The following is a 135304-nucleotide window of genomic DNA, read 5'->3' on the forward strand; positions in this document are numbered from 1 at the left end:
GCGGGAAATCCAAGGCTACGAAATGATATGCTGCGGTGTCCAGGTACCCAAGGACCTATTGCGTAATGTACCACAGAGGTAGGTACCACAGAGTACACCTTTTTCTTTGGGCAGGACCAGGGGACCGGCATTGCGTCACAGTGCAGGGACCAAGGCTGGGGGGCGGGGGAAGGAACTTGCTGCGTACCCAGGACGGCTCCTGCTGCTTTTTCGCGTGTGCAGTATCTCCAACACGGCAAGCACGCGGCACGTCAGGAAATAGAGCGTGTTACACAGGTCTTGTTCTTCTCTCCCTGAATGGACCGAATTGGGCGGGACCATGCCGGGCCAAATCAGACCAGACCAGAGCATAACAACCAACGACGACGGCGAGCAGCAAACTCCACAACGCTCAGCTCTTCATCGTCAGTCGTGGGCATTACGGGCTGGGCAGTCGACCGTAGACACCAGCATAATCCGTCCCCACAATTGTCGACCACCAATACGTCGTGCTCGTCCTCCTTCTTCTTCTGCCCGCTTGTCTCGTCCTGGTATTCATCTGTCTTGTCCCCTGACCCAGCTCAGCTCGCCAAATGTCCACAGTGAACACTAGACAGCCTTTGCCCCGCCTCCCCTTCTTGGCTGATCATCCTGGTTGACAATGGATGGTATCCGCCAGGACAGAAACCCCATTCGACGACAGCTCCCTATTGTAGTCCAACGGTGCGGCTCCCCTGCGCTGCGCTGCGCTACGCTGTCCCGTCCTGCAACTCGCACTCGCACCGACGCATCCTAGCCATCGATCGCATCGAAAGCTGACCGAGCATCGTCCCAGTCACGTCACGTCGGTCCCGTTCCCGAAGGAAAAGGATTGGTGAACTCTTGCGCTGCGAGCCTGCCTCGACGTGCAGCAACAGGTATTCATTCGGCTTCATGCCCGGCACCAACCATCCAACCACGACCACAGACAGATTCTAGACCAGTCCCTGCATCTTCTGAGGCTCAAAGGTGGGTCGAACGGCTCGTTTGGGAGCTTTCAAGATTCAGGCTTGGGCATCAAGCAAGTGGCGTTGGCCTCGAGAGTGTGTGTGTGTGTCTTCGCCTGTGTCTTGCCCCTTTGCGCCCCCAGCAACCATAACTCAGTGTCTCGTCATCACCGCCAAACTCTGACATCGCATTGAGGAAATCCCAGGTACAACCCCTCAGAATCCCATCACACCGCAGCCAATCCCCTAGCACCAGCTCCGACCTGGTCCAGAAAGCCAGAGAGCGACCGCAGAGCCCACGCTCACGCTCACGCCCCTCCATTCCTGCAGCTCGGCAGCTGGCACCCCTCACCCCCCTCGAACGGTCAAAGATTGCAGGGGGGCCATGTCCCGAGGTGCCGCAGCAGCTCGCATTTTTGCCATATCATATCAGAGCTGTTGAAGCTACCGGCCATCCTGGATTTTGCGACTCGGTTCGAACTCGAACTCTCGACAGCCCCAGATACTAGACACAAGTTTGCGACAAGAGAACACACGACAGCCAGCCAGGGAGTTAGAAAGCCAGACCAGGTCGCGCCGCCAGCTGCGACACATAATCCACCCCATCCACCTAGTTCATCTAGACTAGACTACCACAGCACAAGCGCGCAAAGGGTTCTCGGCCAAATTTCGACTTCCCGAGTCCCAAGAATGACGTTACGCGCTGTCGCGTCCCTGACCTGATTCCACCCCCAAATCCCGCCCCCCTCCTCCATCCCCCGCTACCCACTACCCACCCAGGCGCGCCCGCCTCCCAATGGCCTCTGAGAAACGAGCCCGCCCACCCAGCATGGATGCGATGGACCAGGACTCTCCTCCTCCTGACGATACGCCCTCATCCAAGACTCACGATTCGGGCGCAACTCCTGTCTCAACTACTCATACCACGGGTGCCTCGACGGCTTCAGCCTCGAACCCCTCCGGCACCCCCGCCGCCGCCGGCACCACCCAGACTGCAGATACCTCCTCCTCCGCCGGCACTCCCAATGCGCCGACTGCTGCTTCCGCCTCCAGCGCAGCCGCCTCAAAGAGGCGTAGAGGGCTCGGCGTGGTCACTCCCAATGCCTGCACAGAGTGTCGGAAGAAGCGTGCAAAGGTAGTACTCATTCCGATCCGTGCCTTGCCGTTGTCCCTTTGCATCTGGCGGCGCAAGCTGCCCTGGCCTCCCGAACTGACTATTTGCTATCTTGCCCATAGTGCGATGGCCAGCAACCATGCAGCAGGTGCAGCGCCCAGAAGGATGTCGAGTGTCACTACGAAGTCCCTGTGCGACAATCCAAGGAGAACCTCCGCAACGAGATCGAGCATCTGCGCCGCCAACTCGCCTCGAGCGACTCTGTCATCGGCGCACTCTCGCAAAATGAGCAGTGGGAGGAGGTCTTGCGCAGACTGCGCAGTGGCCAGTCCGTAGAGGTCATATCCGACTGGCTGAGCGGCCAGCTGGCCACGGGAGCTGGCACTGGCGCAATGCCGTCTTTCGGCCGACCCTCCGGCATGACTACAAACCTCACTCCTCTGGCGACTTTCGCTGGTGCGGCCGCCGCCTCGTACACTCCTGCTAGGGGCAACACAGCAGCCTCGGCCACCACTGTCAGCCCCACGTCCACAGTTCATCCCTTGAGCTCCAGGCAGGACGTAGATCCCAACAGTCCATGGAATGCTCACTATTCGGGGGCTAGCCAGGCGCACTCTACCAGGAGCGACTCACATCCTGACATTATGAGCTGGGGATCTTCCGGCCCTCCTCAGACAAGGGTTGGTTCGTGGATCGCAGACAATGTGTCGCATCTGCAGTCGTCCGAGGGTCGATACCGTGGCCTCGACCAGGTCTTGGCCCCAGAGATGCCCCCGCCCTCAGACCTGCCTACGACATGGACGGAGATCAGCTCAGACGGAAACTTGGTTCAGCACCTTCTTGCGCTTTACTTTTGCTGGGAGTACCCCACGTTTGCATCGTTGAGCAAGGAGCACTTCTTGAAAGACTTTCACTCCGGGCGATCTCGTTACTGCTCCTCAATCCTCGTGAACGCCCTTCTCGCCTTGGGTTGCCGGTTTTCGAGCCAGCCTAGTACGCGCGCAAATCCGGAAGACCCATACACCTCGGGAGATCACTTTTTCAAGGAGAGCCTAAGGCTCTTCTTTCTAGAGGACAATCACCACAGTCTCACGACTATACAGGCTTTGGGTATTATGTCCATTCGGGAGGCCAGTTGTGGCAGGGATTCCGAAAGTTGGTACTACGCTGGGCAAAGTATTCGCCTCGCGGTTGAGATGGGCCTGCACCGCGTGAGTGACGCGTCAGGAGACAGTGATGAGGTTGCTGTTCAGGCAGCAACGTTCTGGGGTGCTTTTGCGCTGGACCAGTGAGTGACTTAACCCCCCCCCCCCCCCAAACATTTGTGAGCTGGCTGGTGGACTGACTGGTCATCTAAGTGCCTGGTCTTTGGCCACTGGCTCTCTACCACAGTGCTCCTGCTTTCCACATCTACCGCCCAAACCAGCAATCATGCCAGACATCGAGGCTTCTATATGGATTCCATACACAGATGACGGTAATCATCCTCCTCTCGCGGTGAAACTGGCCACGCTCACATGAAGATAGGTGCACCCCTGCAACGGTCATGCGAGCAACCGTCTAATGTCAGGTCCGTTTACAAGTGCTTCTGCGAATTGAGCGAACTCGTCCACGAGTCTCTTTATATACTTCACACCCCTGGCCGACCACTCACGGCCCCCGATCTTCTGAGCATCTACACCCAGTTCCTGAATTGGTACGATAGTGTACCAGAAGTTCTCCGACTTGGGCACAACTTCACTCCTGCAGTCCTTTTTGCGCAGTAAGTTCCCTCTTTGGATGCAGTAGGCTGCACTTCTGACATGATTTGGTGTGTAGCATGTATTATCATTTCGCAATTCTGCTGCTTTTTCGCCCTTTGATCAAGTTGCGGATCGTGGGGTCGGGCATGTTACCGAGGGACGTTTGCTCCCAAGCCGCGGATGCCATTCAGGGTCTGTCTCGGTCATACTCGCAGTTGTACACATTGCGGCGGACGCCATCTTTTGTCCCTTACTTCGTTCTAACGTCTTCAATCATGCACCTGGCAATTGCAGCGTCAGGAGGACCGTCCCAATCCGAGGGCCAGGAGGGAGCTTCTGGAGGAGCCTCGAGACAGGAATCTTCAAATCATCAAACACCAGTGAACAGGGGTTCGTTCCGGGCGGACCCCCATGTTTCCCAATCCATCAACCAGGGCATCGCCGACTTGACAGAGATGGCGCCGTGTCATCACTTTGCGGAACAAGCATTGAACATTTTACGATACCTCGCGAGGAAGTGGAACATTGAGATCGACATGGATGTCCCTCGCCAGGTGAAAAAAGAGAAGGAAGACGCACATCAGACAGGCCGCGAAGCGTCAACCCCACCCAAACTGACCAGAATGAACGACCACACGTACGGAACTCGGCCGGCTACGAACAGCCTCAATTTCTTCACACCCAACATGCAAGAGCAGGATTTCGTCTCCAATTGGGGAAATGCTGCGCCCTCGCCGGTCGCGACGGTGAGCCCGACGCTTGCGAGGTCCGGAGACTCGATGGAGAATCCGCTTTTCTGGCCTTTCCCGATGCAGGGCCGGCCGATCCTGCCAGTTGGGGAGTCATTGGCAGAGGCTGGGTTTGAGTTGCTCTAGGCGGTTATGGGGTTCATCAGATGATTCTCCAGACACAATGAGCCTGGAGAAAATTGGGAAAAAGAGCATGACTCCTCGGCTGACGAGAATCGTGGGCCAAGACCAACCAATAAATTAAGGGTCTCGAGGCCTGTCTCCTGTGGCATAATCTGCAAGAGGAGATCAAGGTAAATGGTGCAGCTGAGATTTCTCGTAGCACCATGTCAGAGAACTCACATTTGAGGGGCCTTCTAGCTGCGGAGACCTTAGAGGTGGATAGCAGTCGGCGGCGGGAAAAGCTTCAAACTTATTTTAGGATAGAGCTCGGAGTGGCACAATCATCACTATCGTCATGCATGAGGGAGCCAAAGCAGTAAGTGGCGCGGCAGGCCAGGGCAGGGCAGGGCAGGGTGCAAAGAGAAAAGGGGTCCGCCCGTGTGTGCAGTAGCTCTTATCAAAAAGATACCCCCACTCATGTTAGAAATGGCTGGCTGTCTATACGTTCGACAGGAGCTTGACATTATTCTCTTCTATACTTTGTGGGTGTGTGTATGTGTGCATCTTTCTATGAGTCGTAAAACTAACGACCACCTACTTTCGTGACGAAATATCTCATGCCCAAGTATCCAAGCATTTCAGTAATGAATCTTACCAAGTATTGAACCTTTTTCTTGCGTCCAACATTCTCTCCGTTCCTTTGGTAAGTTTCAGGGCCTATGCTTTGTACTTAGAAGAAACGAGGTCCGATGTAACTAAACGCGGGGACAGTCTACTGCCTTTCCGCCTATCATGCAACAAAACCCACATCTGCATGCAGGTGGTTTTTACTCGCATCTTGTACGACATGCGCAAGCTCGTCCAATTGTTTACGGTGATTACGGACGCTTTTAACCCTCGAATAGTCCGAATTGGCCCGTTCTCCAGCCAGTCGGACACAAGCGGGCATTACGGAAATAGGCTGACTTCACAACCCACTCGGGCACTGCTCAAAAGAGGGATGAACGTCAGAAGCTGCGATCACTCACTCACTGGAACCACGAATTAACTACGCAAAAGAAATAGTCTTAAGAAAAAAGTAACTTTTGTGTACCGCAGCGAAGAGTCAGATGGCGTCCCCCAACAAGGAAATCGTGCTCGTGACTGGTGGGAACGGCGGGATCGGCCTCGAGGTCGCACGACAACTCTCCCGTGACCACGGCGACAGGTTTCACGTCCTCATTGGCTGCCGGAACCTATCCGACGGGGAGAAGGCCGTCAAGGAGCTGCAGGGCGAGGGCCGTGGCGAGGACGCACCGGTCGAGGCCATCCAGGTCGACATCACCAATGAGGAGTCGCTGGCCGCCGCCGCCAAGCTGGTCGGCGACAAGTTCGGCAGGCTCGACGTCCTGCATGCGAATGTATGTATCTCCAACATCGCGTGATCGTAGCGTGTTCCAGTGCTGACTCCCTGACCAGGCAGGGATCTCGGGCGACAAGAACTACGCGGGCCGGCCCTTGAGTGAGATCATCACCCTGACGGTGGCGACCAACGCCGCCGGCTCGGCCGCCAGCGTCGAGCACTTCGTGCCGCTGCTGTCCAAGGCGGACAACCCGCGCGTCGTCTTTATGAGCTCAGGGGCCGGCAGCCTCAAGCTCGCGCACCAGTTCGGCTTCGCCAAGGACTACCCGGCCTACTGCGTGAGCAAGGCCGCCGAGAACATGGTCATGATCTACTACTACCTGCGGTTCCCCGAGTGGAAGGTCAATGCTTCGAATCCTGGGTTTAGGGTGAGTAACTCTCGATGGGTGCAGCACGCTGCCTTTTGAGCAGTGCCTTTCCAGCTGAGGGATGATGAATTTTGACATTGTAATCTTGCGAAACAGGCTACCAAGATCAACAACTACGGGGCGGGTGTCAATGAGACGCCGGGGCCGATCTCTGAGGGGGCGAGCAACGCTGTGAGACTGTCGCTGCTTGGGAAGGATGGCGAGTCGGGGACCCATACTATGCTGCAGGCCTCGCAGGACGAGTACAGCAAGACCATGGCTGGGGAGGGCAAGGTTGTCACTGTTCCTTGGTAGGAAATAGTAGCCCTGTGCGAATCCGTGCGCTCTGTCTTTGAGTTGTGCTAGGTTGGGAGTATAAATCGCATCCCCCCTCTCACATACTTAATAGGATAAAAGTGCGCATTTAGCTGCAACACGTACTAGGGCCCTCTGCTCTTTAGCACAGCTTTTAAAGGGGTATATTGATCGTCATGACAATGCTAGATATTGCGAATGAAATCGAGATATATGGTTGAATCGAGGCCGCGGGATTGATTGGCATGACTGTACAATTCTTCCCTGTTTCTCCTATCTGTAATTTCTTCATGTAATCGCGCATGTACGCAGGCCGATGAATGCTGCTACCGATCGCGAGGATCGTGGCGAGCTTTCTATAGCTACACGGCGCAGTCAAGGCAGACCGGGGCCGGAGGACTCTTCTTGTCGTGCTTCTGTTCACGGCTTTCGGAGACCCGTTCGTCTGGCTTCTCACAACGTATTCAACAGCGAGTTGATCCTGTTACAAGATGCGAGCGTCTTGGACCCAGAGGTCGATCCATTCGGCGACGGCAGGGAATTGGTGTCCTGGTGGGGCAGGTTCTACTTTTCGCGTTCGTTGATACTTCTGATAGGGGCCTGAACAAGGGAAAATCAAATGCTGTCATAACAGACAGGATGGATCTAGCTCATATACAGCCATGGGCAACGTGGAATGAGGTTGTTGGGAGGTTAATACTGCAACTATAGTTCATGCATCGCGGCGTCGCATGGGAAAGGACCGAGAATTATCTCAAAACAACGTGTAGCGGGTACTACTAGGCATATTTGCTCAAGAGATCCGACCTCAGATGATAAATATGGAAGATCGTGCGCATCCTCGTTCTTCAGCAGCTAGGATATCTTTGTATATGCTCCATTGATCTGACTTTTTTATCTCTCCTGTTCGTCCTCCTGGGTTTTGAACTGACGAAGACATCATCTTGATTGTAACATGGTCGACCGTGAAAGAAGGCTGCTTTCAACCAAGGCACAAATTGAAAAGTTTGACTTAGCAACGCGCGTACTAGGCACCGACGGCAGGGGCGCCCACTTTAGAATTGAGAAGCGATGATTTCAAATTGATTCTTCTTATCAATGGCACACCCGACTCGGAAAGTACACAAATTTGTGCCACCCATTAAGATGGAAATACTGGGCTTCAACCCTTGGTACACGCCGCACTTGTTAGGAAATATTCGATGCTGCCCGCTGAACAAACAAACGCCTTGTCCTACTGTACGAAATACTATCGGATCCCTGTCAGCCTCATCTGACCGAAATCCAAAGCTGTTTCCAAACAGTTGCACTCAACCCTCCAATTCGCCCTACAAGTCTAGTCTAGACAGTCTAAGTATACGTCTTCACTCAAGTTTGTGGTTTCTTTTTCTTTGGACCGTAAAGAAGCTGTGTGCAACTCTAGCGTATCTCGGTAATCATCGGCCTTTGCTCCACTGAGGCGGGGGAGTGACAGACTCACGCCTTGTCAAGCGTATAAGATGATTGGCTGAGATCGGGAAGGTGAACTCGACAAAACAGCATCATTCAACGAAGACAATTACCGCTAGAGATACCAGCCCGTAAGATGTACTGAGTGGGTGCCTAGTTTCTACGCAGTGCACCTGCACATGTATAAATGCGATTGAAGTGGCACATTTTCTCTTGGCTGGACTCATACTTGCCTCCTGCCGGTCGTGCGTAAGCTTCAGATGTTTATATCAGAATACTTGGGCCCGGAAATACATAGTATTTCCTCACTGACCGTCCTGGAGGTAATTAATTTTCTAGGGCAATACAATCAAGCGGTAGTGTCGCTTGTTAAACCACAGTTTCATTCCTTTGAACGGATTTCAACAGCCAATTGGGTAAAATCAAGACACAATTAAGAGATTCGCCAACAAAGTCAAATAGGAGGGGATAATGGAATAGAAGGTAAGAGCAACTAGATTTAATTTGCAAGACCATGAAACTCACTGGAATAGTTGCCTCGAATACCTTTCAAATTCAGAGCCCGGCTGGAGATACACAAATCCATATCGCTCCAGAGACGCCCTATCTCAACACCTTATAGCGAAGGAACCATTCAAGACGAAAGAAATGGATTCAAAGAAAAATACATCTGGTTTCGATGGTCTCTGTTCGCTTCACTATCCTTTCTATCCAATCATTTATACGAAAGCATTCATCATGCTCATAACAAATAACGCGCAGCAACGTAACAGCCGAGCAAGATACGGAATATCAAAAGTACCATGTCCCAGGCTGAGTTTTCATCAACCGCTGTCGCTTGACTCGGAGTAATTCCGGCAGACGGGGCCCGCTTTGTGCTCGGCCTCTTGAGATCAGTCGAATGGGTGGGCTCACTCTGTGTTATGCAGGTATCAACACTGGCCCCTGAGCGAGGTTTGTCTGAGAATCGCGACTTTGGGGGATGGACTTCAGGCGCCCCCATTTCCTCGGTAGGCCAAGGGCCAGAATGATACATCTCGGCTTTAGTCCGTGTCCTGAGGTGACTCAGGATTCTCTTAATTTTTCCATCCAGTCCGTTCATCACCCCGTCAAACCGACCTCTATCGCGCCCCTCAAAACGCTTCGCGAACCTGAGGACTCTGTCACACAGGACTGGAACTGTTTTCCAATCAGGCGCGCGTTGCTCACTCGCTTGCCTCAGCTTCGCCTCCATCCTTTCCGGTGCGCCGGACGTAGCTTGTATGACAAAACTTCGCTGGTTGTGCTCTCGTTGCCTGAGCTGCTGCATGAACTCCTGAAAAGGGCTCAATGCGACTGGGTCAAGACCGGCGAAACCCCCGCCTCGTTCCAAGACGAGGTCCGAGATCCGATGAGCCCAAGCTATTGCGGCCTTGATCCCACTGTTCATGCCTCTTCCTGGCCAGAAGTGATGAGTTAAAGCAGAATCCCCTGCCAGTGACACAAGAAAGTGAGGAAGAAGTCTTGTCTCCGATTCAAGAGCAATTGATTTGGTTGCAATCTTGACGCCAACGAGATTGATGGGAATTCGTACGATACTCTTGACGTCCACTTCATCAAATCCAAAGAGTTGGAGCCCATCCGATATAGATTCCCATAAGCTAGATTTTGCATCGTAAGGCGCAAATATCTGGTCTTGTGAGATTCCAGGAGGTTCCGCACCATTTATACGAATGTATGCTGGTGATCGAAAGTCGCAGGGAGTGCCGTCGAGCGAAACGCACTCATTGTATTCTTTCTCCGTGAGGAGCATATTCAAGTAGCCTGTGCCGTCACGGTGACTTGCATTGAGCAAATACCTAGTCTGACAAAGAGTAAGAAAGATGTTAAGAGCTTGTGAACGTGGCAATCGCGACTGGCCACGATCGAGGGCGACGCCGAGAGCGAGGCTGCTGCCGCAGGACTCTTCGTCTTCTTTAAAGTAATGCCTCCGTACCCACGAGTTGGCACCATCCGTGCCAAGAAGCAAGTGAAAGTCTTCTCCGGCCTTCTGAATCAGCGTGGCTTCGTCGATGATATCAGCACCATGCAAATGTATCATTCCATCGAAAGCAGAGTCTTGAGCACGTTTGAGCAGAGCATCTTCAACTTTGCGAATTTGCAGGTTACGTGACTCAGGCCATACCCGCTCGGCTCCGAGTTTGCCCAAGCCATATTTTATTGAATCGTTTGTTTCGTCTGACAAGAGTCTCGTGACGTGGTCTTGGAGCGTGATAACCTGATCACGACGGCGCTGGTCTTCAGGATAAACCGTGAAACGAAACTCGCCGAACTTTTCATTGGTCCAACGTTTGTCGTAAACGTGTATCTGGACAAGTTCTCGGCATCTGACTTGTTCGGCAAGAGTGATTGCAGCCAGGAGGCCCGTAGGCCCGCCCCCAATGATCACGACCTTAAGTGCGCTTCTGGGAGATTCCAGAACAGTTATGTCGTCTGATGGCTTCGTGGAGTCGGTGGTCAGACCATGAGTTAATGAGACATCGAAGAAGAAGTTGCGCAAACTATCGGTGACGGCTAATTTTGGCATATTAGGCTGACACTTGATCCATATGAATCGCATTCTCTGCAATAGCGAGTTGGTATCAAAAGATGAATGCTGGTTCCGAAATACTTGCTGCTGAACAGCGGTAGCGAGCGACGACACAGTTTCGAAGTGTCCCCCCTCCTCAGAAGCCTGAAGAATATCCCAGAGGGTCGCCTTTCCATCGTCATCGTAATCATCCTTGCTGATGAAATCATAAAGGATGATTTTGGCTTTCTCCAAATCTGTGATCCCGTCTGTCGACCACTTCACATTCCACAACGTGGGGAAATGGATGTACTGTTTTGGCTCGACATTCGACATGGTCAAAGTGAGTACAGGAGGGTCTATTATGGAAAGCTTTTTTTATTTTCCTTGATCAGTGGCAAAATATGAAGTGGCTTGCCAAATGTAAGACACTGCCTTCTGGCTACGACCACTTATATATCTGTAGCGCCGTTTCAGGATCATCACGACTCCCGAGAGTGAGAATGACAATCCCACAGAAATCCACTGTGACAACTTTAGGGGTGACCAATCATTCATTTCGTCTCGGAACGAAACAATGTCGGCCTTTGACTGGACCTTCGGACACCAAAAGCTGCGAAGCCTTGAGCGATTTAGCCATTCGTGCTTAATGAAAGGTCAAACATACCCATGCCGTTACACTTCCCATAAAAAAGTTTCAATGCATCTAGTAGAAACCGAAGAAAGGAAGGAATTCCGAAGAATCGAAGTCGGATATCGTTAATGATGTCTCATATTCAGAAAATGATCAAAGGTATTTCGTTACGGGAAGTACCTTAGTTGCGATAATAAAAGTACTAACCAACAGTAAAAGAGGCAAGAGGCTGGGGTAGTCAACGATGTTAAGTACAATCCCTTTAATTAATGTTAGCTAGATGGAAGCAGAGGAACAATCGAATACGACCGATCGGACTTTTTTTAACCCAAACAGTCAGGACATTTACAATCAAAGGTAATGCTAACGAGGTGAAATATGGTATCTCATTTAGAATTTGAGAACTATGCGACACATTTTGAAGCGAGTTTTCCTGCCCACCGATGCCTGTGTCTCTGGGTGTTCAGCTCGTGTAGTATGTGTGGATGACAGAGACCAAGAAAACTCGGATGCCCGAAGTTTTCGATTTGTAGTCCCTGACTATTAAGCGGAGAACTTCAACATGCGTGGAGATAGACTATTCACAATTTGTGGAAGACAACGCTTTTCTTCATTCGCGGCTCAGTACGCTTGATGGAGCTTGAGAGCAACTGAATGGCAACCGTCTCAGTCGTCTATCTAACCATCCAGGATTTTCAAGCAGACATTTAAAGTGAGGCCAGATGAGAGATCGGGCGCTTGTCTTGTGTGGTGGCTTGGGCGGGGGGGGGGGGGGGCGGGGAGCGGGTTGACTTTCAACACCACAGTCGACCTCAACCCTTCCTTTTTGGGCTTAGTTCCGTCGTCATCCGCCAGCCGGAATGATGGATATGGAGCACACAGCCCATCGAAATTGATGACTAATCATGAGTACCAATTCCCAATTCACTTCACTTCCCTCCCTAGATTCCAAACGCGGCAAGCTCTACTTCTGCTTTCTTTTCTTTTCCCCTTCAATCTCAAGGACGAGACTGACCCTGTATTGTTGTCACAAATTACTTTAGCTTCTCATTTCTCTGAAATCATACCCCTTTCGTCACCTAATTGACCTAAGCACTGAACTCTGCCACCCTCTGAGGCTGACTAGCTACCTATTTAACAATCTCAAGCTGCGATATTAAGTCAGTCGTCAAATGAGTCTTCCAAAACCTAAGCATCAAGAAAATGCCCTTGACTGTCTTTCTTACAACTCAGCAGAAACCAAACACAAAATGGTGCGCGTGTACATCACAGGAAACAGCATCAGCTGGATCATCTCACTCGCGATCATCTACGGCGTTCTCGTCATCATCACCGCGGTCCTGGCGCTGCTTCTCGCAAACGATGGAGAGGAGACATACAGACAATTGCCCCAACAATACCGCGATCGCCGCTAGGTCAAACCTCTTCTCCCAGTCATCTTCATCATCCTCCCAGCCCTCCTCTGGCCACTTATAATGATTAGCTTGGGTCTCTTCATTCTCGGCGGCTTCATCTTCGACAAAAAGGATGGAATCTGGCGGAAAATGAGGGGCAGCAGCAAAGAGAAGGACGTGGGGATGGACGTAGGGGCGGTCACCGGCCACGTCAGTGAGCGAACGTCTCCAGAGCACAGTCGACCGGTCATACAACACGCTGACGACGTCATCGCCATCTCTGAGCCCCCACCAACATACACTCCATATTCAAACTCACGAAGACTGTCCGAGGAGATGGCCGGCTGAGGTATTGCAATCTGTCATCTCTCGCAAGGCAAGGTAAGGCACTTTTTATACAAAGTATGCTAAGCTATCATTGACATATTAAAGGTAAATCACAATGCCAAACCGCGAGGCTAATTCGAGTATGGAAAGACGGGACCTGTGACAATTGCTGGCCGCGTTGTGGAAGAGAGGCAGAAGCTGGTCTAGTCAATCACGCATGAGCTACGCGGAGGCATGAAAGTTGGATACCTCCAGAATATCAATAAAGGGGAAGTGTGGACCACAAAATTGTGTCTGAATTCATAAGTGATGTTTCTTCACGGAGCCAGAGGACCATCTCGCTGATATGACTTTGTTCAACACTCTTCCACGATCCATGCGTAACTCTAGATGCATTGCCAGTAATAGTCGTTCTAATCAATTATCAGTGACGGTCTAAAACTCGAAGGCTAAAGGCATCGGTCCTTACCTGCTTTGTGCAAACGAAGGGACTCGCGCATGCGGTCGGTCCTGTCCAGCCAGTTCCTCCACACTGAGCCCATTGCTGCGCAACTCCTGTGGCCGAAGGAGTAGCTGATGAAACCTTTGAGGTGGTGGTCGTCTTGAGAGTAGTGGATGTTGGCGAGACTGTGGTGCTCGTCTTCACGGTGGAAGAAGTGGAGCGTGTGCTTGTTGTGACTGTGCTCTTACTCGTACTTGTCACGGGGCTGCCTCCGCTCTTCCACCCCTGGATCTCGTCAAGGGTGAGGACATAATCTGAGGAGTAGACAGACTTGAGGAAGTCCAGTGTGTTCCAGGTACCGCCGGAGATGAAGTCGCCGCTCCAGACGACAAAGTAAACCCAATCTGCTTGGTAAAGTTTCAACTGGGCTGGGTCCATGACGGAGCCGATTTCAGCCGCGGCGATGATCTTAGTGTCGTTGACAAGGCTGAGCAGGGAGTTATATGTCGCTGAGATGGGCTGCAGTAATTAGAACATTGTTAGCCACTTTGTACCTCAAAGAAAAGTCTGTAGTCAGTATTTACCCCATGATCACCCTGTGTGTAGGTGTCCGCGCTCACAACATCAACAGTAGAGCTGCCTGGGTACCAGTCGGCCGCAACTGAATTCCAGACCCACAATACATTGTTGATCTTGTGGTAGTTGGTGATGCGGTCATAGACGATGTTCCACAATTTCTTGGCCGGCTCGGGGCCCTGAGCCCCCCACCAGAACCATTTGCCTTCAGCTTCGTGCAACGGCCTAAATAGGACGGGGACGCCAGCCGACTCAAGCTTCTGGAGTTGCACAGCGATTGAGTCGATATCCTTGATCAGGAGAGTATAGTTGGCATTCGTAGTATCTTTCAGGGCGGTGGTGAGGTTGAAGTCAGTTGCCGCGGTGTAGAAACCAGAGTACCATGGCTGCTCGGCAGTGTCGTACAGCCCGACTGGGGCACCCCAGTGCCAGACGAAGTTGATGATACCTCCCTTGGCAGCGAAGGCAATGGCTTTGTCGACGTCCGTGCTGGAAGCTCCGCGAGAAATGCGGGATTCGGTGTAGTCCATGAAATCGACACCTAGGATCGCGGGAGTCTTGCCAACATTGGTGGTGACCCAGTCGAGCGAGGCTTGGTCTTGCTGTCCTGAAAGGATGTTCTTTCCATAGATGCTGCCGAGGTATTTGAGCAGAGCCTTCGCGTTTGCATCGGCATTGGGATTTACTGGAGTCGTGGTGATTTGATGCGGTCCTCTCGCTACAGCTGGTGTTAAGGTAATGGCATCAATGAGATACCTGTATGAACAATTTAGTATGATCCGTATTGCCTTGTAATGTGCGGGCAGACAAATGTTCCTTACCACCCCCAATTGTTCTGGATCTCAATCGTGTTCGATCCGGCATTCAGAAGCACTTGTCCAGCGGGAACAGTGACCCACGAGGTTGTAGCCGGCAGAGAGACTTGACCACCTCCAGCGCCATTGAGAACGACAGTAGTGTACTTGTCTCCGTACGGCCCATTGTAAATGATGTTCAGGTCATAAAGGGCTTGCGTGGCGCTGGTGACGTTGAACTTAATCTCGTCGCCCTCAGTATCAAAGCCTCCAACATATCCCGTGCCTTAGATGAACCTGAATTAGTAATCCTATCGAAGTACAGTGAAATGTGGTACCCACCTGTATAGCCAGCTACATCTGTGGCAACCGTGACACCAGTCAAAGTCGCATCTTCGGCTTGATATGTCGTGGTCTGCGCTATAGCCAAGCTAGCCAAAGCTGCAAACACTGTTGATAGGCTAGTCAACATCATCGTTGAATTCGCTTCGAAGAGCAAGGTGCTTGTCAATTTTGGATCCCGCTACCAAATAAACAAAAATCGATCTCCTTTGTTTTAACAGCTTCATGATACTTATACGCATGGTCATCGCTGGGTTGTGTTGAAAGCGGAGAGATCCGTAGTTAGCTTCGGCCGTCGATACTCCGCATGACTTAAACGGAAGTATACTTTCGCGACGTTAGCCTTGCAGAGGTACCTGGAATAATACCTTTCCTCTTTGTTTTCCCTCCCTCCCCCTTCGTGGATTGAACGTGCACTATTTAGAATGCAGATGTCAATACTGTTATTTAATGGTTGACGTTCTAAATTTGTTCATAACAAGACATCCTTGACGTGCGTTGGTCAGCCAAACAACATTTCCATGAGCTCTGCGTTGTCTTGACAAAATCGTAAGTTCTTTCTGAACTTTTGCATTTTGTACTGATTTGAGCGAATTTGATATTGACTTGTAAACGAACCATCTACGGACAAACTATAGAATTTCCGAAGTCATATGCTGCTTATTTCACAATTTGTCCAAGGAAATTGTGAGTCGTTTCGGAGGGGTCCGTTGCGTAGCTGGCCCAAATAGGGTCGCTCGCCATAAGCGAAAGTCTGGGCAAATCTAAAGCAGTGAGTCTGACGGGTCCGTCGGCCCGCCTGTCAGTCATACTGCTACCCGTGAGTGCCACCTCACTTCTGTAAACCGCGGTTGCATCGCCCGTGACAACCGTAGTGGGCGCCACAGCTTGGAAGATGCCACAGTCACATTCGAGTTCTGCGAAAGGTCTGCTCAAATCGGTTAACACCACAGCCCTCTCCAGTGGCGTGATCAATCCTGTGTTGCTTGGTGATGTCTGCACAAAGGTTTGGCATCAGCGAACAAAATGACGTTGGCCTTCGAGCTGGATCGCATCGGGCACGACTCTTGGCGGTCAATAAAGATCAAGACGTGTCAGTCTACCAACATGGCCCGCGAGAACCTGGACTCCTACATTTGAAAGTGGCAGCAACTAACGGCCGGGGGCCCGAACATGCACTGATCAAACATCAGCTACATTTGGGATACCAGACCAGGCTAACCTCATTAAGATTCGACTACCCCTTGGCTGTCGCCTTGTATCGTGTATGCTGTTCATATCCTGAGCTTCTCAAGAAATATCCGGTTGCCGTCTTTCGTGTGTGAGAACATGGACTCTATCAGGGTTGAATTGAAAACTGAGGTCCGAGGCAGACAGATGTTTTTTTGCAGGGCGCAACTTCCACTGGACAGGGGACAGGACTAGATTTAGGAGCTGGGGAGGCAAACAGGCCTTTTTTATCTGAAAACAGACATCGCATAGATGTGTCTGGAGACGTGTGATGTATCTAGGGTGGAAACAATCTACGAACAAAGCAAGAGCCTGACACCGACTTTAAGCCACCAACTTGACTCACTGTTCGGGGAAGGTTGAAGTGACCCTCTGACTACAAAGTTGGCCATCAGGCTGAGGTTTCAGCCCGAAATGTAGGCTTGAGAACAGATGTGTAGCAACTTGAGAAGTTGCATCCAATGTCAGCGTACGACGCGCCAATGACAGCTATCTGTATTGGGTAGAGGCAGAGTCGTACCTGCCATGATCGTTATAATGACTGCGAAGGCAACGACGACAAGTGGCCTGAAAAATGACTGCTCATCCGAACGAGTGCTCGAATGCCGGCACAATCCTCGCACTGCAGCTTTAGCTACCTGATCAACCTCTTCCTAGCAATCGCATCTTGATTCAACATCTTCTATGGTCACCATCACCTAATCTACTAGCCTTCTCCACCTAGCAGTTTGACACCCGCACTATCGTTTAAGAACTGTCATCATGGCCGTGTATGAGCGCTCGTTCGATGTGAACGCTGCGTTCTTGGTTACAGGGATTGTCTTGGGCTCACTCATCTATGGTACTATGACATTCCTCACGGCCTACCTCCTTATCGTGGACCCCCCTCGCCTTGTCGACAACCTTTTCAACCGGTGCCTTCTCCGCGGATGTAACATCCGCATCATTCGAGCAGCTATCAAGACTCTAGTCATCGGCCTCGCCGCTCTTCTTTGGCCTTTTACTTTAACAATCGGCGGCGTCGCCTATTTCGTCTCCATAATTTACCGGAGTGTCAGAAATAAGCCTGGGAATGGTCAAGAACTACATGTCATTTCGGAGGGAAATGAGCAACAGCAGCCTGGGCAGACGGCTAGGAATCCCCGCCGACAGTCCAAGACTCGTGACACCAAGACAGGCTCCCAACTGCCTCCAGTCTACCGCCCGTATCATCAGAGCAAGGAAGCTTCTCCTTATCCAGCTACGCCGGAGACGAGCTTTGCTGAAGGTTCGGAGGCGGAGCGAGGTGGGTCAAATTTGCGTCGTAAATCAGCAAGATCCTGTGTCCTTTCAGCTGACACAAGTCTCAGGTCAAAGTGCATCAACTTTCTGATCGCCAAAAATGCATTATGACGACCTCAGGGCTTAAGAACGAATGCCCGCTTGCAATTTTAGGTTGCCGTCTTGAGGAGTAGCCTTTCCTCGCAACATGTGCGCATTGTCGCTTGCTTTTGGTTCTGGATCAGTACACAGATTGCACCACTATGGTGGATGTCTTCACGGAGCCGCTGACGGTTGACGTTTGCGCTATGGATGGAACCAACTTTTGGTCCAGACACTATTTCTTCTCGACTCAAGTCAAGCTAGACGAGCCATAGATATCTCTACGGCTCTCCTACTGCTTCACCTCAAACCTAGAATCCAAATTGCCAAGGCCTTTTACTCTTTTGATCCTGACTCGGGATATTGCACTGACATGTACCTGAAGTCACCAGTGACGCCAATATTGCCTACCACCCCTAGTCCGAGCCACTGCTTCTGCTCCGGAGTCAAAGTGTCTTGGATTTCCTTGGACAGTTTCGCCGTCCAGTTCACTTGTTGTCGCATGAAACCCTTAGTGTAGTACCCAAATAATAGAGCCCGGTCCTGATCTTTGGTGGTGTTGGAGCCACTCGTGTGCCAAACCATCCCATCCATTACGATTATATCCCCAGCCTTACCCTCGAACGGAACGAGGAGCTCTGGCGCGTTGTCTGGCACTTCCTTACGCGTCATCCACTGCGAAGGACTATGTTATCTGGACTGATCTTTGACCTGTACTGACACTGGCACCGCGCTGATGTGTATTAGAAGGCTCTCACCTTATTTGATCCAGGAATGTAGAGTGTCGCTCCATTTTCCTTTGTGACATCAGTCAAACACCAGATGACATTCAAAGCCCACGTATCCTGCCATGGATCCGGGAACACAATGCTCTGGTCCGAGTGCAAAGCCATGCTCCTGGATCCTGGGCGGGCGATGTTGGCGGTGAAGTTGGAGATGATAAAATCGTCACCAAGAACTGACTTCACCATCTCGATAGCGGTGGGGTGCGAGATAAGGTCGCGGAAGATCTTGTCGACGGCCATGAGGTAAAAGACACGGACATTGCTGGGATTGGGATCCAGGAACTCGAGGTACGTCTCTTCTCCCTCGGCTTCTACCGCCGCCTTGGCCTTCCAAAGCCGGTCTAGAGCATGAGCTGCCTCCTCTTTGCTGAGCACGGAAGGAATGCGTGCCCAGCCATGCTCTTGCAAATGAGCTTTGGCTTCAGTCTGATTTTCGTCCATACTAAATGAGAGCTTGTTGTCACTAATTGCTCATGCGCGAAAAAGGCACAGGAAGAGAACCCGGTATGGTCAGCGCGGAAAAGGCACTTTGGAGCTTGGACTGCTAAAGACTGCCACAATGTTACCTACCCCATAACAGGATTGGAATTGATCAACCATTCTCCGCATAGTCGGGTACACGTGCATTATCGGAACGACAGGCACCCACATGTCCGCATGTACAAAGAGCCCGCTGAGCTCTCATTCGCGCCCAGTCTCCAAAGTGTATGGCCTGTCGGCGAGGAAAGATGTTACATAACATCCAATCCCCCAATTCGAATCTCACCCAATGGTTTAGATACCGAGCAGACCATTCACGTAGGCCCGGAGATGTGGGCGGCCAAGTGCTTCCCGTGTGCGGGCACCGGTAACAGTTCTGGTTAGTAGAAAACAAACAGTCATTACAGTATACCTTGTGGCTAGTAACCCCACACAATTAAGCCAATGATGATTTGTTTGTTGAACCTCCTCGCGTAAATGCGTTACAGTATGCTGTGAACCGCATGTAGATGCATAGATCTGATATTGGCCACCACCTGTGTTCCAGAACGCGGTCCAAGCTCACTTGAGTTCTCACGCCATTTCGAATTGGCGAAGGCGCGCGTTCAAATCTCATCCCAAAGTTATTATCATAGGTGCTGCTTCACGAAGCCACGCCGTGATTTCGTAGGTGGCAGCCCTTGCTTGGTCATAGCCTCTACTCTATAGTCGCCCCTCCTACTTAGCTGCTCCTGCGTATGAATAGTTGCAAGGTCAGAATTTGACTGTACTGAAATGATGGACAGGGAAAGCTGATGCACGCTTCACCGAGCTTGGTACGTCTTAGTTACACTTGTTTGAAATTGCTCCAGATACGATCACAGAGAGTCTGCCTCTTGGGAACGGGTCTAGGGATGCTGCCGGCCGCCTGATTCCTGGACTAGGTCGGGTATCGAGTATATGGAAGGGATGCGGTCAAATGACTCTTACCTCTGTATCTCGCTTGACATTCAAATATTCTATTTCGATGGTTTCTCTCGAATCGTGATATGAACGACAAGTGTTGATCGAAATTTTAGCCGGATGGAACTGCACGCGCGGTCCGAAATCTCGCTTTTCGAGAGTCTCGGTCCGAAATATCTCAGCACGACTCATCCCACAGACAGAAGCTATGTGGTCAGAGAGCACTACATCTGGTTTGAGACTGACTTTTCGTAACCCAAAGGCTCGCTGTGTCATTAATTGGCTATTGCTATCATCTGCAGACGCCTTTCCCCCTCTCCCTCGCAGCTAAGCAAGCATTATCACTCCAAGCTTCCTGTAGGTACCATACCCTGCTGTTTAATTTCTCTATAGACCTCAAAGATCCTAGCCTGATTCTTCTTGTAACTTACATTTTCTAGATTGAGCCTGTCAAATTATCCACTAAAACCTTGTATTCAGCTTTCGAACCAACTCCTAATCGACCCCAGAGCCCATGGGCAGGTTCGACGAAGACGATGTCTCGAAAACTTCCGAGACGTACAACACGTTGGACGAGCGCCTGAGCTCAGATCGCCGGGTGGGCTTACGATCTTGGTTCCCATTTTCACTCTTCAGAAAGTCAAGTTACGCGCCGGTCCAGGATGCCGATAGGCAAACAGACAGTGGAACAGCGCTGGCTCTGGAACTTAGGAAGAAAGATACCACAATACGAAGGTGGCAGTATTTCTCGGGTATTTTGACTATCATCTTATTAATCACCTTGTTTGCCTTTCCACCAAAGCCGCCATCTCGGTTTCCCCAGCCCGGCGAAGGCACAGACAACCTCCTCACATGGATGAAGGACGCAGAAGTTGCTGAAGGACACGAATGGTGTGGTGCAACAATCGCTGAGGCCAAGAATAAAGGATGTACATTCAGCAAAATCCACAACAGATGGATCTCGCCAAACTGCGCCGCTGATCTTGAACCTGCGAGGGCAGCTGTCTTCAAGGCCTTAGACGGCGATATACCAGAGTTTGTCTTTTACAGAGATGAGAACGGGAAGCCTGGGGCGAAGATATCTGAGGAAGAGCTAAATGAGCTTGACCTTCTGACGCCAGCGTGGACGACTGTGTCACATCATGCGACGCATTGCATGTTCCTGCTCCTTCAAGCAGCGGCATCGTTGAATCTTGGAACCAAGGCGGAGAGGGTTGTGCATGTGTGGGAGCATGCCGAGCATTGTGCTAGCGTTATAATGAACCTCACAAAGACCGCGCCGAGATGGGACGACGTCACGAGTTTTGGGCACACTCAGTCCGCCGTATGTTGGTAGCCAGGCTTTTCGTGCGGGTTTGGTGTTAAATGGTGACAAGGCAAGCACAGAGTTCTCAATGTACAGCATAACAAAAAAAGTTGATAAATGATCATTTAAGATATTGCATTGCATACTGGATATATCCCATTATACACAGGGGTGAGATAGCAATTTGGCTATTTGGCCACACACGGCAGCAGAACATACTCGCCGCTGCAAGACTTTTGCAACTAGGTCACGGGCAGCTGATTGTTGGGTGGTGACGAAATCATAGCATATCGAAACAATCGAGTAAACCTGACTGATCTTGAATGAAACTAAGAGAAACTTGATATTAGTAATTATTTGTAATTGGAAATGTAATTGAAATAATATAGACAATGCGCTTTAATCTGTTTCACTGAGGTGTATATAAATAAAGGATATATTGTCAACTGAACCAGTTGGGACGTATTGTAAGTGGTCGAGGAAGCTGACCGAGGCATCTAGTAACTCTTCAGGGCAATTGTGCCCTGGTCTATTTGATCCCGAAACCTACAAGTGAAGTTCCCCTCAGAACACCCGGCTCTCTGGGGCAGATCAACTTCATTTCCTCAATCATAAGACCCCTTAGTTCGTCATGCGATCCACTCGGCAGTGCTCGGCTAGCAACGACCATCTGGGTGACCCGTGTCAGCATGGTCTCAACAAATGAGGCATGCGACTTGAACGGTATGTCCACGTGGACCTGATGCACCTCAACGTTGCGGAACTCGGCTTTCTCTAGCTGCGCCTTGACGCCCGAAGACGTACCCCAGTCCTCACCAATCGAAGGGGGTTGGACTGCAGGATCCAGCTTGCTGACAACCTTGAGAATCCTTAGCCAGTCGGTCTCTGCCCATGACGAGGCAGCGAGGACGCCGCCTGGCTGTAACACCCGTTTCGACTCGGCAAGAGCTTTCTGTGGGTCTTTGGCATTGAAAAAAACCTAGATTGACACTGATGGTTAGCATCAAGAAGCCTCCCTGACACGTTTGGTAGGACGCTCTAGGGCAGATCTGTACCTACCCATCCGGCTGCAACATGGCTCAAGGAGTTGTCCTCGATGCTAAGCAAATCCATCACATCAAGTGTTTCGATGCGAACATGAGTCCATGGTGAATCTCTCTGCTGTTCGAGGGCATTTCTTTTTGTGTTGTTGGCTTGTTCCACCATGCCGTTTGAGAAGTCTGAGCAAATCAAAGTACAAGTTTGAGGAAGGCTGTCCCCATGCTCATCGATGATCCGCGCCATGATTGGTGCCGGACCGCAGCCATTGTCCAGGATTCCAGTGGCCTCGGAGAATGGTAGTAGACCATTCAGCCTCTCTAGCATGATGCCAATCGGTTTGACATTTAGCGTGCTCGTCATGTCCTTGTAACTGCCGGCCTTTCTCTTCCAATCTTCGGGTGAAGCTGTTTCGCGGTATGTCAATACAACGTTTTGAAGAATTTCTGATCACATGGGGGAATCGAACTTTCGACCGTCATTTTGGGTTCTGGTGATATCTAGTGATCTACTATCAGACTGTCGCTTTGACTATGCTGCGTCTCAAAAAGTCAAAGCCAGGAAGTGACCTGGGAATATTGAAGGCCACATTGATCCTATTTTCGCCCGCATCGTGCCACTCCATCGATGTATAGTCTTCTTATCTCTAACTGTAATCCTGGTTTTTTTCCCTATCTGATCAAAATCCTGTCAGAGGCTGGACGCCACCTTGCGTGGCTCAGACCGGCGAGTTTTTAGATACATTCAGTAGCAGTTACTTGATTGAAAAGGCGGAGAGGTGGGCCGATGCTTAAGGAACAAAATGACTTTCTCACATCAATGGCCGGCCCTGGATGCCCGCCACCGGCTATATACATTGCCGCACCCGGGCATATGCAGACTCATCCGGGCACATGCAGAGTCAACCATGCGGGAACTTGTCCGGGCACTTGTCTAGACATTTGCAGAGTGAATATCCTGTGCGGATCCGGTTGGAATCTGCATCTGCACGCAAATTAGGCCCACTTCTACCACACCACAACGTCATATTCTTTTTCGTGGATAGAGCCTAATTCGCCATTGGAAGATAGACCTCCCTGCGCCGCACCCAGGCGTTGACAACATGCATGGTTCCTTCGGTCGCAACCAAAGATCCAGACACGGAAATGATATTCTGAGTGTTCAGGTCATCAGCCAAACGCAATAGCTCGATCCCTTCCATGAGTTCTCGTTTCGGGACTTCGCCCATATGTTTATCGAAAGTCAATAAGCCCTTGCCACCCTCCCGCTGAAAGTAATCGCATTAGTGTGCGTCGTACATCACACCCTTAGACGCGAATTAGTTGAAATGGGATAACGCAAATCTAGTACAGCTGATACGGCTCACAGCACTCAAGTCCGGACCAGACGCTGATAAGACCACCATGTACGTGGCATTTCCCTAACTCCGTCAAACAGCTGTGCACAGATAGGTAGTTGACTTGCAACTTGAACCAGTCCATTGCTGAAATCTGGACTGGATGACATCTAACCTCCACCTGGCAGCCCGGAGACTCATTCACGCGGTCTTCGTGATGTCAATCAGTGTCGACCGTCAGAGACATTGGGTCCAAATGCCATATTGATGCAGATCTGCACAGAATCAGAAATGCCTGCCACAAGAGCATTGGGCTGACGTGTGCCTTAAACACAGGCTGGGCACGGTAGATCATTCTCTGATCGACTCGCGGCTCGCTGAAAACCAGTGAGGCAAATCTTGAGCCAGTATGATAAGTCAATAAAAGTCTATGCAAGTGTCAGTTGGCTCACGAAGAGTGGCACACGGAGGTGAGACCCCTTTCGATAACAGCCTCAAATTTGAGAGACCTTACTCAGTATGAAGCGCTACAGGTATCTTATTTGGCCAAAATACTGCAGCTGAGGATCACAATCGCAGATGTTGGACCATCCTCTTGAATCCCAACCGTCTTACATGCTTTTCTCCTTGGCTTGCGGCCTATAACGTCTCTAAGTTTAAAACAAGCCCCTTGGCATCGGCAAAGGATCATTTTGCCAAGGCATTTGCTGACCAAGTGAACCAACGGAGGAGTTCCGTAGAATTAGTCTAATGTCCTATCGGATACAGCCCTGTCTTTCAAAGTGCCTGGACCACTCTTGGCCCATATAAGATTCGCGGGAAGGGGCCAAGTGTTCTCGCGCTAAAGTGGTCGTTCTAAACAACGAGTCTCTCCTTCTAACTTTAAACTCGCCAATCTCTGTGTGGTCGAGTTCTGCTTGTACTGCAGGGGTGTCTTGGCCGTCTGTATCACACCCGATATCAACACCAGCATGAGCCATGCGGAAATCAGTAATGGAAAACTCCGCGCAGCGTGTGATCGTTGCCATGCTCTCAAAAACCGCTGTACGCGTAGTGGAGGGCCTGACAGTCGGTGCGACCGATGCGAGAGACTCGATATAGACTGTGTCTATCAGAATACTGCACAGATGGGTCGTCCGAGGAATCAATCCAGACCTGGGGCGGGGCCAAAAGGAGATCTAGGCGGTTGGGGCCGTTCATGTGGGCCCCCGGGCCATGGCATCAGCACCGCATCCACCAGCGTAACCACTAGCACCAGCACCCAAGCCGCCACTGCCAGCCTGTCACGAAGCCCACCCCAGCTGCCCAGCCCAAGCCAATCTCATATTGACGATGTTATACCGGCTCCTGGGGCCTTTGTTTCCAATGAACCATATGGGGTCGACACTATAGACCCCAGCCTGTTTTTCGAAGGTACCCACCAATTCTGGAGTTATATATATCTGACCTTTGCTCATACCGTCAACAGTCATGCACAGCGAAGTCTTCGACCGCGCAAGTCTCGTTCAAGCCACGAACAACCATCCAGCCCGGGCGGAGGCTGGCCATGCATTTTATCCAAACATATCCAGTGGAACTACACATGAATCCCACCACAGCGAAGGGCCGGATGCCTTCGGAGGCTCACACCATGCTCCAGGAGCTACGGCAGTCATGGCTGGCACAGACGACTCGGTGCTTCTGCGGCTGCAGTGTAGGCTGCACAGCTTACTGTCCGACACTTCCACTGCAGCATTCCGTGAGAATCGATCCGTGGTGGTTCAGGTTCTCAGCGCATGCAAGGACTTACTCGAGATTCTGCAGGGGATCTTGCTCTCCCGAGGGCATCTCCCCAACTCGACGATGGCCGTTGCAACTCATGGACAGCTCCACTCTCAACCGACAGTTGATGCTGGGCATGCCGAACAAAACCCGTCCAGTCCCACCTTCATCATAGTCCTGCAAGTCATTACATGCTATGGATATGCTTTGCAGCTGCTTGGACCTACTGTGGAAGCTCTAGCTAGTCCCGCTGGGGATATGGGCTCGGTGAGTCTCGGTGCCTTCAATCTCGCGTCGCAGCCAGCCATGAGCTCGTACGTTGCCATGCACATGGTTCTCCGTATGATCCATCAGCTCCGTGAGTCCATCCATCTGCTGGTTTCCGGATGCGGCGAGTTTGCGAATGCACGCTCGAGAACGTCTTCCTCCCATTCCATGGTAAACGAGAGTCTCGATGGGGCCGAGACGCCACAGAGTACTGAAATTGCGGACTCGATTCGATTCGTGGCGGAGATGGTAATCGAGAAGGAGACTGCGCTAGACGAGAGGCTGTCGTGCTTTATCAGGAGCCAGAGCCCGTTGTCATCGGGCAAATGACTAAGTAACCAGGATCAAGAATTCTCTATATAATAACTTCCACTACATTCGCTCTACAAGAGGAGATCGGTACACAGCCGCGTAATGCTAGAAAAAGTCGCCGGTTCTTAGAAACTTGGTACAGATTCGATCATGCGATGCGAGACAGACCGGCCGCATCCCGGCTCGGTAGCTTGAACCCACGGCACTTTAGCCGTTTGTACAGCCGTTATTTGTGCATTTGCCTTACTTGTATCCAGTGTCATCCCCGAGGGTACACATTTCCTTGCATTACCACCAATGGCAATTAGTTGACCTTTCCAAATCATCCACAAAGCATGGCTCAGATAACGGACCCAAGTCTGCCTGTCATTCTTTGCTTCCACGGGCACGGGACGAACGGTTCGATCTACCGCTATCAGGCTCGTACCGTCGTTCAGGTCCTTGCACCCAAGTTTCGCTTCGTCTTCGTCGACTCTCCACTCGAGACACCGCAGCCCGGCCCAGGCGTCCCGCCCTTCTTGGCAGACGCAAAGCCATACAGGCGGTGGCACCACGATGAGAACACAGCCGGCTTCTTCGACTTGACCTCCGGGGACATCGAAAGCGAGAGGCGCCAAGTACGGGACACTCTCGCGGGCCATATCGAGCGGGACCAGCCGGTCGGCATCATGGCTTTCAGCCAGGGGACGCGTGTGGCCGCAGCCCTGTGCCTGGATTCCGTTTTAGGGGCAAATATCAAGTTTGTCATTATGATTTGCGGGGCTGTCCCATTACTGCCCCTGGCGACAGGTCTCCAACCGCAGATGCTCAACTTGCCATCCGTTCATGTCCAAGGGAGCGCAGACCCCTGGTTTGGGCGAGCAAAACGGCTTGTGCAAGAGTACTTCAACCCGAAATGTGCAAGGACAGTTCGATTCCATACAGGCCATGAGGTACCGTCTAGATTGAGAGAGGCAGAAAAGATCTCAGATGAGGTGATAGCAGCATACGAATCTGTATCGAGAGACTCAAGTGTGGTTGTGTAGCATTGACACCATTGTTCAGTCATTCAAAGGACGAAGGAGCGGCTGAATAGCAGAGGGGCCAAAATTTCCTCCGAAAACTACATTGGCATTATCTGACTTCCAGTATTTCTGCGATATTACTGACGATATAATTCTTTATATTGAGAGGCGGGTCCGAATGCCATACAGTGAGATCTATGAAGAGGTCACAGATTTGGGCACGGGTTTGGAGCGGTTATGTTTACCGAAGCGGAGTTTTATTTGAGGTGGTCATATAATATGAACACGGGCATTATTGCAAAATGTGTTTTATGTGTTGAACTACTTCTTGACTGAAAATTTATATGTTGCAAAGCTCGTATACAACCCGTCCATGCCCCAAATTGTCTTTCTGTTCAGCCATTCCGGATGATGGACTCCGTCTGGCCAGTCCTGCATCTCCAAGGATACTGCGCCATGCATAGGCACTGGGCCACCACCTTGTTTCCTTTTCAGTCTGATTTCATCTGTGAAGTATGGTCAAATAACTCTCACCATGTGCAGAGAAGACGCGGGGGAAAGGGATATCTTACTTTGTGTATTGTTCCAACTATGGACGTGCACAGCGTCGTGGTCGGTGTAAAGTTTCATGGTGATCCCTGACGTGGCCGAAGAGAGTATTGCAGCAGGCGCATCCTCCTTGTTCGCAAGTGGTCGATGGGAGAGCATGTATATGGTATCGAATGTGCAGTCAGTGTCATTATGCGTCTCACAGCCGGCTGAAGATTCTTTCGCCCTCTCCTGCCTGAGGCCTTCACCAACACGTCTCTTAGTCGACCAGAAATCATGCTTGCCTCCCTTTCTGTTGCTCTTCAAGTCTCCTGTGGGTATGCCCAACTCGTCTAGCTCAAACCGAAAACCAGCTGTGGGAAGATGGATTTCGTGGTGGAGTATCGTATGGCTCGAGTTTGACTTGAAACCATCAAGGTTGAAGAAGGCCTGCTGGCTCAGATTGATAGGCCCCGGTTTCAGCAACGGTGTAACACCGAATGCCACGCGCCACTGGTGCGGTGTGACGGTGTGTGTGAGACAAGAGGCAAAGATGCCCGGGAAGCCGTTCCACTTATGGTCGAACAGAACGAATGTGATGCTGTTCTCTATATGCGTTGCGATGTCCCATGTTTGACGTCCCCACCCTTCATGTCCTCCGTTGAACAACGACGTCTGATTGTGCGCATTTGCCAGGACTTGAAAGGAAACTCCGTCAACCTCATAGCTTGCACCACTCATATAGCCAGCATATCGACCTGAGCTTCAATTGTCAGTAACGCTTTGAATCATGGGTACATAAGAGTCAGAATGTCCAAGGCAGCTAGGTCTGACCAATAACACCGTTTAAATATGGATTTGATGACATCTGAGGGTAGCTGCGGGCGTCGTCAAGACCCAACACGATGTCAAGTTCTTCCCCGTGTGTGTCGTTAATCCATAGGTTGGTCAGGGCAGCACCATGATTGGTGAATGCTAACCGAATACCCTCAGATTGAATAACGTATTTCCCTTCATCGTTCATCGGCCACAGAGCTGTGAGTGCGGCAAAAGGGCTTCCTCGGGTCCATACTGATCTGATGGCTGCGAAAAGGCTCGTTGCCAATTTGAGAACCCTCATTGTGGATGCCCAAGGTGGTTGAATTATCAAGACTTGATCGATCTTTGGCGATGAAAGTTGATAGAAAGGGCAATGTGCCTGGCAACCTGCAACACACCAGACCACCTGCTCCTTCGGAAAGGCAGCTGCACATCACAGTCAAGGATTTCCAAGCAGCGCAGGGGTGATGGGCGGTCCCTTGACGAGTCAACGTTGCTTTCGCCTTGATAGTCAGGTATGAGCCGTTGTGGTGGACCGGTGACTTTTGTTGCAATAGGACTAGGCATGCATGACCGGCGACTTAGTTAGGAGGACTTGGACTGGCCAACAACACGGAACTTGAATGTACATGGTTAGGTCTCCCGCATGTAAGCCACAACATTAGACGAGGCGTGTCATCCTCAGCCAGCACTATTGCACGAATCGCACGTTGGACCGAACACAACCCCACGCCGCAGGCTATGAATCTCGACTTCAATTGAAGGACTACTGATAGTGCCATAGACCATGGAATAAGACTGAGTACAAATGGGAACCAAGACATGTAAACCGTAAGCGAGCTTCTAGGCAGGGGGTAAGATCTTCAGTCTGGCCCACATCCCCTCTACAGACTTTTTCGTCTGTCCAAATCTCAGTCTGCCAGCTGTATCAACATTGGCCAGCTCGATTTCGAACGTAGCCACCATTGCTGCAACAAGACACTCGAGAGTTGTCCTTGCAAAGTCCTGTCCGATACAATTCCTTGGTCCCGCTCCAAATGAGAGCATAGCGAAATTACTGCTTGCTCCTCCGGTTTTTGCCATTCCTTCGCCGAGCCATCGCCCTGGGTTGAATATATGGGCATCGGGTCCCCAGAGACTCTTGTCATGGTTTGTAGTCTCAGCCGAATAGATGACCATGGTTCCTTTGGGAATGTGCTGGCCATTGATGGTGGTGTTTCGTTGCGCAGTCTTGGCAATGATGGGGGAGAATGGATAGCAGCGTATGACCTCACTGCAGAAGGCGTTCAGATACGCAATGTTGGAAACCTGCGGTCCAAAGTCGGCGGCTGTGTGGTCAGGTCCTAGGGCTGCCCTCACTTCTGACCTCAGCCGAAGTTGCATTTCAGGCCTTCGTGCGAGCTCATACATGGTCCACTCGAAGGTTGTGGCTGTAGACTCGTGCCCTGCTGTCAGGAACGTCATGACATGATCGACCAGGTGGTGGTCCGCAAACACGCCGCTTGCCAGGGCAACGGTGATGATATCTTTGCTTGCCGCTTCATCGGACGCAATAAGCTTCTCTTTTCTCTCTTGAATCACCCGCCCGGAAATCGCGCGGAGGTAATTCGCCGACTCCTTGATTTCTCGGAGCTTTTTCACGGGTATCTCCAGCAATAGTCGCATGTCCAGGTACCTGCTCAGCAGTCCGACCCAGTTGAAGACCTTGGTCGGGTCCAAAAGCAACTTTTTGTATCGAGTTCTGAGCTCGCTATCAGGCTGCCTGAGGCTTTGGAAATCATAACCCATGCCAGCTAGCCCGATGTTATCCAGTGTGGCTCGTGAAACGTACTCACGAAGTTCGATCAAGGATTCGGGGTCGGACTTCAATTGCTCCTCCATGGAAGCCACCATCTCCAGTGCTTTATCCCAAAATATGTGACTCAGATGCCTGATATGGGGGACTGCGAAGGCTGGCAGCATATTCTTCCGATGCAACTTTGCCTTCTGGTTAGCGATGAATGTGCAACAATTGCATAGCTCCATACCTTGAAATCCTCTGTACTCAAGAAGCCTAGGTTACTGCCCGTGAAGCGCTTTATAGCGAGCTGAACCAACGTTTGATGGGCAAAGTCGAAAGCCTTGCTGGCTAGCAGATCTCGAATGGAGCTTGGGGCTGTGACCAGGAGGACTTCGCCGCTGAAGGCTGCATACAGTCTAATGAGACCATAATTTGGAGTTGTCTCGGCAATTGCTCGAATATACTCCCATGGATGGTCAGGAAATAGCACGGGAAAGTTGCCAGTCAGGATTGTCCTGTTCTATATGACTCTTAATTACTATGCCACCACTGAAGCTCACAAAGGGGGCAATACGCACCTTGGGAGTTGCAATATTACGAAAAGGTGTGAAGTATCGAGGGTATAGAATCATCCAGTAGAACGCCCAGAAAGCAAATATGATGACCTCCAATGCTGTCAATTTGAGAATCGGTCCTGTACCTGAGCCTCCTGTGCTGGTTTGGTAAAGCAGCCAGCCTGAACTCGGCACAAAGACCAACAACCAGAGACCTAGAAACATCACGAATAGAGGGAAGCAGTAAATACGAGATAATGGTGAAGTTGCAGTTGAATCGGCAGTTTTGTGTGAAATCCCGGCGACACTTGAATCTTGATGTCTGAAATGATTTTGTTTTGCTTCGAAAAGGGAATGTAACTTGTCTGGACTCCGGTCGGATCTATTTGGAGGGAATATTTACGATATTATGCGATTCCCGTCACTGCCGGACCGGCGAGTTCTCATTCGTCTGCCAATATATGGTAGGAACATAGAACGGCATGTTATTACATCAACAAAGCCGTTCAGTTTTCGTCGTTCATGCAGTCCCAGTACGTCGAATCGACACTGCAATTCTTGCAATAAACCTGATCTCTCATCATGTCAAGCTGCTGCCCTAACTTATAGCACCCAGTTGGCCACTCTCTCCTCTTCATACCAGACCCCAACAACAACTCACACACCATGGCTCACCTGCCCTTGAAACAAAGCGCTATAATTGCTCTCAGCGACGGTGTGCTAGGGTTGGACCACAATGTCAGCGTTCCTGCCCTGGAAGACGATATGATTCTGGTGAGGAACGCTGCCGTTGCACTGAACCCGATCGATACGAAAATGGTGGGAAAGCTTGCCACCCACGGAGCAGTTGCCGGCATGGATTTTGCCGGCGAAGTGATAGCCATTGGGCCCAAGGTTCAGACAGCAGTGCCAATCAAGGTTGGCGACCGTGTCTGCGGCGCAGTTCCAGGGATGCATTCATTGACGCCCAATGTTGGGGCTTTCGCCGAGTTCGTGGGCGCCACAGACTTGGTCACCATGAAGATACCTGACTACATGTCTTTCGAGCAGGGTGCTTCGTTGGGAAGTGGTATTGGCACCATTGGTCTCGCGCTCTTCAAATCGTTGGATGTCCCTGGCTCACCCAAGTCGCCCGCAAATAGACCTGTGGACGTGTTTGTCTACGGCGGCAGTACTGCCACTGGCACACTGGCTATACAGCTGCTAAAATTGTAGGCCAAGTTTTTGCTGATGGAAACTCCGAGCTGACCATGCCCTTAGGTCGGGTCTGAATCCTATTGCCACCTGCTCCCCGAGCAATTTCGAACTTGTCAAATCCTACGGAGCGTCAGCAGTATTTGATTACCACCTAGACACATGTGCCGAACAAATTCGAAAGCACACTCGAAATTCCCTCAAGTATATCCTTGACTGTATATCCGAGCCCGAAACCATGCAGTTTTGCTACAATTGTCTCGGGCGAGCGGGTGGAAGATATACCGCCTTGGAACCGTTTCCCGGATTTCTCCACACACGACCAAAGACAGTGAAGGCGGACTGGGTCCTTGGCCCGACACTTCTTGGAAAGACACTGGCCTGGCCTGAGCCCTTTGGGCGGAAAGGAGATCACGAGTACAAAACCTTTGGCGTGGAGTGGTTTGCAATTGCTCAAGAGCTGCTTGACGATGGCAAGCTGAAAAGTCACCCTCTGAAAGGCATCGGCACTAGTATTGGGGAAATACTGTATGGACTCGAGGTTCTCAAAAAGAAACGGGTCTCAGGGCAGAAACTCATTTGCCAAATTTCCTGACCTGCCATTTCCTGACCTGCCATTTCCTGACCTGCCATTTCCTGACTCTTGTATCTGTTGAAAGTTGTTTCGGACCAATTCATTCAGTAAACACAATCAAGTTCGCAAGTATTGTTTCACGGCAATAGGCCATTATTAATGAGGAATTGATGAGATCTATCTGCACTTGGCTCCCTATCCCAGTTAATCTCACCATCAACGCAACATTCAGCGTGTGATCCGGCGGCTCAAGTAATGAAGTAAAGCAAAACTATGTTTATCCTGCCAAGCCTTCTCACACCCCCTGCCCCCTCTCCAAAGAAAATAATTGTCTCTGTCTAAGTTGGTGTGGTCGGCACAACCGGTGACTTTTTTTCTCGGCAGCAGAATAGACAAACGGGCCGGTCGAGTTGTCCCCACTTCAGACGTGAATCTGCAAGCTTGAGGCACAGACGATTAGAGGCATAGATCTGTAAAAGCACTGAGGCTACAGTCCGTTCTGTTGATGGTCAAATGATACGTTCTCCAAAATAATAGATATGGAGACTTTTGGCTAAATTATTATAAGAGATATTCTCGTAGCAATAGGATTGCCCGAATCGTGTACCAAGAGAGACTTGATATGCATTATCTTACCTGATTCTACGAATCCAAACACTACAGCCCAAGACTGCGAATTTCACAGAAACATATAAGCTTTAAGCCTTCCAAGATTGAGAAGGCTCAGGATAGCTTGGAACATCTAAGACATCACAAAGCTCAGAGACTCAACCTCAGGGTTTATCACCACCGTCATGTCACTCAACCAAAATGAGCCCATTGCTATAATCGGCATGGGATGCCGTTTTCCAGGGGGTTCCAGCTCTCCGTCCAAGTTATGGGACCTCCTGAAGGACCCGCGCGACGTGGCCCAAGAGATCCCGCCTTCTCGCTTCAACATTGATCGGTTCTATCACAAGGACGGAGCTCACCATGGAACTACCAATATGAGGCAAGCATACCTTTTGTCAGAGGACGTCCGCCAGTTCGACTCCAAGTTCTTCTCCCTCCCTCCTGGTGAAGCAGAAGTTATCGACCCCCAACAACGACTCCTCTTGGAAGTCGTATATGAGGCGTTGGAATATTCTGGACACACTCTCGACGGCTTGGCTGGGTCTGACACTGGTGTTTACGTTGGCCTTATGTCTCAGGACTACTTTGCACTTCAAGGGCAAGATGTGAACGCAGTTCCCACATACGCTGCATCTGGTACAGCCGCCAGCAATGCATCTAGCCGTGTATCATACTTCTTCAATTGGCATGGGCCTTCTATGACGATTGATACGGCCTGTTCTTCAAGCATGGTTGGCGTGAACGAAGCTGTTCAGAGCCTTCGCAATGGCACCAGTCGCGTTGCCGTGGCTTGTGGGACCAATCTCCTGCTTTCCGCTTTCACCTTCATTACGTTGAGCAAACTGAGCATGTTATCGCCTACATCCAGATGCCGTATGTGGGACGCCGATGCGGACGGCTATGCAAGAGGCGAAGGTGTTGCGTGTGTGGTCATGAAATCCCTCAGCAATGCCATTCAGGATGGCGATAATATTACTTGTGTGATCAAAGAGATTGGCCTGAATCATGACGGGAGGACTAAAGGGCTGCATATGCCGAGTGCTTCGGCGCAGGCGGCACTTATCAAGAGCACATACGCCAGAGCTGGACTGGACCCTGCGAGGGAGAGTGATCGCTGCCAGTATTTTGAGGCGCACGGTACAGGCACCAAGGCTGGGTGAGTCCACATCGCCTCCCATGCTCGATGATATTCCTTCGCACATCCTTTACAGCCACACTGACTCTTCGTATGAAGTGATCCTCAGGAGGCGGAAGCTCTGAGTCGGGCATTTTTTCCCGAAGACGATTCCAGCCAAGGCAACCTCCTTGTTGGCTCCATCAAGACTGTCGTTGGTCATCTTGAGGGATGTGCGGGACTGGCAGGTCTTATCAAAACCTGCCTGGCTATTCAGAACAAGACAATACCGCCTAATCTACTGTTCAAACGTTTGAATCCCGACCTTGAACCATTCACACACCATCTCCGTGTTGCAACCGAAAGCCAGCCATGGCCGGAGCTGCCTGAAGGCGCCCCGCTGAGGGCCAGGTAAGTTCCGAAAGCCCAAACGCTTATTCTAGAGTCATTCTCGATTGAGCACTGACTCATACCCTACCACAGTGTTAATAGCTTCGGTTTTGGGGGGACTAATGCTCACTGTATCCTTGAGAGCTACAAACCCACCCATCCAGTTCAGCCCACCGAGGTCGATGCCGAGCTACCAACTACGTGTAGCATCCCAGTCGTCCTCTCAGCAGCATCTGATGTATCGCTAATTGCGCAAATCAAGGCGATCCTCGAACTATTAGAAAGCGACAGGGACGTTCAGATAGCTGACTTAGCATACAGCCTGAGCACCAGGAGATCAGCTCTGCAGAAAAGACTCTCACTCTCTGCGACGTCGATTGATGATCTTAAAGATAAAATGAGCAGCGTACTAAGAGAAGTAGCCGCGAAGGACTCCAGGCCCCTTTCAATTCAGGCTCTCGCAGCGCCGCCATGCTTGCTAGGTGTCTTCACCGGCCAAGGCGCTCAGTGGCAGACAATGGGCTCGAAACTCGTTGAAACAATACCGCTAGTCCGGAAGATACTTGACGAAATGGATAAATCTCTCGCCGAATTACCAACCTATCATCGTCCATCTTGGACTCTCGTGGACGCGCTGACTAGTGACGCCACAGATGTCGGGAAGGCCGTTTTCTCACAGCCTTTGTGTACGGCGGTGCAAATCGTTCTTGTTGATCTCCTACGCGCTGCTGGTATCAAGCTACGATCTGTTGTCGGTCACTCTTCCGGTGAGATTGGTGCGGCTTACGCCGCAGGCTTCCTTACCGCGAGAGATGCCATTCGCATAGCCTACTACAGAGGTTACTATGCAAAACTCTCCGCAGGCCCTGCCGGACAGAGAGGAGCCATGATGGCTGTCGGCACATCCTTCGAAGATGCGAATGAATTATGTCATTTAGATGACTTTGCGGGACGACTATGTGTAGCAGCCCATAACTCACCGACCAGCGTTACCCTATCAGGAGACGTCGACGCTGTAACTCAAGCCCAAGACATCCTGGAGGAGGAACAGAAATTCGTAAGAGTTTTGAAAGTCGACACGGCATACCATTCGGCCCACATGCAGAGGTGCTCGCAAGCATATCTGAGAGCACTGGATGAATGTGGTAGCACGACTTCAATACCACAAGCAGATGCGCCACAGTGGTTTTCCAGCGTTCATCCAGGCAAGCTTATGACCGGATCGGAAAACCTCGACGGGCAGTATTGGATTGAGAACATGGTACAGCCTGTTCTGTTTCAGGCCGCCATTCAGACTGCCGCTACCTCAATCAATCCAGCTATTAATTGTGTGATTGAGGTTGGACCACACCCGGCTCTCAGCGGCCCGGCTAATGAGTCCATAACCGCTGCGATCGGGCGGGAAGCTCCGTACACTGGAACTTTGAAGAGGGGCACAAGCGATGTGGCAGCATTTTCTGACACTCTCGGCGCCCTCTGGTCTTATTTTGGCCGAGCGGCTGTAGATCTTGGCGGGTTCCTCAACATATGCCATCCGAGGAACAGATCAAAGGTTACCTGTAACTTGCCAACCTACCCCTGGAACCACGACAAGTCATTCTGGGCGGAATCTAGGCTTAGCAAAGTATTCAACACTAGCCCTGGCAAGTTTCATGACCTTCTTGGTCTTCAGACGGCAGATGGAACGGCAGAAGAATGGAGATGGCGAAATGTGTTGAAGACGAACGAATTGAAGTGGCTTGCGGGTCATACCCTACAAGGCCAGGTCGTCTTCCCTGCAACGGCCTACATCTGCCTTGCCATGGAAGCATCTGTGCAGCTAGCCCAGGATAGGTTAGTAGAGTCGATTGACATCCTCGATCTTGAGATTCGAAAAGCCATCGCACTCCACGAAGGATCTGGCACCGAACTTCTCGTCTCCATGACCAAGATCAGTCCTCTTGATGCCGATACCGAAGTCATCACGGCCGAGTTTGCTGCTTTCTCAACGATCAGTAAAGACTCTGGCCAGCTTGCACTGAACTGCCGCGGCCATGTGCGCGTGGCTCTCGGCGATGACCCGTCATCTCGATTCCCACCGCGGCGTCCTCCGGTTGCGAACACCACTAATGTCGACGTGGACCGGTTCTATCAGCTCCTGAGAGACGATCTTGGATTTGGCTATGGCGGTCCTTTCCGAGGCCTGACAAGGATATCTCGTAAATCTGGCTTCTCTACGGGATCTATTCGCTGCGAACCTTTTGGTGAAGACGAAACACCCCTTCTCTTCCACCCCGGCATGCTCGACAGCGCTTTACAGGGACTCAATGCCGCTCAGAGTGCCCCTGGTGATGGTCGTCTGTGGTCCATTGTTGCACCAACCTTCTGTCGCCGCATCACTGCGATCCCAAGCCTATGCGGTAAGAATATTCCGGATGAGGTTGAGATAGACTGCACAATCACCGACCCGCGCGATGTCTTTGTTACCGGAGATGTCGAGGTCTACTCAAAAGACTTCAAAAACAAGCTTATCGAAGTGGAAGGTGTTACATTCTCCCCATTCGCGGCTGCAACCCCGGCGGATGACAGGCATCTATTCCAAGAGTCTTTCTTGACCGTGGACCAACCTGACGCACGGCTCATATTTGGAGATAGGCGTGCGACACCCTGGGAAGCGCGCAAGGCACTTGATGCCGAGCGCGCCGCTTTTTTCTATCTAAAGACCCTGCATCTCTCAGTGTCGTCCGAACAGCGCGAGACCCTGCCAGCGTATCGGCAGGCCTTGATCGCCAATGCCGAACGCCTCTACCACATTGTGAACCAGGGCAAGCACCCATTCGCTCTCCAGTCATGGGTGGATGATACCAGAGACGAAATTTTTGCCTTGATGGACAGTTACGGCAACCATGATGCTGATTTCAATTTGACCAAGGCGGTTGGAGAACATCTCCTTTTGACGCCATTACTCTGTGGAGAGACAAGCATCCTTCAGTACATGACCAAGGATAACTACCTCGAGCGATATTATACGGATGCCATTGGCTTTGAGCTTCTCAACGTTCTAATCGCCGGAGTCTTGGAGCAGCTGACCACCAAGTCTCCTCGCATGAAGGTCCTCGAAGTCGGCGCAGGTACAGGTGGCGCCACCAAAGCCGTTCTAGAGCGGATTGGGCACGCTTTCGGGTCCTACGACTACACCGACATCTCGAGCGCGTTCTTTGAACACGCCGCCCACCGCTTTCAGTCGCATTCTCATAAAATGCTTTTCAAAACTCTGGATATCTCGAATGACCCGCTACCACAAGGCTTCGAGCCACACAGCTACGACGTTGCTGTTGCTTCCAATGTCTTGCATGCGACTGAGTCTCTGAGGAACGCCCTGGAGCACACCCGCAAGCTTTTGAGGCCTGGTGGGTACCTCGTCATGGTTGAGATCATCCGCAACGATGTGATGCGACATGGTCTTGTCATGGGTGGTCTTCCAGGGTGGTGGGTTGGTGAAAATGACGGTCGCCATCACGGCCCCAGTCTCACTCTAGAGCAGTGGGATGACATCCTCAAGCAGACTGGTTTTGGAGGAATTGAGACAAACTCGCCAATGCCAGACCCAGTGGGTGTGCCTGGGTCAATCATTGTTGCCAGGGCACAAACTGAACAAATTACAAGGGTGAGCAAACCCCTCAACGCAGAGCCGGCTGCAGAGATCACTTCGTTGTTGATTCTTGGCGGGAGCACTCCTCCTGTTCAGTCTCTCAGGGACCAGCTCCGCGAACTCATGAGACCTCGCTTTGCGGAAGTCGTCTGTTTGGACAGCCTATGCACCTTGCCAACCCTGCCGAAAAGTTTCCATCTTTGCAGCCTTATTGAGTTGGACGAAAATCTCTTTGAGGATATGGAGGAATCTACCTTCACAAATTTCAAGGAGCTGATTCCTGCCGCGGGGAGCGTCCTCTGGATGCTTCAGGGGAGTCGGTCAAGCAATCCCCACGCTGGAACAACACTTGGTCTGTTCAGGACACTCTTCTACGAAGTTCCAGGAACACTGTTGCAGATACTTGATATTGATCAGCCTCTCGACAGGGTCGAGGTAAAGCTGGTTGCAGAGACCGCGTTACGGCTCCGCCTACAGGAAGAGATAGCCAGGCACGGCGAGTCAGACAAAATCCTGTGGGAGTTCGAGCCGGAACTAGTCCTCAAGAACAATACGATCCTCGTCCCGAGGGTCCGTCCTCAGGAGGCTCAGAACGATCGTTATAACTCATCTAAGAGATCAATCACCCGCCAAGTGGATGCGCTGAAGGCACCTCTCATACTGGATTGGATCGACGAGGCTTACATGATCCGAGAGCAGCATGAGAGCGCAAGCGTTGCCTCCGATGACGCTGTCAGAATACAGGTCTCGTTTTCGTTCTTGTCATCAATCAAGACACCCGCTGGTTATGTTTTTATTAGCCTTGGCAAAGATGTGCAGACGGGCCGGAAGATGCTCTGTTTCTCGAACCGCAATGCGTCAATTGTGAAAGTGCCAAGAGCCTGGACCGCCCCAGTCAGCGATGATGCGATAGACGGCTACTTCATGTCGTTCGTTTTGGCTGATCTGACTGTGCAACAAATATTGCAGATGTTGCCGCCTACAGGAACTGTGATCGCTTACGAGCTGAACCAGACCGTGTCGTCACTGCTGTCCAAAACACTCAACGAGATGGGCCGAAGGGTCGTCTTCTTCACTTCCAGTACGAATGTGAGTGGACGGAACTGGGTATACTTGCACCATAACAGCGCGAAGAGAGTTATAGATTCAGTCATACCTGTTGATGCTACTCTGTACGTTGATGCCAGTGGTCATGACCCGAAGGCCAAGCTGGGCAGTGCCATCGCTGCATCTCTGTCTCGAGTGTGCGAGAAGGTGGACATCTCCAACCTTATGGCGCGAGAAGCTTCCGTGATTCCAGAGAAGGCCCCCGAGTCCATTACTAGGCTGCTTCAGAGGCTCTCGTCCTTCGCTTCTTCATTGCTTGACAACGCCGCCATTCCAGAGGGTGCACCAATCAACATTCTTACGCTCAAGCGGGTCTTGTCGCCCATCGGGGTACCCAACTCGGACTCACTCATCTACTGGCAGGAGGACGAGCACGTGCCCGTCTCTGTCGAACCCATCCATCACCGCCAGGATCTGTTCAGGGCAGACCGTACCTACTGGCTCGCTGGGTTGACAGGTGACGTGGGACGATCCCTGGCCGACTTCATGATTTCCCACAACGCTAGACATGTTGTTCTGAGCAGTCGTACTCCGAAGCCCGATTTTCAATGGGCAGAATGGCATAAATCGAGAGGCGCGACCGTCGCGTACTTCGCAGGGTAAAGTGACCCCTTTTCGCTTCAATATCAATAAATTTAGGCTGAGAATGGTCTTGGCTGACTACTTATCCTCACAGAGATGTTACCGACTTCAGCTCAGTGAAGCAGACATATGATGATATTGTGAGGGCCATGCCGCCAATTGCTGGGGTCGCGAATGGTGCCATGGTACTACGTGACAGCTCTTTGATGACCACAAGCTTCGAAGATTTCCAAGCGGTTCTTCGCCCCAAGATCCAGGGCACAATTAACCTAGACCGCTTGTTCCAAGCCAACAATTCGGAGCTCCTCGACTGGTTCATCGGATTCAGCTCAATCGCGGCTACTGTTGGAAACCCTGGGCAGTCGGCCTACACGGCCGGCAACTGCTTCGTCAAAGCCTTGGTTGGTCGCCGGCGCAGCCAGGGCCTCGCGGGATCTGCGATCGATATCAGTCGACTCGTCGGTGTGGGATACATCGAACGCGAGAGCCATGGCCGACTGACGCAAGAACATCAGGAGCGTTTGACCACCCGATCCGGCACCATTGCTATGAGCGAGAACGACCTCATCCAGTTGTTCGCAGAGGCGGTCGTATCTGGTCGCCCGGACTCGGGCCTGAGTCCCGAGCTCATCACAGGACTCGCCCCCATCACGACAGAGCAGTCCAAAGATGCTTATTGGAAGACCAACGCGAGACTTGGCTTGCTGATCAGAGAGGTGGGCCATGGCGCCGCGATGGATGGAGATAGTGGAAATACTATTCCAGTCAGGCAGCTCCTAGAAGCTACCAACACTATCCAGGATGCGGTCAAAGTGCTGTTCGGTAAGCTGTATACTTCCGCTCTGCGATCCTATATGACTAACAATTTCGTCCTAGCTACATTCAGAGCTAAATTGCAGGCGTTGAAATTCCTCCCGGACTCGGACAGTTTGTACGACGAGACACCTCTCGTGGACAGTAAGTAGCTACAGGGCCACTTTACTTTTCTTCAGGCGTCATCACACGATTGCTGGATCTTCTCGATCCACAACTACTTTTTTTTTCTCCAAAAGCTGTCTTCCCTCGCGAGAATCCAGCTTCCGAGATAGGATGGGAAACATTACCTGGCATAAGCCCCCTCCTTTTCAATGCCTTTATCTTGCAGAAAGTTCTTTCGAAGGTTCCTGGTGACTGACTCCGGTGGTTATAGTGGGCGTCGACAGCTTGGTGGCCGTCGAGATGAGATCTTGGTTCCTCAAAGAGCTTGGCGTCGATGTGCCCGTCATGAAGATCTTAGGAGGTGCCTCCATCGCTAGCTTGGTGGATGACGTTTTGCACAAGCTTCCCGAGGAGCTCCTGAAGCGACTCGATCCGGACTGGAAGTCCGAATCAAAGGGTGACGAGACTGGGTCTACGAGGGTCTCAAATGGGCACGCCGATATCACTACCAATATCGTCGCGAATGGCCATACTGAAAGCACACCTGCTACTAATGGACACAAAGGTACTACAAACGGGACAGCCACTGACACCATACAAGATACAGTCAATGATAGCGCAGTTGTGAGCACCGAGCACAATGTCGATAACAGCAGATCCAAGAACGGAGACACTGTAGACGTTGGAAATGGAATGGTAAAGGGAACTTCGAACGGCATCATCCGCGGAACTGCCAATGATCTAACAAATGGAACGTCAGTGCTGGGAAATGGGTTAGACTGGGACAAAGAGTCGTAACGCTTGCCATTGGCAGGTCAATATATGGTATTTGATATGTCGGAACTCGGAATAGATATCACTATCAAGCCAATCCCGCATCGGCTCTCCTCAAGAAACGTGGAAGGCTTCTGGACGCGTAGAAGGCTATGACTGAACAGGCCAGCAAATGGGCAGTACCACGGCGTCGCTTGTGCATATTTACATCGCTGCTGCCCTTGCGACAGCCAAATGGGTAGTGGACCTTTCGATCATGGTCGCTCGTGGTCTATTTGGCATCATGAAAATGGGTGTTCAGCTCCCACTGAGACATCTACGTCACGGCATGTTGGTGGCGAACATGTCCAATGGAGGAGGGTCTGAAAGATTTCCCAACACGACCTTCACTTCGTGGGCTCACATGCGATGTCACAAATACTTTGATCCTATTTTTAACGAAGATGCTAACGAATTGATTCTACAATCCTTCATGACTTCTGAGAACTTTTGGAATCCGGGTACATACCATGCGCGCTCAGCCAGCTACTTTCGGCCGGGTTACACGAGGTGCTGCCTTGAGCGGAATGCATCGTAAGCAGTCGGGTAATTACGCCGAGGGGTGGGTCCTAAGATCAGAGACAATGGAGACAAAAGTCACCGGTTACGATGCCAGACACGGCGACATTCAAGATACCCAAATATGTACATGTACATGTAGGTACTTTCTACTACTACTATGGGCCACGGCGTGGTTTGTGACAATGGCCAAATATTGAAAGATTCCGCCCCTACCTACACTCTGACGGTAATTTCTGACTTCCCGATCCCGATTATCCAGCCAAATCTGCCACCCTGCAGCGGCTCGCAGATGTGGCACAGCTCCAAGCGATGTCAGCTAAACTCCCTTTCAACGTCAAGCCACCGGCGGGGGAAAAGACAAGTTTCATTCTCAAAACACCCTGAAGAAGACAACAACCCAACCCGAAGTCTGGCCGCGTCCACGTCAGACCAACGGAGACTATTACCATGACGACCTCATCGTTTGTCGGCGACCACAATCAACTCCTCAAGACACAGACGAAGGATGGCCCCGGATCCACTGAACCTCAAGCAGCGACGAGCAAGGAGCTCGTCCAATTGCCTGAGCCCGCGGCCTTCGCAGTCCAGGGCTTCAAGCTCTATGCCATTCTTGTGGGCGTCTGTTTCGGAGCTTTCATGATGTCTCTCGACGTCTTCATATTATCGACGGTCAGTGACAAAAGTCTGTTGCCTCAAGCACGGTCTGACAAGTTCCAACCAGGCAATCCCGTCAATCACTTCCGAATTTCACGACACGTCTCAGTTGTCCTGGTATCCAGCCGCCTATACCTTGACGACATGCGTCCTAACGCCGTTGACTGGCAAACTGACTGCCGAATTCCCTCTGCGCTGGGTTTACATATGCTTCTTTTCCATATTCCTCGTTGGAAGCGCTGTATGCGGCTGGGCCCCAAACAGCGATTCGTTTATTGCCGGCCGTGCTATCGCTGGCGTCGGCGCCTCTGGCGTCGCGACTGGCGGCATGACCGTTGTCCTCGTTGTTGCTTCCGCCAAGACGAAGCCATTGTTTATGGGCATCTGCAGCAGCTGCTTTGCGTTGGGTGTGATCCTTGCCCCCATTTTGTCTGGCTTGTTCTCGGAAAAGGCAACATGGCGATGGTGCTTCTGGGTCAACCTACCTCCGGGTGCTATCACGCTGGCCACTATGCTCTTCTTCTTCAAGCCCCTTCCGTCTGAGGGGATTAAGAAGAGCGTTATTGATAGAATCTGGAGTTTGGACCTACTCGGGTGCGCCATCTTTATCCCTGGCACTTTTATGTCGCTCCTGGCGTTGACGTGGGGTGGCACCAAAGAAAGCTGGGACTCGGCCACCATCATCGGCCTCTTCGTTGGCGGAGGCGTCACGCTCATCATATTCGTTATCTGGGAACGCTACAAAGGTGAAGGTGCCATGATCCCCGGCATATTACTCCAAAGGCGGACAATAACATTTAGCGTTCTGTTTTCCTTCTGTCATATGGGATCCATTGCCATCACAGGCTACTACCTACCTGAGTGGTTCCAGGCTGTCCAGGGTGTAAGCCCGCTGGAAAGTGGAACAAGAACACTAGCTAGCGCCTTGTCTCAGATATTTGGCACCCTTTCTGCCGGTGCTCTGGGTTAGTACATACTCGCATACACTCTATGACCCCAGATAAACACAATAGTAGTCATCGAAGACTGACCAAGCCCCTCTATAGCTCTCAAGGTGAAGTTCTACAATCCCTGGCTCTTCTTGGGACCCATATTCATGTGCACTGCGGCGGCTCTGTACTCTCAGTTCTCGACCTTTGGTACACCGGCAAGTCATTATATTGGGTTTCAGGTAATCCAAGGGCTTGGAGTTGGAATGGCTCAGCAGATGCCGTCCCTACTCGTTCAGCTGGCACTCAATGATCGCGAAGACCTCCTTCCTGTTGGCATCAGTCTAAATCTATTCGCTCAGTACCTCGGAGCCACATTTACTCAAGTTATTGGGGGCGTCATTTTTCACTCGGTCCTGAACCGAGAGCTCACCAACCATGCTGAGCTAGAAGATCTACAGATAGCCCAGTTATCTGCTGCTGGTACTGCAAATATTCGGCAGGTCGTAGAGCAATATTTCCCCGACTCCCTGCACCTGGTACTGGAATCCTATAACACAGCTATCACTTCGGTATTCGTAAGTTCCCATCTCTATAGCCGCATCCACCCCAGTTTGGTGGAGACCGTAACTGACCACGTAGATAGTTCATCCCTGTTTCTACAACGGCCATCGCATTCTGCCTCGCTTTCGGTGTCAAGTGGATCATGATCCAGGCGCCTTCGAAAACCGGATCTCTGCCTGCACAAGAACAGCAAGGGCGAGAGCAGGAAGTTGAGCTTGAACAACAACAGCCGCGCTGATGATACTGCACTCTGATATCTTGACATTGTCACGAATAGTGTGTCTCTGTTCTCTTCAACGGATGGTCCATCACAGTAGCCCACCCCACTCGAACTAATAATTCGAGGTATGTGGGTGCGCATTTGACATGCAACTCCCTTCTCATTCCTGTACTATAGACATAGACTTTGCGCTGTAAGAATGGGCGGTGGTAGGATAGAGGTGGAAAGGCCGAGACCAAGCGCAGGTTCTTGGAAGACATACCAAGGTTTCTGGTATCCAAATCATCGCGGCCTTTTCTAGCAAGTGCGTGATAAACTTCGACCCATCACCTCGGTGGTCATTTCTGCCCTTTAATATCATCTAGAGAAGACCTCGATGGATTCTTTGCTGTCCAGGATAACATTTGATGGATAACCGGGATACCACAGCTGAATGGCATTTAGAGCACTGGACGGTGTTCCGCGGAAAGTCGCTTTCAGCCTCCACCAGACCGCTTTCCACGTGAGCCGACGTAAAACATTTCTTGATATATTCAAGTTCTAGATTCCTGAGATGGCCGTGACACGGCTTGCACCGGGCCGTGAAGAAGATAAGTGCTGAAAAGGACCACGGCCCAGGACGCAGCCAAGAAATCCCTGCCGGAAAACAGGCATTGCAATTGATCAGCTGCATGCATGTGTTGGACGAAAGGCTTGCAGAATGTCAAGTCACGATCTATCCCGGGACCAACCGTGTGGAGCAATCACACATTCAACCGAATCAACACTCAAGCGTGAATTCTCTCTGCAGCCGGTGACAGTTCCGACGAAATGTGGGCCACCGTTCACGACGACTATAATATGTTGGAAGCATGGTCATCTCGATCCTTGTGGCGTTTATCGATGCGTAGAACGAGAGGGATGATAATTGTTTAGAATCCAAAGTCGCCCTGTGCTGCGTGGCCGACAAATATTCTCCCCACCGATAACAGAATGGAACTGTGGAGGGTCATTCAGATACCCCCACTAGATAGATCAGTGGGGCTGTGACCCAATGCACCGGGTTCTCCTCCTTCCTGTCTCGAGCTTCGCGTCTGGGCAACACACATCTTGGCGTTTGTGACGCCCACCGGAACAAGTTCAATCTGAGCCTTTTGGGAGTTTTGGTCACGCGATACTTCAAGCCTCTATGCATATTCCAAGGCCGTATGGTGTTACACTGTGTATGGAGAGCCAAGTTGGCTTCTACACATGTGGCAACCCAGGGATTCCCATGTTTCAAGAGCCAAGAGTTCCTTATCAGCATTTGAAAGTCTATTGGTTTGGATATCCCCATCCTCCATGCTTCGATCAAACCATTGCATTGGGCGAACGGCCTCGATAAATTTTGCTCCAAATAGCCATAGCCACTCTGATGGTTTTAGCATTCCTTGACCTGGTACCTGGTCCACCTTTTCCGCCAAACAGATCGTTTCCTTTCAATTCGGCTGGGCCCGTCGTCGAGTGCTAAAATCACCGAGTACGTGACCGGGCTAACCACAAAGGGACGGAGGCAAGCAAGAGAAATACTCCTGGTTGACGATGTTCCCCGCCCCCAAACCCCTGAGAGACAAGTGGACAGCATAACGCCATGCAGTGCGCGTCTGTAAGACATGGGGGCCCGATATCACGCATTCGTAACTTCACTCCCGAGTTCTTCAAGAGAATCGATGCTACGTTGGAAGGGGCAGGTCTATAGTGCCGAGGCCGTACCAAGACATCGCCAAGTGTGATTCTCTGGGCACCACCAACTGGTACCCCAGATGTGTGTATCCAGACCGGTGTAATCTGAGGCAAGACCTTATCTCTTGGTGCCGCCCCGAAGAAGTGGCCAGTTGGGTCTTTTATCCGAGTCCTCTGGGGCATGAATCCTTGAGAAAGGCTGCATGGGGGTCGGTGCTGGAGATATACACTGTCACAATTCATCTTTCACATGAGCTCATCCATTTCCATTTCTATATAAATCTGCCTATCCCAACGGTCAAGTTACATTGGTCTGGGCTCGTGGCCTATTTGCGACGTAACGCTTCCCCACCGGGTCACCATGGCTTCGAATGAGAAGGGCCCCGTTATGTCGAAGACAGCTACTCAGGATGAGCTGTTCGCTACATCCAGCACCGATAAAGGGGAATTTGTACGACGCAACATCTCCCCGGTATCAAATATTTTTAGAGCTGACCAAAATCGAAGTTTCCTACCGAGCAAGAACTAGATGAACACTCAAAGGCATTGGAGCAGTAAGGGCTTCTGGACCCGTCTCCTCTGGGGCACCTCAAGCAAGCACATTTAGTTGATACGGATTACAGAGACCTGAACGTCACCGAAGATGATCTCGTCGAAGCCAGGGAGCTCGCAGCTCAAATGAGCACCGAGGAAGTCCGCAAGGTGAAACTCACACCCACCCAAGTTCGCGCTGCCGAACACATGCTCACGTATGACGCAGCTGATGGCCAACGTGCTCCGAATCCACGAGCGCGACCCCAATTTTCCACACATCATCCTCGAGCGCATCCAAGCCTTCCTCGAGAATGACGATGTCTTCTCCAACCCAGAGAAGCATGAGACCCTCATCACGGAAATGAAGCTCGAGGCTGCTCTCATCACCAACAATAGTCCGTATGCCGAGGTCCGCGCAGTAGTTGACAACAAGGATGATCCAACCACCCCGTGTTCGACGGTTCGGGCATGGACCATTGGTGTCCTGTTCTCTGTGTTCCTCGCCTTCATCAACCAGCTCTTTAGTATTCGTCTGCCCACGATTCTGATCAGTGCGAATGTCGCGCAGCTGCTGGCTTTCCCGTTGGGCAAGGCATGGGAGAGGTGGATGCCGACCTGGGAATTCAGGATCATGGGCCAGACGCACAATATCAACCCGGGAAGATTCAATAGTGGGTGCTTACAATTATTCATGTCAGGCTCATTAATGCGGGCATTCTGACATCGATCATACAGAGAAGGAGCATATGCTCATTGCCATCATGGCCAACACTGCGCAGAGTCTACCATATACTCAATACATCGTGTGGACGCAAGTCTTGCCGCAGTATTTCGATCAGCAGTACGCGCGCAGCTTTGCTTATCAATTCCTTATTGCCTTGTCGACCAACTTCATCGGTTACGGTCTCGCGGGACTCACACGCCGGTTCATCGGTGAGTTCTCCACAATATCAATCTCTGTCCACCACCCCTTTTTGAGGACCATCTGAAACTCGACTAACCTTGCTCGAAGTCTACCCATCGTATTGTGTCTGGCCGCACTCGCTAGTGACCATCGCTCTCAACTCAGCGCTCCATAACGACAACAACGTGACTGTGCCCGGCCCTTTCAAGAAGTTTTACAGCATGAGTCGATACAAATTCTTCTTGTGGGCGTTTGGAGCAATGTTTACGTACTTTTGGTTTCCTAACTATCTCTTCGAGGCGCTCACCTTCTTCAGTTGGATGACCTGGATTGCTCCTGATAATCACGATCTCGAGATTCTGACTGGGTTCAGAAATGGCCTTGGGGTAAGACGCGACTCAACACCATGACTTTTGCCTATGCAACCACCTAACGATGTTCTCTTAGCTCTTCAACCCGTTTCCCACATTGGACTGGAATGTCCTTCTCTTTGACAACGTCGATCCACTGGTAAGCACTAACGCTGACATACCCGAAGTGGGACTATAGCCTTTCCCGAACACTAACAACGCAACGCATAGATGGTGCCAGCTTTCTCCACCTTGAATAAATGTCTCGGTATGTTTTTATGGGGCATCGTTATTTTGGGGATATATTACCAAAATGTGTGGAATACTGGCTACCTGCCCATCAATTCCAATCGCGTATTTGATCACTTCGGCGAGTTGTACAACGTCAGTCGAGCGCTGGATGAGCGAGGGCTGTATGACCATGACAAGTATATGGACTACTCGGCTGCTTATCTTGGCGCGGCAAACACCATGGTATACTGTGCCTTCTTTGGTATTTATACGAGCGCAATCACCCATGTCATCTTGTTCCACCGGTACGAGATCGTAATGGGCTTCAAGGGTTTCCGGGCTAGTATGTGGAGGAAGAAGACTCAGGAAGCCGTTGAGGGTGGAGAGTACAAAGATGTCCACAACCGCCTCATGTCTGTTTACCCCGAAGGTAATCTAACCCCCGTCTCCTTATAGTAACTCCAGTGTGGCTAACATTTGAGTTGCAGTCTCCGAGTGGTGGTACCTTGGCACGCTCCTTGTTGCCTCCGCATTCGGATTCGCTGGTGTTGCTGGATGGCCGACATTCACGACCCCGGGAGTAGTTCCATATGGTGTTGCGCTGGCTCTCGTCTTCGTGTACGTGTTCCTCTCCCATCCCGACCCTGTTGGTTCGCAATCCTCAGATGCAGCGAATCGATGCGTCTGTCATCCAAGCGAAACTGTAATAAACCAACTTTAAGTTTTCACTAACCAGAAGTGAACAGAATCCCAGTTGGAATTATCAAGTCGATGACTGGTATCGAAGTGACTCTCAATGTGCTGGCTGAGTTCATCGGTGGTATCTGGGTGCAGGGAAATGCGGTAAGCTTTAATGGACCCACCCATCTTCGGTGTGAACCAGCAAAACTGACTACGGCGCGAAATAGTTGGCGATGAATTACTTCAAATCTTTCGGCTACGTTACCTGCGCTCACGCTATTTCCTTCGCCAATGACTTGAAAATTGCTCACTATGTCAAGGTTGGTGACCAACCTCAGCCAGTTGCCAAGTCCTCCCAGCTCAGCTAACAAATTCCTCCTTAGATCCCGCCCAGACATACCTTCTCCGCTCAAATGATAGCCACTCTTATATCGACTCTCGTCTGCACAGGCGTCATGAACTTCCAGGTCAGTCTTGCACCGACTGCCGTGATCTCGTATGCTTTTCACTTCTAACACGTCGATCACCAGATCAACATCCCAGATGTCTGCTCGCCTACAAACCCACCCATGCGGTTCTTCTGCCCGGGACCAAATACCTTCTTCACAGCCTCAGTTCTGTGGGGAACAATCGGCCCTCTGAAGGTCTTCGGCGTGAACGGACAATACGCCGCAACGCTGCTGGGCTTCCCCATCGGCGTCGCAGTAACCATCACCATCTGGCTGATGGTCAAGTACATCCGCAACCCCAGAATCTCGCGCTTCGTGAGGCAGCTGCACCCGGTGGCCATTTTTTACGGCGGTGTCAACTTCGCCCCATACTCGTTCTCGTACGCCTTCCCCGCCGTGCCCATCGCGTGGCTGAGCTGGATCTACGTGCGCAAGAGGTACCTGGCCTTCTGGTCCAAGTACAACTTCGTGCTCTCCGCGGCCTTCAGCGCCGGTATCGCCATCGCGGGTATCGTCATGCTGTTTAGTGTGCAGTGGGCTGCGATCGAGGTCCCCTGGTGGGGCAATAACCAGCCCTATGAGGGATGCGAGGCGAGTGGTGCGCCTTGCCGGCTGAAGCTGCTGGCGGAGGGAGAGAGATTCTTTCCTTGGTGGGACGGGACGAAAACCCCAGCTCCCTAAATAGGTACTAGTATCGGCGGTGGCTGTCTTCTCCGTATGTGCATTTACGTGTTAGGTGGTTGTTGCGTTTCGCCTACTGTAGGGAAAGCAATTTCTCATTTGCTGACAACACAATTGCCCTAAGTTCAGCTTTTATAATCTGTTCCGTGTGAAACTGTGGCAAAGCATGTATTCCGAGTTGCTATACCAGGGGCGTTGTTGCTAAGAGGCTTTCCTTGATACATAATTGTCTTCAGTCTCAATAGAGCCTTTTGAAACACAACGTAAGAATGTCTTTCTACTTACTCGTGCACCTTACATATTGTTCACTTTGTGGTCGATGAACGAGCGACGAATTTGCGGCAGGCAGATCGTGCAGGGAATCATGAGATGGCGGGAAGAAGGCAAGCAGTGCTACCTAGGTAGTGAGTACAATAGGTGAGTTCATGATGCAAGTGCGGTGAGATGGAGAGGCGTCACGATGGGCATGCACAAGTGATGGTGAGATAAATTATTAAATAGTGTTAAGTAGCGTCTTATAAAAAAAATACTTATAGCTAAAAAGAAAAGTGGATAAAAATTTGCTAAGATTCTATTACACACAGTAGTTATATCCCACGGCCGCACGCCTGGGCGCTCCCGAACTTAGCTTCCTTCGATCACTTTATGCGGTGGATGACGACAAATCTGAATCAGCTGCAAAAGCTGAAATCTAGCACATGCATTGAATTGAATTTGTTAAACTGTTCGTTGCTACCGGTATGTCTACAGGTCGCCAAAATTTGCTGAGCCTCACAGCGAATGCCAATGTGACAGGTCCTCAATCCGGGTCATATATCTCGTACCATTCCTCCATTGTCGGCAGCTCCCCTTCCGATTCCAGGTCCACGCAGGCGAGGACTCTCATGTCAGCCCCCAGATGAATGTCCAACGAATCCTCATACCCAGGCGGCCCGTTGGTCTGCGACTCGTTGTACGACTCCACGCTGTCTATCAGAGCATGCGCACCGTGACTGATAAATTTCTGTGAGGTGTGGACACATCCGTCTGAACACCCTCCTCCGGGGCAAAAGCACCATTCCCGATCCGTTACATCGACTTCAATGAAGGTCAATTTGCCAGCGCAAAAGGTCTGGCGCTCTCTATTGTCGGATTTGTATTTGCGCTTGAGCCGGTAGTCAATAAACCAGAAAGTTTTGAGGCCATATATTTCGTCAACTTTGCTGAAGCCGTCAGTCACTTCTATAAAAGGACCATAGTCTGTTCGGCCATCAAAGATCTCCCATGCTGGGTCATACTCAACCGCAACATTCAAAATGGGCGATGAGTACCATGAAAAGGGTTTATGGCTATGCCACCTAAACAATGGGAAGTGTGCAATCCATCCCCAGTCATATCTGCTACTACTCCATGAGATATTGGAATTCTTAGGTAATTGGAGGCAAAGCAGGTCTATTGAAGGGCGTATAGTTAGGTACTGGCGTTCACCGCTATCGCGGATGAACTCCATATTGATTGAGGCTGTAGGCTTCTCGCATATGCTGTCCACTGTTCTCGAGTCCACTTGCATGCGTTTAGAAACCTGTGGACTAGTTTCGGACGGCCTGAAATGCCGCAACATTCTCTCGCGGGACTCGTGGCACGCTGTCCACAGGCCCGAATCTATCATATAAGTAGAGATATTTTCTTCTGTCCATGAGAGCTGGTCACTTCCCCGATGCCGGGGGGCTGCGAAGCCGATGCGGAACACAATGTCAGAATCTTCAGAATCTCTTGTGGCATGGACCTTTGTGGCTGGGTTGACAACAGAATCGGGATCGCTATCGTTGTCATAGATGGTGAAGAAGTGGACGGCTGCGTCATCATCTCGGATCGCCATATCCCAGATCCTATCTCGCAGCTCTTTCGGAAGGTCAAAAAAAAGGTGAAATGGTGCCATTATCGCCGACGGTCTTGAATGTGTATACCATGTGGATCAGATGATTGCGATGCACAATAAACTTGAAGGTGGTTCAATACAGGTGATAAGTTGAGTTTGCGGTTTTGGAGGGATTCTAAGCACCACATTTCGACCGCCTACTGCTATTTATACTTAACAGTCACACCAAGGTGCCAACCCTTAGGAAATTGAGCGCTTTTCAAGGAAAGTACCACTGAGTCTTGGTGGAATAAGCTCTAGAGCTACGCATCTGCCAGCCCGTAGCGCCACTCATAGTGCGCCTCGGCTGTCATGTGCTAGTGATGGGCTGTGACACAAATTGTACTACACGGCACAGGCGCCAGCTGGCAGCAGATTACAAGTGACTCATTCATACTGCCACCAACTGGCACTCCAGATCTGGGAACCACATATACCTTTTGCGACATCCCCGTGGACTCGGGCCAATCCAGGGGAATAGGAGGCCATTGCCGGCATGAGTGTCAAATATAGAGCAACTTATGGCGCTACCCAGGGGCCTTGCAAGTTAGGCATACGCTGACTTGAATGGGCTGCGTAAGATGAGACACCACCATTAATGCAAACAATTGGTATATTGCGGCGTCGCGGAGGAAGTGTAATAAGTAATGATACAAAAAGTTATTCAATAAGAGATGTTCCTCAACAATTCAGCTCTCGAGACATGTTCCTATAAGATATGTTCCGAATGAGGGTTTCTATGAGCTTTAATTGCGTGGGGCCTTATTCCATGATCTCACCTCTCAAAGCCTATCTTGAAGGCACCACTCTGGATCTGCGCCCTTTTCACGAGGAAGAAGTGGCAGAAAGTGGCATGAGGGCCCCTGATGAAGCCTCGCTGTCGTAGCTGAGTTCATATAAAGCTATGATAGGGGTGTAGATGCTGATAAGGATGCCTCATCGTTCCAAGACGCTGAGAAGACAGCAGAGGGAGACTGGGCATGAGAGCTTATTTCGACCGTTGCGGGAAGCTGCAAAGTCAACGTACAGGAGGAAGTTAAGATATGTGCTCGTATAGCGTTCAAGGTTGGGTGGAGGAAAAATTCCTTGGAGATGGGACATGGCCCTGGAGGTGCCAGGGCAGCGAATGGTTGAATCAAAGTGAGGCTCCAGCCCAATACATGAGAGCCGTTAGCCAGGATAGCATTCACCAAAACCGAGTACAGCCTTCAATGGGTCTACGTCCTTTGAACACATAAGATGATGCTTGTTGAATTGTTAGCAGGGTTTTGGATTTGTGCGCTTCCTATGTCTGCTGATCAAAACCCTGCTTTAGACACGACAAACGCAGCCGCCGTATCTGCGTCTTGAGCATAGGTCAGATGATCAAGAAGTATTAAGTCGCCGAATTGGCAGATATCATCCCCCTGGTGACATACTACCATGACTTTCTCCAAATCCACATTCTCCACACTTTGGCTGCTGTCTGTTATGAGTCAGCGGGTGTGTAAACGAAATAGACGCGCTACAAGATCTAGAGCAGACAAACCTGGATCCCCAAAGATCACAACCGAGCTGACTGCCTGCATGGTCTCTGCTGGCAACAATTTGGCTGCGTTGTGGACCAGTTGCCCACCTTGAGAGTATCCGCTCAGTACGATCTTCGAGTTGGGACAGGAGCTCAAGGCTTTGGTCACAAGTGAGGCCCTGTTCATGCCAAGTCAGCTGGAGCTTCTTCACATACTCCGTATTGCACAGCGGCGAGACTTACATCTCCTGGCTTCCTTCCGGATCACCGCCTTCCAGGTAGTCTGTGACCGTCGCATCATAGTCGACGCCCTGCACGCCCAGCGTATGAGAACTGCCTAAGGCTCCCTCCAGAGCCTTGAAAAAGGGCGGTCCGACCAGGGCTCCTACATTTCCCGGTTCCTGCGTTCCTCTTGAGAATACCACCAACAGATCACCACAGGTCCCGTCGTTGAGGTCCTGCCGTGTCGTCTTGAACCCCAGAGCCAGTGCGAGTGCTTCCTCTGCGGCCACATTCAGTTTCTGAGCAGCCTCTAAGGTGACATCGAAGGGGAACAGCTTTGATACGAGGGCGAGGATGTCGTTGACGTCGAAGTGAGACTGAGCAATGAAAGGTATGGTGAACGCATGTGCGCTCAGGGCGAGAGCAGGAAGCAAGCCAGCGGTGAGCTTCATTATGGCGGGTTCAACGACGTAACGGAACCGGCGTTCGGCTCAAGACTTGAGCCTGAGCCTCAGAGTGGTCTATTGAGGCGTGCAGCCTGTGAGAGCGGGATGGCATTCTGGATGCCTCAGAAGCAGGCTGGATGGAACCCTGGTATTTGTATATTCACTGCGCCGTCTCATGCTCGGCATCATTCCTGGAGTTAGGTCTCCTATCCAAGACCACCCACCACTAATTTCGAATGCTGGTGGTTATTATCCTCTGTCTAGCTAGTACGGATCCAGCGCAGGAATGGGCCTCCTGAGTGGCGCTGGATGGGAATATCCGCCCAATAATTGAACCAGCCGGCCTCCAATCAGGTCATTGAACAGACAGAAGCTCTGCAATCCTTGAGGATCCACCGTGCCTCGACAGGCGCTGCCCGCTGCTGGAGGCTCAGGGCACGGGGGCGGGATCCACCAAGAATAGAGCGACAGGTGGTGCCTGTGGCCTACGATTGGACACAGGATGCTCGCTCTCCCGTGCCCCTTTGGGGGCCATTTGGCTGTGCTTAGGGGTTGCTGACAGGTCATTTGTGGAGGCAAGATCGTCGTCAAATCTGACATCCTTGCAAGATTTATGTGCCGACCGTTTGACTTACCAGGATCTAGGATCGAAGCACCCCGTCCAGACGCTGCAACTCGGTACTTCAATGTTGCATGCACAAATTGGCAGGACCCGCACAATACCACCATGGCCGGTCTAGAAATCTAGAACAGGCCTCAAGCATGGCCTCCCGTTGCTTAGCTGCGAATCAGTCGATGAATTGCTAGTGGCCGTGAGACATACTGCAAGTGCTTTCCCAGTGCTGTATAGTTTAACGTCAACTAGCGGCCGTGAGAGCCATCGGAAACATCGATAACATCTAGCTTGCTGCTAAAGCCTCCGCGATAAGACCTTAATTTTTTTTTAAGCCAGGCAACCCTCGATGAAAATCAACATCTTTCTACACTCAATTTGTGCCTCTGGGCCATGCAGACGTAGTGCCCAATCTCAACGACCACCTTCACATACAGTCGATCGACCAACGCGTGCTTTGAAGATGGTAAATCAATGCAAGGCGCCCTATTTCAACCACACGAGAAGCAAAAAAAAAAAAAAAAGGAGAGGAAAACAAATTGGGACATCGCACTTCATTGATCATCCTACGTTTCATGCAACACATATTCAAAGTGTTTTCTACGGAAAGCAAACGAGCCTGCAAACAAGTCAGAACCAATGAACATGACGATCCAGGAAGATGACCAGCCACACAGCTCGTCCACACATGCATGCTACACCACGGAATTCAACTCATTCGTACGAAGTCGCATTCGCGTACTTCACACGCTCCGCGAATACATGGGCCATGCAAATTTGGTCGCCATGGATACAGAGCATGGGAGTGGTGTTTCCTCTATCGGCCTTGCTTTCGCTTCTGAGCTCGAACCGTTTGAGCATCCCATCCATCCCGCAGCCATGACTGATGTCGGTTGCCCGGAGGGTGGGGCATCTCTCGCTCGCTCTATTTGCTTCAACATTCGGGGATTTGAGAGATCGCAGCCAACGCGAGAGCGGGTATGGGGCCAGGCAGACGAAGATATTGATATTCAGGATGTTGCGTCCAAGGTCATAGACACCGTTCGAGGGTTCAAGGAGATTGAACCTGAGAAGCCGTTGATATTGGTGACCTACTCCTCACGCGCAGAGTTGAGCGCCATTTCGACCCTGATGCCTCAACTTCATCCCCTCTTCTCGAACTGGGTGGACGTACAGCCGATTGTCAGGGATGCTTATCACTCACATACAAATTATACAAGGCTCGATGGTCTTCAGATCTCGCTTCGATACGCGATGAGGAGTCTTGGATTTCCTGCGGGCTATCAGCCGGCCGACCTCCACCACGCCGGCAATGACGCACTCAGAGCCCTAGCCATCATGGCGTGCCTGACTCACGAGAACGTGCAGTTCCGAAGAATCAAAGAACTAGAGCATGTCCTGAGGGTCAACAAATATCGGAAGGAACAAAATCGCTTGAAAGGAACAGAGAGGAGCCGGGGTTTGCTCAGCAAGCGACCAGGGCCACCCTCGCGATATCCCCACGTTGCCAAGATCACCATGGTCCCTGCGCCACATATCGGGCAAGAGGGTCGAGCCGGTCAGTCACTGGCAGATGCAATGAAGGCGACAGATGACGAGGGGCAGCTGCATCTCCCGCCGGTGGACTTTTGCAAGCCTCCTCAGGTCTGGGACTTCTTCTCGCCATACGAACCCAGTGCCATTGGCAGGGTCTGCAGAGAAAACTGCTATTACGTCTGCGTCACGAGCCCGGGGATTCTTCAGAACCTCATCGAAGACCTGGACCGTACTTCGGCTTGCCCAGCAGGACAGGCTGTTTTGGTTGAGGATGTGTCGGACCTACGTGCGCTGGGAACTGCAAAGAGGGAGGAGAGGGCGAAGCACAGGCAGGAATCAGAAGGAATTGACCCGGCATATATCCCGACCGTGTCTGCTTCGCCAGGCAGCGTTTGATACGGTCTCTTGTAAGTGAGATCTCTGACCACAAACTCTACATGGCAACGAGGCCCCCCCCCCCTCACAACACAGCTCATGCATCCAGTCAAGGGCTTTACCTGTCCCTGGTATGATCCACCTCCATGCCAGGTGTCTGGATCGAGCAAGGCTGGCGGGAAGAACGGGGGTTAAGGCGTGTTCTGCCGCCAAGCCAAGCCGGCCCCCGCCGGGGCGCGGCAACGCGCGCTGGGCAGCAATTCCAACACAGAAAAAGCAGTAGGGAGGACGAGAGCGGCAGCGCCGTGGACCACATGCTGGCCGCGTCCCTGGGCGAGATGGCCGCGTGCGCCGTGCGCGTGCCCACCGAGGTGGTCAAGCAGCACGTATATCGCTACAGGTTCATACAGATGCGGATGAGCGGTTGGGTAGACTGGGCACGGAACGCCCTGAAATGTAACCCTGAAGGCCCCAGTGTTGCAACCCGTTTCACGGGCCACGCGCCGTGCCAGTACAAGTGGAACAGAGCTTTTCAAAATAGCTCTGCAGGCCATATCACGTCAAGCAGAGACCACTGGCAGCCCCCGGATGCTCGTAAGGCACGCCCGCCTGTTGAGCTTCATCTCTACCCAGCACCTAATTCATCGGACTGCACCATACAGTCGGTCTCTAGATAGACACACAGCTATACGAGCAAATGAATTTATGGCACTCACCGTCATTGACTGCCCCTATCTCGCTGCTACCATGGTCTCCAAGGCACTACCACCAATTGCGCCTTGCATCGTTCAGTTTGTCAAGTAGATATTTGATTCGTATTTGCGGATGTGATGTGGCTTTCCTTATATATCTAACTTAGGTATGTAAGTTCACTTTTGGCATTTGCATGAGGCCTGGGTAATACTCCGTAATCAGTTATAGCTCCCGCCTAAGTGATTTCAGCGGGCCAGCCCTCTGGATCGCGTTCTTTACCCAGATAGATGGTGCCCGCATAAATTCAGTTTATGGATTCAGGCGAGCTGCCCCTGATTCTGAGCTGATTCAGATCTGTCGTCATCCACCGCATGGAGTGGTCGAAGGAAGGTACGTCCCGGAGCGCCCAAGTGTGCGGCCGTGGGATATAATTACTGTGTGTGATGAGACCTTGGCGAATCCTTTTCCCCTTTTCTTTCCAGCCGCAGACATCTCAATGTGAGGAACCACTCGATACTATCTGGTAGTCTGTTACGATGATCAAGATCTAATTACTAACGGAAAATGCAATCTAGAATTCTCAATACAATCTCTCCCCTGTATCTGGCTGGAGATACACAAATCTATATCACTCCAGAGATGTCCTATTTTAATACTTAGTAGCGAAAAAGACTATTTAAAACAAGCGAAATCGATTCAAAGAAAGATAAATCTAGTTTTGATAGTTCCCGTTCGCTTAACCACTATTTACATCCAGTCATAGTTTATCCCATAAGAGGTTATCCCATAGGAGGTTATCCCATAGGAGGTTACCCATAGGAGGTTATCTTATAGAAGGTTATCCCATAGGAGGTTATCCTATAGGAGGCTGTCCTATAAGAGGGTGTCCTATAAAAGGGTATCCTATACTTTCCCTGTTTCCTTTGACTTATTTTAGAGATGCTGTAGCCGCGAAGCGAGTGCCCGAACAGAGTGTCAACCAATTCAATTACATCTATTGAACTTTATAATGTAATTGAATGGAAAATTTCCAGCTTTCAGTTGAATTGAATTGGTTTTTAAAGCCTTTTAGTGTAATTTAGTTGAATGGAATGGAAAGAAATGGGTTTATCGGGGTCTAGGGCAAAGCCCCGGAAGGAAAAAAAAAAACCGCTTAAATAATCAACCTCTTTTTAATTCTTATCTAATCGATAACGATAAAGAGATTAGATTAGATTAGATAAGAGAGTGAAAAAGGGAGAGGAAAAAAGGAGAGGGAAAAGGTTTCCCTCTACCCCCCCCCTTGATCCATTTATTTCAATTCAATTACATCCACTAAACTGTTAGTGGAATGGAACGGGAAAAAATATTCCTTCAGTGGAATGGATAGAATTGGCATAAACCCACCCACTTAGTTTAGTTGAATTGATCCAGTGTAGTTAGTTGACACACTGTGCCCGAATTCAAGCTTGTACTTCTAAATTCCAAACGCATCAAGCTCTACTTCTGCTTTCTTTTCATTTCTCCTTCAACCTCAAGGACGAGACTGGCCCTGTATTTTTATCACGAATTGCTGGAGTGTGTCACCTCCCTGGAATTATACCCCATTTCGTCAATCTAATTAACCCAAGCACTGAACCCTGCCATCTTCTCTGGCTGGCTAGCTGTCCTGTTAACAAAATTTCTTCTGGTATTCTCATTTACACACTTTCCTGATTCATCATCATTCATCCAACCCTCTTTTCCGTGGGTTCAGCTCCAGAACGCTTTCTAACTCCTGCATAGAATGTCCATCAGAACAAGCCGTCCAGATTCGAGGTTGCAGCATTTTCGATTATGAAAGTCTTACCTGCACTGCATCCGAGATACTTTGATCTGACTTGGTGCCTAGTGTGTATTTGGCCAAGCTTCTCTTCCTCTCTTGGAGTTTGACTATATTCTGGAACGTGTTCAGCAGAAGCTTCGGAGTTCAGCTTATGGGTAACTAACCTGTTCCACTGTGTTTTGCAACACGTATCGATATATCGTGACCTCGCGCTTTTGGCCCATCCGCACCGCTCGTGCCACAGCCTGCTCTTCAACTGATGGATTCCATTGTGGCTCGACGATATGTACTTGATTTGCTACTGTCAGGTTCAAGCTGGTCAAGGTCAACGTGTCAGCAGGTCTATTGCCAAAGGTTCACGACCATGGATCGCCCGAGTGCGAGAGGCGTCGAAGGGGCAAGGGAGACTTTACCCTACAGCACCAGTCTCGACGGTCATGAGCAAGACATAGGCTTTGGATTCTTCCTTGAAGGCTCGCAAACGATTCGATCTGTCGACAAAGCTAGTCTCTCCGTCGACTTGCAGATACACGACACCGGAAGCTCGTAGTAGACGGGCCAAAATGTGCAGTGTAGTCTTCCAATAGGAGAACACAATTCTGTGTCTGGAGTTAACAAGGCGATTACACTGCCTTCAGAAGAGCTGGATCTGTGGACTTACGCTTTGTTTCTTGAGTTGCTTGCGCTGACCAACCTTCCCACCACGGCCTCCAACTTCGTGGATAATTCCCTCCCGTTCGCGCTGACGGCCACGTTTTCCAGGCAAGATGCAAGAGAAGAGAGTGGGCTAGGAGATCGCTGGTGCAAGGGTCTCATGCAGTCTGGGCAGACCTCGCAGGTGGAAAGCAGCATGAGAGTGTCTCCATCAGTTGCTGAGCATCGCTCGCATAGCGACTGCAAGCTTCTCGGCTTCAGAAGCGATTGACTCGTTAATGTACCGCGAGGGTCTTGAGTCGATGCGTAGGTTCCTGTGTTGCAAATCATCCGCATCCGCAATAGCGCTGTGAACAACTTGGAGCAACGCACACCTGCATGCTTGCTACTGCTGACCATATCGTCAATCTGCCTTCGAGCGTTTTCTAGGACCCCATCGTAAACTTCCCGCTCTGGAGGAGATAAGTACAGTGGAACGACTTCCTCGCGACTGGCCGGAAGTGAAAGGCAGGACTCAGAACGCCGGAGACAATAAGCCTCCATATATGCCCGCAATGGCTTTGAATTAGTGCCCGATTCTGATAGAGGCCTCAAGACGTGTTTCTCGAAGGAGTCCTTTGAGCTCAGGGGAGGAAGCTGGAGAAATCCCGCAAGTGAGGCAAGATCTTCCATCTTGTTCTGAATCGGCGTCCCTGATAGACACCATCTCCGTATTGACCGGAGGTTTGCGACCGCTTTCCATTGCTTCGAAGCAGAATTACGTATGTGATGAGCTGATGGGAGGTTGAGCAAGGATATATAAGAGGGGAGAGACTATGAAACTCACCTTCATCAAGCACAACTCTGTACCATTCCATACGATATAGAAGCCCCCGACTGTCGTGATCTGTAGCCAAGGTAGCATATGTTGTTATAACTATGTCCGGTGCTGTGAGAGCCTCCACAGTCTGCGGCCGATTCGGACCGTGGAATCGTATATGTCGAAGGGTATGCATCGAGAAGTGCCTAACACGGCATCAATCTCACTTTGACTCATCTTGACCATGCTAGAGAAACCTAAACTCATTTACCTTGAGATCTCGGATTCCCAGTTTTCCATCAGCTCTGAATTTAATTGTCAACCCTTCTTTGCTTGCCGACCTTGTTTGATCTCAGAGACTGGAAACTTACGGACAGATGGAACCACCACCAAGGTTGCTTTGGTTAGCGAATGTTTCATTTCAGATTCTGATACTGGGCGACCAAAGTAACTGAAGTCTTGGGCTTTGTTTGCCGAGTGCAAGATCGAAGTGAGAATCGTCAGAGTTTTCCCTATGCCCATGACATCTGCGATCAGACCACCAAGTCCAAAGAGTATGCCATCTGCCTGCATAGGAGAACCAGAACCAGTTATCTGCGAGATACGTGCTGAGAGTTGCCGGCAGAATAAGTCATCTTCTCGCTGGATAACAAATTGAACACCCTGCTGTTGATGCTGCGTAAGTGTAGAGACCAGGCCTTCGAGATAGCCCAGTTCATCACCCTCCGCCACCTGACCCAACGACTCAAGTATTCCACGAATATCTCGCGACAATTTACTTTCTTCCAATAGCAATTGCGATGTGCCAATGAGGTCGTTCATCGCAGTCTTCTGCCCGGGAAGGGTCAACATGTCCGGGTTGTGGTACTCGACATCGACGTTCAAAGTTTGAGGGTGCTGAAGAAACGCGTGAACTTTGGCTAAAGCCCCCGAAACCCCATCAGCAGCCTCTCTTGGACCGAATATATTGATGGAAATCTGGAAAGGTGACGAGGACTTGGCCTTTCGCTTGAGAATAGTGCGGTTTGGGACCACAGCCTCACATCTCACGTCGGAGATTTGACGCAACACCACCAACTTAGAGGTCATTTGCACATCCAATATGGCAACCTGGGCGTGCTCAAAGGACATTGAGAGTATTCCCTTGGTATGCTCTGTGAGGCTGAACGTTGAGAAGAGGTTTGACGCTTGAGTTGCTGCATGTCTTATGAGATTCCAGTTTCCACATGGCTTGGCCCAGGCGTCGAATAACTGGTTCTTTCAGTTTCAATGCTTAGCTTGCCGGGGGCCAGATAGTTTATTCTCACCGCGCCATAGCAAATTTCAGTCTCGAACTCGTTCAACATGATGAATCGGTTTGATTAGGTACTTTTGGGGGGCCTCTTCACTTTTGCCGCAGCCAAGCGGCATGTGGAAAACAGAGCGAGACCTTCGCAATTCAGGGATCCTCAGCTCTGTGATAATGTTTAACCGTGGAATAGATCACACTCAGGTCGATAGTTGCTGTATCGTAGTTAAAGAGGTTATGTGCATGTGCAAATCTGCGCGTTCCTGCACACTACCTTATTCTAAGGCTCGTCTGTTCGTGGTACTAGAAGTGGGAGGGGTAGTTTAAAATTATTCACAACAGCTTATCGACAGTGAGACAAGCGAGATGTTCGAGACTCATCGTGCTCTGTCATTGGACTGAAACTTGCAGCTCCTGCACACTGCCCCAAATTCTCAGCAACTCAGGGCCTACCATCAATTACCTTCCAAGCCCGTCAGATGACGTGGCCAAGTCTGCGCATCTGACAAACGCAACCCCAGCTCATAACTAGGCTCCCATTCACCACATCACATTTCGAATGCCCCTGAATTCGACAATTTTTAACCCCACCGGCCAACTTCAAATTCTAGGTCGTCAAGAATTCAACGTTCGAAACCAGCCCGAAGCCAAGATGACAGGGCCGAGTCCGGACCGCTTCCAGAGAGCTTTGACGAGTTTCAAGCGCTCGCTGTCCACAAGATCCCCAGATCTTCTAAATCAGTTCTCTTTCAGCACTATCCAAGACCTCCAAACAGCTTGTCATGACATGCAGACTGAAATGGGCCAAAATGGTCGTCTTCGCAGAATGCGGCGTCTCCAGGGATTCATCGAGGCAATGGAGCAACTAGGTCAATCGATCGAGGTCTTCGTGAACGCTAATGACCTGGTCTGCTTCATTTGGGTGAGCGGATGCTTCTCAAATTCCTACAACTTCGTGTGACAGGGTTAACTTGGGTCAATGCAATGCTAGGGTCCAATGAAATTCCTCCTCGGGGTGAGACTCAAGAACCTTTTACTTCCCGACTTATACGCGTATCAGGCCTAGCTAATATCTTGTGATCATTAGATCGCAAAGACACATGTTGAGTCTTTCGACAAACTTCTCGATGCATACGAAGAAATCGGCCTTAGGATTCCAGGTTTGATGGCGTACCGGTCCATGTTTGAAAGGCATCCCCCGCTGGCCACTGTACTCGAAGACTACTACTCGGATATCCTACGCTTTCACGAGGCAGCCCTAAAGGTATTCATCAGACCCAGTGAGTAGACATCTAAATCCGAGACTGTTCGATCGGGTGCTATACAGCCCAACATCGATCGCCACTAACGCGACGTTTGCCATCACACAGCATGGAAGAAGCTCGTCAAAGCAGCTTGGAAGACATTTGATACTGAGTTCCAGCCTCTGCTTCAAAGCCTTGCCAACCGCCGTGATTTACTCGAAAGTGAGAAGGGATCTGCTTCACTCTACGAGATCTCCAAGGCTCGAGAAGAGATGGCAGCCAGGCATGAGGCAAAAAAGCAAGAACTTCGTCAAGATGAGATTGAAAAGCGCAAATGGCATCTTCTTCAGATCAAGAATCAGCTTGAGGCCGCAGATTATCAACAAGATCAGGAGATGGCATCCGAGGCTCGGGATGAGACCGATTCCGGCAACTGGGTATTACAATCCCCAGCTTTTAAGCACTGGGCCAACAAGACAGCCACTCGACATAGTGTCCTCTACGTTCACGGGATACCGGGTGCAGGTAAGGAATATGTTGTTATTCTGAGAGGACAGTGCGCAGTCTTCGATGCTGACAATTTCAAAGGTAAGACAACTCTAATATCATCTATCATTGCCAATTTGCTAGATGAGAATAGCAACAGCAATGACAACCACTCTACCCTGATAATGTATTTCTACATCAAGCACAAGCAACCCAGGAAAGACACACACAATAGTCTTCTTCGGGCCATGATAGAACAAATAATCTCTCGAGACTTTGTTCTATCTGATCATCTGTTCAACAAGCTTGCATCAGTTGACGGGATGCAATTACGGTCAACGAGATATTTAGAGTCACTAATTTCCATGGCCCTGGAAACATATCAACGATCCTTCATCGTTGTAGATGGACTAGATGAGGCCGCTTCCGGGGAGGCTGCGAAGTCACTCACCTGGCTGCTCTCACTCGTGAACGGACGGATCAGGGAGCCCACAACCTCAGTCCGAGTCCTTTGCAGTGGGCAACGTGACGGGTCATTGGACAGTCTTCTCTCGGACCAACCTGCCATCGCCTTGGAGTCGAGCTCTGGGCATAGCACGGACATACTGAAGTACTGTGAGCATATGAGTGCCAAAATTCGACAACATCTTGACATTGCCTCAACAAAGGAGGACGAGATAATCTCCAAGGTGTCTAGTCGAGCGAATGGTAAGCACGAAGACAATCAATACCTAGCAAGCCGTCTTTTGAGGTCGCTTAAAATCTCGAAGGGATGTTTCTATATGCTCGAGTTGTTCTGGACAACCTTCTGGCCCAGGTAAGACTATGTGACCTAAATCGGGAACTGGAGCCAGATACGTTTCCACAGGGAATCGACCAGGCGTGAGTGATTTACATAGCCCCAAACAAAATGGACTTTTTTAATTCGCGATTATAAGATACGAAAGAGTCGCCATCCGCATCCTCAAGGAATCGCCACCCTCCGCGCATCAATACGCATCAAAGATACTCGGCTGGGTCACGTGCGCTGCGAGGCCTCTACGTTGGCGGGAGATTCAATCAATCTTCTGTATCGATTCGGAGTCAAACACCATGGACTATGAAGACAAAAGGCTCAGAGTCTCATGCAAACAGCTTTGCGGATCGTTGGTCGACGTTCATCAAGTCCTGTACGGCCAGCCAGGGCCAGATGACATTGTCACAATCGTCCACGGGAGTGCGCGCGAGTAAGAAATGTGCAGGAGGTCATGCCACAGTTCCGTTTCAGCTAACAATTTGAACCAGATATCTTATTCAAAAACACTGGATCAACAGTGTTCTAGAGCATGCAAAGGCTGCCATGTTCTGTTTCCGGTACCTCACATCCAAGCCATTTCGCGCGAGTACAGAGAGTATATCACTGCATATCAAGGAGGGCTACTATGGTTTCCAAGACTATGCGATTCAGCACTGCCTCGATCATTTCGAGAGTTGCACCGGACTTGAATCCCACCAAGATATACTGGAACAAACCATGGAGTCCGCCAGAGAATTTCTTGCAACATACAGCCTGCCGATTCCAGAAAACCTGGCTGCACTATCCCACAATGACATAGCCGATTTTTTCCGCCAGCTGCCCAAGGACAAGAGAGAAAGGGCCAACAGATTCACTATTGAGTACCGCACCCTGGATATACGGACAGCCATTGAGCAAATCCGCGTCCAAGACTTGTCACCCGAAGCCAAGGCGTTGATCAGCAATGTGTACGGAAAAGAGGTCAGATACAAGTGTCCGAAGATCTGGTGTGACTATTTCTTGATGGGATTTGACAAGAATGAGGATCGCCAGACGCATGTACACAGCCATGACCGCCCTTTTCGCTGCCCAGAGGGAGGCTGTTTCGCCTTTCAACTAGGGTACTCCAGCATGAACGAGCTGGAAAATCACACGAAGACGTATCACAGCCCGGTGGGAGATGAACCACGGTTTCCCAAAGCTATAAGGCCAAGAGACGACACACTCGTGAAGGCTGCTGGCCGGAATGATTTCGCTGCAATGCTAGCGTGTTTGGAATCTGGTATCGCAGTCGAAGGTACATTGACTGAAAGCAAAAAATGGCCAGAGAACCGAATCCCTCTCTGCCGCGCTGCCAAAAGCGGTCATGTCAAGGCTTGCAGGTTGTTGTTAGAGTGGGGAGCCAATTTGGGCGATTCCTACGACAACTTACCTATGTATGTTGCCATCATGCACAATCATCCAGATGTAGTCCATCTTTTACTCAATTGGCCGAAAGTCGAAATTTCAAATGGCCATTTGCATATTCTAGTCTATCGAGCATGTGAGCTCGCGCAGCCGGACACTGTGCGAGTACTCCTCGAATCGTCGCATTTCAGGTCCCGTGGCATAGAAGAATGGAAGCAGGACGCAGAGCTTTGGATCTCACAAGCTTGCGGAGATTCAATGAATAATCCTAATAACATCACCATCGTCAAATATCTACTGGAGAAAGGATTCTCAGACAGCTTTATCGCGGGAGTTCTGTTCGATGTCGAGGAACGGGGCGGAGATTACCTGAAGAGTCTCTTGCAACCGATGATTGATCTCCATGCTTCTTCAGATGAGCAGACCAGGGCGCGAGCCAAACTTCTCGCGCATAAACAGAGAGGGCGCAGCAATCACGCGTTGCAGGACTATCAGATGCAGTTGAAGTTCCTGGACCAACAGAATAAAACGAGACTGATGATGGAAAGGCAAGAGGCGGATCAAGACTTGTCATAATCAGCAGGCTAGACCAGAAACTAATTGGTAGTGATTGAGCCTTGAACTTGATATCGGAAGTGCTTGACTATTCGCTCTACTGACTTGTCAGGGCCGCATGCGATCTCCATTTGCTCTTCCTCACACGTACCTTTGGAATTGGTTTCAAAGTATAAAGTATGATCAAGAAGTGAACGCGGTCTGTTTTGATGTCACATATCTCAGAGCAGAACTAACTGAGATGTGGAATATTCTTATTTCAACTACATACTAGGCAAGAAACTAATTATCAACGATCCGATCATCTCCTGCATGCTGCGGCCTGATTATGTGTCCACATTGTCTGTCCACTTTGTCAGGTGCAGATTTTGACTAAATTTGTATTATTTCCCAATTGCGTTGAGACTGATTCAAGCTGCGTCCGTGGTCTGCCGCCCTAAGATCAACTGTGGAAACCAGTGCCTACTTTCAATGTTGGATTCCATTGATGCTCACCTAGTTGCATCTCCACACAATATGGACATTTCTTTTCTTCATCAGAAAGTAGTACATCCAGGATAATTCAAAAATGCTTTGGTTTTCTCTTTCTTCTGGCCACGAGTGGATTTGCTGATCTCTAGAGCGGAGCTTTCCCTCCTGCGGGTCTCGGCCGAGTGCTGTTGGATTTCGTCATTGGCACTTCACCCTTACGACCCGTCGTCATGACTGCGTTTTCTACGTGCTGCTCAACGAGGGATGTACATGCACCTGTGCAATGGGGTCTTAAAAAAGCCAATGGCACCTGCATCTCAAAGCAGCGTGTCTTGAAATCCAGATGGTTCGATTTCTGTTGCCTGTAACAGTAGATTCGACCTGGATCGTGCTCGCCGCGTCATGATTGCCTCAACTACCTCATCGACTGCGCGCCTGCCCCTCCGCCAGGCCAGACCATTTATTACTGGACGGTCCCAAACATCACAGCGCTTCTTGACCTCTGCCTCTGTCGGAGCAAGCCTGGCCAAACAATCTCACACTTCATCGACCAAACCACCTCATACTATCTCCCAGTTCTCACCACTGCTTCATCCACTTCGAGCCACTCGGTTGATACCCACAACACAAACATCCACAATGGCCACCAAGAGCGTCGCAGCAGCCAGCCATGGCGACCTCAACCGCACCAGCCTATTCAACCTAAAGGGCCGGGTCGCCCTCGTCACTGGCGGTGGCAGCGGCATTGGTCTCATGATCACCCAGACCCTGGCAGTCAACGGTGCAAAGGTAAGCAAGGATCTGCCCTCACACAATCCCCAGAAACGGGAGTGAATCTCTTGAGCCAAAGGCTGACATTGCACAGGTCTACATCACAGGTCGCACTGCAGAGAAGCTTGACAACGTCGTGGAGACATACGGCAAGGACATCGAGGGCGAGATCATCCCACTCAAGGGATTCGACGTCACCAGCAAGGAGCACATCACCAAGCTGGTCAAGGAGGTCGAGTCCCGCGAGAAGTGCCTGTGCATCCTGGTCAACAACGCCGGCATCAGCAGCAACACCGTCACCACCGAGACCGAGACCGCCACGGAGATGAAGAAGAACCTGTTCGACGCGGAGGGGGTCGACTTCCAGGACTGGACCAGCGCGTACAGCACCAACGTCGCGTCCGTCTACTTCACATCTGGTAAGTGACCTCCACCATATGCCTACCACAGGTCAACCAATTGACATCCTTCACAGCCGCCTTCCTTCCCCTCCTGCAGAACTCCTCAGACCTCCACGAGGGCTGGTCAGGCACCATCCTGAACATCACTTCCATCTCAGGCATGATCCAGAAGGCCCAGCACCACTTCTCCTACAACGCCTCCAAGGGCGCAGCCATCCACCTCACACGCATGCTCGCCTCCGAGGTCGCCGCCAACGGCCACAAGGTCCGCATCAACAGCCTCGCACCGGGCGTCTTCCCGTCCGAGATGACTGCCGGCGAGTCCGACGAGTACCAGAAGAGCCACATCCCCAAGAGCAAGTACGACGGCAAGTTCGCGGCCAACCGTCCCGGTCGTGACGTCGACATGGCGCAGGCAGTGCTGTTTGCGGTCACGAACCAGTACCTCAATGGCCAGAATTTTGCCGTTGATGGTGGTTACACTCTCGCCGCTGGACTTTGAATGAGTTGATTGGGGATTTGAGGTTGGGGCACATTTTGCACACCACTGGTATGGCATAACCTTGCCGTTGGGACTGAGAGCGTAACGTTATTGAAACGTGATTGTTACCAGAGATCCACAAAATCGAGAATCGTTAACAATGTCCACCACCGAAGTCTGATACAACTTCGGCGGTGTCTTCTGTAGTCTTAGCGTGATGGCGACACTTCTCAAAACCTGTCGATGAGGGAATCGGGATGCTCTATTTGCGATCGGACAGATTACTTCTACACTGACTATCAAATCTGTGCACCTACATCATACTCAACCCGTGATTCTGCGTCCCTCATCAATACCCTCCTTTTCACAAAATCAGCAGGAAAAGAGTCAGACCCAATCTCCGTCCCACCATCTTCCGGAGCGTGCCCTAGCACTTCCCAGCAAACCCAACTTCCATCGTGTAACTCGTTCAGCTCAGACGTCTTTGAGAGGAGTCCCGGCGACATGCTAGTTCTTGCAGCAATCTCAAGCCTCGGCAGGACCGTCGAGAGAAACTCCTAGCCGATGTCATCGCCCCAGGATGCGGAGACAAAGAACGGCGGCGCGATTAATGCGGCTCACGCTCGCTGTTAAGATTCTTCAAACGGTCCCGCCAACCCTTAGAGCACTTCAACATGGGAGGGCAATCTGGCGCCTCAAGGGGCACTGTGGGAAAAGGGGGGTGGAAAAGGGGGTCTCTGCCGATCTTTGGGGACAGTGTCAACGGTGGGCGGGTGCATCGTGGCACTGCGCTAGCTGAGCTCGACGGCCCGCTCCTCCATGCCGCCCTCGCGCAGTGGCCGGTTCCAGGGCAGCGCGGGCGTCAACTTGGGGTCGTATGGGCCGGGCTTGGGACCCTTTCCGTGGAGCTTCCGAAGTATTTGCATGTCGTCCGTATCGCCTGCGGGAGAAGGGGCCCTAGCTGCGATGCTGGAGGCGTCCTCAGCTGGGTTTTTCGAGAAGACGGGGCCGTCGTCGTCAGGAAAGACAGGGCCAGGGGCCAAGATAAGCGAGAAACAGTCTTCAGAAGGAGGGACTGCATCGGCGCCAGTGGCCAGAGGAGGGCACCGCTGCACCGGGGGGAGCGCCGCGGCGCGTGCCATGCTGGCGAGCAGGAGGACGGGGGCTGCGAGGAGCTTCATGTTGGTGTTGAGCTGTGAGTGTTGTTGCGAACTTTTGGGGGTGATCCCAAGAATTGTGTCCTTTTTGGAATCACCTTGTGGTGTTGTTGCGAACGACAAATAGATGTCTTCTTTGTCAGGTAGGACAGAGGGGGTGCGCTTTCTTTTATAAGTTGAGATCGCCCATGCGCCGTCGTCTAGTTGAATCTATAGCATCTCTAAGGACGGAGCCTGTAGACTTAGAGCAAGTTTTTGTGGAATTTCGCGTACGTCTAGCGGTTATCCGGGCGCTGGCCAATGCAATTGAAATCAACCGGGGTGGTTTTCCAGTTCAAGGGAAGGTCACAACAGGCCCCAGGACACAGCTCGCTCTCGTTGGAGGCAGAGCATCTCTCGTATTGTGAATGATGGCGCGGCACTAGCATTGTTCCAAAATCCCGAGAACTTGCTCAATACCTACGTAAAATGTTAACTGGATGATCAAGGACTTCGTGTGATTTGTACAATCCATGATGCACAATGTATCCTTAGCCAGCGTTCGGAAATTATCAAAACATCGTATGTCCAGGTCAATAGCGTATGGGTTGGATTTGACAGTCACATATGGTGCTCTCGTCTAATATAACTGTCTCATGGACCGCCGGTGCAGCTAGGGCCTCCGGCGGCCAGAGAGTATTTGGTAATATCGATGCATTGGAACATTTTTTACGAGACGTAAGAAGAGCAAAAGTACAGTCGAACTTCCTTCGCTAATAATAATCCACTTGAGAGGTATCACGTAGGTGAAGACTAGCGGATCTGGAGCCCAAGTCTTGTGAATATCAAATAGGTTCCCAAAGCAAATCAACACAGTAGTGCCCAATGCAAAATCCTCGCTCTTCCAACCATCATAACTAGTCCACCAGTGGATGCACTAGCACCTCCTTCGCCCCATGCCGAACCCACCACCGCCCATCATCGGCCGTCCATAGCCGTATCCTCGTGGTGGCCCGCAGTGTCGCCTGTGTCCTCCGTAGTAGTGTCTCTTCTCGACGTAGACTGGGCGTGGACCGTAGGCCGGTGCACAATATACCGGACGACGGCGAGGTCCCAGTCCGAAACACATTGTGGGTTTTTGGGTGAAAATAGAACGTTTTGGTGGATTCTATTCGTGCGTTTGGTAATTGTGTGAAGAGCTAGCTAGTCGGTTGTCAGCGGACTAGTGTGATATAGTAGAGAAGTGACAGGCTGACGAACCAACTGTCCAGTCCTCGTTTGGTTTGATTTAAGGTGTGGCTCAGTTGTTGAAAGATGTAATGAATGACCTCGCAATATGGAACGATTCTGTAGTGTAATGTCGCGGTTGTTCCTCAACTTTTAATGAACGAGAGATTGATCGTCAGATGTTGTTGAATAATTTGACTCAACCCAATCCAAGAGCATGAAGAGATCACGACAAGTTATATACACCATACACCACGCAATGAAGTCACACAGCCTTGCCTCAGCCTCAGCCGCCCAGCATAATCCGGAGCATATCCCTACGTCATTCGGTCCCGGCATCCGTCATGCGCGGCGAATGGCCCAAGTTGCCGAGGCTGGCCCGGTGAGGCTTGGCCGGCTAGCGAGGCCGTTCTGCCCAGGAGCCGCCTGCTCGGCATCTACCGTCCCCCGACTAATTAGAGTTTGAGACCCTCTCCCGCCCCCAGAAGCCTGTCCCGGTGCCTATGATTTCTCTGGGACCTGCCCAGATGGAATCGGGCTGGCCGGCCGGGCTCTCAAGGAGGGTTGTGCTTGGCAAACGGGTGTAATCATGGGGAAATCACGGTGATTGTGGGGAGAGATAACCTCTTTTTGCCAATATGATATGATCTCCGGGGATAGCACGGCGTCACCGGAAAACCGGCACTGCCACAAGACACCTGAAAAGCTGGTTCAACACCGCAACGCGCATGCAAAGACGGGTTGCCGTGTCGGTCTAATGGCACTTCGCACACTGCAGTGTGGCCACTGTCCAGCCAGAATCAACCTTGCGCGAGCTGGTAGTCTGTCTCACAACTCAATCTAGCCCAAATAACATGCCAGACGCGATCTCAAATGGCCCAGGGTGCACGTAGTCTCCTGACAGGGTCCTATCTATCTGCCTATCTATCTATCTGATCTTATCCTATTCGTCCCGTGGGACGCGTCTACGTCCCAGCCCCGTCGCTCGCGTGGCGTCCACATGACCAGGCGCAGCACGCGTGGTGAGTCGCAAGTGGGGCCGAGGGAAGGTCGTCATTTGGGACGGTGGCTCCATCTCGGAGGCGACACGATTTCCGCGGCGCGTGTGCTGTCGTCGGTGCAGTGCAACAAAACGTCCTCACAATTTACGGTGGAAGATGGAGATTGAGGGCCAAACTTCAGGAGCGCTCATGCTTGGTCGGTCGATGTTGGCTCCGTCCTTTCCTTACCATGATCGGCAGGCTCCTGTGTAGAAATCACACGGGTGTGGGTTCTTCATGCATAGTCTAGCCGCATATTCGGACACAGAAATGACCTCAAAGTTTGAGACTCGTTTCTTTTCCGCGAAGGAGCCCAAAATCAAAACGTCCCCTGTTCACCTACGAACATGCCCAGCCCTAATTGATATTACAAAACCCTACACGAGCACCCGAAATTACCAGCTGAAGCCGGTGAGGGAAATAGACAAACTCTCAATCAAACGCGAGAAGTCAAATTCCGAAGCTAGAAGAAAGTAACTCCTACACCGGACAATAAGGAAGAAGAGCTTGCCAGGGTTCCAGCAGCGGCCCACCCAGCCACCTTCACACTAAGGCACGCCAGGGTGGGTGGTGGCTCCACGGGGTAGCGTGAAGGGATAAAGAACACGTGAACAGGGAGATCGGGTGGCTGCCGGCCGGCCTGGGCGGGACATGGGAGAAAAAATTAAACTACAGAAGAAAAAAGATTAGCGAGATTACATCCCGCTGCGGGTTCCATGAAACCGCGGGGGAGGGGGCCGATCTCCCTTCCAAACCAGGAAGGGAGTCGGTTTGACAGGTCGTAGGGCTGTGGCCGGCTAGGCCGGGCTGATCTGGTCCCATTTGGTTTCTGCTGAAGATACTCATGATGTCGATCCTGTTTGTAGCGGTCCAACCCTGCCTGCGCGCGCGCGCGCAAAATCTACAGCATTTAGTAAGTCTCGATCACACACGTTGCGAGAAAGTCTTGCTTTGGTTCTCGAACTTTCCAATTCTTGAGTTTCCGCTTCTAGGGCAGCTATGAGACAGATGAATTGCTAGCTAGGTAGGCCCTTTCACAACCTCACTATCCAGCACGTTTCCATCAAATCCAATACCAATCTTGCGCCACCCTTTGGTGCGAAAACAAAATTGAGAACCATAGTTGTGTACCCTGATGACATTCCATTTCCAGCTAAGCTCAGCTCAGCTTGCTGTGGGAATGTGATTGCCGTGCTCTCTTCATGAGAAGCACGATATCGCCGAGATCGTTATCCAAAACGACGCCCGTCTATGAGCAGTAAAGGTCGACTAACTGATGGACAAAGGGAAAAGCAAAGCCAAAAAAAATTGGGGCCTAGGAGTGACATTTATCAAATCCTGTATGGCTCGAAGTGAAGTTGTAAGCAAACGCAAGGGGGTATATTGGGGGTATAACATGACGATGACAAGGTTGTTGTTGATGATGGGTGCCCGTACAGTTCCATCAATCTCTCTGTGTAAGGACTCTCTGTAAGGACTCCCAGCCGTAAACCAGTCCCAAAAAGAAAAACAATCAAAAAGGCAGCCAAGGTGGGTACCGCATCGTTGAGGGAACGCCGCCGTTACATGCAAAGACCAATCTGAGTGAGCGAACGGCACGTCCTGGGCGATCCGCCAAAGCGTTTGGACCCAGGATCAACCGGAAATCGAAACGGGAAGAAAAAGAACTCCTCGCATAAACCGTGCCCGTAACCAAACGTAACCTGCCTTGACCGTGGAGATATGCAAAGTGGAGATCCGAGAAAACATGGAGAAGAGTGGTTGAGATAAAACTCGTTGAAGATGTTGCGATCTTGTGATATTGTGTTGTGTCGTGTTGTGACGTCGGGGGTTGTTGGGTCTCGTACTCCGGGTATCTTGTGTAGTTGTCTCGTGTGCCGTGATGTGATTGTATCGTGTATGGGAACTCGACAAAGTTAAGGCCTCATTGCATGCTGACGAAACCGTGTCTCCTGGGAGCCTCCAAAGAAGATTGCATGCGCCAGACTCATGGTCTTCTACCATATGATTGTGAGTGAACCAACAAAGGAAAACGTCGCCGAGGTCCATGCCTCAGGCTAGGGAAAAGGCGCAATGGTTCCAACAGATGATGGTGTTGTGGTAGGATGATATGAGCTGAGCTGAGCCAACATCCGCAGGCATGAAGTCAGGGTTTGTGGCACACCCAGCTGTATATTGTAATTGTGTGGCGTGGCGTTTAGCGTTGAGTAGGAACAGGCAGGTCCTGCATCCATCTCTTATCAAGCCAGCCAGCCCTCTCGTACGCAGTGTGCAATTTCGACGCCTTGTTGACATCGATCTTGCAGGCCTGCTGGGCATGAGTCTTGCGGAACTCCTTGCCCTTGTGGTAGTAGTCCAGACGAGCTTCAAAGATCCGGCGCTTGCTGGTGAGATAAGTTGCACAATCCAACCTAAGACCAGCCGCTAGCTGGAGCTCATCTGGATGGAGGAAATGCTTGTGCGGGTCCTTGCTTAGATCCAGAGGAGCGCCTTTCCAGTCGACCCTCATGAGATTGGACTTTTCGGGCAGAGAACTGAGTGGCGGGCAGAAGTCTGGGATGGCATTGAAATCCTTGTCCTCGCGATTGGGAGGCACCAGGCGGCTGCGAGGCTCGGGAGTGGAGCTGATACGTCGAGATGCCTTGACTGTCTGGGCACGAACTGGTCGCGGTCCCGTCGATGGTTTGGTGACTTTTGAAGCATTTCGGTGGGGAGAGGCGTGCTTGGCAGCGGTCGCCTTGGCGATTATGGTGTTTGAAGGCCGCGCCATCAGAGGCTTGACATGGATGATAGTAGGGTGTGCCGTCTTCGCATACCCAGAGCCACGGCGGGCGCGTGCTTTGGCATCTTCCCGCAGCTGCTCACGGTTCCTTCTGAGCCACGCACGAGGGTTTCGCTGATAAAGTGGAAAGACGTTCTCGGTGAAACACAAGAAATCCTCGTAGTCCTGCGGTTTCGGAGGGATAACATGGCGAGGGAGCGAAGCAGCCCTCCGTGCGGCAATGTGCTCGAACACGGCATTTTGCACCTCAGCGGGGCTGAGCTTTCGTTCATCGAATAGAGGCGAGGAAGGACTTGCTGGGGCCTCAGGGTAGAGAATAGGGTCTTTCACGGCGGTAGCGCTCGAAGTAGCGACGACATGGTTGTCCGCTTTGGTCCACGGTGAGATCGGAGGCGATGGTGGTTGTTGCGGGTTGGTCTGCTTGGGCTTGCTTGGTGGTTGCATGTTGAGGGGCTGAAAGGGCTCTGCAGCCTGGCGAAAGCTGTCGAGGGGAGCTTGCTCTGGAGGAGATATCATGCTGCTAATCGCCATCTTTGGTTGTATTTTGGAAGACATCAGAGAGACAGATGGACCCTGGCCAGCAAGGGGTTCAGTTGAGTTCCTTGGTGCACTTGAATTTTGCGATGAGACCCCGTCAAATTGGTAGTGGCCTGCCATTTCGCGCGAAAAAGCGGCTCGCTAGTTGTTCTCGGTGGTGATGTTGTTGAGCCTTGGACGTGGTGGCGAGTTGTCGTAGGCAGCAATGCGAATTGGAGGTTATATCCGACACCGAAGTTTTCAAGTGCGAAGCGAAACCGGATTTAAGGCAGGCTGTTGTATTGCGAAGTAGGACGAGTGCGCTGGATTGTTAATCTTCTCGCCGTGGCTGGTGGTCGTCGCTGGTGGGTGTGGTGTTAGACAGCCAAGCAGTTGCGCTGATCGTGAGTCTTGGCGAAGGTGGGATGTATCGAGAGTCGAATTCCGTTGCGTTGAGGTGTTCGGTTCGTTCTCTGATTATTGAAAGCAGAACCACCGTGATGATTCAACCGGACAGGACAAATTGAATTTAGCAGCCCTGAGTGCTGCGTGTGGGCAAAGGAAGGAAAGACAATCCAAAGCAGGCGAAGCTGAGACCGGGGGGTGTGGCGGCGTTTTGTAGTGTGCAGTGTGGTGGCAGACACCGCAGTTCCGGTTGTGGCGAATTGGCTTGGGTGGCTCGCAAAAGTGGGCGTTGTTAGTGCAGGAAGGACTGAATTGGTCAGCTGGACAAACTAAAGTGTTGTGGAAGAAGAATCAATCGCAAAATAAAGTGGTGTTCGAAGAGAGGAAAGTAGAAGAATGTTGATAGAAATGGGAGAGTTGGCTGGGCGGAGCAGCAGACAACCTTGGTGAGTTTTTGGGGGGGGGGCGTCAAGAAATCAAGCCAACACACTTGTGAGTCGACCTAAATTCAGCATTGCGATGGCCGCGGCCTAGTACAGGTACATTGGTTTTTGCCATATGCCTGCAGGAAAGGCTCAGTCCAGGACACCGGCAGCGACTTCTGATGTTTATGGTTGGTCGTCATGGAGGGTGTCGCAAAGAGTCACACTCTCGCCACTAGAGAGACGCCCCGTCGTGTCATCGCGCCATCCCTGTCATCCCACGCTTGTCGTCGGTACATGTGGTGTACTTGTCGCAAGGATGTGTCAGTCGACCAGAAGCAGGGTCATCTGCACCCACTTGCCCACTTTGTCCCCAATGCTGCTGTCAATGGCCGCTGGGCCAGGCAACAATAACTCGAGATTCCAGTCTTTCCCATGGAACCTATGGGAAGTGAATCTGAGGCATGTGAACATCGAGAACAAGTTTTGATGTCCACAATGGTACCTGACCATGCGTACTACCGTGAAAGTATGAAATTGACCAGCTCTTAGCAGTGAATAGCGGGCGACGCAAGGGACTCAGGGGCTCTAGGCCTGTAGCCATTAGCTTTTAGCAGGCATCCCAATTGCTGGGACCAGTCGGCCAGGCCATTCAGGTGCCTGAGCACGTTTGCCTGTTGACTCGTTCCGCTGCTGCCGCAAAGCATGCACCCAATTGTAAGGCAGAAAGTAGCGCAGGTACCTGAAGAGTAAGGAAACTTTGCGCGTGAAACAACCCAAGCTCGCGGTAGCTTTCCGGTTCCTGCCTGCGGTGCACGTACCTTGGTAGGGACGTAGGGAGCCAAACACTGCGGAACAGTAGTTGCCGTCTCCCTTATGCTGGCCGAGCCAGACTGCGCTTGCAGAGGGATAACGGAGTGAAATTAACATTCAGTACGATTTTTACCTCTGGCGTAACACAAAATCGTGTTGAGTCACGCCAGATTGGTGAATTTTCGCAAGATTTTCCTTCACGTCTGCCGCAAATTGCCCTCTGACTTGATGGAGTTTCCAGTGGATCACACCTTTGACAAAGAAAAGTAGGGATGGCGCCCCAATCGACAAGGCTCAGGCAGTACAAGTACCGCAAGGGAAAGGGTACCCAACATAGGCACTTCAAGCCCTCCGCATGCACACCAACGCAGTACGTGAACCACATGGAAACAACATGAACCACATGAGAACTCAGCCCTAATGGCCACGGGTCAATGACACGTATGTCGGTCGCCGTGGAGCGGATTGATCATGATGGTCATTGAGAAGACATGAGCGGCATTCTAGGCAGATGTCCAAAGCAGATGACGCGGACTCTTGAAGCGGCAGGATGCAATTCAGCAGGCAGCGCCCTTTGCCGGGTGCTCTGAGGAATTCGAGAAGGGGCAATACAGACGTGGCTCTACTTGGAGCTGGTCGAGGCAGCTGTGCCAGGTTGAAGTGCATTGATGGCAACATCCGAAGGGTTCGATTGTGCGGTGGGTGCATCATGATTGTATCATGGCCAATTGCAAAGGCTTCTCTGCCGGGCAGATATTCCTCGGCAGGCCAGGCCATACTGACTGGCATAATGAAGGCTTCCATTCTCGGAGCATCGTGCAGCAGCTCGATCCTGGAATGGGACGGATAACAGCTCGAGGCTGGCACCATGGCTGGTGGATGCGGAGAGGCACGATCTGATCGATGGTCCGACTTGGGAGCTTGAGAGCCTGATGGTGCTGTCAGGCACGGGCAAGGCAATGTAAAAGCGGGAACAAACCATCTCTTCCCCCCACTGCTTCTGCGATGGCCAAGAGTCCAGGCTCAATGAGCTTCAGGAGGCGGGCGAAATCTCTGCCATCTAAGGTTTAGCTGATGACATGACATCAACAACAGCGCGCATCGCTGACAGCTTGCTCTGGCACCAAGCAACGAACTCATCCGATTGACAACAACAGCGTGGTTTATGCGAGGCTCCCGAAAGCCAATTGGTGCCAGGTGGCCTGTAATCTCCAAGGCATGAACGAGGGCCCAAGGATGGGAGCTCCGAGCTCGAGGTGTAATGCGATGGTGCGGGATCAATTGAGTGCATCCCGAGGTGGAGCAGGCTGGAGTAGATGGCCCTGCGAGTGGTCCTGTGTGTACAAACATGCACGCACAGCAGGTCTAGGCCGCCCGGGCACTGGGAGCAGCCCTCTCTCTCAGCGACGCAGTGCCCCTGAGGGACCTCGAAACAGGTTCTCCCCAATGGCTGGGGACCGTGAGTTACGCCGTGTGTCCGTGTCCGTAAGCCCTCCCAACCTTGGAAGGTTTGCATTGCCACCTTTGGCCACCTATTGGGGGGGTTGCTTGACTTTGCACGCAAACAAGAAACATCGAGCCGTCGGAATGAGGAATTGACCAATGGCTAGGGCTGACGTGGAGCGTTAGGTGGCTGCTTCAAATGGAGACTGCCGCCTGCTTGGTGCCATAGTAGTGTAGCGGTGGAATTTGGGCATGAATGTGAGTGTGAGTCATATCGGCCAGAGGGTCGAAGGTCAGTCAGGCTTTGGGGTTGTTATTGAGGAGTCGTCAATTGATGAGGGACGATACTGTACTGTAGCAGAAGATGCGAGAACAAAGGCAACAAGCCAGCGAACCAGAGAGCAAGCACACAACCTGCCTGCACCACACACACTTACACACACGACAATGAACACACAGAGAAACGGCAAGAGCAGGAACAGACATGGGGGCACAGAGCAACGGGGGCCTGTCGTTTCGCAGGAGCCCCGCCCGATTGAAACGGCAGCCACGCTCGCATGCTCGGTTGAGCCCAGGGCCGGTTTGGTTAGCGTTATCGATACCTAATCGATAATACACCCTTAATTCTCTCATCCCCACGCAAGACGCAAGGCAGGCAGGAAGGCAGGAGGAACGCAGGAGGGGAGGGGCCAAGCCAAGGAAAGCAGGTGCGTGCCGCGCCCTTCACGGCCTTGTGAACGGCAGTGACAAAGTCTCGCCCATGTACCTTCTGCCCCTTCTGACATGTCATAGTCGGCGGGTACGTGGTGCCAGCGATGGAGACGGCACTGAAGAGGGGGTGGCCGTATCAAGCCGTGGCACTCGATCACAAATCCAATCCAGCCTGATGGATTCTCTCCCATTCCATCTCCCTCTCTCTCTCTCTCTCCGTCGCCGCCCTCGCCCTCGTCCTCGCCCAGGCCCTGCTCTGTCTTGCCCATCCTGCCCTGCTCTCTCCCTCCCCCATCTGCCATTGCCCAATCCGTCCATGTCCACTGTGGTCCTCTTTTCTCATCATCTTCAGCTCGCAAGTGCTGCCGTCAGCAATGCCATCATCCCTGGATCAATCCACTCCGAGGCTTTTGGGCTACTATCGCCGGCTAACTCCTTGATCCGGCTCAATAGGCGCAACCCCGTCGGCACAATAGCAATGAACGGACAGAAGAAGGCCCACGCATGCAATGAATTTCCATGCCAGGCCGACCCACGACATGGGCTTTACTGCTTGATCCATGGCCTACGGAACCCGAGCTGCATTCAATTGCTTACAGTGCGCACTACGAGGGCATTGGTTGTTCTGTCAGCCCCCAAAACAGGCTGCTACTGACCCAATGCTATCGCGTCAATTGCGACGCATGAATAACAACAATCAGGGTAGACCACCTTGGTTCAATAACGGCCTGAACTCTGTTTGGCCGCCAATGATTGTCAATGCCGCCCAAGGCACAAATCTAGGCCCAGGCACGCCCGTGCCGTTGCCGTTGTAGGCGAGCTGTGGCCGTGGCCATGTCCGTGTGCTGTCTGCGCGTGGCGATTTGTAACGATTCGCGGCAACTAGCAACAGTGTCGACTGATCACTTGTAATTACTTACAACAGCTAGCTGGGCTGGCTGTTGTTGAGTCAACTCGGTGTGCCATTGATGAATCATTGCGCTCAATTGCCCACCCCGAGGTCCCATTGCACGATTGATGGGAGCCTCGGAGTGTTACGCGTAAACACTCTCTGCCTAGACGCCTCACCAGCCACGCCACACGCATTCGATATTCAAGCAGCCTGCCTAGAACTTTAGTATTGGCCTGGTCAGCGATCCCTCAGCGGTACAGGCTTTCGCTTCGCTCTACAGTGCTGTGTACAGTTAGGCTGGCGATGTGGAACAAGCGCCCCCGCCTCACTCCTCGTCACCCTTCATCATTCACCCACAAGCTCCCAAGTCAACCCTACAGTAACCTTTCCCCCCCAAGACGCCGAGGTTGGCCCACGGAGTAACAAGAGTTCCCTCCTGTTCACTCGGCTATGTTTATTGTGCCGGGTCACACACCAGAGCCTGATCAAGCAGGTAACCGAAGAAGTAACAGTCCATCCCACACACTCACGACTCATGAGCCCTCAAATCACGAACACACACACACATATACGCACACACACCTCTCATACGCCAATGGCAATCGCGACAGCGCTAGGCTTGTTTGAAGAGGTCGGCCATGTCGCCAATATCGCCACACACACACACCCCTCTGCCGCGACAGTCCCCCCCAGCAGCCACATGACCCGTTTCCCACACTAAGGCCTCATCCGGTGATCCCTCTCCAAACGTGTGGGATATCAACGGCCTGGGTGCTAGTGGGCGCCTGCCATGATGGCCTCAGATGTCGCGAAGTCGCAGTACTTTGCTGCTGCTTGCTGGTTGAGTGAATCTTATCTCCGCTGATCTGATATCATCCCATCATCTGCCGCAACCACGGCGGCACTCTGGCACTCTCGTGATGTGCTCTCCGAGACAAGCGACAGTCACGACACCTGGGCCCGCGTTATCTAGTGGTGGGCGGATCCACCTTCACATGGCCCTCAATGTCTCGCAATAGATCTAGGGTCTTGGGTCTTGTTAGCAAGCGCTTCGACATCACTTAGACCATTTCCCATCCCGCGATAGCCTTCGTATTTCACAAGTTCGAGTCAACGAGATCCTAATCTCTCGTGGCCAATGCGCATCCCAATGCCAGTGTTCAATGCCAACGTCACTGTCAATGCTATTGTTCATTGTTAAGAAATCCCACGCAGCCAGCCAGTCCGCCTGCAGCAAGCAGCAGCCCAAGCCGCGGCCAGGCCAGGTCTAGGCCAGCCAGGCTTATCTATCTTATCACCCCTCCTTTTGGGTGCGGTTGGAAGGAGGGGTTGTGGGTAGTGATCGACCTGCTCTCCTGCCCTCTCTGCCGCCTGCTCGGACCCTGATTGAGAAAGTGGATTCAAATTGACAGACCGACTTCATTTGAGACTGCCTGCCTAGCAACTGGGATCCAATGCAGGGAACATGAATTCATCCAATTTGCCCGACCCACGGACAGCACATACATCGCCCACTTCATCACCAATGTGAAGTATCATGGTTTCGAGAGCCAGTTGCATTGCTATATGAATGGAGGGGCGAGCGGCCGGGCGCGTGCAGCTCAATGCAAAAGAACCAGGGCGCTTGATGCGACTGCGAAGGGTCGGTGCTGGTGCTGCCTCCTCTCAATTGTTGGATTGATTTCCTTCTTCGCCAAAGCGAACTACAACAAGTCAATGCACATTGCCTGAGGTAGCGCGAACTGATCGGGTAAACAGCTCCAACACTGTGTCACAGCTCTCAATCCGTTTCGGCTGCTGCGCCATCATTCCATTGCAGCAGCTCGGGTCTCACGGATGGCCGGCCGTCTCACGATGCAGGGCGATGGATGCGGAAGGGTGGATGGATCTCACTGCCCATGCTGCCATGCTGCAGCCAGTAACTCAGCCTCCAAATTTGGAAGAGCTGCGTGCCCCCCCTACTGCAGCCAACATCCTCAACGGAGCCAACAAGTCGAGATCCTCCACGATCCTTTGTCTAGGCCAGCTGCAGGGCGCCGTGCTGCAGTCCTCGCTCCCCATTCCGCTCACTCTTCATCGCCCTCGATTGGCAGCCACGTCTCAGGTCCAACATGCGTTACTGACCACTGTCCACATAACAAGCACGCCAGACACTCAATTTGGGCTCTGTGTTTGCGTCAATGGCCAAGAGTGTTTTCTGACACAGGCCAGCCTCTCAATTGTCTCCACCAATTGGCCAATTCGTCCAGGGGATCACTTCCTAGGCTGGAGCCGGCCGCCAAATGTGGTCGTCCACCGGCCAGCATCGGGCCCAGCCTGGCCAGCTCAACCAACCGAGATGCCAGTCAGTCAGTTGTTCCAGGAATGCGTTTCACGTAGCTTTGATGATGGTTCAAGCGCCAACAGTTGGGAAATTGCAGCCACAACGAAGACAAGCAGCTGCGTCTTACTCGATTGCCAGCAAGCAGTTCCAGAAGCGTCACGGAGAAAGGGCCAGCTACTACGGAATACCCACTCTTCTCCACTCGGCAGCAAAGTTCATCCCAATCGTGGAAGCAATATAACGCGGTAACATTCAGGGCTCAAAGCGTGGTGCCATCGCCTGATCGCTGCTCAATTGACTTCGGGAGGCCACGGTGACAGCCTGACCCCCCGGCCGCAAAGCCTGAGAACCCAATCTTTGCTTTGCCCTCATCGGCGTCCTCCAAACGTAAACCGATGGATGCAACCCTGAGTCTCAGGCACCGATCAAGGTTTTTGTCGGGCCCAGGCTCGGTATCCGGAGAAACCCAGAACACAATGACCGCGCGAGCAAGAGGCAGGGAACAATGCTGCCTCTAGACTTTACGGTCTCGAATCATCAAGCGACACGATTCGGCTTGCATGATGTCATGGCCAGAAGCGTCGCCTGTGTTGACACTGCGCGTCGACGGGCTTGCTGAGGGACTTCTCGCCTGCACAAACATGTTTCGTCGCAGCTTGATGAACTGGTCAATTGGAGCCCTTCCCGGCGAGAACTTTGACACCTGGACAGAGTCAATTCGCTAACCAGAAATGCTGGCCTCTGCATCGCCGTCAACCTTGCCAGCCAGCCTCCCACAGCTTACACCCTGTTTGCCCTGCGGCGGTGGGGCCCAAGGGAACGACAGGCCGAGCAGCAAAGCAGCCCTGCAGCCGTCGGGAGGCCGGGTTCTGGGCTGCCGCATGCCCGCTAAACCCAAAAGTGAGGCTGCAGAACGCCCCGGGTAACCCCAGCGGTCGCGCCAGGGTCGAAGATCTGCCGGCCCAGGGATCGAGCAGTGATCGGCCCCGGTACGACGCATTGTCCGCATTCTGCGCGCCTGCAGCCCAGCAGGCAAGTGCCTTGCTAGGCCGAGCGGTCCGAAACGGGGCCCCCAGAGCTGGGAAGCGCTAGGTAATTGGGTTTCTCGGAAGGGCGGACAGAAACAAGGTGGAGGACTGAGCATGTGCTAGCCTTAACAATTTCCCACACTCGCGCCCATGCTTGCCAGTCAGCCAACTCGTTTCTACACTCTCAGCATGCTCTTCGGAGACTTCTTGATGCGTGAACCTTGCGGTACGTAACTCGAGACCAAGTTGCGATCGTCAAGGGCTAGACCGGTCCATCGAGACCGGGTACAGATTCTTTGGTTCCGTGATGGATTGTTTCACAGATTCAGGCACGTGGTTGATGCCAAGTGAGCCTCCCCGAGAGTTTATTCGACCGTTGCGTTGACAAGATGGTTCTTCCCGAGGCAAGTGCCGAACACGGTCGATTTATACGTTGATGGAAAATGTTTCCCCTACTCTTTTCCACTCCTATGCCTATGGATTCATCTATGCTAGAGAATTATTGAGCAAGCCTCGCGAACAGTCTCGTTGCACTCTAGCAGACGGCGGCCAGTCAGTAAAACCGGCCACCACACTCGGGCATCATCACTGCGCAGCCGAGTGGCACCACAATGTCCAAGCTTGGCCAATCAGTATGACATTCTGTAATGCGCTCTTGAATAGCAGCAGCAGTAGCTGCTCACAAACTTTCTGCGGGACTTTTGGGCCAGTGAACAGGCCGCCCGCTGCCCTCAATATAGCTGAGACATCTAGCGTACCATTCCAGGGCAGCAGCGAAGAACAAAACACAAAACCCTACCCGCAGCCCTGTCAGAACGAAGGAGCGCAACCGCAACATCAAAAGCTTTCGGTTCCTCTCGACGGCCCGGCGTGGGGGGATCGCGGCCAAGTCAAGGACTGAGTCGGGGCGGGGCGTACCTGCAGCGGGTGCGAAAGTTTATGCCCCTCACCCATCCAGTCGGCCGCCTACCCCCCCTTCTCAAAGCCCAGTTTGAAGTTTGCTGGGGAACATGCGGCCGGTGGTGTATCATCGGATGGATGATGTGGGCTGGCGTTGCGTCCGCGGGAAGGTGGATGCGGTTTGCGAATCGGTTAGCTTTGGCGATGAGAGTTCTTCATTGTGACTGTGGTCTGTCGCAATCTAGTTGTTGTTGGCACTTACAACAATGCGAATACAACATGAGAGCCTTGTGGTTTTGTTAACTCAACCTTTTGTCTCATCTCGAAGCCGGCCGGTAAGTATCTAGGGCGAGGGAATTGATACCAGTAAGAGCACAAGAACGAAGTCAACGCAAGGAATCGACAGAAACAATCCATAGCCTTTACTGGCTCAAGATTCGCTTTTGACTTGGTCAAAAACCTATCGAGTATTACGATCAGCTCAGGTTTCGCTCCTTCAGATGAGCTTACGTATATACGCTAGGCTCGCACCTTGCCTCTCATCACGACTAATAATTATGCGTTTCCCAACATGTGCGCGAAACAAAGCCCGAGGCTTCTTGCTGTAGAGGTGACAGTCTCATTTCAAACGATAATATCATTGTCCTTCTCGTCACTTAGATTGCATATTTCCTAGTAATTAACCTTCTGGCCTCTGGGCTTGTGCGTGCCGTCTGCCGTGGCCAAAGTACAGCCTCCCCATTTAAGTTATGTCGATCAGCTCAGCCAGGCTCTCGGCCACGAGCACATAACGTGTCGTCTACGCGGCCCTCGCCGTAAAGCCGAATCACCAGCCTGCCATTTCCGAGCTGTTCAGCTGGATTCGTGATGGCCCCACGCCTGCGGTGGAACGCGACAGCCCGTCAGAGCCGATGGGGCTGTGTTATGGGACTAGTAGTTATTATGTGAAAGCGTTTTGACGACGCGACCTCGGTGAGTGAGGGTGGGCTGCAGGATATGGAGATCGCCTGACGATCTTGATAGCTTTTGGCGCGATGTATTGTCTACGGCTGAGCTTCAATTCCCTTCTGTGGGCGTTCTGCAGCAGAACGTGGATGCGGTGCTAAGTGACAGTTTCTGGAATGATTATAGAAGTGTCGCTCTGTAGGATATCATTGATATTGTAGTGAAGTCAGCCCTGTGTGTTTAAAAGGACATCAGTGATAATTTTCCTGAATGCATCGCCGGGTTACGGCTCCGCGAAACTGTAGAAGTTTGCTGCATTGCCTAGGCGGTAACGATATGGAAACTGGCAATCCATTCACATTCGCCTCGCAATCGCTCATTTTGTTGTTTACGTCGGACGCCAGATAGATTTTGCATATCACACTGGGAGAAGCAGAAGAGAATCGTGACCATCTAATTTGCAACGAGATATGCGACGGAATCATCCTCCTGGCGTCCGTCCTCCATCTCCAGTGGCCACGGCCAAGTCAGAGGCAATGTTCTCACGATCGTAGACGCGGAAAGCCAGAAGCGGACCCAAAAGGCTGAATCTTAGCGACAAGCGTTCCACGGAAACTCGACACCGAACGACATCTCCTCCACCACGACCCGCCTAAGATCGGACCCACAAGCTGCTACTGGAGCGGCGCGGCGCCCCTTCTGCTCCTACCACTATCGAATGCCCCAGCGGCTACTGCACGTGCGAGTTACGGCCGCAGCGGCCGACGGCAACTGCTACCTTGACGGGCCGCAGACCGCACTGCCGCGCCGGCGACCGCGATAGTTGTCCGGACCCGGCAGCGGCCGTCGCCGCCGCGGTGCTTGCCTCGAGCTAGTCTCGCGCAGGAGGAAGAAGACGCATCTTCCCTCGTCTCTGGAGCATGGACAAGGAGACTTGGACCATAAAGTATCGAGGATGAGACCGCCCTCGTCTCCATCCGCGCGACATCACAGATATGGGCGGAGGGAATGGGATAGAGGACGACGTGGACAGCGTGGACAGCGTGGACAGCGTGGACAGCGTGGACAGCGTGGACAGCGTGGACAGCGTGGACACCGCGGAGGCGGCCGCGGCGAGGTGCTGCGCCAAAGGCCGGGTTTGCTTCTGGAGTCTCACGGCGGAGTCCTGCTACATGTCGCCACCGCGCTGCCCGAGGTACACTGAGTGCCGGACGGGCTACAAGACGTGTTGCTGCTCCGGCGGCGGGTGTGGGTCTGTTGGCTGAGACTGTGAACCGAGAGTGATACTTGTGGTTTATCGGCCTTGCAGAGGCTGATGGAGGCGAGTGTCGCCATTGGAGACTGTGGCAGGTAGTTTACTGGCTGGGACGGGATCTGTGAGCAGAGACTGGATGTTGTGGGAAGATGAGAATGGAATATTGCCTGGGCTTCTTCTACTCTATCCTGCTGGGGTATAAGTGTATACGCAGCGTTCAAATCCAAACATCTAAAGCCCCAAATCAAACACACCATTTATGATCACCAAGATGAGATCCCTCCACATGATGCGATGATGTCTACTACGTAAAATCATAGACCAAAAGGCTCTCCCTGCCACCCCTCGCCTCCTTGAGCACAATGACCATCTCGTCATCGAAGCCGACCCAGTTCCTCCTCTCCTCCCAGTCACCCCCAGAGGGACGCTGCTCTTCATGCTCCGCGCCTCCATGCTCCCTCCCACCTCGCGACGAATCGACCGTCGCAGCCGGGTTCGCAGCTCGGACCTCGACGCTCCTGCTGCGCACGCCGCTGGGCCGGCCCTCGAGCTCCCAGACGCGCATCTCGTCGCCCCGGCTGCTGACGCTGACGGCCTTGCCGCGAGCGGTGATTTCGGCGTCGCTGATGCCCGAGGTGTGGCCCCAGAGGCGGATGCCGGGGGAGATGGACAGGGCGGCTGCGGTGGAAGTGCAGAGATGCAATATTAGGGTGTTGTCTGGAAGGGTGGCCAGGAGGTAGGGGTGGGTGTAGCAGAGTGTCGTGGGACCTTGGCTGCTGTGGGGGTGCTGGCTCCTTGGTGGTGGTGGTGGTGATGGTGGATTTGAGGGTTGTTGTGTTTGATTAGTGGCGGAATCGGAGGTTTGCTGGGACGGTACTGCTGAACTTGAGGAAGCCGGGCCGACTGGGTGGTGGGGGCCAGCTTGTGCTCCCGAGGCAAGACCAGGCGCGCTCACGGTAGTGGGGGCGGTATAGGCCAGTCGTGTGGTGATGGCGGGAGCATTCTTCGAGGCTTTATCTGGGGTGATGTGGAGATCCTGGATGCCGATGGACCAGCCATGCCGGGTGAAGAACGTATATGCTATCGATGCGACAGTCGCGCTGGCTGTCTTCCTTATTGACAGAGCCAGCGGCGGACTAGAGCTGTACGACTTGAGCGATGTCATGAGGTATGGCGCGCGTAGTTGAGTCCGTTCGGTGGGTGCGTCTTCGTCCGCGTAATCGCTCAAGGCGTTCTTGAGCTTGGATGATATTGCCTGCGCAGGGGTGTCCCGCGCCTGCTCGTCCTCACCATCCCCGGTTTTCTCTGGCACATTGAATGTGTAGAGTGATATCAGAACGGCTTCCGTGGCTGTCAAAAGGTAAGGATGCGAATATGCCATGCCTATCAACTCGCCATTGCTCGACTTCTCGTGGCGGTACCTCCTGGTGATGGTCTTAGATTGCGTGCTCAGCGTCCAGACACCAAAGCTCCCGTCTAGGAAGCCCACTGAGATATCCAAGGTGCCCTGTTCAAGACCTTGGTCGTCGATGGCGATGCAGCTCGGCTGCACGGGCTCGGTTTCCTTCTCGTCGTCTCCCAGACTGGCTTGCGCCACCACCTCCCTCGTCTTGAGGTCCCAAGCTCTTAGGCCAGACGCCCTGTCCGCGGTGACAGCCAGACCTTCCACGACCTTGACCAGCATCTTGCTCCTGTCCACGCCATCCGGAGTGTCCTCGCGCGCGTTGTCGCCTCCATCCTCGGGCTCCAGGCCGAGCCGCAACTCTTCAACGGCGCACTTGCCCCTAGCCCAGTTGTGCCGTATCTTGAACTGCCGCTTCCAGTTGACGCTGTCACTCTTCTTGCTGAGGCCCTCTTCCTCCTCAGTCAGCCGTATCTTCCAACCATCGGGCCCCCCGGCATCCCTGACCAGTCCGCCCGAGCGCCCGCTGGCCCACAACGTCCTCCGGCCCTTGTAATGCAGCTTGTGGTCTTTTAACCTCTCTGCAAGCTTCCCCTCCCGGAAGCCGGGGATGCGCATGGCGCGCGGCAGGACGAAGCGCGCGTAGTAGAGGGCCTTCCATAGCTGGTTGTCGCGGGCGAGGCGGCGGAAGCGTGTGCTCACGGGGGCGATGGCCAGGAGATGCGGCAGCGACAGGTAGCTCAGGATGCGGATGAGTATCTCGGACGGCAGCTGGGAGAGCAAGTCGGCGCGAGGGGCGGCGGGTGCGGATTCGACAGTGCGCTGCCGTTTTTGGCGCGGTTGTGGTGCGGATGCGATGGTGTCGGCATTGTCGTCGTCATCGTCTACGCGAGGGCGCTTTGGATGCATCCTGGTGTCTTTCGCGTCCTGATCTTTGCCTGCCCACTTGCGGCGACCTCGTGGCCTTGACTCGCCTCGCTTGCAGTCAAGCCGGCGACAGCATGCGATGCGGTGAGGTTGACTGGGCTTTGTTGTCTGCGACAAGGAAATTGTTGGAAGGTCGAGGTGCGGGCAGAGTACCGGAGATAAGGAATTATTGACCCGGCGGCGGTGGTGGACGGCCTCCGTTTGCCTAGTCAAGAGTGCAGGGTTAATTCCTCCACAGCCACCATTCCACGGCTGGACAATAACATCAGCTCATGGTTACTCACTGTCACTGGACTAGACCATCTAAAGGATTCTGTCAACTTCTATCTGAAACTCTTTTCTGACTTGTACATAGTATACTTGGAGCCCAACTGAGCCACAGGGGAAGGGCGGATCCAGCTTACAACAGTGGGCCCACGGGGGACTGCTGAGGTGAGGCCTCTCTCACAATGCAAACAAAGTGTCTTGAACCCATTTTCCACTGTTGTCAACCATTCTCTCTTCGTGTCTACTACGAGTGTACAAGAAACGGGCAAAGGTCTTTATGAATCGCAAGCTATGATTTTTTTGGGCCTGACCTCTCAATGAATGAAGCTGAGAAATGCCTCGAGATTACGCTGTGGCTTCCGACCCCCCCAGGCTTCATCCATATCGAAGAGCCACAAGAAGCTAGGCGTATCCTGAGTCTTGCGCTGTAAATTGTGGGCGATTCTAATAGTCGAGCCAATTCCTCAGCAGTGGTGCACCTAGTCGAAGTGCTCTGTGGACTCGAAACTCCAAATCTGTTTCCAAGAGCAGCAGTTTGTCCTCAATCATGATGTCGTGCCGTTCAGAACTGTCAGAGAGCTTGTTGACTGAAGCTATTCAGCGATTTCTGCAATAGACCAACTTATGTGCACCAGAGCGGTCGGAAATCGGCTCTTTTACTCCACAGCAGTCCGACTTACCTCCGGCCAAGGCGTCCATGTGCACCTCGGGTGCCCATATAATTGGAGTACGCTGCGCCTAAGGCTGACTGACAGTCAATTTGTGTGGTATGCTTACCTAGATTCACAAGGAGTTGTCAGATGCAGTCACGGCATCCTCATCCAAAAATGGGTCCAATTGGTGAGACAGGGATGTTGTTGACTTCTGTGTGCTGACATCCTTCGGAGTCAACCAACGCGGGTTTACTTATGGATATAGTATCCGGATGAAATACCAGCGGCTGTATAGGCTGGGCCGACCGAATGGGGAATAAAAGATTGCACGTTTTTACTGGCATGATCCCTAGCTTCGCGAATAATCTGCCACATGCTCTTTGCTGAACCGCTGAAATTGTCGCAATCTAAGTCCAACGTTTGCAAGACCAAGATATGAGGAATTGGTGGAGCTGTGAAGGGACACAGCACAACAAGTGAGTCCAATCCCTTGCAAGCATATATCACTTCCTTCTCGTGTATGAAGGCCAAGCCTTGCAACTGCTGCCTGTTGACGTCCATTCGCGACTAGCTTCACGAAACAAGCAGCTCACAGAGGTGTCGTGGACTCTTCCATTCGGTATGCCTCTTGAGATGAGCTTGTGTGAGCCTTGACTTCGTTGTTTTGGGTACTTGGGTGTAGAGCTGAGCTCTTCGGCAAACCTTGACGGCAACATCTCGCATGCCGGAGGAACTAATTTGAGACATTTGAACATTGCGATCCCATACGGAAAATAATGTGTACCTGCCAGAGCCCAGGCTGTCGAAATCCCTCCGAGGTCCCGTTTCCGCGCAATGCGATGCCTCGGGGCTCTGCTCATCCCGTTCATGCAAACCTGGGTCGTGGTAGGATACGATGAAAGACGACGAGGCGCAGTGCACAGACGCGGCACCTTGTAAGGTCTTCGCACCCAATCCATTAAAGTTACACAAACATTGCGCCACGATCGCATGGGGTTGTCCATGGAGGAGGAACTTGAGAGATTTAACTTCGTGGGTAAAGGAAGAAATCAAAGAAGAACAATTCCTGAACCGCATATAATTCACTTGAAATGAACGAGAATTGTGGTTTTCACAGCAAATTGTGATGATAATAGATAGACTACTAGATTATTGTATGCTGGTCTAGTTGATTTAGCCGTCCCCACAATACAACAATATTCTAGAATGGTTCCATCGTCTTACACGTGGTAGGCCCGAGCCCCCTCACGGCCCCGCCATCCCCTGTGTCTCGGCCCCCGCGGAATGCCGAGTCAATCCGCTCCCCCAGACCCTGAACATTACCGGTACACCCTTGAGCGCTGGGAGATGAACGAACTACAGCCTATACCGAGCTCATGAAAGCGCCGATTCAGCATTCAATCTTAACGTTCCATCCGCCCCGGCTTTCCTCTGGCGTTCTGGTCCCAGCCAATTGACCTTTCATCATCTCCCTCATGAGCCCTCTCCGTGACATGCAGCATGGGCACCGGTAGCACCCCCTCAGACCACGGCCGGAGCGACTCAGGGGCACCGGCCGGAGGAGGAGGAGGAGGACACGGAGGAGGACAAGGAGGAGGAGCAGGGCCCTTGGACCCTGCCAACGCCGCCATTAGTCGCGCAGTACGTACGACCGGTCATGTGCATGGGGGTTGTTGTTGAGATATATAAATATGCCCCAACGTTCAAGATGTTGCGCAGGCCCTGAACTTTCACATCTTGACACTCGGGAGTCCGAGGACCCCCTGAGATCCATCCCGCATATCCACCGGTATACCACCTCAGAAAAAAGACCCCTTGCTGACGGGTGATCCTCTCACAGTGTGACCAGTGCCGGATACGGAAAGTAAGTACACACCAATGCTGCATACCTCGTACAAGGTTGCCCGTCCGCGGACGCCTCGGGTCCCAGCCAGACTCGGACGTCGAGGCCTCGGCGCCTCAACAACGGAGATGAGTGGGACTGACAGCAGGCCGATCAGATACGGTGCGACAAAGAATCACCATGCTCAAATTGCCGGATTGCGAATCGGGTGTGCAGCTCTACCGGCGCCGGACAGAAGCCCAGGGAGGCAAGGCAGAGGGTCTTGATATCTACACAATAGTTTGTCTCTCATGTCTCTCTCATGTCTCTCTTAAGTCTCACCCACTCATCCAAGATTCTTCCCCATATACCCATTCAGGTCTTCAGTGGAGAGGCACTCATGAGAGCTCGACTGACCACAGACCAGTGAACGAAAAATCGACCAAATAGAACAACGCCTGTGCTCAATAGAGAAACTCCTCCGCGACCTGAGCAACAACAGCAACTTCCGGCGGGGCGCCGACCTCCCGCTGCACGAGGCGCCCCCGTCGGCAGCATCGTCGTCCAACCCGATGGACACGAGCGGGGCCGGGGACGACCACCGCAGGGCCGCCGCAGGCGACTCCCCGCTCACGGCCACGGCCCACGACAGCAACGACGACATCGACGACATCGACGACGACGCCGCCAGCACGCCGACCAACGAGCTCGACTCGTCCGCCTTCGAGGGCAACTCGTCGCTGACGGCCCACACCGTGTTCGCGTCCGAGTTCCTCGAGCACGCCGTCGAGCGCACCTCCCTGCGCGACCTCAACCCCAGCATGGCCGCCGCGCTGACCTCGCTCAAGCAGATCGTCGGCCTGAGCCAGAAGCAGCAGGGCAGCGGCGCGGCGCGGCGCGGCTCGACGGGTGCGTCCGGTGGCAGTGGTGGTGGGAGTAGTAGTGGAGGCGGCGGCGGCGGGAGCAGTAACGAGGTGCGGTTCGCGCACCAGCGGCCGCTGCCTCGCGGAGGGTTCCGCGAGCTGCCGATGCCGCCGGTGCAGGCGGTGATCCCCGTGCTGCGGGAGGTGAAGGAGACGCCGCCCGGGACGTTCACGCTGATCAGCGTGTGCTGCTTCATGGCCGTGGAGAACTTTGCCGAGGCGTGCCGGCGGGTGTACTTCGCGCTTGAGGATTTCAGCCACGCCAACTTCATCATCGTCAACATGGGCCTGTACTATCTGTTCCAGGAGAAGGCGGTGGTGGCGGGCGGCTCAGGGGACACAGCGGCGCGTGACCGATACACGGGCTACTACGAGCTGTGCCGCGACAACCTCGAGACCGGGCTCGCCAACCTGCGGTTCTTCCTCGGCGCCAGCATGGAGACCATCGAGGCCCTGCTGCTGGGCGCCAGCTACGCCATCGAGGTCAGCCGCCCCAGCCTCGCCTGGCAGCTCAACACCACCGCCGCCCAGCTGTGCCAGGACCTGGGCTACCACCGCGTGACGGGCGGCACGGTCAATGTGAACAGCGCCAACGGAAGCGGCGGCGGCGGCAGCAGCAGCAGCGCGGGGGCCGGGGCCCAGGACGGCAGCGTGCTCAGCGACAAGAAGGCGATCCTGTTCTGGTTCAGCTACATGCTGGACCGCGGGCTGGCGCTGCGGCTGGGGCGCGCGCCGACCATCCAGGACTTTGACGTGACACTGCCGCGGGTCATCGGGCGCGTCAACGCCCCCGACATGTGGAAGGAGGTGCTGCGGCTGTGGATCGCCCATGCCGACATCCAGGGCCAGATCTACGAGCGACTGTACTCGCCATCCAGCCTGGGACACCCGGTTGGCCAGCGTGTCGAAACGGCGCGGAGGCTCGCGAGCCGGCTGAAAATGATCGCCGAGCAGGCACTGCTGCTGCGGAGCACCGAGATGGGCAAGCTGAAGGCGGGCGGTGGTGGTAGTGCGGAGGGCGGTAGTTGGGCTGACGCGAGGAAAGCTACTGTGATGGAGATGGTCATGAAGAGCGACCAGGTCTCGTTCCTTAGCAGCCTGACTTTGGTGTACCGGGCCATCCCTGCTGGTGTGGGCGGGCATGGGTTCTCAACGTTCACGCCTGAGTGCATCGAGACAGCGAGGCTGGCCATGCAGACGCACGAGGAGTGCATGAAGCTCATGGGGAGCAACCTGTGGGTGGCGGCTTCGTACATACACTGGTAAGACGTGCCTTGCTACATCCAAGACCGCTTTTCTCTATTTTCCTGTTGCTGACTTCCCCATTTCCATCCAGGACAATCCTCTACGCGCCTTTCGTCCCCTTCATCGTCATCTTCTGCCACATCATCGAGACGTCCAACATGGCAGACCTGCAGCGGCTGCGCGACTTTATCGCCTCACTCCAGCCGACGTGCGCCGTGTCCGAGGGCGTCGACAAGCTGCACCGCTTGTTTTCGGTGCTGCAGAACGTCGCCACGCTGTACGTCGAGGCCAAGACAAAGGCAAACTCGTCCGAGCCCCAAGACACCGACATGGCCCCCATCGGCAACGAGTTCGACGTCTATCTCTCTGCGCTGGGCTTCATGCCCGTCGACGGCGACCTATCAGCCGCGCAGGCCCAGGCACAGGTCCATCAAGCGCAGGTTCATCAGGCTCACGCCGCAGCTGCGGCAGCCGCCGCTGCTGCGAGTGGGGCGCTTCCTACGTCCCCCGTCACTGCTGGGTCGGTATTTGGTGCGTCGCCAGTGGCTAACGCGGCGGCGATGAATCAGACGAGCCAGCTGGGCGATTGGTTCTCGGGTAATCGGTATATGATGGGTCTCTTGGAGGAGGATCTTTCGCAATTCCAGCCGAATAGTTGGACGAACGCATAGGAACAATCGAGGGATCGAATCGCCAAGTTGTCTTCTCCAATTTGCCGTGAGGAGCAGTGACCAATTCCGCGTAAAATGTCCATGACATGAAGCGAATTTCGTAGTCTCCCAGAAAAACGGCATTTGTCCAATGTCCCAGACACAAGCGGGTTGGGCGAACCATTTGGAAGAGTACCACTTTGTCAAGTGCAGGGTCTGTCGATTGGGCCCACGAGGCTCTCCTCCACCGAAGCCTCGTGTTCATCCTGCCAACTCAGAGACGCCAGTCATCCGTCGGGCGCTCGTCCAAAGCCGTAAGCTCGATAGTAAATCGTTCGGTGTAGTTCGACCGTTGGCGTCTCAGTCGGTTGGAAACTTGGGGTCGTACATCTCGTAACCCTCGTCCTCCGTATCACTCTCAGCATCACCAACCTCCCCACCACGACCAGCACGCTGCAACTCCAAGCTCTTGACCTTGACATCGACAGCCTCATCCTCATTCTTGACCTCCTTGTCCTTGCCCGCATCCCCATCCCCATCCGCTGGCGCAAAAGCGCTCTTGAACCCAGACTTCTTGAACCCGCCTTTCTTGAACCCACCACCACCTCCCCCTCCACCGCCGGCTGTCTGAGGCTTCTCGCCCCCGCCGCCGAGCTGGATGCTGATGACGCCGTTCTCCCGGGCTTCGGCCTTGCGGGCGCGGGCAGCGGCGGCGGGGTCACGCGTCATGGCGCGCATCTCCTTGAGGCGCACCTTGTGCGAGTGGTCGTAGGACGACAGGTGGGCCTCGTACTCATTGTGGCGGCTGTAGCCCTTCTGGCAGAGCTGGCAGTAGAAGGACTGCAGGGCCTCGCGGGCGGCGGCGGTTTGCGCTGGGGGAAGGGTTTGGTGTCGCTGTCGGGTGGGTGGGTTAGCTTGTGGGTTGGGAGGGGAGCAGGCAGAAGTGTTCAAGGTCTTACTGGAGGCATCTTGGGTGCTTGTTGCTTTTTGTAGCCGTTAGCAGGCAATGTGATGCTTGATCGTTCTGTTATTGGTGTCGTGTGCCATTGACGATCACGGCTTGAGGGAAGGGCGACAAATGATGGAGTCGTGGTGGAGCTTGTCGACTGAGGTGTTGAGATCCAATACAGGCTGCAGTAGACTAACAGCACAACAGTACAGGGTCCTCGCTGCCGGCCAATGCACTAGGCCTTCCAAGGATAGCGGCCCAGGGTCCTGTCGCGTGTGTAATTCTAGCATCCTAACAGGGCAATGCGGCATGAACTGGGCGGGTCTCAGTGGGGTCCCATGACCTGGACCTGGACGGCCCCAGTGTCAACGTCACAGAGGTACAAGGGTACGAGCGCCCTAAGCCTCGGCCGACTTTCTCAACAGTTCTTCTATTCCACTACGTAGACTAATTCTCCCCTTCCCCACGCCCAAATCCAACCCTCATGATACCCTCATAAACCTATACCACGCGTTTTCGAGAAGGAGTGGCACCCGGGCCAGGAGCACACCAACATGGACTCCAGGTCTCTGAGGGCGACTCCCTCGCAGGAGACGCTGATCTCACTGCTGCAGCTCGAACCGCAGCCAATGCCAGACACCGACAAAGATCTGCCACCGTTGCCCGAGGAGTCGAGCGATGGGACCAGGACGGAGGCAGACACCGAGAAGGAAACGGCCAGGTCAATAGGGGTTAGTGGAATATCAGGTCACGCCCGTACCTCGTCGCTTGGGCTGAGTGGGAGTGGCCACGGCTCTATATACTATTGTGAGTAGATTCCTTTTTTGCACATCACTCACCACGACATTGCCAGCTCCTCTTGAAGTCACGACTAACAGGCTGAACTGCCCAGTGACGCGCATACAACGGTATTCAACCTACGCCCTCTCCATATTCACTGGCCTCCACATCGCAAACACCTCCATAATACCGCTGATCACCCGTTCCGTGCCCGCCTCCGAGGGTTACCTCCTGCTCGCGCGCGAGATCTACCAGACACCCCTGACCGAGCCCCTCTTCGTCGCCCTGCCCATCGCCGCACACATCGCCTCAGGCATAGCCCTGCGCCTGGTGCGCCGCTCGCAGAACCTCAAGCGCTACGGCGGCGCCACGCCCGCCGTCCTGCCCACGAGGTCATCCACCGGCCGGTCCACCGCGTCCTCGGGCAGCGCGGGAGCGACTAGTGCGTGGCCGCCGTTGACCTGGGTGTCGGCGTCGGGATACGGCTTCGCGGCGTTCCTGGCCGCACACGTCGCCATGAACCGCCTGCTGCCGCTACACATCGAGGGCGACAGCTCCAACATCGGCCTGGCGTACGTGGCGCACGGCTTCGCGGCGCACCCGGCCACATCCTACGTCGCGTACGCTGGGCTATTAACCCTTGGCTGTGGGCACATGGTCTGGGGCTGGGCCAAGTGGATCGGGCTGGCGCAGCTGGCGGGCTGGCGCGCCGACATCAAGACTCTGGGCACCACGCGCGACAGGAACGAGGACGTGCGGCGCAGGAAGCGCAGGAGGAGGATATGGCTGTGGATCAACGGCACCGCGGTCGCTGCCACGGCTGTCTGGGCGGCCGGTGCGCTGGGCGTAGTCGCTAGAGGGGGGAGGGCGGACGGTTGGGTCGGGAAGGCTTATGATGAGCTGTTTGCCGCGGTTGGGCTCGGACATTAGCGGGTAGGCGCCTGGCTGGCTTCGGATAGAGCTGCATTGCAAGCGTATATACTTAGAGACCATTTCAGAATCACAGATATTCGCAGTAGGCCTTGGGCCGAGACTATACTGTCGACCACATCGCGGAACAGAATCGAAGAAGTTTGACAACCGTCCACGCTAGGTCCATCGTCTCTTGGCTCACCACGCGTCAGAAAAACCCTTACGAACTGCAACGCCGCAGAGAGTTCTATTCACGACTCACATAAGCTGTACAAGTGGGAATTGTACTCTTTGAGGCAGATAGTGGTGTTCAAGGGGATGCTTGTTGTGTGCTCATGTAATGGTGGCCTGGGCATTCTCCGGCAGATTGAGGCACGGTGCCACAATCAAGATTGAGGCAGCTGTATTGAGGACACGGCTCCTCTGCTGAGGTCAAGTAGGCTCGCGGGAATCAAAGCAACCTTGGAACCAGTCCATCTAAAACGAAATAAAGATTCATGAGCATAGTTCTATTTTGCAGAGAGGTGGGCTGCTGGGTTGTCAAATGTCTTCAAACTCGTACTTGGACCAGGCTGAGGATCAGGTGGCCAGTGTAACCAGCTCTAGAGAAGACCGAACTGAGACAATGAAATGGGATCTTGGCTCTCAAATTCAACCATGAATAAATTGGAATGGCGCTCTACAAGCCCTTCCATTCATTGCTGGTAGTTGACCTGTCGCCCCAACGACAGGCGCAAGACATAGTCGTCTCACTGAACGTATGTGCCTCCGAGGCTACCTAGGTGCCAAGCACTGCTCTAGTTCTTCGAGCTGGATTGAAGTGGTTTCCCCCTTCCATATTGCAGAGGATTTACTTGAGATGAGTCGCTTCTGGCTCCAAAACTGGATTGGAAGGTCTATCGCGATGTTTATGGACGATTTGATGCTGTGACAAGCAATGTCCTGGCGCAATTGTCTGCGGAAGACTTACAAGTCGATACGTAGAGCATTGGAAACGTAAATAAGGGGAACCAGCCGTTATAAAATTGAAACCTAAAGAGTGAAATCTACCTGCAGGGTATTCCGTTCTGAGATCGACCCGGATCCCAACTGCACCAAAGAAGCCTCCCGGCTCTATCGCCTGAGTTGATTTACTTCTTCTTGCCCTTGCCCTTGCTGCTGCCCTCTCCATTGTCCTTCTTGTCCTTCTTCTTCTTGTCATCGTCCTTCTTCTTCTCCTTTTGCTTTCTAGCCTCTTCCGCTGCCGCCCTTTGAATGCAGTAAGGGCATCCGTTAGGGTTGAGAGACGGCGGGTAGTTCTCCCCGCACTTGCTGCAGCTCTTAAGGTGCTTGTTCTTGACACAGCTAGACTTGGCAGACTTGTGACAAACAGGGCTATAAAAAGAAATTAGCGATGATCTATGAATGCTGCGGCTGAAGAGAGGTGTTACCAGTGATGGGTGTGGCTGCCCGCCGTGAGACCAATGACTGCCATTGTGGATGATTGTTGAGATGATGTGTATTGGAAGGTATTCGGAAGTTTTTATACCGAGTGATGCTCAGTGGAAGATTGATGCGATAGTGTGATGAAGCTTGTTTTGTTGTGATGATGAACAATTTTTTGATAGACCCAAAAGGACGAGATCGAGGGCAGTTATATACTCTTCATGAAGATCTATTTTTGTATCGAAACAATCGTCAACGCACGTAACTGGTTTCATGAAGTCCAGCTCTCTGAGACCATCGTGGAGCTGTTCTAAGTTCGTCTTGAAATTCCTAGGATACCGGCCGCTTCAAGCCGCCAGGTGTGCAGCCTCCTTCTCCTCCCACTCCTGGCATTGCAGGTCCGTAGGCCTGGCAGGGTCATGTCCCTGAAAAGCAGAATGTGGGGCATATGGGTGATGTTGTTTTGGCCCCCGTCGGGGCTATCCTATCGACGATGAAAAAGACGCCACTTGGGGTCTGGTAAGATTCCTTCGGATTGTCATGAGAGACAAAATTAGAGATTCTGGGATTTGAAGGGAATATTCAAGTGGATACATGAGGCTGACATTGTGGATACTCCGGCCATATATCCTTATTTCCGCTTGAGCAGATGGGCGTGGAACAGGACGACCGCTCCTTTCGCGACGATTGGCTCACCTTGGGAGCTCGCCTATTTCCATAGATGGCGTGGGCTCCAATCTTGCGCCTCTCATTGCGCAGCCTTCCGACCATTCCTTTCATTCCTGTGCCCTGGAAAACAAGGCCGACTGGCCGACGGCTCCTGTATCAATAGGCTGGCCACTCCTTTGAATAGATGGTCAGCTGGGTTGCTATTTAATTTTGTGATATGTGACGACGATTGTATGGCTGACTAAGACGCGGTGCACGGGCTACCTGCATCACTAGCCTGCGTATTAAAACAGCTGAGGTCTTAGAAGAAGAATCAGGGAGACACAAAGCGAGAGAGAGAGTGAGGGTGATTAACATCAACCTGCCGGCACCAATCCAATTTTGCCTCGCTTCTTTTGCCATTTCTTTTACCATGTCTTCGTCTAGCGGCTCCGATTCTGGCTCCGATTCTGGAGATGAGGCCACCTTTGGCCGCTTGTTGAACATCGCCGCGGCCGACCTCGTCGCCCTCGGCTCACGGATACGCGAGCTTCTTTCCAAGACCAAGACCTCCAATGGTAGCCTCAGCGAAACTTTCAGTGGTTCTTTCAATCTCGTGCACATCCTTCAGCTTGACGAGGCTAAGATGGTCATTCGCATTCCAACAACCGGTCAGTTTGGCGACTTGCCTGGTCCGGCGAAAGAAGCGCTTGAGTCGCAAGTCCATACCTTGAAGTATATCAAGGAACACACAGGCATCCCCGTGCCTGAAGTCTTTCACTTCGACACGACGGCAAATAATGAGATCGGCGCGCCTTATATTGCCATGAGCTACATCAGCGGACGCACAGTCTCACGCCTTTGGTTCGACGCCAGTGGACCCACGCCGCTCGAGGAGAGGCGGCAGACAATCCTGAAGCAGCTTGCCCAAACGATGTCGCAGCTCAATAAACTGCGATTCGACAAAATCGGATCGCTGGTCCCAAGCAGCCAAGGCAGCGATTACGAACTCGGACCGTGCTATGAATGGGACGAAGCGGAGGATGAATCAATCAGTATTACCTCTTCAGGTCCGTTCTTAACAACAAAGTCCTTCCTGGAGAAATTCTGGGCTCCAACAAATGAACAAAGCGAGTATGCTGTTGGTGCTGCTAAGGTCTTGGAGGAAATGCTACCCTTCTTACCCCAATCTACTGAGTCCACGTACGTGCTGGCTCTCCCCGACTTCGATTCTCAGAACATCATGGCCGACGATCAAGGCAACATCACCGGTTTGATCGACTGGGACAATGTGCAGACGGTGCCTGGCTTTATGGGATGCCTACGGTATCCCGGCTGGATCACTCGCGACTGGGACCCACTCATGTACGCTTGGCCTCAAGACAACGAGAACTCACCAGACGAGTTGCAGAAGTACCGGGCGTACTACCTGCAAGAGATCAAGCAGGCCCTTGAGCCACAAGGTAGCGAAGACTACAGGCTCACCGAGAAATCCCACATCTATGAGGCCTTTTGGATTGCTGTGGCGAATGTGGGAAACAGGACAAGCATTTGTCAAAAGTTCGTCGACGAGGCCAAGCGAATGGTCGACGAGGAGGAGATGCCGGATGGGTTGGACCAAGACGCTCTCAATGTACTTTTTGACATTGCAGAGGAAGAGCTGGAGGATGAAGATTGGGAGAGCCTAAGAAAAGGGCTCGAGGCACTGATGACAAGCGAACAATGAATGATCTGTGCCGTGGGACTAGCATTTTGTGATGACCACAATGGACATCATTCAGATTTGGAAATGGCTGGGTCTTCCGTTGTTGTCGTCAAATAGAAGATTCAATCCTGCGTCTGTGTCCGTTTAGTGTGATAGACCCGTAGCTAGTACAGTTGATGGGTATTAACGTTCTCCCGCCCGGGAATAAGATGGCAGTAATTGGTTCATCCTATCTCCTTTCAGCTCTTCGCAAAAAATGAGCGACTGTTGTGTGGGCAGCATCCTCGAGTGAGATTGGTGCATGAGACGTGCATTGGATATGAGTAATCTCCCATCATTATGAAGCAAGTATGCATGGCAATACAACTTCTCACAACGGGAGCAGTGTAGTTGGCCACACCTCACGCGGCGAGAGGCGACCACTGCCGAACATCTCGCCAACCGAGCCACAGACCGCAGACCATAGACCGTATTTTTCTCCAACTCAGCCAACCTATCCAGGACCGTAGCAACGCGCGCCGAGCGCTCGGATCGACGAAATGGCGGGATCGTCCCCTTTGTCTCCACGCTTGACCTAGCGAGATCGACACGCTCCCCTGCTCTTTGCTGGCATAGCTGAATCCTGCGTCAGCGTTGCTTTCCCGTTTGGAGTCGCACCGCACCGACGGGCTGGGTCAGTGTCTCTGTTTGGCGCCTGCAGGCTGGGGGAGCAGCGTTGCAGGGCGTCGGCACCTGTGGCGGATGAGGGCGAATTCTGGGGGAGAGACGGCTCGGGGATGACCGTGGTGATCGACGGTTTGCATTCCTCCCGAGCGTATTCGGTGTGGTCAGCTCTCCTCCCCCCTCTGATGATATAAGATTTCTCTCCTGTTTCAACCTCATGTCTTCACCCTCGAGCCGGTCTTTTACTTGTTTCTTGGCATGAACCAGCACACAACACAGCAAAGCAGGCCGACACGCGTAATTGAAGCCGAACAAGACAATGATTACTCTCGCCCTACGTATACCCGCGCGCCGCAGTTGTGCTCACAGCGATTGGTGAGAGTTGAGCGCGCCGAGTCTCACGGTGACGCAGCGCGTCACCTCGCCTTGCCTTGGCTGGCCTCACCCTGCCCAACGGCCACCACCACGGAAACGTAGTCTCCTGACCCGCTTGGCCAAGACTTCGCATCGCCCACAATGTCTCCGATATTCTCCAGCGACCCGGCCATCTTCACACGCGATAGCGGCGCCAACAGCGGCAATGCCATCCCGGACGACCCCCCAGACTCCTCATCCTGGCTCACCCCCGGCGCAGGGCTAACCCCGGAGGAAAGCGACCAGGCGCCGGCGCTACGGATTTTCATCGTGACAGTGGGCGTGCTGGCCGTGTACAACGCGGCCGAGATAGCCTGCATGGCCCTCCTCACCTTTAAGCACTACCGCGGGCTGTACTTCTACTCGGTGATCATCTCGGGACTGGCCATCATCCCCTACACGATCGGCTTCGCCCTCGACCTGCTGGACGTCGCGACGGGCCGCGCCCGCTGGGCCGCCGTCACACTCATCACCATCGGCTGGTGGCCCATGATAACGGGCCAGTCGGTCGTGCTGTGGTCGCGCCTGCACCTGATCGTGCCCAAGGGCCCGCGCGGCGAGCGCATCGTGCGCTGGACCGGGTGGATGATCGTCGTCGACGCGGTGATTTTCCACTTGCCTACCACGGTGTTCACATACGGGTCGTCGGTGGCGGGCCCATCGGCCGGCGTATTCGCGCATGGGTATGATGTTATGGAAAAGATCCAGATGAGCGGCTTCTTCTGCCAGGAGGTGGTGCTGTCTTCGATCTATGTCGTCGAGACGTTCCGAATCCTGCGAACGAGTCTGCAGCCTGACACGCGGACTACGATGCGGCAGCTGCTGGCTATTAATGCGGTAATTATTGCGATGGACCTAGGACTTTTGGGGCTGGAGGCTGCGAGCTTCTATATACTTGAGACGATGCTCAAAGGCGTTGTGTATTCCATCAAGCTCAAGCTTGAGTTTGCTATCCTTGGCAAGCTGGTCAGTTTCGTTGGGGGTGGGCAGCGCGCTGTCGGAGGGGATTACCAGGGTGGAAGTGAGTACGACCCTCGAAAGTACTCTGTGGGCTTTGTGTCAACCACTACGGCGCCGAATTGTCGGAAGAGACGCGACCGCCGCGAAGAGGACGATGAGGTGATGCTGGGGAATATGGATCATATCAGTGAGTTTGTGGATCTGGACAGGGTCGCGGGTGATGTCACCCGCCCGTCGAGAAGTACCGATTCTGGTCATAGAAGCAGGGGAGGAGTTTCTGGGTTGGACGATGATGAGCATGACTTTGCTAGGTTCGAGTATGTTGAGGACGTCACCACGTTACGGGACAGCCTGGTTGGTGGTATGAAGGGGTCCAGAGAAGGACCTTTGCGATATCCAAGGGAAGCATCTCTATGACGAGAAATGTACGCTCTAGCTTCCACGATGAGCATCAGAATGGACACATTCAGCACGACCTTCTTCGTTCAAGCCTGTATGGATGATGCAGTACATGGTTCAAGAGTAACCTGAACACTTCCTCCAAATGCCGTTAGACAGTGCTCGACAAAGATACACTGTGCCGACATCGCGGTAATAGTTCGGCCCAGGCTGCCAACCTGTCTGTTCCAGCTGAAAATATCGAGAAACTACCTGGTGTCACTATTTCGTCTCCTCAACTCCAACATATTTATGAAGCAAAGCTTGAGCTGAACCTTTCTGTTCCCTCCATGACCACTCTCTTCCATCCTGAGCAGATACTCATCGGGCAGGTCGGCAGATACAAGATCGTAACACAATTACAGAACGCAATCTGGCTTGCCAGGTACTTGCCTTCCTCCCCGTCCAGTAAAGAGAACATTTTGTTCACAAGCAGCCACGCAGAAACGAGTCTCATAAGGACGTTATCATAAAGAGTGTACAAGACCATCCGTGCGTGGCTAATGAGCGCGATGTGCTCAAATTGTTCACACCGCGGTCCAAGTTCATCCGGCCGCTGCTGGATGAGATAGTCGACCCTGCCGAGCCCACGACGATTGTCCTCAGTCACTTGCGATCGACACTCCTACAAGCTTCTGTCCGACAGAAGCTTACCCATACAGAAATCAAGTATGCATGCCGCGGTGTTTTGGAGGCCTTGGTGGTGATGCACAGCGAAGGTTATGTACACGCAGGTCAGTTCCCACAAGCGCAATACGGTACTCCTATCCTTTCTCCTCAACATCTATGTCTTTTCGCTGCTACCAAGCCATTCTACTGAATATCGGAATAATCTGATTACAGACGTGAAAGCGGATAATGTCTTGGTCAACCTTGACGTGAGACCACATCAAAGCAATCGCTTCACAGATGTGCAATTGGCAGACATGGGAAATTCATATCCACAGACCCATGAGTACTCTTTTCGGAGCGAGCCTATTGGAGCACCAATGTGGTCCAGCCCTGAAGTCCTGATGCACATGTCTTGGGATACAAAGACGGATATATGGTCTTTCGGAACACTGGTAAGATCGATGTTTTGTGCTTTTCAGTCTGGCAGGAAATGATCTGACAACTTTGTAGCTGATCAGTTTAATATACGGTGGCGACTTCAATATATTTGATTCCAAAGATACGCCTACCGATCCGATCGACGACTACAAGTTCGCTGTCCTGCGGAGACAGGTTGAGATATTCGGCCCTTTCCCGTCAAATACCAGGAAATTGCCAACAAGCATGTCATGGAGCTTGTTGTCTGGATGTTGGAGAATCTGAAGGAAAGTAGGACTCCTTTTCAAAACATCACGGACAGTAAGATTAGCCCAAAGGACAAAGAGTTCGTTAGCTGGATTATGCGGCTGGATCCGCGAGACAGACCAACAGCCCCAGCCATATTGACACATGAGTGGTGGCTTGAAGAGTAGGGAAGGCAAGGGTGACTACAAGTTCTGAAATGAGACTGCAAATCTAAGTGAAAGAAGTATAACCCGAAATTCTTGCGCCGCTTGTCCAGCGGATGGTTGAGGCCTTTTTATTCAAGATGACACAATTTATTCCACTGAAAACCCCACCCTGTATTCTAGCACTCTTACCAACTGAATCTTCGTCGGCCATCTCCAATTTGGTGCCTGCCACAAGACGAGCAACGTCCATTCTCAATTGCTGAAATCTTTTGTCCTTCGCCTGTGGCTGGACTGCCATTTACTACAATCACAAAGCCAAGACAGTGAGGTACGCAGCGAATTCTCCCGCCACCATCGCCGTTTCACTCCAATAAAGCGGTGAAGAAACGCAGCTGTCTGGTAAATGAATGTCACCAAAAGGCGTAGGAAATGCGTCGCTCGGACTGACAAGAATGATCCGCATATTCGAAGGTTTAAGGTTAAAGTTATTCAATTTTTCAATACACGCATACCTGGATTTTAAACTTCACGTTTTAATTAACTCAGATAACGAACTGAATTCTAATTTATATCTAGACAAGGATGTGGGTTACTTTTATCCGGGCTTTGAAGCACGTTTGATCAATAGATCATTGCGGTTGACTTGGACTTGTCCCTAAGGAGGTATATGTAGATTGAGCTCAGCCTGAGCAGATTACTGTTTCTTGGATACGGTAAGCAAACGCACTTCGCTGAAGAGTACAAGACATGACAAACATCATTTCTTTTGATGAACTAGTGGTTCATAGCTTCTGGCGATCTTCGAACTCATGAAGCACATGTTCATCTAATGGCTACATTTTGCGGTGTATCGGCAGATGAGAAATTTGGGCCTTGGGCGGGGAGGGCTTGCCGCGGTGGGTTCGATTTCACGTTACTATTCGAACAGTCAGTTCTCACCATGGCGCCTTCGATGCTCTTCTTATTGGCTTCACCACCGACACTCTTCTTCCTGAGCAAGAGAAATATTGCCACCCAACACAGTTGGTTTCGTGGCCTGAAATTGGTAAGACATGACCAGCCGAAGCCACATGAATCTTGAGCTATTTCTCCATTATTCACGCCATCTATCAGTCCATAGTTGCCGTGTTCACAATTCTACAAGCTGGACTCCTCATTCTTTGGTCCTCTGATAACGACTTAAAGACCAAGGTGTCTGTTCCAGTTGCCGTCGTCAACCTACTTGCCGCCCTTGTGATGGTATGCTTATCATGGGCTGAAGATGCACGTTCTGTACGCCCATCGTCGTTACTTAGTCTTTACCTCTTCTTCTCGGTCTTTCTCGATCTGGCACAGGTACGGACATTATGGCTCCGAGGAACCAGTCTTGGCATCAGCATTGTATCCAGCGCCGCCATCGCAGTCAAGTTCATCCTTCTTTTTCTAGAATCACAAAACAAACGGAGATATCTCATGGCCTCTTATCGTCAGCTGCCCCCAGAGTCGACAAGTGGTATCTTGAATCGAAGTGTACTATGGTGGGTCAATGAACTGTTCCGCCGCGGCTACCAATCACTGATTAAATCCGATTCCCTCTGGGTCCTGGATGAGGAACTGACATCGGAGGATCTTTCCCATAAAATTCACCGGGCATGGGATCGACGAAGGATTCCGGAGCGTCGAACTGAATACGCGCGGGCTATCTTCTACGTGTTGTGGTGGCCCTTTCTTCAAGCTGTCATCCCTCGCCTCTGTTTGATCGCTTTTACGTTTGCACAACCTCTTTTCATCTCCGCAGCTTTGGACCTCCTGATACAACCGAGAAGCCAAATGACTGATGCAAAGGCATATGGGCTCGTAGGAGCAGCGGCCCTCATTTACATCGGGCTTGCTATCTCAAGACTATTGTACGACCATAAACTTTACCGAGCCATCACAATGGCCCGGGGAGCCACGGTGTCGATCATACACAGCCGAGCTTTAGAGACCCAAGGTGGACTATACGATGAATCCGCCGCCATTACTCTGATGAGCACAGATACTGACCGAGTTGTGGCCATTCTCGAGAACCTCTTCGAGTGTTGGGCTCAGGCTGTCGAGCTTTTTGTTGGGATTGGCCTTCTGGCTCATCAAATGGGATGGGTGTGCGTCATGCCTCTCATCATTGTTTTCAGTAAGTATTCTTTCTTGGCCTCTCGCAACGCCAGAGATCCAAGCTGACGCTAACTTTGGGTCGGTCTAGTCTCACTCACTGGGAGTATTATTTTATCGACTCGAGTGGGTGGGAATGCGAAGACGTGGCTCGGCGCCGTACAGAGGCGCATATCCATCACGAGCTCCGTACTTTCAGAGATGAAATCGGCCAGAATGATGGGTCTAAGCGGCTTCCTAACAGCGAAAATTCAAGACGAGCGCAACAAAGAGACACAACTCATGTCGAGCTATCAACGCAACATCGTAAGCAAGAACGTCCTGGCCAGTCTTCCTTTGATATGGGCACCTTGGGTCACATTTTCCGTTTACGCCCTCCAGGCCGCGGCTAGTGGATCGGATTCCATAGACACGAATAAGGGCTTTACCAGCTTGGCTATAATCAGTCTTGTGTCCACACCAGCGTTCCAGTTGATCGACTCGATTATAACAACATTTGCGCGCATTGCGTCTTTCGATCGTATACAGAGTTATCTCATTTCTGAGTCACGACGAGACTTGAGGCGTCTTTCTTTGCAAGAGACAGGGACACTCGGCATCACACAATCTTATACCCAGCCTGGAGAGAAGGGGCTTTCTCCTAAAGAATCAACTGCAGACAAGGCAACGCAAAGCATCGCCATCTCGGTCGCCCGCGCAGACATTCGACCGGCCCCATCAGCAGACCTCATCCTACGCGACATCAGTTTTGATTTATGCCAGGGATCTCTCACTATGATCGTCGGGCGTGTTGGCTCAGGCAAAACGACATTGCTTCGAGCCTTGCTTGGAGAAATTTCCTGCAGCCACGGGCGAATTAGCCTATCATCCCTGCGGGTAGCGTATTGTCCCGGGTCCGCCTGGCTTCCGAACACGACAATTCGCCGGGCCATTTGTGGTCCACGTGACAGTGCCAGCGTCGACGAGGTTTGGTACCAGTCGACTTTGAAGGCTTGCGCTCTAGACTATGATCTTTCGATGCTTTCTGATGGGGACCAGACCGTCATTGGAAGCGGGTCCACAGTTCTTAGTGGTGGTCAGAAACAGCGCGTGGCTTTAGCTAGGGCTGTTTATTCCCGACTGAGCATTATGCTTTTCGATGATGTTCTCAGCGCCCTGGACGCGAAAACCAAGAGGACTGTAGTAGAAAGACTTTTACTCAACAAAGATGGTCTCTTGAAGAAACTGGGCTCCACAACTATACTTATTGTTAACGACTGTCAGTGCACAAATATTTATCCTTTTTCCATCCTATTTAAGTACATTTGCGTGATATCGACAGCTGACTCTCCTCCAGCGACTTTATTAGCATACGCGGACAACATTATTATTCTAGCAGACGGCGGAATCAGATTTAAAGGGACTTATCAGCAGATGGTCTGTTGTGGTATTTCTGAAGCGGTGGAAGTAAGAGGTTCAGACAACATTGTGGAAGGGGATATCGCCAAGGCGCCGTCTTTCTATGAGGAACGGACAAGGGAAGTAACCGAGCCTGCTCAACTACAAGATCTCACCCGAGCCACAGGTGACACTGAAGTGTACAAGTATTACTTCAAGTGCATCGGCTTGTGGAAAAGTTTAGTTTTTGTTGGACTTACAGCCCTTTATGCATGCTCGATCCAGCTCAGCAGTAAGTGTTACAGAAGGCAATAATTTGTCCGATACACTGACGTCATCCTTTGTTAAGGTATTTGGATCAAGTGGTGGACTGATGAGGGTGGAGATCATATCACCCTACATATCGGTATTTTTTTCTCAACGTCAATTCTTGCCTGTCTGGGGCTAGGTGGATATATCTGGTACTCGCTTTTCCGCGATCGATCACTATGAGGAAGAGGTTTACTGATGCCAAAAGAAGGTCTATGATGTGTTGGATCGGCCCATCTGCTGGTCGAAGCCTCCATTATATTCTTTTGCGGACCGTCATGATGTATGAGCATGGTACAAGTGTTCGCTGGAAGATAGACACAGCTGACTAAGTCTATCTGATGTAGGGCATCTCAGTCGTTTCTATCTTCGACCGACGTCGGCACGATACTTAACCGCTTCAGCCAAGACATGACGCTGATAATAGCTGATCTGCCAGTTGGTATGGTTTTCACAGTGTCAAGTAAGTTTAATCACGCCGTCGAAGCCGGGTGAATGAATGGATTGGCGACTGATACCAATGGTCAGATCTCTTCCTTACGATTACAGCAGCAGCTTTAATCACAACCGGATCTCAGTATATGGCCCTGACTGCGCCTTTACTCATCGCAATAATCTGGGCCTTGCAGCACGTTTATCTGAGAACTTCGAGACAGTTACGCTTGTTAGACTTGGAAGCCAAAAGCCCCTTGTATTCGCATTTCCTCGAGACCATTCAAGGTTTATCAGTCATACGTGCTTTCGACTGGGTGACGGAGAACAAGAAAGAAAACTGCAAGCTCCTCGATCTTTCACAAAGACCTTACTACCTCCTCTATTGCATCCAGAGGTGGCTCAACTTAGTCCTGGACCTTGTTGTTGCCGCCGAAGCAATCATTGTGGTAGGTTTGGCTTTTGGGCTCAGAACGACAACTACTGCTGGATTTCTTGGCGTCTCTTTGAACAGCATCCTCGGTGAGTTCAGGACCGTCTGTCTAAATTGATTAAATGCCTTGCTCGGAAGCCTGGTGGACGGGCTGTTGTGATCACTGAATCTGTTAATTGACATCGATGATTGCAGGCTTCAGTCGTTACCTATCACAGCTCATTGTGGGCTGGACGCAGCTGGAAACATCTTTGGGTTCCGTCTCCCGAATACGAAGCTTTGAAATGGATGTCGAGCCCGAGGCAAAAAGCGGAGAGCAGAATGAGCCTTCTGCCAGCTGGCCTGATCGTGGTGAAATTGAATTTAGGGAAGTGACAGCGTCACATAAGTATGTTTCACAGATCGATCATAACACCAGCATATTGATTGACATATTCCAAAATCTAGCTCACGCACGATTGCTCTGCGTAATGTCACATTGAAGGTTGTCCCTGGACAAAAGGTAGGCATTTGCGGGCGCACGGGAAGGTAAGGTTACGTCGAGTTGCCACTTTCACGCTTCTGGCTCTGGTTATCCGCTGATATCAGCAAAACAAAAGCGGGAAAAGTTCCCTTGTAGGGACACTTTTACGGCTCCTCGAGATAGACTCCGGCTCCATAATCATCGATAACGTGGATATCACCACCATGCCTCGTGAGACCATACGTCGGCAGCTTTTAGCCATAGCTCAGGAATCCCTCGTGCTGATAGGCAGCCTTCGACTCAATGTGGATCCTGCGGCCGCCCATTCAGACGAGGCCATAATCAGAGTCCTAGAGCGGGTAGGACTATGGATCTTATTTTCGGAGCGGGGCGGATTAGCTGCGGATGTCACAGCGTCGTCTTTTTCCAAGGGGCAGCAGCAACTCCTGGCGCTTGCCCGCGCGCTGCTTAAGAAGGGTAAAATCCTATTGCTTGACGAGATGACAAGCAACGTCGACAGTGAGACGGACGCGGTCATGCAGCGAGTGTTAGCCGAAGAGTTTACAGGTTGCACAATAATAACGGTTGCTCATCGGCTGAATACGATCATGAGTAGTGATCTCATTGTCGTAATGGACGAGGGTAAGTTGGTGGAAGTGGGGCCACCGAGAGACCTGTTGGATGCGGAGGGCGGTTGGTTTCAAAAGTTGGTCAAACAGGATGGCTCAAATCGTTATGCCCCATGAGTTGCTGGATAGGGATGGAACATATTTGGGATTTGAACTCGTTCACAATCTATTCAATTTGGGCAACACTCAAGCTATCACAACCCATTTCTACTCTGCATCCTCTTTTCTCACAATCAATATGTTTACAAAATACTAATGAACGCATATCTCTTGATTATATGCATGACATCAAGATACCAGGCTACTCAAACATAGAGCGCAGGTGATCAATGGTAACAAATGTGTTGTTTCTGCCATTGATGACGACAGTTTCAGACCAAGGGTTTCCTATACAGACATAGACTTGCACGCCTATTTTGACGTGGTTAGAAGTACAAATTGACTGTCCTCAGATCGCAGCTTGAAGCCACACTCTAAAACCCTCCGTTGATTATACAGGCAGTCATTATTGCAAACTCAAGGACTCAACTGTCTTGTATCCTTTTGAGAAGCAAGCTCTTTGTGGGGTCCGGCAAACACTTGGCATTGAATGAATCCAAAAGTCAGTGTTGGCTGACATTTTGAAAAGACAATGGGCGCTTGTGGTATTTTGAAGTACTTACGGTGTTCCCTGAGTCAATATTTTTATATCTCTCATTGACGACCCCGACAGTTTTGATATCATAGGACAGAATAATCTTAGCGAGGATCATCTTCACAATGTTCACGGTCAGGAAACGCCCTGGACACGCGTGACGACCGTAGCCGAAAGTAAGCTCTGAAGGCGAATAGCTAATCAAATTCGCACCTTTGATCCTTTGGCCTTCGTGATCTTCCTGGTACGATCTGAAAGGGTTGAAGTGGTCCGGGTCAGGAAAAATGGTCGGGTCTCTGCTTATGCTGTAAGTCGGGATCTCTGTGATCACACCCGGGGGAATGGTCAACCCGTTGGAGAGCGTCACAGGCTTCAAAACCTTTCGTTTAAAGGAAGCTGCATAAAGTCTTATTAGTCAGAGTATTCACGAAGATACACTGCAAAACAGAAGATGCCCAAAGAGTCCGACAACAGGTTTTTGCTTCGTAAAGTTATACTGTAGGGCATGTAAACAACTCACTCAAAACAAGAGGATGGAACCTCATCGTTTCCTTCAGAAAGCTTTCCATCTTTCTCATACACTGCACTGCGGATACAGTGAATTGATTTCCGTGATCTAAAAGGACCTTTCGAATTTCCTTTCGAAGCTCGGGAACTAGTTCAGGCATGGCCGCGAGGTCATACAAACTTTGCAGCGCATGAAAGAGTTAGCCAGGCGTTGTTTCAACTTTAGCAACAGCGTCATGAATGTGGGTGAAGAGTAGACTGACGCATTTGCCAAGAAATTGGTGGTTGTGTGAATCGTTGCAATCGCTAGCTCAAGCTGCAGAGCCGTGATTTCTTTGTGTAATTGCTCCCTTGGAAGGCCCTTGCCGTGGTCACTTTCTAGCAACCACTGCAAAAGATCGTCCGGTTTTTGGGAACTTTTACCTTCTTCCATATTTTCCGAGCGTACCTTTACAACTGGCTGAATCATATCCTCGGCTTTCCGGACCCGTCGCCAAACAGCTTTTACGTCTGGCAGCGCACCTGCTATCCACCATCGCAGCCAAGGACTTAGCTGAGATACTGCTCTGACTGCCCGCATCATATCTTTAACAAAGCCTAGGGTATTCTCAACGTATTCCTTGTTTTGGAACAGTTCATTTCCGATAGAACACCGTCCAGTAACTACAGCAACGAGTTGAAGCATCGTCTCGTATATGTTCACCTCTTTCCACGTATCGTTGCTAGGTAACTCGCCCATGAATGCATCAATATCTTCGGAGATTCTTGGCGTGATGCGGCCTATGATTTCTCAATCAGCTTCGTAAATCTCGGTGCAGACTTTCTGCGTCCCTGAGATAGAAGAGAACGCAATCGCACCTAGAGCTGGATTCAGGCATTTATTGAGCGTGTGGACGAGGACTGGGCTAGCCATCGGAAACTTGATATACTTTGTATGCATCGACTTCATCCACTGTGAGCTGGAATTGTTTTTCCCGGACGGAAAGTTCTCTATCGCCGGTTTCACCGACACGGACTTACATCCCCTATGGCATCCTTGACGCTAATAACATGGTCTGGGAGATTGCGAAGCTCTGGAATCCATCTAGGAGTAATAACAAGCGATTCGCCACCCGATCCTATGTACAGCAATATGTTAGAAAGGGATACATGATTAGGTTTTCCTCCCTTGTCTAACTTATCGATCTTTCGGGGGAGGGGGGTGCGGGGAGGTGTCTCTTGCTTGAAGTGTTAACTCGAAAAACATCTCCGTTGAACTATGTAGCTTAAGTCAGTCACGCTTCAACAGATATGGCACAGACTGCTAGTCGAGTCGAGAACATGAGATCTTGATTACTTGACAATAACCTTCCGTGTATATCCGCTTTGCTTCCTTTATGTATGCCTGTTGGCGCTTCGCCTTATTGCCAAATTCGAGACCCGCTGTGGGGATCTCATGAAGTGGCCGCTGGGAGGGCAGAAGACGAGCACAGACCCAGATTACGCTGGCAATAAGAAAAACAAACATTGTGATCCTCCACGGACCACCAAGGTAAAGCTTCTCTAGGTCTGTTAGAGTTGCCATTTGAGCGATGAATTTTTCAAGCTGATAGAGTGTTGCAGATGGACCCGCCTCACAGTGGGTGTCTTCAGGAAGATCGCCGATTTTCAAAGCATTTACAACGGAATAGGACGCATTTCTCGAACCCGCGATCACAAATGTCCTCTTTCTGAGAAGATGACGAGCATTGGGTGGGTAACCCTGCCATTCGCATGAAAACCGCCGGCGGCGCTTTGTCAGAAAACAGCCGTTTACGACAAGCTAGCAAATGCCCCTCCACATTATGGGAATGATGCCTGTTGGAGAAAGACAAAATACCAGTAGACAATCCACGTATGAATTCTCATTGCACACCTCAAACAACCCGATTCGGACTGATCCTGAGACGGACGCGTGCCATTGAAGGCTTGCCTCCGTCGGCGAATCCGACAGTGGTTTCAACAGGAAGTACGCTTCCGGAAATATCGCAAGGCAATGGCTTGGCCGGCCAACATGTACATTTCATGGAATGGATGTGACACACGTCCGGGCTGACATAACCGAAGTTGCATCAGTTCTGTTCACACAGTTGCTGACGTTCAGAGGGTGACGCTAGCGAAAAGGGAAAAGAGTGCCGAGGCAGTAAGAATTTAAATATTTAGCTATCAGGGTTTACTAGGGTGATGACTAGAAATTATTTCATGTCGCACCTCACACACGCTGCAGTACCATAGCAGCATTTTGTTTCTTTCTGAGCAATAAGCCTTCAGACTGGGTGCCATCTCGAACGCTCGAAAACATGGCACATCTTGCTACTATCCAGCTCCTTACCCAGGCATCATGTCTTGCCGTATGTTCAGCGAGCGGCAAATTGATTGTGGACGAACATGATTAACTAATGCTGTTTCCAGTTGGTCCTATATCTAATTACAGTATTCATATACCGTCTTTTCCTCCACAAACTGTCTCGTTTCCCCGGTCCGTGGCTGAATGCGGTATCGGAGGTTCCTATTTGTGTTGCGTTGATGTCAGGCCGACAGCACGTATGTTTAGCAGACGAAACCCGCGAAGAGAAACGCCATCCTTACATATTCAGAATACTTGCATGAATATTCGATAGAACTTTGCTGAAATCTCTATGTAGGCATATCTGAGAAGCCTGCATGAGTCCTATGGTCCAGTGGTTCGCACGTCTCCAAATGATCTTTCCTTTTGCGGTGGGACTGCCTGGGAAGACATTTACGGCGCCAAAGTACGATTTCTTTATTGATCCGTGAAGCAACAACTCATTAAATCTAACAAATTGTCTTCAGAGTAATATGGAAAAGTCCTCAGTCGTAACGGGTGCCATCCGCTCCAAGACTGGCGCCGTGGCGATGAGTGTCGCTCGTGCGGAGGCTCATGATCGAATGCGAAAAGCTTGGGCATACCCCTTTTCCACCACGGCATTGCTACAGCAAGAGGCATTGGTCACTGGTCACATCGATGAAATGATCAATCAGTTGCGTCTTTTGGCTTCCCAAAAACCAAAAGGTGCCGACCAGTCACATTGCTTGGGACGGGCTGTTGTTGATCTGTCGAGCTGGTTCAAGTACCTTACCTTTGACATACTAGGAGAGCTAACATTCGCTGAGCCCTTTGGGTGCCTTGATCAAGGTGCAGATACCAAGTGGTCGACATCTGTTTCTCAATTGGGACGAGCGGTGATGATGGAACAGCCGACAAGGCGATTAGTGGGCGAAGGAAGGCTCCAGAAGGCACTATTACGCCTATTAGTGCCAAAGGACGCTATGAAATGGCGTCTGACGCACTTCGAAAACAGTACCAGGAAGACATTACACAGGATAGCGGACGAAGATAGGAGCCACAAAGACTTCTTGTACTACATTCTGAAGAACAGCGATGCCAAAAGGGCCTTGACGGTAGATGAAATTGTGGTCAACTCGTCGCTGATGATGTAAGTGCCACTATGTGTACTTCTGCTTACTCCACGGAGTTACTGATGACCTGGATCACAGAGCCGCTGGGAGCGATACCACCGCGGTCATGCTATCTGGATGGGCGAATCTCATAATGAGAAACCAGGAGGCTTATCAGAAGCTCATTCATGAAATTCGCACCACATTCCAGTCCGAAAGTGACATCACGTGGTCATCCGTAAAAGACCTTCGCTATCTTGGGGCATGTATCAATGAGTCTATGCGGCTCTTTCCGCCTTTCCCAATCAGCTTGATACGTGTTACACCTACAGGGTCTAGTCTCATTGACGGTAATATGGTTCCTGGTAACGTGAGTTCACCTGGATTGCGGGTTATCTTATTCATCGAAAAGTTATTCGTGCCTTTTTTGGTGCAGTTGGCTGAAAGCTACTGCAAGCAGACAAATGTATCGGTGGCACCTTGGGCCGCAAATTACTCGTCCTCGAATTTTAAGAATCCGGAAGCATTCATCCCGGAAAGATGGCTGGATACCGAGGCAGGGAACCCTTATAAGAATGACAACAGGGCCATGTCACAGCCTTTCAGCCTTGGGCCTCGTGGCTGTTTGGGAAAGTGGGTGATTTCTCCGCACGTGTTCTGCCCTTAAAATATTTCAGAATTCTCACATAGGTCTTTGATGCAGGAACTTGAGTCATCTGGAGCAACGGTTGATTATCAGCCGCTTGGTATGGAATTTTGACCTTGAGTTTGAAGGTGGACAGAGCAAGGCTTGGCAGTGGCACACCGCAGAAGACTTCAAGAGTCTCAAAGCCTTTATATCATGGATAGTTCCGGCATTGATGGTAAGGATTCAAACGGCGAATCAGTAAGAGGAGGAGGAGGAGGGTTGCGAGGTTTAATGGCTGAATACGTGCTAGCTAGGTAAGTGTGTCAAACTCCTAGGAGCGAACTAATTTAATATACTTATTTAGGTTCTCGACATAGTAAGGGGCATTTGCACAGTTTTTCATACGCGACTTATTATTTGGTACTGGCGGGCTAGCGTAGGGTTGGCGTCAGAAATGCGTAGATGCTCAGCTATTTCCCGCCCGAAACAGCCAACTCATTTATCTTCACGGCCACTGATTTCTTACTTCTATTGAATGATTCATGTAGTTGGGAGGTACTCATAAATGGAAACTTTGCACCGCTAGATTCGAGGAGGGCCAAGTGAACAGGATCTTTCATGGTTGGCACGGGTTTCTACTCATTTCATCTTCAATTATACAGTTATGGACACTGCGGCTTCAGGGATGCATAGCAAGTATCACGAAACTAAAAATTGTTACCTTTTGCCTTGAGGAAGTGCTAGGTGTCGTCATAAATGTGTGGCATTGAAAGGGGTGATGCAAACCATTATAACCTCCCAGATCCACTGGCGCCTGGAGTCGGGACAAACCTGACTCAAAAGTGTAGGATTCTACAAGCAGCATTCTAGCCAGTTGCCCATGAGTCACGCAACAAGATCTTCAAATAATAGTCAACCATTGGTTTTCAGCAAGCGCGATGAGGAACGAGACGACCAGTATAATCAGCGTGCCCGTAACCAGCCGGCACGTCACCCTTGGTCGATAAAAACCATTCCCACCAAAGATGTAGGTCCTGGGTCAGCTTTCCCGCAACCTCCTCGTCACTCAAATCGAATGGTTCATAACCCTGACCAATGGCACGAATCTGTGAGTACGCAGCTCTCACGCTCAAGATAAAATCCGAATCAAACGGTGTCACTGGCCAGATCGCCGACGTCACTCTACCGTCGAGCAAGTCCCCTGCCAAAGCAGGCTCCTGCACAGCTGGCCTCGCGATTCCGACCGCATCCACTACCTCCAAAGCAGCAAGCATACCTTCGGCTGTCCTAAGCCCCCCCGTAACAACGACTTTAGTCTTTCGTTTATGCTCCGGTCCCAGTGCAGGAACAATTCTCTCTGCAAATTCCAAAAAGAACGCTTCTCTTTTCTTTGTGCTCTCTCTCTTCCTGACTCCAGCCTTTTGAGCCAACTGCTCAAAGGTACCACCGCTAAGCTCTACGTAATCGACTGCAGCGTCTTGCCATCCCTTGACAAGTTCAGCCGCATCCTCTGTCGTCAAACCATCTTTTTGAAACTCTACAGAGTTCATCTTAATGGACAGAACAAAATCCGGCTGAGTACAAGCCCTGATCGCAGTACAAATCTCCTTGACGAGACGCATGCGGTTGGCTATGCTACCGCCATACGCATCGCTCCGCTTGTTGGTGGCCGGGGAAAGAAACTGAGATAACAGAAATCCTTGTGCACATTGGAGCTGGATTCCGTCAAAACCTGCAGCCTCCAGATAGGCAGCAACGTGAGCAAATGTTTGCGTGATGTTCTCAATGTCGGAGACTGTGGCTGCTCTCGCTGGAGCGAAACGTAAGAAACCTAAAAATGGGTCTAAAACATGATTGATTGGTTGCATAATCAATGAATCTATTACAAAAGTGTAGATAACACGATGAAGTTGCTTAAGATTGCCGTACCTTGTGTGGTGGGTGAGGCCGATATTGTTTCTTTGACCCATACCTCCCGGACGCTCCGACCCGGGTGGCATACTTGAGCAATAGCAATGCTCCCATTTCTCTTCATGGCTACAGCTAAGGCCTGGAAGCCTTCAAAACGCTCTCCATGGAAGGGGGCACTGATTGTAATGGTGGGTCGAGCGGCGTCGGTTATGTGTTCGTAGTCGATCATGACCTCCCCGGTTGTGATAATTCCCCATGTTGATTCACCCCATCTATGCAGCGCACCAGTATTAGAGTTACTAAAGCAGCATGAAATTTAGAAAGCAATCAAAGCTTGGGCTTTATGGTTCACACCGTTTGTAAAGTTCGATGAGCTCCTTTGTTGGCAGTCCTCGGGCGTCAAGTGTTGTTGGATGCCACGATGCAAGTGTTTCGCTCATAGCAGTTTTAACGAGCCGGTTGGGGGCGGTCCTTTTGGAAAATTCGAATTGCAATGGCTGAGCAAGTTTTGCAACATCGACTGCGTGAGAGTCTAACTGATATCGTCGAGCACTCATGTTGACAGCTTCGACAATGGAAGCACCTGGCAAGAAGAACGCCAATATCTGAATGTGTTCATCAGCCCGACCGGTGCAACTGACTTCATTCATACCTAGGAGTTCATACCTCAATCTGTGATGCAGAGGGATTGGTGTCTGCAAGGGTCAAGCTTACGGACAAGGAGGAAAATAGAACGGAATAGAAAAAGGCGCCGTCGGATTGAATTGTTTGCGTACATTCGTACAATGCGGAGGAGGTGAAGACTATCAACAAGCTCCAGTTTTATACGGACAAATAGACAATGACTCTCATTCATACTGTGAGCTGTCAAGGGGAAATTCTCCGTCGGCGACGTTCGAACACACGAGACTCAACCAGCATTTGTTGCATTCATCCTTGTATCCCGCATATTTCCCCAAAATTTTCAACAGTGTTAAATAAGCATTTCGTACTCGGAAGCGTTCGTACTCGGAAGCGTAGGTTTTTTGTCACCGTCGCTTCCATAGCTAACTTTTGAGACTGCCCTCTTCCCGTGGCGGAGAGCATGGTGTAGGACTTGTTGGAGGGCGTATGGGTCGGAATGATGTGCAACGCCTTCTTCATCCCATGCATAGGCAGCTTTCTGGTAGCATTTGACAAAACTCTACCTGCCGTTATTCCCTGCGTACATCCGGCTCTTCCCGCACCAATCCATGCCAAAGCCAACGCTGAATCGCTTGCTGCATGTCCCCGCACTATAAGCGCAAACGTCGGAGTGAATCTTGCGTGAATTTGTTCAGGGTCTGGAGTAGTCGTTGAGTTCGATCGACAGAAAAGACTTCGGCAGTTCTTGCCAAGATAGAGCTTGTGGTCCGTGGCAGGCATCACACGGGGCGAGCAGACAGACCTAATTCCAGGCATCCAGCTAGCCATCTGTTTTACCGAAAGCTTCTGGCCTCCCACATGCTACACTATGGTCCGATCTGAAAATATATTTCTATGCAGTGGTACATAGTGATCCACCTTTACCGTTCACTAGATACTGTACACTACATGCTTTGAATTAATATGAGGGACATGTGGTCCAAGCGACTTGGTTGGCCAGGTTTCATTCACTCATTAAGGTACTCGAACTCACATGCCTTATATTAATTCAAGAATTAGAATGTAGGTGCGGGAAATCTTTGTGCCTGTAGGTGAAGCAATCTGGTGGGAAGTTGGGTGCTCTACCGCGTCTGTCAAGCCGCGTGGAAGCCGTTACTCAATAGCGGGCGTCAAGCTTTAGCACATCTGTCACGCATAGCAGCGTCAAATTGACTTCCGGTAGACCTAAAGTTTACGCAGGCTAAGGAATGCAGCCGCCCAACATTGCGGTGTATTTGGATGACAGCACTTTGGGTATTTGCCGCTACGTTGTTTTCTTCCGACGTAGCTCGAGTGCCCTGCACACTTGCCGCCCTCACACATTTTGATGGCCAACGTGTGCTGTTTGACAAATTCGGCGCTGGTGTCCCTTAAAGTATTCTTGCTTGAATGTTTCTTTCAGTGCCGCAAAATAAATCAAAGCAATGGCTTCACGTCGCGATGCTTGTGACAGGTGCCACAGCTTGAAAACGCGTTGCGAAAGAATCGGCCCTGAATCGGATCAGGGCTCTGATGCTTGTCATCGATGTCAGCGGCTGGGCCTTAGCTGTGTCTATAGCCCACCGCTTCGGCTTGGTCGTCCGCAGGGGAAACGGGCTAGACTCTCTCCAGCAAGGACAGTGAACCGGCGACTAGAGCAACCTTCGCATGCCACTATTTCTGCGGCTCCATCACCAATTAGGAGAGGTCTGTCAGAAGATGTGGAGGAAAGTGAGGAGCAGGGTGATGGGACTACCTCGCCGGTCTCAAATCTGCACACCTTGGAACAAATTGATGATCAAAATCATCAAACGGAGCAGACGCCAACATCAGATCCAGAGTCTACGGTGTTTCTAAGCTTGCGGGTAGATCAAGATTGTGCGAGTGTACTAGACAACGCGTTGGGCGAGTTGGATCCGTCACTTTCATGGCCCGCTGGTGTCGAGTTGCAGGAGGAATTGCCACTGGCAATGTCGGTTTCGTCCCGTCATAATGATGTTTGGTCATCAGCAGTCGAGTCTTTCTGGACCACAGAATTCAATGTGGACCATGGTCGTCGCTTGAATAAGACGTCTGTGGGTGCCACACTGTCACCAGGTTCCCGTCTGGAGGTCTTGAGCCAAGAAAAGTCTGGTATAGGCGGCAGCACAGACGTCGATGCGAATCATCGTGGGTACTCGAACAAGACGCCCATAGATGCTGCGTCGTCAGCAAGCTCAAAAACGATCTTGACCGATGAAAATCCCAGCACAGAGGAGCTCTTATGTGGTCTACAATTGAAATTGCTGCGGGTGCACAGAACGTTCAACTCGCATCGACACGGGCAAAGTTTTGCATCCCAGATTCACGACATAGCCGGCACAGGGCTCTCTGGATCTGAGATGTGCCGAGTCATTGATGATACATATACTGCTACTGAGGATCTTCTGAACATCATGCGCAGTCTGTGTGGCGCTGCCTTAGACAGCACAAACGGAGTCAGTCCGGCTGAAGCCCAGACGAACTCAGTACATCTCCAATCATCACCAGCCCAACCAACGCGCTCATCACCTGTGTCTTCACTGGAAGCTGCCACCACCCTTTTCTTGTCGAGCTGCTATGCTAGTCTGATTAGCGCTTACGAAATCATCGTGGAGACTATGAAGGGGCAGAGCACAGAGGACACGTCTACCTTGCCCTGGCAGCTCGGCCCTCCAAGTGCTTCGGCCAGAATCCCCGCAAGCGGTGGAAGCTTCCCTACATTCAGCATGAACAACTCGCGCCTGGCCATGCCATCTTCAGTCAACTTGGGCTTGCATCTACACCTTATAAGCCACATGGTCCAACGACTCAAAGATTCGATGCAAATGTGTTGCGCTTGTCACAATATCAAAGGCAGAAATAGCCCGGCCACAGCTCTTGTTCAAACAGCTTCGTCCGAGCTCAGCCTGAGCCAGGAGAGCCTTGAGGATGCACTTCGCAGAGCCAAAATAGAGGTCTTTCGATAGACCAGCTCTTTCTGGCTCCTTTATCCTCAGCTCTCGACCGCTTCAGGCACTTGATGTATGTCTGGATAGAATAGAGTTCAGGGTCACCAGATCATCTTCCTGACTTGAACTTGATTTTTTACATGGATTTCTGTGGACATAATCTCATCAGCATTCATTCAAGTTGGATGTCGGATAGTGTTCTTGATCATTTTGCTCTATTCTTGATTGAAAATAGAGTATGTATGAGTTGGGCTGATATTACTTCCTTGTCAATCTGTACACGAACTTTTGGCCTGACGGGCTCTTTTTCTTAAACGACGCTATGCCATAGAGCAATGCCTCCAAATTACCTTCAGTGATTTTGACTGGGTGAGTCCTCAGGAGTCGGGTGTCCAGTAACTTCTGAACAGTGCTGTACCAGGTCTTGGCGAATTCACGCAAGGATGGGTCACCTGCCCTCTGCATAGGCGGAGGCCATCCGATGGGCTTACCAGGCAGCGTTGGGCCAAGAACCCAGCTGAGGTTCACTGTTGCAGGCCGTTTGTGGACATAGCTAGGCGGAGGCTCGAGTGCCGTCATCTTGCCTCCTGTACGCCCAAGGCACGCGTAACAAAACTCCATAGTCTCGGGTATTGAGACACAGTCGAGAACGTACTTCAAGGAATTCTTGGTGTATGCCTTGATTTTCTGCATGCAGTCTTTCTCGCGGTAGTCAAAAGCTTCTGCTGCACCGCAAAACTTGACCAGCTCGAAGTTGTCGGGAGAGCAGGTTGTAATCGGCTTGAGTCCTGAACTTTACACCTGAAGTCAGCCTTTTCATCCAATTTATGAAGAATCCTTGGCGATATTTAATACTGATTTTAAAAAGGCCAGGCATCACCCACAGCTTAAGTAGTTGGATCGCCAGAGTGCCCACTGACGTGCTACCACCATACACCAAGACCGTTGTCTCTTGGCTGGCAGGCTTAGTAGGGTATCCAGGAACCTGCAGATCGTGAAAAAGAGCTAGGCCTGCTGTACCAATGCCTATCCCTAGTGAAGAAGCATCCTCCATTGCCATGTAGTCAGGTATCTTCAACAGAAGTATGTCGAAGGCGGCAGTGTATTCGGCGAACGCGCCGATTCTCGGTGTAAGAGAATGCATCCCCTTTCGATTGATCAGCAACCACCTTCTACTCTCCGAGATATGTAAATCAGTCGTAGCTCACCACCACAGCACCGCAAACCCGGTCCCCAACAGCAATCGGGGCCGCTGTCCACGACTCGGACCCGATGGCGACCACAGTCCCTGCGAAATCATGCCCTGCAACTGCGCCGGTGGTGGCATTGCGTCCTTGCATTTTGATGTCTACTGGGTTGATGGCCACAGCTATAACCTTCACCATCACCCTGTCTGGCTCTAATTCAGGGACTGGTACATCACAAGATAGCTTCAACTCCCCCTTCTCGTCACTGATAATGGCCTGCTGAGACTTCAGAGAGTCTCCGTCGAAGCCCTCTTCATTCATGTCTGAGGTTGGCATCTGTTGCAAAGGATCCGATTTCTCGATACCGTCAACATGCAATGAGGGAAAAGCACAAGGCTGAGGTGTCCGTTCCTGACACACAAGAGAAAGTAGTGCACTAATCAAGACGAAAACGAACCAGAAGACGGTCCCACTGGCTTTCCCTCTGCATGGTTACCCTAGATAAAGTCACCGAGCAAGGTGGCGCAGCAATTTGTACCCTGTTTGAACAAGCTGCATCTGGGCGAAGTCAAAAAGCCGCCGACCGCCTACGGCGAGAATACACGGCGTCATTCCCATCAAGGACTCCGTTGAATGCCATGATGTCGCGAGCTTCATATCGGTCGGTGTCGGAGACATTACCCTGTCACGTTAGAATTTCATCCTAGTTAATGCATGCTAGATATCCGAGTAGAGCAGATGCCCTGGCTTCAAGGATACACATACACAAATGGTGGTACTGTAAGAAAACAGCCATGGGATCTTCTGCATCGGAGACATAGATCACTCGAAAGTTTAAATAAGACAGACTTGGTCCAATTTTGGGACTTACCACCAGCTTAGACTTGAACTATCTTGTCTCTGTGTCGTTCAAGTGGGACAAGACCATCACTATTGCCGCAAGCAACCATTATTTTGCCTAAGATCCATTTGAATATCTCCAATTAGATTTGGACGTCTTCTGTTCCCTTGCTGGTCAAGATGTCCCCCCTCAACAAGGAATCTAATGAACCGATAGCCATCATTGGATTAGGTTGTCGATTCCCTGGAGCAAAGTCGCAATCTCAACTATGGGATCTGCTCTGCAAACCGCGAGATATTGCGAAGAAGATTGATCGTTTCAACACCGACCGGTTTTACCATCCAGATGGGTCGCACCATGGCACTACCAACGTCAAAGAAGCTTATTTCCTAGACGACGATGTCAGTCAGTTTGACTCGGCGTTTTTTGGTATTCCCCCAGCAGGTCAGTAATACGCCTTGTGTCTTCAATTGAAACGAATCGACTGACAAAAGACATGTTTATCTTTACGTAGAGGCGTCAGCTATGGACCCCCAGCATCGTATTCTAATGGAGACCGTCTATGAGTCACTTGAAGACTCAGGTATGACGATTGCGGAGTTGCAAGGTTCAGATACCGCCGTCTATGTGGGAATCATGTGTATGGACTATTACATCTTGCATGGTCTGGACTACAACAGTATCCCCACTTACAATCCGACTGGAATCGCCAATGGCAATGCTTCCGCCCGAATTGCATATTATTTCGACTGGCACGGACCATGTATGACCATTGATACAGCTTGCTCGTCCAGTCTTGTAGCCGTCCACCTGGCTATTCAGGCCCTCAGAGCAGGGACTTCACGGGTTGCTGTGGCTGCCGGGTCAAATTTACTCATCTCTCCACTGGGGTTCATCTCCGAGAGTAAACTCAAGATGCTTTCACCGACAGGTCGTTGTCGAATGTGGGACGAAGCTGCTGACGGGTACAGCAGAGGTGAGGGAGTCGCGGCGCTGGTGCTGAAGACACTGAGCGCCGCGCTGGCGGACGGAGATCACATTGAGTGCGTCATTCGTGAAACGGGGTTGAATCAGGATGGACGAACAAAGGGAATCACCATGCCAAGCGGTGCCGCACAGGCGGCTTTGATTCGTGACACGTACGCCCGAGCTGGTCTTGATCTCCATAAAAAGACCCATCGACCTCAGTATTTTGAGGCTCACGGGACTGGTACTCCCGCCGGAGATCCACAAGAGGCGGAAGGTATCGACACCGCTTTCTATTCAGACAGCGATCCTGACACAGCAGAGAATACTCTCTTGGTCGGATCCATCAAGACAGTCATTGGTGAGTACCTGTTGTTTCGTGTTAATACAAGAATGGTTTGCATGAAAGCCAACACCTGCAATATTGGCCTTCCTTCCCAGTCTCTTTTTTCTCTATCCCCCCCCCCCCCCCAGTTTCCTTCTAAATATTCCCCTCAACTTCTCACTTATTCAATACACTAATTGCTTGGGATGCAAAGGTCACACTGAGGGCACAGCTGGAATCGCTGGCATTATCAAAGCCTGCTTGGCCATCAAATATGGCTCGATCCCGCCAAATCTGCATCTTCAGAACCTTTCATCATCCATCAAACCATTCTATAAGCAGTTGGAGCTCGTCACTTCTCTGAAGCCATGGCCTAATACTCCTGTTGGGACACCCCGACGAGCCAGTGTGAACAGCTTTGGTCAGTTCATCTCTCACCTAGTTGCAACATCATCTCAGTGGCATGTCGTTCATCTTCCAACTTCAACGACCATAATATTGATATGGAAAACTATATGAAACTGACCAGTAGACTCATTGTGCCTTAGGATTTGGGGGAACCAATGCTCACGCCATTCTTGAGAGTTACGAACACCTCGACTACACTTCTGAAAACTTTGTCTTTGACCATGAAATGATAACATCAGAACGAATTTGCTCCATTTTGCCTTTCGTGTTCTCAGCGCCTTCGCAAAATTCTCTTCAAGCTATCCTGGAAAGTTACAAGATCTACCTCCACACACCTAAGGTCAAGGATTTGCGTTCCCTTGCTTACACTCTCGCTTGTCGCCGATCGAGCTTCTCTCACAAGGCCTTTTTCACTTCCGTAAATCAGCCAGACCTGATAGCCAAGATAGAAGAAGCCATCGCTTCTGGTGTCGATAAGAGCAGCACATATTCAGTATCCGCGATCGATAGACGGCCTTCCACCCTTGCAATTTTCACTGGTCAGGGAGCGCAGTGGCCAAAGATGGGCCTGAACCTGATACAAGCATCCTCTCTGGCACGTCGCATTATCCATGAGCTCGACGATTCTTTGGCATCACTTCCAGAGGCTGATCGACCAAATTGGACAATTATGACCGAATTGGAACGTGGAAGCGGCGAAAGTCGTCTCGGAGAAGCTGCGATTGCCCAGCCTCTCGTTGCTGCGGTTCAAATTCTCCTGGTCAATCTTCTACGCCTTGCCGGTGTGGTCCTACGTAGGTGAACTTCTGACTATTTCATTCTTCCTAATTTTCCAATGAACAATTCTCGAGACGAGATCAATGACCTCGTTTCATTTTTTAAATGGCCCTTTTAGGCCGGAGCTCGTATCACTTCCAATGGCACACGTCTCCCTTGCGGTACACAATACTCGTCCTGTTAGATTTCAGAGCTCCAATTCGCGCCAATGAAAAGATCTGGACCTTTTCGGTCTGTTAGCTAATTGGAAATCATAGACACGGTTGTTGGCCATAGTTCGGGAGAGATCGCTGCAGCATATGCGAGTGGTTTCATCAGTCAGTCGGACGCTATACGCATTGTAAGCCCAATTTACACTCCTTGTTCACGTTAAGATCGGTCTTGAACTGGGAGCTTGAGCTGTATAGCACAATCCATTCATGCACATGGGGTCGAGACTTGCTGAATAATTAAGTCTGTGGGTAAGTAGGCTGACGAAAGCTTTAGGCGTATTATCGTGGCTTCCACAGTAGCAAACATACCAAGGCCGGTGCAATGTTGGCTGTTGGGACGTCTTTGGAGGACGCCGAAGAACTATGCAGTCTCGAAGACTTCAAAGGAAAGATTGTCGTAGCGGCTTCCAATTCGGCGACAAGCATCACTGTCTCGGGGGATGTCGAAGCGGTCAAGCACGCGCACATCATTTTCCAAGAGGAAGGCAAATTCTCCAGAATCCTCCGGGTTGACAAGGCCTACCATTCGCATCATATGAAACCGGCGGCCGAGCCTTTCCTAGAAAGTCTCAAAGCCTGTGAAATCGCAGTTTTGGCAAGAGATTCATCAAAACATTACCCAGCGTGGTTCTCGAGTGTACGTCCAAAAGGGGAGGCCATGAGTCGCAATGATGCCCTCAATGGCCAGTATTGGGTCGACAACTTGAATAGCAGGGTCTCATTCTCTCAGGCCCTTGAGACGGCCATTTATCACGGCTTGAACGATGCCGTCGATGTTGTCATAGTAAGTAGCAACAATGCCATTGAACGGTGCCCTACCGTCGTCCTCCAAAAAGAAGAAGGGTGGTCGGCGCTTATTTTGGGCACTGAACTAGACTTCTAACACCCATTAGGAAGTAGGACCTCACCCGTCCCTTAAGTCACCCGCAACAGAGACCATTGAAAGAATCATGGGTACTACAGTCCCGTATACAGGTACACTGGCACGAGGACACGATGATGTTGAGGCATTTTCGGCCAGTCTGGGTTTTGTATGGATTCATGGTGGAGACGTAGAGTTTGAAAAGCTGCAAAACTCCTTCCACGCAGACAGCGGTCGTCATAGCACTATCACACTCCTCAAAGATCTCCCTACCTTTCCGTGGAGCCATGACCGCCAATTGTGGTCGGAGTCAAGATACGGGATTCTTGGACGTCAACAACGTGGCCAATTCCATGACTTGCTTGGAACACGAACGCCTGATGGCACAGATGAGGAGTGGCGCTGGCGCAATGTCTTGATTCCGAAAGATCTTTCTTGGCTACCAGACCACGCCTTGCAGGGTCAAACGGTGTTTCCTGCGACGGGATATATTGCTCTCGCCATGGAAGCTGGCATGCAGGTCGCCGCCGCTCAAGCTGAGTCCCAAAAGCGGGAAGTTGTTCTTCTGGAGCTAACAGAGCTCAATATTCGCAAAGCCATTGCAGTCGATGGAAATGGGACAGAGACATTATTTTGTCTGACAAGGATCTCCCGTGCAGACGACATCATTGCGGCCGCCTTCTCCTGCTTCTCGACCGTCAGCAAAGATGCTGCCGCACGACTTATTCTGAACGCAACAGGGGAGATTCAAATACAACTGGGCAAGGTTGACCCAAGCATATTGTCCCCACGTGCCCCTGCACCTCTTGGCTTGGTACCCGTTGACCCAAAGTATTTCTATGACGAGGTTGACAGGATTGGATACAATTATGGACCAGCATTCCGAGGTATCACTACCATGAAGCGCAAACTTGGCTTTTGCAGTGGTACCATCAAGGTGCCTCCCACTAAAGGGGCCGAGACACAACTTCTATTTCATCCTGGTATGCTAGACGCTGCTTTGCAGGGCATGATGTGCGGATTCAGCTCCCCAGGAGACCGTCGTCTCTGGGCTTTGCATGCACCGTCGACCTTCAAGAGTATCTCACTTGTTCCAAGTCTTTGTGGCGCCAATACAACAGAGCAGGTTCACTTCGACACGTTGATCACCGAGTGCCCGCCCGGTCAAAATAGGCTCACAGGTGATGTGGAGGTATTCCAGGGCGACGAGATGGGCTTCAAGTCCATATCGATCGAGGGTGCCACATTCATACCTTTCACTGAAGCCAATCAATCCAATGATATCGACCTCTTCTCCCACACAGTGTGGGACGTAGAAGATCCCGACGGCAGCCTAGTCCTAGATGAGTATCGCGCGACGAAGTCAGAGGTTCATGCAGCTATGGACGCAGAACGTGTCGCATACTACTATTTGCGTACTATTCACCAGTCTATCACAGCGGAAGAGCGTTGTGCTCTGGATATACCCACTCATCTGCAAATGCAAGTCGATTTTGCCGACCATGTATGCAACCAGGTCCGTCTAGGAGATCATCCATACATAAACGTCGATTGGAATGCCGATACGTGCGACGGAATACAGGCAATCATACAAAGATATAACAGAAACGATCCAGACTTCATCCTTATCAAGGCGGCCGGAGAAAATTTGCCCGGCGTAATTCGTGGTCAAACAACATATTTGGAGCACCTGACAAAGGAGAAAAGGCTCGAGAACTACTACAAAGATGGGCTTGGCTTGGTACAACTGGATCGTCAGATCGGTGAGATGGTGAAACAGATCTCTCATCGATATCCTCAGATGAATATTCTTGAAATCGGAGCCGGTACAGGGAGCGCAACGGAGCAGATCCTCTCGCGGCTCAGTACAGCCTTCATGCTCTATACCTTTACAGATATTTCTGGCGGCTACCTGGAGAAGGCCCAGGATGACTTTTCAGCTTTTAAAGATCGAATGATCTTCAAGACGCTGGACATCAGCAGTGATCCAGTGGAGCAGGGGTTCTTAGCCGGCTCATATGATCTGGTCGTGGCGGCCAACGTCCTCCATGCAACCTCGGACATTAGGTCAGCAACACGAAACGTTAGAAAGCTCCTGCGGCCGGGGGGATATCTCGTGTTGATGGAAGTGACGGATACAAATCCCATACGTCACAGTCTTATCTTTGGCGGCCTCCCTGGCTGGTGGCGTGAGCATGCGAACCAGACGCAGTTCAAATGTGTGTCACTCGACCAGTGGGACGAAGTACTCCTCAAGTCCGGCTTCAGTGGCATCGACACCTCTACTCCCGTTCTTGACCCGGTAGTTATGCCAGGGAGCATCATCGTTTCTCGGGCCACCGACAAAGATGTTGCGGCACTGATGGATCCGCTGAACCTTGGGATTATGACGGTTCGTGACAAGCTCGACAAGGCATCAAACCTGTCCCGGACCGTTGTGATCATCGGGGGCAATCGCACAAATGTCACGGAACACCTTGTGTCTCACCTTGTGCAAATATTGCAGCCTTATCACTGTGAGTCCCATCTACAGCGCGGGATTATTCATGCGAGGTCATGGGAGGAACTTGACTTGAAGACGATCTCAGGCAAAGAACCATATAGCATCATCAGCTTGAGCGATCTGGACTTGCCATTCTGGAACGGAATCACCCATGGTCGATTCGAGAAGCTGAAAGCAGTTCTTTTGGGTGCTGGGTGTCTACTCTGGGCGACCTGGGGCTCTGATGGAGACAATCCTGATGGCGCGATGACTCAAGGCTTCTTCCGCTGCCTGCATCATGAATTGCCAGAAATACCTTTACAAATCATCGACTTTGAGAAGTTTCCGGACGACACAGCCGCCATAGATTGCAGATCCCAATCTGAGTTTTTGGCTGGAAGGCTCTTGCGCCTCGAACACACAGCAAGCCAATATAAGTCTAGGGCTATGAGATATATGACAGCCGATGAAGATGGACATGGGGAAGGATCGTTGCTGTGGACTCTGGAGCCGGAGATTCGAGTGCGCCAAGGGCGTTCGTTGATTCCAAGGCTGTACCCAGACATGGAGAGAAACCTTCGGTACAATGCTATCAAGCGAGATATCCTCCAAGAGGTTGATCTCGACAAGGCCATTGTAACCGTCCATTGGGATTCACACAAGAACAAATACGCCACACGAGAGGAGGTTGAGCAGTCTACGGTACCACATATTTCTGGCCATAGGAGGGTTCGAGTGACGTCTTCCTTGCTCGCGTCAGTCCATTTTGGCGCCGTCGGTCGCCTTTTTTGCTCATTGGCCATCGACCTTGACACCGCGGAGCAGGTGCTGGTCGCCTCCACGAAGCGTTCTTCTGCCATGTCCGTCCCTGAAGACTGCACAGTAATCGTCGAGATGGGACGGGGCATTGATGCGCAGTACTTGTCATTCCTTTCAGGTTATCTTCTCAGTCGATACGTTGTATCTCTGGTTTCCCCTGGCGCCATACTTGTTGCATATGATGTCGATCCCGGGTTGGGCTCTCTGCTCTCCCGTCAGCTCACTGACAAGAGGTGCAAGGTCCTTTTCATTGAGTCGTCTGTTTCCACTACAAGCAAAAATGTGTTGGTTCAGAGTCGGAGAAATCGGATTACTGTTCATCCACGGATCATGGATCGCCAGCTCCGAAATCTGCTACCCATAGACGCTGCCATCTATATCGACTTTTCACGAATACCTTCCTCTGGATCACGGCAGAATCTATCCGACTCTTCCTCCTTGGGTAACAGGATCGCATCTTTGCTTCCCGATCTCTGTAGCAAACACAACGCATCCTTAGTCATCGCGAGAGAGAGTTTAGTCGAACCATCCATGGTAGCTGAGCACTTAGACACGATCAAGCAGATCCTTCACGATGCAAACGAATTTGCATCGGCGCAGCTCAATGGAGTTCCCGACGGCATGCCTCTGCGTATGGTCTCCGTGTCCGACTTGGTCTTGAAAGATAATCATGACGGAGACGAACAGCAGCAGGACTTGAAGAGCATCATTCACTGGCCAGCAAAGGTTCCAGTGCGCGTTCAGCCCGTGGATCATCGCAAGGATCTATTTGTAGGTGATAAGACCTACTGGCTTATCGGCTTGGCCGGAAACATGGGCCGGTCCTTATGCGAGTTCATGGCCCAGCACGGCGCTCGCCACGTGGTTCTTACGAGCCGCAACCCCAAGGTGGACGAGCAATGGATTGAGAGTCTGCGTCGACAGTGGGGGCTTACCGTTGCCGTTCTAAAGGGCGATGTATCTTCTCGGGATGACATCCGACGTGTGCATCGCGAGATTATCGCCACAATGCCGCCCACTGCAGGCGTGGCTAATGGCACATTGGTGCTGCGTGACAAAGGGCTTGTGAACATGGATCTAGACACATTCCATGAGAACACGCGTTGTAAGGTTGAGGGCTCCATGTACCTCGATGAAATCTTCTCGGATAACACGCTAGACTGGGTAAGGCGTCACGTTCTCTCTCCTCAATCTCTAATATCTGTGATTCGCTAACCTAAAAGAAGTTCATCGCATTCTCTTCAATTGTGGCTATCGTTGGAAACATGGGCCAAATGGCCTACAGTGCCGCCAACACTTTCATGAAAGCTCTAGTCTCACAAAGACGAAAGCGTGGCCTTGCAGGATCTTCTATCGACGTCTCTCACATTCTGGGTGTCGGCTACGTCGAGCGAGAGCTCATGGCCATGCCGACGCAGCAAGCTCGTGACCACGCAGTCCGTCTCATGAATCACTCTGGAACGATTGTGATGTCCGAGCCGGATTTGCACCAGTTATTCGCAGAGGCCATCATTGCCGGAAGACCGAGCCCAAGCAACAATTCGGGGCCTGAGATCGTGACGGGCATCAAGACAGTTTCTCGTGATGAGTTGTCCGAGGTTATTTGGAGGAACCAGATCAGGCTCAGCCACTTCATTCGACACTCCCAGACCTCGACCGCTCCCGCGGCTGGCTCGGCAACGAGGGCGGAAACCGCAAGTATCAAAGAACGTTTGGAAACTGCGCGAGACGATGGGGAGTTTCGCGAGATAATCCAAAGTAGGACCACCATTTGTGATTCTTATAGACTTGAAAGTCTCAAAGGCTCTCTGCTAACATATTTTGTGATAGATGGTCTGATAAACAAACTTAAAAGTGGCATGATGTCTGGTGAAGGCAACTTAAGTGTCACCACATCCTTAGTGGATCTGGGAGTCGACTCTCTGGTTGCCGTCGAAGTTAGGACCTGGTTCTCTCAAGAGATAGCGTTCGATGTGGGAGTCCTGAAGATACTGAGCGGAGTATCTATTGAAGACCTGGTTGATGATGCAGTGCAAAGTCTTCTTTCCCACATTGGGGATAGAAGGGCCTCTGAGTCGGAATCTGGTGCCAGCAGTGACAGCACAATGCAGTCGGACGACAGTGCTGTGTTGGGTGAATTACTGTCACCAGTCACAACGTACGATGCAGGCCAACAAGTCAAGAGCGTATAATGATCGAGTATGGGGCACGAATGTTATCTAGTCGCAGCAACAATTCACAGTCTTTTCCTGGTCGTATAGCCAACCGTACCAACCCTACACGGTCTTCCATTTGCTCTTGCCACAAAGTTCCCTCCATACTCATCTTGACTTGAAAATTGATACAGGATTGGAAAAGTCATCTTGGTGCCACAAAATCAATAAATAGGCGTGAGTCGTCAAGGATGCCGCCGAGACAGCAGATATAGAGACTAGGTATCTAGACTGATACTTATCCGCGTGGATAGATAATTAGGGGAAGAAATATCTGATCCATTAATTAGTATGGCAGAGAAGTGCCTTTTATATCGCCGAATGGGGTGAGGCTTTCCCTGCAGCACAAAACAGTTCAGTTCTGGTAAGAGCCCCGGATACATCAACTTGCAGACAAATGAGAAAAGACATCGATTGACTAAGCCCTTTAGACTAGCAGTTAATATCAAAAACCCACTTCTTCTAAAAGAAAACCCTCAATTAACTGGTATTTAATGGAGCGCCGAAGACTTTCGTTTACCGCCGACGGCGCATTTTACCCAAGTCCAAGCACCGTTGGATTTCCATCCACAGAGGTCAATTCTGTACCTTGCAAAACACATATGAAACTTGCTATGTCAATGAAATTATTTTTTTTGAAAGAAAAACTTCCCCGATACATCGTTGTTTGGAAGAAGGCAATCTGTACACAATGGTTGGAATCTCAGCAATTTTGACCAGTTTGAGCGCTGCAGCCACATCCTGGTGGGACGGGGGAAGTCCTTTTGCCGCCTACACGGCCTTATGGCCAACGGATGGAGAAGGCAAATATATCATTGAGGCCGAAGGAATTCGAATGGCCTTCACAGCCCATAATGGTGGAGCACCGACAAATCTGTGGATCAATGACACAAACGGCAATGAAGTGGACATTATGCTTGGACTTGATAAAGCAGAAGAATATGTTAATTATACCGGCATTCTAGGCGGTACACTTGGTCAGTCAGCTACAATTAAGTTGAGCACAAGCCTGCGTACGAGAAAACTAATTCTGAAGATACTCCCAGGCCGTGTGACTGGTCCTATCAGTGGAGCGAGTTTTCAGATAAATAACAAGACATACTACACCTTGCCCAATAGTCCAGATGGCAAATCGACCGTGGATGGGGGCGACATGGGGTGGTCAAGAAGACCTTTGGATCTGGTGTCACACACGCAAAACAGTATACTATTCGTCAAATTCGACCGAGCGGGCAAACATGGGCTCCCCGGTACAGCCGCCTCCAGCATTGCCCACGCCGTCTACCCTAACGAATGGCGCATTGCGTACGGAGTTACGCCGTCTCGGACTAGCGATCCGATACCGATCAATTTGAGTCTTATGACTTTTTGGAATTTAGACGGATTTGTTTCTGGGTCTTCTGGGACGGTCAGGGAACATGTATTGCACATGCCATTTTCGGGATTTCGTCTGGAGGAAGACGAACATGGCATTCCGACTGGGGACATCAAAAGCAATGTCAAGGATTCCCGCCATGACTTTTGGTCTCAGCCCAAAGCCATCTCGGAGGCTTTGGACAAGAAGCAAGAACAGGATCATGAATACGATATACTTCATTTGATCAATCGTCAAGAACCATTCGACAAGGATACTAGCCCAGTAGCGACGCTTTCATCTCCCCTGAGTGGAATCATCATGGACTTGTACACAGATCGTGCAGCGGTCCGACTCCGGACGTGGGATAACAGCACGGCACCAAATCTCACGCTGAAACAATGCCAAGGCGGTAGAGAGAGAAGAGTGAAGAAGAGTGCAGCCCTATCACTACAAATGCAGGACTGGCCAGATGCACTTAATCATCCAGAATGGCAGCGTCAAAATCATGTATTGTTCGGGCCAGAACGATTGATGACAACATTCACTAAATTTAAGTTCTCAGTCAAAAAGATCGACGGCTTATAATGGAACAACTGCAACTTTTCGCATATGCCCTATTGTCTTAATCCAATCCTAAGGTTTCAATACCACGAGCCAACTGATAAAAAGTTGCCACAATCTCCTTGGTATCTTCATCCCTGATGGGGACTGCATGCCCTCCTTTGAACTCGATTTTCGTGGATAATCTGGTATCATAGAAGTCTTCCAGTAGACCTTCAGACTCAGGGCGCCACGGATCGTAAGATCCATGGAGATGCAGTGAAGGACATCCTACCATGGCCTTCCCTGCCGATGATATGTCATGCTCTGCTTGGGTCCAGCTACTCTTGTCTTCCAAGAAAAGAGGTGGGTACGTAGCACAATTGATGATAGCAAATCTGAAATGCGGAAATTCTTCTGTCAGGACGTCCATACCGTGCCGCCTTCGTTCCTCGACGTAATTTAATAATCCGGTAGCAACCCGAGCGCCTTGAGAGAACGCAAACAATCCGACAACTGGCGCTCCACGCCCCGGCTCATGGTAGTGGAGTAAATTCTCCACCAAGTATTCCTTAACCTTATTTCTTTCCTGATGGACTTCATCTCGGGTTATGTCGAAGTTCTTCGCAGCAGACTCATCACATTGCCAACGGTAGAAGGGACCCGAGTCTTTGAACACAGGAAGCATTCCTGGACCTGGCGATGATGGGAAAGGGGCATCTAAAAATATGAATTGGAAATTTTCAGACAGAACTCGAAAGATCTTGCGGCCTTGGGCTTGGAGAATGGCGCCCGACGACCCGGCGCCGTGAAGGCAGATGACCCGCGGGAGGGGCTTGTGGTTATTGGATGACATTATGAAGTACAGATTACGTTGGCTTGATTATGAAAATTTTCATTTACTGGCCCTTAATTAATAATGATACCAGTATATTCCAAGCTGTATTCTATGGCATGGAAGCGATTCCTTGACTTGTGGCGCGGCGACTTTTTCATCAAGCGCTATGAGCCCAAACCTTAATCACCAAATACCCCGTACGCAGAAAGTGGTGATCCGACGGCGAGTTTATCATCTTTCTTCAGACTGACTAATCAAAGGACAGCTTGGACAGCTTCCAACGAGACTACCATAGCCCATGACGGATAATCAACCCTCCTATCCCAGAATACATGCGCAAGCTTAGTTCTCTGGTGTAAACGCCAATTCAAAAACACAATTCTTTC

At 51.5% G+C, this 135304-nt stretch overlaps 40 protein-coding genes across 40 annotated transcripts; 23 read left to right on the plus strand and 17 right to left on the minus strand.

Moving 5' to 3' along the window:
- Positions 1 to 1761: 1761 nt before the first annotated feature.
- On the plus strand, positions 1762 to 4696 carry J7T55_012284 (uncharacterized protein; the record flags this gene model as incomplete). Its single annotated transcript, XM_053137155.1, has 4 exons — positions 1762 to 2100; positions 2202 to 3367; positions 3650 to 3841; positions 3898 to 4696. The coding sequence occupies 4 exons, from the start codon at positions 1762 to 1764 to the stop codon at positions 4694 to 4696; spliced, it is 2496 nt and encodes an 831-aa protein (XP_053000084.1).
- A 1085-nt stretch (positions 4697 to 5781) lies between these two features.
- J7T55_012285 (uncharacterized protein) lies at positions 5782 to 7340 on the plus strand (the record flags this gene model as incomplete). Its single annotated transcript, XM_053137156.1, has 4 exons — positions 5782 to 6072; positions 6131 to 6442; positions 6539 to 6732; positions 7208 to 7340. 4 exons carry the CDS (start codon positions 5782 to 5784, stop codon positions 7338 to 7340), a joined length of 930 nt encoding a protein of 309 aa, XP_053000085.1.
- Positions 7341 to 8927: 1587 nt separating this feature from the next.
- Positions 8928 to 11069, minus strand: J7T55_012286 (fha domain containing protein; the record flags this gene model as incomplete). Its single annotated transcript, XM_053137157.1, has 1 exon — positions 8928 to 11069. The coding sequence occupies one exon, from the start codon at positions 11067 to 11069 to the stop codon at positions 8928 to 8930; it is 2142 nt and encodes a 713-aa protein (XP_053000086.1).
- A 1593-nt stretch (positions 11070 to 12662) lies between these two features.
- On the minus strand, positions 12663 to 15375 carry J7T55_012287 (mannan endo-beta-mannosidase; the record flags this gene model as incomplete). Its single annotated transcript, XM_053137158.1, has 7 exons — positions 12663 to 13020; positions 13081 to 13105; positions 13558 to 13728; positions 13785 to 14049; positions 14151 to 14862; positions 14928 to 15186; positions 15243 to 15375. 7 exons carry the CDS (start codon positions 15373 to 15375, stop codon positions 12663 to 12665), a joined length of 1923 nt encoding a protein of 640 aa, XP_053000087.1.
- A 1859-nt stretch (positions 15376 to 17234) lies between these two features.
- On the plus strand, positions 17235 to 18109 carry J7T55_012288 (uncharacterized protein; the record flags this gene model as incomplete). Its single annotated transcript, XM_053137159.1, has 2 exons — positions 17235 to 17757; positions 17985 to 18109. 2 exons carry the CDS (start codon positions 17235 to 17237, stop codon positions 18107 to 18109), a joined length of 648 nt encoding a protein of 215 aa, XP_053000088.1.
- A 61-nt stretch (positions 18110 to 18170) lies between these two features.
- J7T55_012289 (phytanoyldioxygenase family protein) lies at positions 18171 to 19060 on the minus strand (the record flags this gene model as incomplete). Its single annotated transcript, XM_053137160.1, has 2 exons — positions 18171 to 18509; positions 18593 to 19060. 2 exons carry the CDS (start codon positions 19058 to 19060, stop codon positions 18171 to 18173), a joined length of 807 nt encoding a protein of 268 aa, XP_053000089.1.
- Positions 19061 to 20555: 1495 nt separating this feature from the next.
- Positions 20556 to 21377, plus strand: J7T55_012290 (uncharacterized protein; the record flags this gene model as incomplete). The annotated part of the gene is made up of 1 exon (XM_053137161.1): positions 20556 to 21377. The coding sequence occupies one exon, from the start codon at positions 20556 to 20558 to the stop codon at positions 21375 to 21377; it is 822 nt and encodes a 273-aa protein (XP_053000090.1).
- A 499-nt stretch (positions 21378 to 21876) lies between these two features.
- Positions 21877 to 22867, minus strand: J7T55_012291 (uncharacterized protein; the record flags this gene model as incomplete). Its single annotated transcript, XM_053137162.1, has 3 exons — positions 21877 to 22326; positions 22407 to 22792; positions 22855 to 22867. 3 exons carry the CDS (start codon positions 22865 to 22867, stop codon positions 21877 to 21879), a joined length of 849 nt encoding a protein of 282 aa, XP_053000091.1.
- Positions 22868 to 24699: 1832 nt separating this feature from the next.
- On the plus strand, positions 24700 to 26079 carry J7T55_012292 (uncharacterized protein; the record flags this gene model as incomplete). Its single annotated transcript, XM_053137163.1, has 3 exons — positions 24700 to 24765; positions 24837 to 25134; positions 25190 to 26079. 3 exons carry the CDS (start codon positions 24700 to 24702, stop codon positions 26077 to 26079), a joined length of 1254 nt encoding a protein of 417 aa, XP_053000092.1.
- Positions 26080 to 26396: 317 nt separating this feature from the next.
- J7T55_012293 (uncharacterized protein) lies at positions 26397 to 27086 on the plus strand (the record flags this gene model as incomplete). Its single annotated transcript, XM_053137164.1, has 1 exon — positions 26397 to 27086. The coding sequence occupies one exon, from the start codon at positions 26397 to 26399 to the stop codon at positions 27084 to 27086; it is 690 nt and encodes a 229-aa protein (XP_053000093.1).
- A 300-nt stretch (positions 27087 to 27386) lies between these two features.
- J7T55_012294 (aldose 1-epimerase family protein) lies at positions 27387 to 28713 on the minus strand (the record flags this gene model as incomplete). Its single annotated transcript, XM_053137166.1, has 3 exons — positions 27387 to 27571; positions 27638 to 28351; positions 28428 to 28713. 3 exons carry the CDS (start codon positions 28711 to 28713, stop codon positions 27387 to 27389), a joined length of 1185 nt encoding a protein of 394 aa, XP_053000094.1.
- Positions 28714 to 29255: 542 nt separating this feature from the next.
- J7T55_012295 (cytochrome P450) lies at positions 29256 to 30374 on the minus strand (the record flags this gene model as incomplete). The annotated part of the gene is made up of 1 exon (XM_053137167.1): positions 29256 to 30374. One exon carries the CDS (start codon positions 30372 to 30374, stop codon positions 29256 to 29258), a length of 1119 nt encoding a protein of 372 aa, XP_053000095.1.
- A 1038-nt stretch (positions 30375 to 31412) lies between these two features.
- Positions 31413 to 32535, plus strand: J7T55_012296 (uncharacterized protein; the record flags this gene model as incomplete). Its single annotated transcript, XM_053137168.1, has 3 exons — positions 31413 to 31957; positions 32007 to 32197; positions 32273 to 32535. 3 exons carry the CDS (start codon positions 31413 to 31415, stop codon positions 32533 to 32535), a joined length of 999 nt encoding a protein of 332 aa, XP_053000096.1.
- Positions 32536 to 33308: 773 nt separating this feature from the next.
- On the plus strand, positions 33309 to 44588 carry J7T55_012297 (uncharacterized protein; the record flags this gene model as incomplete). The annotated part of the gene is made up of 14 exons (XM_053137169.1): positions 33309 to 34282; positions 34361 to 34651; positions 34724 to 39967; positions 40045 to 40772; positions 40827 to 40907; positions 41140 to 41623; positions 41823 to 42215; positions 42298 to 42326; positions 42463 to 42514; positions 42590 to 42872; positions 42925 to 43740; positions 43792 to 43822; positions 43904 to 44364; positions 44433 to 44588. The coding sequence occupies 14 exons, from the start codon at positions 33309 to 33311 to the stop codon at positions 44586 to 44588; spliced, it is 10023 nt and encodes a 3340-aa protein (XP_053000097.1).
- A 2044-nt stretch (positions 44589 to 46632) lies between these two features.
- J7T55_012298 (OPT oligopeptide transporter) lies at positions 46633 to 50101 on the plus strand (the record flags this gene model as incomplete). Its single annotated transcript, XM_053137170.1, has 13 exons — positions 46633 to 46722; positions 46779 to 46825; positions 46895 to 46973; positions 47032 to 47476; positions 47541 to 47738; positions 47818 to 48095; positions 48157 to 48219; positions 48291 to 48720; positions 48779 to 48940; positions 49045 to 49133; positions 49199 to 49291; positions 49355 to 49438; positions 49502 to 50101. 13 exons carry the CDS (start codon positions 46633 to 46635, stop codon positions 50099 to 50101), a joined length of 2658 nt encoding a protein of 885 aa, XP_053000098.1.
- A 799-nt stretch (positions 50102 to 50900) lies between these two features.
- Positions 50901 to 52019, minus strand: J7T55_012299 (uncharacterized protein; the record flags this gene model as incomplete). Its single annotated transcript, XM_053137171.1, has 1 exon — positions 50901 to 52019. One exon carries the CDS (start codon positions 52017 to 52019, stop codon positions 50901 to 50903), a length of 1119 nt encoding a protein of 372 aa, XP_053000099.1.
- Positions 52020 to 53296: 1277 nt separating this feature from the next.
- J7T55_012300 (cutinase) lies at positions 53297 to 54179 on the minus strand (the record flags this gene model as incomplete). The annotated part of the gene is made up of 3 exons (XM_053137172.1): positions 53297 to 53463; positions 53527 to 53684; positions 53749 to 54179. 3 exons carry the CDS (start codon positions 54177 to 54179, stop codon positions 53297 to 53299), a joined length of 756 nt encoding a protein of 251 aa, XP_053000100.1.
- Positions 54180 to 55425: 1246 nt separating this feature from the next.
- Positions 55426 to 56718, plus strand: J7T55_012301 (uncharacterized protein; the record flags this gene model as incomplete). Its single annotated transcript, XM_053137173.1, has 1 exon — positions 55426 to 56718. The coding sequence occupies one exon, from the start codon at positions 55426 to 55428 to the stop codon at positions 56716 to 56718; it is 1293 nt and encodes a 430-aa protein (XP_053000101.1).
- Positions 56719 to 56843: 125 nt separating this feature from the next.
- On the plus strand, positions 56844 to 57501 carry J7T55_012302 (pet8 related protein; the record flags this gene model as incomplete). Its single annotated transcript, XM_053137174.1, has 2 exons — positions 56844 to 57291; positions 57383 to 57501. The coding sequence occupies 2 exons, from the start codon at positions 56844 to 56846 to the stop codon at positions 57499 to 57501; spliced, it is 567 nt and encodes a 188-aa protein (XP_053000102.1).
- Positions 57502 to 59343: 1842 nt separating this feature from the next.
- J7T55_012303 (uncharacterized protein) lies at positions 59344 to 61993 on the minus strand (the record flags this gene model as incomplete). Its single annotated transcript, XM_053137175.1, has 6 exons — positions 59344 to 59509; positions 59608 to 59793; positions 59856 to 60592; positions 60675 to 60724; positions 61019 to 61898; positions 61955 to 61993. The coding sequence occupies 6 exons, from the start codon at positions 61991 to 61993 to the stop codon at positions 59344 to 59346; spliced, it is 2058 nt and encodes a 685-aa protein (XP_053000103.1).
- Positions 61994 to 62587: 594 nt separating this feature from the next.
- On the plus strand, positions 62588 to 66423 carry J7T55_012304 (uncharacterized protein; the record flags this gene model as incomplete). The annotated part of the gene is made up of 8 exons (XM_053137177.1): positions 62588 to 62857; positions 63023 to 63215; positions 63306 to 63767; positions 64071 to 64373; positions 64520 to 64547; positions 64604 to 64891; positions 64950 to 65737; positions 65972 to 66423. 8 exons carry the CDS (start codon positions 62588 to 62590, stop codon positions 66421 to 66423), a joined length of 2784 nt encoding a protein of 927 aa, XP_053000104.1.
- A 1089-nt stretch (positions 66424 to 67512) lies between these two features.
- On the plus strand, positions 67513 to 68547 carry J7T55_012305 (nad h-dependent oxidoreductase; the record flags this gene model as incomplete). The annotated part of the gene is made up of 3 exons (XM_053137178.1): positions 67513 to 67662; positions 67739 to 68063; positions 68120 to 68547. The coding sequence occupies 3 exons, from the start codon at positions 67513 to 67515 to the stop codon at positions 68545 to 68547; spliced, it is 903 nt and encodes a 300-aa protein (XP_053000105.1).
- Positions 68548 to 69317: 770 nt separating this feature from the next.
- Positions 69318 to 69707, minus strand: J7T55_012306 (uncharacterized protein; the record flags this gene model as incomplete). The annotated part of the gene is made up of 1 exon (XM_053137179.1): positions 69318 to 69707. The coding sequence occupies one exon, from the start codon at positions 69705 to 69707 to the stop codon at positions 69318 to 69320; it is 390 nt and encodes a 129-aa protein (XP_053000106.1).
- A 4419-nt stretch (positions 69708 to 74126) lies between these two features.
- Positions 74127 to 75242, minus strand: J7T55_012307 (swirm domain-containing protein; the record flags this gene model as incomplete). Its single annotated transcript, XM_053137180.1, has 1 exon — positions 74127 to 75242. The coding sequence occupies one exon, from the start codon at positions 75240 to 75242 to the stop codon at positions 74127 to 74129; it is 1116 nt and encodes a 371-aa protein (XP_053000107.1).
- A 10862-nt stretch (positions 75243 to 86104) lies between these two features.
- Positions 86105 to 86374, plus strand: J7T55_012308 (uncharacterized protein; the record flags this gene model as incomplete). The annotated part of the gene is made up of 1 exon (XM_053137181.1): positions 86105 to 86374. The coding sequence occupies one exon, from the start codon at positions 86105 to 86107 to the stop codon at positions 86372 to 86374; it is 270 nt and encodes an 89-aa protein (XP_053000108.1).
- Positions 86375 to 86668: 294 nt separating this feature from the next.
- J7T55_012309 (f-box domain-containing protein) lies at positions 86669 to 88675 on the minus strand (the record flags this gene model as incomplete). Its single annotated transcript, XM_053137182.1, has 1 exon — positions 86669 to 88675. One exon carries the CDS (start codon positions 88673 to 88675, stop codon positions 86669 to 86671), a length of 2007 nt encoding a protein of 668 aa, XP_053000109.1.
- A 1833-nt stretch (positions 88676 to 90508) lies between these two features.
- On the plus strand, positions 90509 to 94274 carry J7T55_012310 (fungal specific transcription factor domain-containing protein; the record flags this gene model as incomplete). The annotated part of the gene is made up of 5 exons (XM_053137183.1): positions 90509 to 90548; positions 91128 to 91254; positions 91454 to 91477; positions 91863 to 93620; positions 93695 to 94274. The coding sequence occupies 5 exons, from the start codon at positions 90509 to 90511 to the stop codon at positions 94272 to 94274; spliced, it is 2529 nt and encodes an 842-aa protein (XP_053000110.1).
- Positions 94275 to 94613: 339 nt separating this feature from the next.
- J7T55_012311 (c2h2 type zinc finger domain-containing protein) lies at positions 94614 to 95221 on the minus strand (the record flags this gene model as incomplete). Its single annotated transcript, XM_053137184.1, has 2 exons — positions 94614 to 95147; positions 95213 to 95221. 2 exons carry the CDS (start codon positions 95219 to 95221, stop codon positions 94614 to 94616), a joined length of 543 nt encoding a protein of 180 aa, XP_053000111.1.
- A 535-nt stretch (positions 95222 to 95756) lies between these two features.
- Positions 95757 to 96912, plus strand: J7T55_012312 (dimethylguanosine trna methyltransferase; the record flags this gene model as incomplete). Its single annotated transcript, XM_053137185.1, has 2 exons — positions 95757 to 96009; positions 96095 to 96912. 2 exons carry the CDS (start codon positions 95757 to 95759, stop codon positions 96910 to 96912), a joined length of 1071 nt encoding a protein of 356 aa, XP_053000112.1.
- A 1112-nt stretch (positions 96913 to 98024) lies between these two features.
- J7T55_012313 (uncharacterized protein) lies at positions 98025 to 98368 on the minus strand (the record flags this gene model as incomplete). The annotated part of the gene is made up of 2 exons (XM_053137186.1): positions 98025 to 98268; positions 98325 to 98368. The coding sequence occupies 2 exons, from the start codon at positions 98366 to 98368 to the stop codon at positions 98025 to 98027; spliced, it is 288 nt and encodes a 95-aa protein (XP_053000113.1).
- Positions 98369 to 99400: 1032 nt separating this feature from the next.
- On the plus strand, positions 99401 to 100693 carry J7T55_012314 (uncharacterized protein; the record flags this gene model as incomplete). Its single annotated transcript, XM_053137188.1, has 1 exon — positions 99401 to 100693. The coding sequence occupies one exon, from the start codon at positions 99401 to 99403 to the stop codon at positions 100691 to 100693; it is 1293 nt and encodes a 430-aa protein (XP_053000114.1).
- Positions 100694 to 101851: 1158 nt separating this feature from the next.
- On the plus strand, positions 101852 to 104461 carry J7T55_012315 (uncharacterized protein; the record flags this gene model as incomplete). Its single annotated transcript, XM_053137189.1, has 6 exons — positions 101852 to 103070; positions 103146 to 103202; positions 103268 to 103532; positions 103592 to 103881; positions 103991 to 104211; positions 104270 to 104461. The coding sequence occupies 6 exons, from the start codon at positions 101852 to 101854 to the stop codon at positions 104459 to 104461; spliced, it is 2244 nt and encodes a 747-aa protein (XP_053000115.1).
- Positions 104462 to 105529: 1068 nt separating this feature from the next.
- On the plus strand, positions 105530 to 110479 carry J7T55_012316 (ABC transporter; the record flags this gene model as incomplete). The annotated part of the gene is made up of 10 exons (XM_053137190.1): positions 105530 to 105634; positions 105775 to 105828; positions 105925 to 106741; positions 106811 to 107977; positions 108056 to 108388; positions 108845 to 108868; positions 108934 to 109359; positions 109466 to 109658; positions 109718 to 109798; positions 109870 to 110479. The coding sequence occupies 10 exons, from the start codon at positions 105530 to 105532 to the stop codon at positions 110477 to 110479; spliced, it is 3810 nt and encodes a 1269-aa protein (XP_053000116.1).
- A 3383-nt stretch (positions 110480 to 113862) lies between these two features.
- Positions 113863 to 115608, plus strand: J7T55_012318 (averantin oxidoreductase; the record flags this gene model as incomplete). The annotated part of the gene is made up of 7 exons (XM_053137191.1): positions 113863 to 113872; positions 113956 to 114065; positions 114167 to 114274; positions 114336 to 114694; positions 114845 to 114979; positions 115041 to 115311; positions 115402 to 115608. The coding sequence occupies 7 exons, from the start codon at positions 113863 to 113865 to the stop codon at positions 115606 to 115608; spliced, it is 1200 nt and encodes a 399-aa protein (XP_053000117.1).
- An 887-nt stretch (positions 115609 to 116495) lies between these two features.
- J7T55_012319 (NADH oxidase) lies at positions 116496 to 118037 on the minus strand (the record flags this gene model as incomplete). Its single annotated transcript, XM_053137192.1, has 3 exons — positions 116496 to 117379; positions 117499 to 117752; positions 117835 to 118037. The coding sequence occupies 3 exons, from the start codon at positions 118035 to 118037 to the stop codon at positions 116496 to 116498; spliced, it is 1341 nt and encodes a 446-aa protein (XP_053000118.1).
- A 2055-nt stretch (positions 118038 to 120092) lies between these two features.
- On the plus strand, positions 120093 to 121109 carry J7T55_012320 (uncharacterized protein; the record flags this gene model as incomplete). Its single annotated transcript, XM_053137193.1, has 1 exon — positions 120093 to 121109. The coding sequence occupies one exon, from the start codon at positions 120093 to 120095 to the stop codon at positions 121107 to 121109; it is 1017 nt and encodes a 338-aa protein (XP_053000119.1).
- A 26-nt stretch (positions 121110 to 121135) lies between these two features.
- On the minus strand, positions 121136 to 123088 carry J7T55_012321 (uncharacterized protein; the record flags this gene model as incomplete). The annotated part of the gene is made up of 7 exons (XM_053137194.1): positions 121136 to 121170; positions 121442 to 121884; positions 122012 to 122238; positions 122300 to 122614; positions 122736 to 122775; positions 122863 to 122960; positions 123044 to 123088. 7 exons carry the CDS (start codon positions 123086 to 123088, stop codon positions 121136 to 121138), a joined length of 1203 nt encoding a protein of 400 aa, XP_053000120.1.
- Positions 123089 to 123298: 210 nt separating this feature from the next.
- On the plus strand, positions 123299 to 132162 carry J7T55_012322 (Beta-ketoacyl synthase; the record flags this gene model as incomplete). Its single annotated transcript, XM_053137195.1, has 9 exons — positions 123299 to 123563; positions 123634 to 124446; positions 124625 to 124831; positions 124959 to 125612; positions 125853 to 125935; positions 126082 to 126591; positions 126701 to 131134; positions 131194 to 131728; positions 131801 to 132162. The coding sequence occupies 9 exons, from the start codon at positions 123299 to 123301 to the stop codon at positions 132160 to 132162; spliced, it is 7863 nt and encodes a 2620-aa protein (XP_053000121.1).
- A 712-nt stretch (positions 132163 to 132874) lies between these two features.
- J7T55_012323 (aldose epimerase family protein) lies at positions 132875 to 134072 on the plus strand (the record flags this gene model as incomplete). The annotated part of the gene is made up of 3 exons (XM_053137196.1): positions 132875 to 133160; positions 133230 to 133899; positions 134000 to 134072. The coding sequence occupies 3 exons, from the start codon at positions 132875 to 132877 to the stop codon at positions 134070 to 134072; spliced, it is 1029 nt and encodes a 342-aa protein (XP_053000122.1).
- A 90-nt stretch (positions 134073 to 134162) lies between these two features.
- On the minus strand, positions 134163 to 134936 carry J7T55_012324 (oxidoreductase; the record flags this gene model as incomplete). Its single annotated transcript, XM_053137198.1, has 1 exon — positions 134163 to 134936. One exon carries the CDS (start codon positions 134934 to 134936, stop codon positions 134163 to 134165), a length of 774 nt encoding a protein of 257 aa, XP_053000123.1.
- Between the last annotated feature and the right edge of the window lie 368 nt (positions 134937 to 135304).

This window comes from Diaporthe amygdali (assembly GCF_026229845.1).
Source record: "Diaporthe amygdali strain CAA958 chromosome Unknown NODE_2_length_3802984_cov_64_841326, whole genome shotgun sequence".
NCBI lineage: Eukaryota > Fungi > Ascomycota > Sordariomycetes > Diaporthales > Diaporthaceae > Diaporthe > Diaporthe amygdali.